The following is a 129,780-nucleotide window of genomic DNA, read 5'->3' on the forward strand; positions in this document are numbered from 1 at the left end:
TAACACCAGGGAAGCCAAATCCTCTGAGGCTGAGGATTTGATTCATAAAGACAACGGCAAGTGTTCTCTTTTCCTAACAATCTCTCTTCTCTCTCTCCAACACGTGAAACCAAAAAGGGAAAAGCCTGCAGACTTCAGAGTGACTCTTTATATTTCCAATTGGACTCAGTATTATACCCTAGACAACGAAAGAGCTTATTTCTGAGTGATTATTAATGTACCTGCGTTTTAGATTGAGTATTGACGCATGTTATCTGAATGTTTGTATTAACCTTAATTTTTGTGCCCCTTTATTAATAAAACTTTTGAAAATAGTACCATTGGACTTCAACTGACATATTTATCTTTGCTGGTAAGTGAAACCAGTTACTGGTTTCGTAACACTACCTTTTAGTCTACTGGCACCTCAACAGTAGTAAATGATGATGCAAATACCTCAGCCTCTCACCTAATCTGGGACGTGCCTCATCAGGTCCCAGAGATTTCGTGTTTTAAGATATCTGCTGCAATGTGGTTTATCTCTGAAACATCCCCATTAACTATCTCAAGTTCCAAAGTTTTCATGACTTTCTTCATAGTGAAAACAGAAGAAAAATGCTCATTTGTGGACCTTGGATTCAGGTTTATTATCACTGACATATGTCGTGAAATGTGTTGTTTTGCAGGAGCGGTACAGTACAATATATAAAAAATACTATAAATTACAATAAGAAAGTGCAAAAAGAGAGCAAACTTCCCCCATCTCCTGTGGCTCCACACATATTTTTTTGGTTTTTGAGGTGCCCTATTCTCTTTCCATTGTTACTCTTTTTCCCTTAATATAATTATAAAATCTCTTTGATCCTTAATCTCTAAGATCCTTAATCTTCTCCGATAAAGCTATGTCATCCCCTCATTTTGCTCTCCTGATTTCCTTCCTGAGTACACTCCTGAATCCCAACTGCCTGTACCTGACCCCTGCCTTGTTCTTTTTCCTGGCCAGGGCCTCAATGTCCTTCATCGTCCAGGGTTCCCTACTCCTGTTAGCCTTGCCCTTCACTCTAACGAGCATGCAGGTCCTGAACTCAATCTCACTTTTAAAATCCTCCCACTAGCCAGATATCCCTTTGCTTGAAAACAAACTACTCCTATCAACTTTTGCAAGTTCCTTTCTTGTTCCATAAGACATGGGAGCAGAATTGGACATTTGGCCCATTGAGTCTGCTCTGCCATTCCATCATGGCTGATTTATATTCCCTCTCAACCCCATTCTCTTGACTTCTCCCCATAACTTTCAGACCCTTACTAATCAAGAACTTAAAACCTCCACTTTAAATATACCCAATGATTTGGCCTGTACAGCTGTCTGTGGTAATAAATTTCATATATTCACTACCCTCTAGCTAAAGAAATATTTCCTCATCTCTGTTCTAAATGGACATCCCTCAATTCTGAGGATGTTCCCTTTAAACCTAGACTCCACTGCAATAGGAAACATCCTCTCTGTATCCACTCTATCTAGCCCTTTTAATATTCAATAAGTTTCAATGAGATCCCCACTCATTCTTCTAAATTCCAGCAAGTTACAGGCCCAGATCATCAATCACTCCTCATATGTTAACCTTTTCATTCCTGGAATCATTCTCGTGAACCTCCTCTGGATCCTCTTCAATGTCAGCACATCTTTTCTTAGATAAGGGGCCACAATACTCCAAGTGCTCTCTGACCAATGCCTTATAAAGCCTCAGCATCACATCCTTGCTTTTGTATTCTAGTCCTCTCAAAATGAATGATAGCGTTGCATTTGACTCAAACTGCAAGTTAAAATTTAGAGAATCCTGCATGAGGACTCCCAAGTCCCTTTGCACCTCTGATTTTTGAATTTTCTCCCCATTTAGAAAATAGTCTATTTTCTTTTTTTTTTTTTTTAATTTTTTTATTAGTTTTTCAAAACATTTTACAAAATTAAAAACCCCAAATCCCAGTGAGGAGCATTAATACAGAGCAAGGTTAAGCATACAATAACAATATGCTACAAAGGAAGAGAATTTAACAAAAAAGCACCTAAATTAAAGACAAGTGAGCTTAGTGTCCTCCCCAAACCCCACAACACAAGAAAAAAAACAACAATTCCAGACCAACCACCACACAATATAGAGAGTATAAGTCCGGACAGTCAAACTCCCAGACTGTGAATACACTTAGCAACAGAGGATAATAATGCCTACTACCAGAACAAAAAAGGGAGCTGAAAGCAAGGGACCGAAAAGAAAAAAAACCCTAGTCAAGAGGAAGGTTATGAAAGTACTCGATAAAAGGTCCCCAGACCTTATGGAACTTTAGATCTGAATTAAGAACTGAATAATGTATTTTTTCGAGGTCCAAGCAGGCCATAATGTCGTTAAGCCATTGCGCATGAGTGGGCGGGGCAACATCTCTCCATCTAAGGAGGATCAAGCGTCTCGCCAGGAGAGAGGCAAAGGATAGTATTCGGCATTTGGTCGGACCCAGACATAAATCTGTCTCGCCCCAAAAACCGAACAGAGCAATTAAGGGGTTAGGTTCTAGGTGCTGATTCAGAATACCCGATAGTGTAGTGAAGACATCTTTCCAGAATTTCTCCAAGCTAGGACAGAACCAGTACATATGGATGAGAGAGGCCACGCCCCTCTTGCATTTATCACAGAGCGGACTAATGCCAGGGTAGAATCAAGATAGTTTAGATTTAGACATATGGGCTCTATGAACAATCTTAAACTGTAAGAGAGCACAAAGAGAGGTTGAGTTAACCGACTTGAGAACTGAGTCCCAGCTCTCCTCGGATAAGGTGATATTTAAATCCTGCTCCCAGGCCATTTTAATTTTATCCACAGGGGCCCGTCGTAAGGCTGCTAGTTTATCTTGGATAATTGAAATTAAACCTTTACCTAGTGGATTAATGGAGAGAAATAGGTCCATAGCATTTTTCGCAGGCATTTCAGGGAAGTTAGGAATTAAAGGAGCAGTGAAGTGTTGGATTTGAAGATATCTGAAAAAGTGAGCATTAGGCAGGTTGAACTTAACAGAGAGCTGTTGAAAAGAAGCAAAGCGGTTATCAATGAAGAGATCTTCAAAATGTCTAATGCCCTTCCTGTACCAAACATGGAATGCTGAATCAAACGTGGTAGGTAAAAAAAGGTGATTGTGTGCGACAGGGATAGAAATGGAAAACCCTTGGAAACCATAGCATTTCCTGAACTGAGCCCATATACGCAAAGTGTGTCTAACCAGAGGATTAGCTATTGATCTGGGCAGACTGCTAGGGAGTGCAGAGCCAAGAAGTGCAGATATAGATAATTCTTTAGTGGAGCTCAACTCCACTGCCACCCAGTTAGGGCACTCAGGTTGACCGTGGAAGAAAGACCAGAAGGCAGCACAACGTATATTAGCTGCCCAGTAATATAAGCGAAAGTTAGGTAAAGCCATGCCACCCTCTTTTTTAGATTTTTGGAGGTGGATTTTATTAATTCTAGAGCGCTTATTCTGCCACAGATATGACAAAATAATAGAGTCTAAGGAATCAAAAAAGGATTTAGGAATAAAAATTGGGATAGATTGAAATAAGTATAAAAATTTGGGGAGAACATACATTTTGACAACATTGATACGACCTACCAAGGACATAGATAGAGGTGACCATTGTACCAGATTCTGTTTTGTAGCATATGAAAGATTGACAAAGTTTTCACGAAAGAGATCTTTAAACTTCCTTGTGACTGTAATTCCAAGATAAGTAAATTGATTATGGACTACTTTAAAAGGGAGATCACGAAATATTAGTTCTTGTGCTTCTTTATTAATTGGGAAAAGTTCACTCTTATGTAAGTTGAGTTTATAGCCAGAGATCTGGCTAAACTGGTCAAGAAGTGAAAACATTAGAGGTAAGGATGTAGACGGATATGAGAGAAAGAGTAGTAAGTCATCAGCATAGAGAGAGACTTTATGCTCAACATCCCCTCTCCAAATCCCGGTCAATTCAGGACATTTTCGAAATGCTATCGTCAGAGGTTCTATAGCCAAATCAAAGAGAAAGGGACTTAAGGGGCATCCCTGACGGGTGCCACGTTTGAGATTGAATACTTGGGATTTCTGAAAGTTAGTTAGAACAGAAGCAGTAGGACACAGGTACAGCAATTGGATCCAAGAGATGAAACTTTGGCCGAGGTCAAATTTTTCTAAGACTGCAAAAAGGTAGTTCCACTCTATACGATCAAATGCTTTCTCCGCATCAAGGGAGATAACACATTCAGGAGTCCCAGTTGGAACTGAGTATAAAATATTAAATAGACGCCGAATGTTAAAAAAAGGGAGACGGTTTTTAATAAAGCCAGTTTGGTCATCAGAGATAATGGAGGGAATAACGGTTTCTAATCTATGAGCCAACACTTTAGCTAAGATCTTTACATCAACATTGAGCAGAGAGATCGGCCTGTACGAGGAACACTCTGTTGGGTCTTTGCCCTTTTTTAAAAGAAGAATAATAGATGCCTCATTGAAAGAGGGTGGCAATTTGCCGTAGTTAAACGAGTCAGTTAATACTGAAAGTAACTGAGGAGAAAGAAGTGAGGAGAATGATTTATAAAATTCCACAGGGAACCCATCAGGTCCAGGAGATTTCCCTGAGGACAGTGCAGAAATTGCAGAAGATATTTCTTCTAGTGATATAGGCGCATTAAGTTTGGCTTTGAAATCAGATGAAAGTGAGGGGATATTCAGATTCTGTAAAAATTGATCCACAGAGATATTGTCATTCAGGGATTCAGAGGAATAAAGCCGAGAATAAAAATTTTTAAATGCGTCATTAATTTCTAAATGATCCGATGTAAAGTCTCCGTTCTCCTTCCGGATCTTTGTAATATGTTGTTTGGCTTTAGAACGCCTCAGCTAATTGGCTAGGAATTTACCAGACTTATCCCCATGAATGTAAAAGCGGCTCTTGCTTTCGAGAAGTTGGCGTTCGACAGGTTGAGTGGACAGAAGATTAAATTTAGTTTGAAGTTCAACGCGCTTCTTGTATAATTCAGGGTTCTTAGTTTGGGCATATAATTGATCCACATCTTTGATCTGGTTAATGAGGTCTGCTCGATCTGCACGGGATCTTCTATTGAGATTTGCTGTGTAAGAGATTATTTGACCCCTCAAATATGCTTTCATGGCATCCCAGACAGTCTGGGATGGCACTTCAGGTGATGTATTAGTGTTAAAATAGAAGGTTATCTGGTCTTTAATAAATTTTACGAAATCATCATCCGATAATAAAGTTGAATCGAACCGCCAGTGTTTGTTCCTCTGAGGGAGACCAGGAAAGTTCAGAGAGAGGGTAATTGGGGCATGGTCAGAAATCAGTATACTCTGATAGTCACAAGTGTGGGCAAATAGGATAAGTTGGTTATCGAGTAGGAAATAGTCAATTCTAGTGAAGGTATGGTGAACATGTGAGAAAAAGGAATAATCTCTCTCCGTAGGATGGAGGAAACGCCATATATCAGAGATACCAAAATTAGAGAGAAACGACTGAATAGCTAAGGCAGATTTGGTAGGTGATCTGGTAACAGAGGACGATCGGTCCAGTTTAGGATCCAACCAACAGTTAAAGTCACCACCCAATATAAGAGAGTATGAGTTTAGGTCTGGTAGTGAGGAAAAAAACCGTTCAAAGAAGTTAACATCATCAAAGTTGGGGGCATACAGGTTTGCTAGTGCAACTTTAGTGTTGTATAGTTTACCAGAAACAATAATAAAATGGCCATTTGTGTCCGATATTTTATTATGGAGTTCAAAAGGAATATTTGAGTTAATAAGAATGGAGACTCCCCTAGCTTTAGCAGCAAAGGATGAATGAAAATGCTGACCCGCCCACTTGGACAGAAGCCGGGAGTTATCAAAACAACGAATATGAGTTTCTTGGAGGAAAGCAATGTCAGCTTTGAGTTGTTTAATATGTGAAAATACCTTCCTCCTTTTAACAGGGTGATTCAATCCCTTTACATTCCAGCTCACGAATTTAAGTGCACTAGCCATTATCAATTACTAATGCATAAAAGGCAGCAGGCATATAAAAAATCAAGCGGTACAATAGCAGTCTGGGAGCAGAGATGTAAACATAGATTCGTAAGGTCAAAATATAAACATGTCCTAAACAATAAAGAAATGTTGGAATTGGAAAACTCACCCCACCCACACAACCCAGAACTAGACGGCTACCAAAACAAGTAGCTAGCTCTACCAAAAAAATTAACCCAAATACAACTTCCAGATCTGTGTCATTGACAGCAGTTCCGTATAAATGCTATAACAAACAGTAACTAGTTTATGCACTAGAAAACATAACTACAGATTAGAACACCTTCTGCCGAGATATACAACTTAATACAGAGAAAATCGGAAGAAAACCAAAACTAACCTACCCGCGAAATATTATAGAAGAATAAAGTAAGAGAAGGGGAAAAAAAAGGTAAGAAGGAAAAAGAAAAAAGAGGAAGCGGAAAATTATAAATTCAAGACGAGTATTTATCAACCATTTACCGAGAAGGGAGAAAAGAAAAAAAAATTCAGAGAATGGAAAAAAAAGGGGGTGAAGAAAAGAAAGAGATAAAGTAAATAAATATTTAAAACAGAGGAAAAATAAATCAGCAGTTGAACTGTGAACCAACAAACAGGGAGGCCTTCACTAAAGACTTCAAACCTCCAAAACAAGTTAGAATTAGTTGTAGAACTCTGTAGGTAAAGTTATACAGAGGTAAAAATAGATTACACACACACCAAATCCCGGGAGAGATTGTCAACAGCCTTTAGAGTTTCAGTGAATAATGTCTGAGTGATTCAAGTGAATTCTGAGTCCAGAGAAAGTAATTTTACTACGAGGAGTACTTATCCACCATTTTAGGAGGCCCGATCAGATTCCGAAGATGACTGGATAGCCGGAAGACTTGCCACAAACGCTTCAGCTTCCTTCGCTGATTTGAACCACTTGAATTCCCCGGTATTAAACTTGATTCTTAGGTCAGCAAGATTATGAAAGGAAGGTTTGAAACCACGATCAAAAAGCACTTTCATTGTGCCTTTATACTCAGCGCGCATCTTTAAGGTCTGGGGTGCAAAATCTTCCACAAAGCGAATGGTTGTATCCTGGAAAGAAAAAGAGCCTCTGCGACATGCCTCCACAATCAGACTGTGTTTTACCTGGTATTGATGGAAACACAGGATTACTGGTCGTGGATGGGATCCCAGAATTCCGGGAGGGACGTTAACTCTGTGTGCCCGTTCGAGCTCGGGCGGGTTTGGAAGCAGATCCTTCCCGAATATCTCACAGAGAAACTCGGCGAAAAACTTCACGGTTGACCCCTTCTCAGTTGCCTCTGGTAATCCCAGAATTCTGATGTTGCAGCGTCTGCTGCGATTTTCGAGATCCACCATTTTGGAAAGAAGTTTATTAGATTTTTCCTCTAAGCTGGAACAGAGAGTCTCCAAGTATCGAACCCGACTTTCTAAAGCTTCAGAAGTCGAATCGATGCAAGATAAGTGTTCAGCATGTTTGTCCACTTTATCGTTGATCCGATCCAGTTTCTCTTCTAACTGTTTGAAAGCGGTTTTAATTTCCTTTAAGATTTCGTCTCGGAGCTTTTCAAACGCCTCCATCGTCACGTCCGACGAAGTCGTAGTTTCTTTTCTCCCGGATTTAGAACTCTTGCTAGACATTGTAAGTTAGATATATTCACAGGCAAGTAAGAGATACTGAAATAATTCCTAACTAAGCTTTATAAAATGGAGACATTTAGTGCAAAGGTAGCGACAGTAACGGAACAAAAGTTCGGAGCAGCTAAGCAATTGCCATCTTACCGGAAGTCCTAATAGTCTATTTTCTTTGTTCAACATTACTACCTCCCCAGTGTCATTTTACAGCAGTCCGATATCCACTCTCATCTCTCTTTTTCTCTATGTTTATTCTCTATATTTACCCTTTAATCCACTGTAATACTGATACATCCAATTTTAGCTTCTTCTGAAACTGCAGAGTGAATTTTATGATACGATAGAATTCACCTTTACCTTAATCTCTCTAATTAAATATGGGTCATAACATAACACCCAATTGCCATTCCTCCAGCGAGTTCAACCACAAGCCTCTCTAAAAAGCCATCTCATAGGCGTTCTACAAATTCCCTCTCTTGGGATTCAGCACCACTCTGATTTTTCCAACCCTGAAATCCCTCATGATTATCACAACGTTTTCCTTTTGTGTGAGGAAGCTTTCCTGAACACACTTAACAAATCTGAACCCATCTAATTCCTTAGAAATATGGCAGTCCCAGTCTATGTTGGGACAGCTAAATTCCCCTATTCTAACAATCTATTATTCTTAAAACTCTGCACAATCTCCCCCCATATTTGTTGTTCTAATTCCCCTTGACTAATTGTACCATCAAAATTAATCTTACCCAAGTTCAGAACATTAAGTTGTGGACCACATCTGTCCTCCCATAGCTAATTTAATTGAAGTCTGGTCACAGAACCCGAAGTTCTCCTCCACTGACACCTCATTTATTTGCCCAGCCCCATTTCCCAAGAGTAGATGAAGTTTTGCCCTCTCCCTGGTGGGGCCTTCAATATACTGTACTGTCCTGAACACACTTAACAAATCTGAACCCATCAAAGCCCTTAGAATTTAGGAGTTAAAATCCCCTATTCTGACAACCTATTTACAACTCCACAAAATCTCCCTGCATACTTGTTCTTCTAAATCCTTTGACTAATAGGAGATCTATAGTACAATCCCAACAAGGTGACCAACTCCTTCTGATTTGTCAGTTTCACTCATAAAGTTTCACGGGACAATCCCTCATTAATTTCATCTGGGACTACTGTTTTGATCTCCTTAATCAGAAATGCAAATCCCTCTCCTTTACCTCCACCAGAGATAGTGTGTATTCACCCTACCTATGGCTGTCATGGTTCTGTAAGCTCTCTCCTCAGTCCCCTATGCTTCAAGGAATAAAGTCCTACCCTGCCAGAGCCCCTCCTATAACTCAGTGAGTGCCACCTGGTGCTTTCACCTGTCCCTGCATTAAATGTCATGTACTTTAGTTTTACCTAGCCTTACATCTAATCTGATACCCTATCGAAGGCATTGCTTTCGATTTTGTACCTCATTTCCCAATCCAGACAGTTACAGAGGGAGATGTGGGATATAGGTCTCCATTCCCAGACAGTTATATCACTGACAGATGCCAGTCCATCAGTACTCCCTGGTGCACTCACTCTTTCACCCAGTTCCAAATCCAGTTGAACTGTATCCTCACAACTTGATACTTTCAACGGGAACTTTTACTAAAGCATTCTGGAAGTCCAGTACTACAACATAATGCTCCAAGCACTTCCTTGAAATTCCCATTATTTGAATGGAATTTTTAGACCTGGTGAAGCTGATTCTGATTTATATATCAACTGTAGAGTACTTTGGAACATCCAGTAAAATGCATCATTTATGTTAACAACAGACACACTCAAGGATGTGCTGGGGGGGCCCACAGGTGTCGTCACATATTCCAGCACCAATATAGCATGCTCACCACAGTCAGCAGAACACAACAAACAACTCAGTTAATCAGTGTTCCTCCTTCCCTCCCACCTACGCAAATACACAGTTCTCTCACCCCAGGACAGGCCATCCTCTTCAGGCTCCAGTCTCCAGCGGACAATTGGGCTTTTGACTTCCCCAGCTGACTCGCAGAAGTTTGCAGATTTGGGGTTCAAGCCATCAGGTCTTAGCTTCCTGACTTTCTTCTAGCTCCCAGAAGCTGTTCTTATGAATTCATACAGCATATAATTAGGCCCTTTGGCCCAACTCCCACATGCTGACCAAGATTCCCATCTGAGCTAGTCCCATTTGTACATGTTCCTATAAACCTCACCTATTCACATTCTTTACCTGTCCAAATGTCATAACCTGCTTCAACCACTTCCTCTGGCAGCTCATTCTATATTGTTACTGTCTTCTGTGTGAAAAAAATTGTCCATCAAGTTTCTTCTTAATTTTTTTCCCTCTCACCTTAAACTTATACTTTTAGTTTTTGATTCCCCAACCTTGGGTACAGACGGTGTGCTTTCACTCTGTCTATACCCCTCACCTCTGACTCTGCCAAGACACCCAACCACCTCCCTTGGGTACAGACGGTGTGCTTTCACTCTGTCTATACCCCTCACCTCTCACTCTGCCAAGACACCCAACCACCTCCCCTGGGTACAGACGGTGTGCTTTCACTCTGTCTATACCCCTCACCTCTCACTCTGCCAAGACACCCAACCACCTCCCTTGGGTACAGATGGTGTGCTTTCACTCTGTCTATACCCCTCACCTCTCACTCTGCCAAGACACCCAACCACCTCCCTTGGGTACAGACGGTGTGCTTTCACTCTGTCTATACCCCTCACCTCTCACTCTGCCAAGACGCCCAACCACCTCCCTTGGGTACAGACGGTGTGCTTTCACTCTGTCTATACCCCTCACCTCTCACTCTGCCAGGATGCCCAACCACCTCCCTTGGGTACAGACGGTGTGCTTTCACTCTGTCTATACCCCTCACCTCTCACTCTGCCAGGATGCTCAACCACCTCCCTTGGGTACAGACGGTGTGCTTTCACTCTGTCTATACCCCTCATCACCTCTCACTCTGCCAAGACAACCAACCACCTCCCTTGGGTACAGATGGTGTGCTTTCACTCTGTCTATACCCCTCATCACCTCTGACTCTGCCAAGACACCCAACCACCTCCCTTGGGTACAGACGGTGTGCTTTCACTCTGTCTATACCCCTCATCACCTCTGACTCTGCCAAGACACCCAACCACCTCCCTTGGGTACAGACGGTGTGCTTTCACTCTGTCTATACCCCTCACCTCTCACTCTGCCAAGACAACCAACCACTTCCCTTGGGTACAGATGGTGTGCTTTCACTCTGTCTATACCCCTCATCACCTCTCACTCTGCCAAGACACCCAACCACCTCCCTTGGGTACAGACGGTGTGCTTTCACTCTGTCTATACCCCTCACCTCTCACTCTGCCAAGACATCCAACCACCTCCCTTGGGTACAGACGGTGTGCTTTCACTCTGTCTATACCCCTCACCTCTCACTCTGCCAGGATGCCCAACCACCTCCCTTGGGTACAGACAGTGTGCTTTCACTCTGTCTATACCCCTCATCACCTCTCACTCTGCCAAGACACCCAACCACCTCCCTTGGGTACAGATGGTGTGCTTTCACTCTGTCTATACCCCTCATCACCTCTCACTCTGCCAAGACACCCAACCACCTCCCTTGGGTACAGACGGTGTGCTTTCACTCTGTCTATACCCCTCACCTCTCACTCTGCCAAGACACCCAACCACCTCCCCTGGATACAGACGGTGTGCTTTCACTCTGTCTATACCCCTCATCACCTCTCACTCTGCCAAGACACCCAACCACCTCCCCTGGGTACAGACGGTGTGCTTTCACTCTGTCTATACCCCTCACCTCTCACTCTGCCAAGACACCCAACCACCTCCCTTGGGTACAGACGGTGTGCTTTCACTCTGTCTATACCCCTCACCTCTCACTCTGCCAAGACAACCAACAACCTCCCTTGGGTACAGACGGTGTGCTTTCACTCTGTCTATACCCCTCATCACCTCTCACTCTGCCAAGACACCCAACCACCTCCCTTGGGTACAGACGGTGTGCTTTCACTCTGTCTATACCCCTCACCTCTCACTCTGCCAGGATGCCCAACCACCTCCCTTGGGTACAGACGGTGTGCTTTCACTCTGTCTATACCCCTCATCACCTCTCACTCTGCCAAGACACCCAACCACCTCCCCTGGGTACAGACGGTGTGCTTTCACTCTGTCTATACCCCTCATCACCTCTGACTCTGCCAAGACACCCAACCACCTCCCTTGGGTACAGACGGTGTGCTTTCACTCTGTCTATACCCCTCACCTCTCACTCTGCCAGGATGCCCAACCACCTCCCTTGGGTACAGATGGTGTGCTTTCACTCTGTCTTTACCCCTCACCTCTCACTCTGCCAAGACACCCAACCACCTCCCTTGGGTACAGACGGTGTGCTTTCACTCTGTCTATACCCCTCATCACCTCTCACTCTGCCAAGACGCCCAACCACCTCCCTTGGGTACAGACGGTGTGCTTTCACTCTGTCTATACCCCTCACCTCTCACTCTGCCAAGACACCCAACCACCTCCCTTGGGTACAGATGGTGTGCTTTCACTCTGTCTATTCCCCTCACCTCTCACTCTGCCAAGACACCCAACCACCTCCCTTGGGTACAGACGGTGTGCTTTCACTCTGTCTATACCCCTCATCACCTCTCACTCTGCCAAGACACCCAACCACCTCCCCTGAGTCAGTTAATGTTGTATTATTTTGGATTCCCACATTTTGACATTTTTCTTTCATTTAAAAGATCTGGCCTGCTTATTTCTATACATGTGCTGGAAATGCAGAGCCACACACACAGAATGCTGGATGAACTCTGCAGATCAGGCAGCATCTATGGAAAGGAATAAACAGTCGAATGTGATAGGTGAAGCCAGGTAGATGAGGGAGAGGTGGTGAAGTAAGAAGCCATGAAGTTTTAAGTGGAAAAGGTAATGGGCTGGAGAAGAAAGAATCTGATAGGAGGTGATAGTGAATTCTATGGGAGAAAGGGAAGGAGCAGGGGCACCAGGGGATGTGATAGGTCACAATGGGGAAAGAAGAAGAGGGAATAAAATTACTGGAAGCTGGGATCTTCCATCCAGGTTGAAGGCTACCTGGACAGAATATGAGCTGTTGCTCCTCCAACCTGAGAGGGGCCTCATTGTGGCAGAAGAGGAAGCCATGGACTGACATGGCAGAACAGGAGTGGGGATAAGAGTTGAAAAGCTGGCTAGTGGGAAGTCCACTTTTTGCAGATGGAGCTGAGGTGCTCAATAAAGCATTCCCCCAAACTACGCCAAGTCTCACCAAAGTAGAGGAAGCCGCATTGGGAGCACCGAATACAGAAGATGGCCCTAACAGTTTTCTGCAGTGTTGCCTCACCTGGAGGGACTGTTTGGTGCTCTCAATGGAGGTGAGGGAGGAGGTGAATGGGCAGGTGTGGCATTTCTGCCACTTTCAGGGATAAGTGCCAGGATGGAGATTAGTGTGGAGAGATGACTGGATGAGGGAATAACAGAGGGAGCGATTCCAGTGGAAAGTGGAAAGGGGGGGGGGGCGCGGGTAAAGATATATTTGGTGGTAGAGTCACATTGAAGATGGCGGAAGTTGCAGAGAATAATGTGCTGGATGTGGAGGCTTATGGGGTGGTAGGTGATGATAAGAGGAACTCTATCCCTGTTAAGGCCATGCGAAGATGGGGCAGGTGTGGATGTCAGGGAAACGGAGGAGATGCAGGTGAGGGCAGCATCAATGGTAGAAGAAAGGAAACCATTCCTTGAGGAAAGAGGACATAACAAAAAACTCTGATGCCCTGAAAAGAAAAGCTTCATCCTGGGAACAGATGTGGCAGAGAAAAAGGGACTGAGAAAAGGGAAGGGTATTTTCTCAGGACACAGGATGGGAAAGGGTATAGTCAATGTAGTCATGGGAATCAGTGGGTTATAAAAGATATCGGTAGATAGTTTGTCTCCAGTGATGGAGATAGAGAAATCGAGAAAGGGAAGGGAGGTGACAGAAATGGACCAAGTGAATTTAAGGACAGGGCGGAAGTTGGAGACAAAGTTGATGAAATTGACAAGCTCAGTATGGGTGCAGGAAGCAGCACTGATGCAGTCATCATTGTAACACAGAAGAGTTGTGGAGCATTGCCAGGGAAAGCTTGGAACATGGACTGTTCCACGTAGCCAGCAAAAAGGTAGGGAGAGTTGGGGCCCATATCCTTGTAGCCCATGTCTATGCCTTGAGCTTGGAGAAAGTGGGAGGAGCCAATAGAGAAATTGTTTAGGGTAAGGATCAATTCCACCAGATGGAGGAGGGTGGTGATGGACAGAACTGGTCGGATCTGTTGTCAAGAAAGAAGTGAAGAGCTCTATGGCCTTCTTGATGGGGGATAGATGTGCACAGGGACGGGACATTCTTGGTGAAAATGTGGCAATCAGAGTCAGGGAATTGAAAATTAATCACAGAGTTATAGAACACTACAGCACAGAAAGAGGCAATTTGGACCATCTAGTCCCTGCCAAAACATTAATCTGCCAACCATAGCACCCAGACCATAGTCCTCCATTCCTCTCCCATCCATGTACATCAGCAATTCTCTCAAATGTTGAAATCAACCACACATCCACCATTTGTGCTGGCAGCTTGTTCCACACTCTCACAACCCTCTGTGTGAAGAAGTTCTCCTTAAAACATTTTACCTTTCACCCTCAACACATGACCTCTAGTCTCGTTCAACCTCAGTAGAAAAAAGCCTGCTTACTTTTACCCCTCATAATACCTCTTTCAAATCTCCCCTCAATCCTCTACATTCTAGGGAATAAACCTATTCGACCTTTCTTTACAATTCGGATCCTCAAGTGCTGGTATGCTTGTAAATTTTCTCAATACTTTTTCAATCTTATAGATATCTTTCCTGTAGGTAGGTGACCAAACTGGACACAACACTCCAAATTGAGCTTCACCAGCATCTAATTCAATTTCTGCATTACATCCCATCTCTCGTACTCAATACTGTGATTTATGAAAGCCATATGCCAAAAGTTTTCTTTACAAACCTATCTAGCTGTTACAGCACTTTTAATGAATTATAGACTTATATTCCCAGGTCTCTTTGTTTTACCGCACTCATCAGTACCTTACTGTTTACTGTAAGAGCTTTTCTGGTTGGTCATCCCAAAGTGCAACACTTCACACATGTCTACATTAAATTCCATCTGCCATTTTTCAGCCTATTTTTCTAGCTGGTCTAGATTCCTGCAGCAAGCTTTGATAGATTTTTTTACTGTCCACAACTCCCCCCCACCACCCCCACCCCCCACACAGTCTTGGTGTCATTCGTAAATTTGCTGATCAAGTTTAACACATTATCAACCAGATCAGTGATACAGATGACAAACAATAATGGACCCATCTTCAATCCCTGTAGCACACCACCAGTCACAGACTTCCAGTCTGAGAGGCAACCATCCACAACCAATCTCTCGTTTCTTCCATGAAGCTTAATGTCTAATCTAATTTACTACCTTATCTTCAATGCGAAGTGACTGAACTCTCTTGGCCAACTTCTCATGTGCGACCTTGTCAAGTGCCTTGCCAAAGTCCATGTAAATAACATCCAGTGTCTTTCTTTCATTAACTTTCCTGGTAAATTCCTCGAAAAGCTCTATAAGACTGGTTAGACATGCCTTACCACGCACAAAGCCATGCTGATTATCTCTAATCAGTCTTTGTTTAACCAAATATTTATATGTCCGATCCCTTAGAATACTTTCCAATAACTTTCCCACTACTGATGTCACATTCACTGGCCTATAATTTCCTGACTTATTCTTGGAGCCTTCCTTAAACAACAGAACAACATTAGCTCTCCTCCAATCCTCCAGCACCTCACCCGTGGCGAAGGATGTTTTAAATATCTCTGCTAGAGCCTCTGCAACTTCAGCACTATCCTCCCACAGGGTCCAAGAGAACATCTTGTCGGGCCCTGGTGATTTATCCACCCTAATTTGTTTCAAGACACCCAACACCTCCTCCTCTGTCATCTGTATGGTGTCCGCCACCTCGCTGCTGCATTGCCTCACATCTACAGACTCTCTGTCCGTCTCAATAGACAATAGACAATAGGTGCAGGAATAGGCTAATCGGCCCTTTGAGCCAGTACCGCCATTCACTGTGATCATGGCTGATCATCCACAATCAGTATCCCATTCCTGCCTTCTCCCCATATGCCTTGACTCCACTATATTTAAGAGCTCTATCTAACTCTTTCTTGAAAGCGTCCAGAGAATTGGCCTCCACTGCCTTCTGAGACAGAGCATTCCATAGATCCACAACTCTCAGGGTGAAAAAATTTTTCCTCAACTCCGTTCCAAATGGCCTACCCCTCATTTTTAAACTGTGGCCTCTTGTTCTGGACTCCCCCCAACATCAGAAACATGTTTCCTGCCTCTAGCGTGACCAATCCCTTAATAATCTTATATGTTTCAATCAGATCCCCTCTCATCCTTCTAAATTCCAGTGTATACAAGCCCAGTCGCTCCAATCTTTCAACATATGACAGTCTCGCCATCCCGGGAATTAACCTCATGAACCTACGCTGCACTCCCTCAATAGCAAGAATGTTCTTCCTCAAATTTGACCAAAATGAACACAATACTCCAGGTGTTGTCTCACCAGGGTCCTGTACAACTGCAGAAGGACCTCTTTGCTCCTATACTCAACTCCCATTGTTATGAAGGCTAACATGCCATTAGCTTTCTTCACTGTCTGCTGTACCTGCAAGCTTTCTTTCAGTGACTGATGAACAAGGACACCTAGATCTCGTTGTACTTCCCCTTTTCCTAATTTGACCCCATTCAGATAGTAATCTATCTTCCTGTTCTTGCCACCAAAGAGGATATCCTCACATTTATCCACATTAAACTGCATCTGCCATGCATCTGCCCACTCACCCAACCTGTCCAAGTCACCCTGTATTCTCCTAACATCCTTCTCATATTTCACACTGCCATCCAGCTTTGTGTCATCGGCAAATTTGCTAATGTTACTTTTAATCCCTTCATCTAAATCATTAATGTATATTGTAAATAGCTGCGGTCCCAGCACCAAGCCTTGCAGTACCCCACTAGTCACTGCCTGCCATTCTGAAAAGGACGCATTAATCCCTACTCTTTGTTTCCTGTCTGCCAACCAATTTTCTATTCATGTTAGTACCCTACCCCCAATACCATGTGCTCTAATTTTGCCCACTAATCTCCTGTGTGGGACCTTATCAAAGGTTTTCTGAAAGTCCAGCTACACTACATCCACTTTCCCTTGTCCATTTTCATAATTACTTCCCCCAAAAATTCCAGAAGATTAGTCAAGCATGATTTCCCCTTCGTAAATCCATGCTGACTTGGACTGATCCTGTTACTGCTATCCAAATGTGCCGCTATTTCATTTTTTATAATTGACTCCAGCATCTACCCCACCACTGATGTCAGGCTAAATGGTATATAATTCCCTGTTTTCTCTCTCCCTCCTTTCTTAAAAAGTGGAATAACATTGGCTACCCTCCAATCCTCAGGAACTGATCCTGAATCTATAGAACATTGGAAAATGATTACCAATGCATCCACAAATTCTAGAGCCACCTCCTTAAGTACCCTGGGATGCAGACCATCAGGCCCTGGGGATTTATCAGCCTTCAGTCCCATCAGTCTACCCAACACCATTTTCTGCCTAATGTGAATTTACTTCAGTTCCTCCGTTACCATAGGTCCTCTGGCCACTATTACATCTGGGAGATTGTCTGTGTCTTCCCTAGTGAAGACAGATCCAAAGTACCTGTTCAACTCATCTGCCATTTCCTCATTCCTATAATAAATTCACCCATTTCTGCCTTCAAAGGCCCAACTTTGTGGTCTTAACTAATTTTTTCCTCTTCACATACCCAAAGAAGCTTTTACTATCCTCCTTTATATTCTTGGCTAGCTTACCTTCATACCTTATCTTTTCTCCCCGTATTGCCTTTTTAATTATCTTCTGTTGCTCTTTAAAAGTTTCCCAATCCTCTGGCTTCTCACTCATCTTTGCGATGTTATACTTATTCTCTTTTATTTTCATACTGTCCTTGACTTCCCTTGTCAGCCACGGTCACCCCCTTACCCCCTTAGAATCTTTCTTCCTCTTTGGAATGAACTGATCCTGCACCTTCTGTATTATTCCCAGAAATACCTGCCATTGTTGTTCCACTGTCATCCCTGCTAGGGTATCCTTCCAGTCAACTTTGGCTAGTTCCTCCCTCATGGCTCCATAGTCCCCTTTGTTCAACTGTAATACTGACACTTCTGATTTTCCCTTCTCCCTCTCAAATCGTAGATTAAAATTTATCATAGTCTCCCAAGTAAATACAAATGCAAAAAAACAAAAAAATCGATTTAGGATCTCTCCCATCCCTTACGGCTCCACACATAGATTACCAGTCTGATCTCTCAGAGGATCAATTTTGTCCCTTGCTATCCTTTTACTCTTAACATATCAGTAGAATCACTTAGGATTCTCCTTTACCTTATCTTCTAGAACAACCTCTTGTCTTCTTTTAGCTCTCCTGATTGCCTTCTTAAGTGTTATCTTGCATTTCTTATACTCCTCGTCTCTCTTTTGTTCCTACCTGCCTGTACCTGCTGTGCACCTGCTTTTTTTTCTTAACCAGGCCCTCAATGTCTCTCCAAAACCAAGCTTCCCTAAGCCTGTTACCCTTTCCTCTCCTCTCCTATGAACCAAAGCCTCAACTCCCCACTCCAACATTGGCCCATTCACACAATGCTGCTCCACTTAAACCTAACTTAAGTGCCTAATTATGTGCAATCCGATGCCTCCTTGGAAACTCTGACACACAAAATGTGCTGACAGCTCCCGCACACTTCTTTTAAACTCTCTCTCTACACAATCTGGTGTTTCCTCTGGACTGTGACAAGCAAAATGGGCCAACTGCTGCTGCTTGCTTCTTTTAAACTCTCTGTCTCTCCCTTATGCAATCTGGTGCCTCCTTGGGACTATGGCGCACAAAATAAGCTGACTGTTTTCTCTCACTTCTTTCACTCTCTCTCCCTCTACGCAATCTGGTGTTTCCTTGCAAATGTGGCATGCAAAATGCCATAGGTGTTGAGGAGATCGCGAGCATGTGAAGCGGTATGGATGTAGGTGGGAAGGGACTAAACCAAGGGTGGTACGCGGACACAAGTTCAGTGGGGCAGCAGCTGACAGAAACAATGGGCCTACCCTGGCATTCAGGTTGGTCAGGTGAAAATGAGCAGTGCAGGCTAAGGGAACTTTGAGGTCGGTAGCAGTGGATGGGAGATCATCAGAGATGATAAGGTCCCAGACAATATCCTGATGGTCCTGCATGGGTTCCTTTTCAAGATGTAAGTAAGAGGAGGTGTCTGAGATTTGCTGCTGGCCTCAGTAAGGTAGAGGTCAGTCCACCACACTACAACACCCTCTTTGTCTGCTGGTTTGATGGTGAGGCTGGGTCTGGAGCCAGATCTGGTAATATTAATGTATGTGCTAATCATAAGTAAAATGTTACATTTTCCATGCTATAGGAGGAAATTTATTGTGCAATCATCATGGACCCCTTCATCTGTGACTGGAATATATTAAATTGTCAGTTTTCCAAATTCATTGATTTGAACCATTGGGAGAGTGGTAATACTGTTAGAGGAACAATCAGACTGGGCTTTGGACCCTGTGAGCAAGGGGAGGTGTTAAATGACATGAGGAGTGTCCATGTGCAGCACAGCATTGCCATGTGTTGACAGTAACGCATTATAAGACATTATAAGACATTATAAGACATTATAAGTTGAGAAGAATTAGGCCATCTGGCCCATCGAGTCTGCTCCGCCATTTAGTCATGGCTGAACCTTTTTTTAAATCTCCTTCTCAACTCCAGTTCCCAACCTTCTCCCCATAACCTTTGATGCCATGTCCAATCAATCCCTGCCTTAAATACACCCAATGACCTGGCCTCCACAGCTGCATGTGGCAACAAATTCCACAAATTCACCACCCTTTGGCTAAAGAAATTTCTCCACATCTCTGTTTTGAAAGAGCATCCCTCTGAGGCTCTGCCCTCTTGTCCTTGACTGTCCCACCATGGGAAACATCCTTTCCATATCTACTCTGTCTAGGCCTTTCAACATTTGAAAGTTTTCAATAATCCCCCCTCATCCTTCTGAATTCCAGCAAGTACAGACCCAGAGCCAAACGTTCCTCATATGATAACCCTTTCATTCCTGGAATCATCTTGTGAACCTCTTCTAGACCCTCTCCAAGGGCAGCACATCTTTTCTAAGATGAGGGCCCCAAAACTGTTCACAATACTCAAGGTGAGGCCTCACCAGTCCCTTATCAATTGACTCTAACATCTTCCCAACCACTGAGGTCAGGCTAACTGGTCTATAATTTTCTTTCTGCTGCCTTCCTCCTTTCTTGAAGAGTGAAGTGACATTTGAAATTTTCCACTCCTCTGGCACCATGTCAGATTCCAGTAATTTTTGAAAGATCATTTCTAATGCTACCACCATCTCTAATACTATCTCTTTCAGAACCCTGGAATGCAGTTTCTCTGGTCCTGGTGATTTATGTACAGTATCTTTAAGTCTTTTAGCTTTTTGAGCACCTCTCTCTTGTAACAGTGACTACACCCACTTCTCTTCCTTCACACACTACAACATCAAGCATCCTGCTAGTGTGTTCCACAGTGAAGACTGACACAAAGTACTCACTAAACTCATTAGCCTTGTCCCTCGTTATTATTTCTCCTGCCTCATTTTCTAGTGGTCCTATATCCACTTTCATTTCTCTTTTATTTTTAACATACTTGAAAAAACATTTACTATCCAGTTTGATATTATTTGCCAGCTTGCTTTCATATTTCATCTTTTCCTTTCTAATGAGATTTTAGTTGCTCTCTGTAGTTTTTAAAAAAACTCCCCACTCCTCTGTCTTCCCACTAAGTTTTGCTTTGTTGTATACTCTTTCTTTTCTTTTTGCTTTACAATGGCTTTGACTTCCCTTGCACTATTTTACTATTTGAGTAATTCTTCATTTTTGGAATACACATGTCCTGTACCTTCCTCATTTTCCCCAGAAATTCACACCATTGCTGTTCTGCTGACATCCCTGCCAGCAGCTCCTTCCAGTTTACTTTGGCCAACTCCTCTCTCATACCACTGTAACTTACCTTACTCCACTGAAATATTGCTACATCAGACTTTACTTTCTCCCTATCAAATTTCAAGTTGAACACAATCATATTGCGATCACTGGATCCAAAGAGTTATTGTACCTTAAGCTCCCTAATTGCCTGTAGTTCATTATATAACACCCAATCCAGTATAGCTGATCCCCTAATAGGCTCAACGACAAATTGCTCTAAGAAGCTATCTCTTAGGCATTCAACAAACTCACTCTTTTAAGATCCACTACCGATCTGATTTTCCCAATTGACCTGCATGTTAAAATCTCCCATGACTACTGTAACTTTGCTCTTTTGACTCACCTTTTCTATTTCCTGTTGTAACCTGTGGTCCACCTCCCAGCCACTGTTGGGAGGCCTGTATATCTGCCATCAATATCCATTTATCCTTGCAGTTTCTTAACTCAACCCACAAGGATTCAACATCTTCTGATCCTATGTCACATCTTTCTACTGATTTGATGCTATTCTTTACCAGCAGAGCCACACCACCCCCTCTGCCTACCTTCCTATCCATCTGATATAACATGTAATCTTGGACATTCAGCTCCCACCTACAACCATCCTTCAGCCACGATTTAATGGTGGCCACAACATCATAACCCATATTTGGTCACCAAGTACAAGGACTTCCCAAGAATGACTCTGGAGTGATGTGGATAAAGAAGGGTAGTGAGAAGTAGGGAGATATTGGGGTGTACAAACAACCTTCTGTGTAGTTGTCCCCACAACAAGGGTTGAGTGGAGTAGGCTAGAGGGATATTAGAGAAGTTGTGGTATTGAGATGTGGAAGGATGGGAGAAAAGGAGGACTGGAGAGAGGTGGAGGGGTGGGGAATGGACGGCTTGACTGTTTCTGGGCTGAATTGCGTATGGGTTGGAGAGTGGAAGAGCTGAGAATGGGGGGGGGGGTAAATTGTATGATTGGATTCTTTTTTTGTCCTTCCTTAAAATCTGGTGTGGCTGCCATGTGGGGGAGATCCATGTGGAGGAGGTTTCCTTGGCATCACCTGCTGCACCTTCAAGCAAGTCACATATACAGTGGGGGTCAGGCTGTTGTGGGGAACACCACACAGGATGTCCAGATTCCTCACTGCTAGAGAAGGAACTTCTCATTGCCCATCTCATTGACTTTTTCCTGCCTCCTCCTCCACTACAAGGGATGATAACTGGTTGATTGGATTATCATTCACTGTTGAACTCGCATCTCTGTTTACACAGTGAAATGTTTGGCCCATCTCTCATTCCCTGCAGAAAGACGTGGTGCAGTCATGGTTGCTCATTTCAAGGTCTGGGGTAGATCCGGCCATTTATGGGATTGTGACAATCCTGTGGCTGGCTCAGCTACTGCACCCAAAGGGTCTTTATTTTTGAGCAAAGTCCTTTGCGATTAGTAGTAGCTGCCCATCTGAAGAGACCTATGTGACCAGCTGTCTTCATGCTCTTCCTAAGCAACATATACAAAAAGCTGGAGGAACTCAGCAGATCAGGCAACATCCATGGAAGTGAACAAACAGACAATATTTTGGGACAGACCCTTCTTCAGTTCTGGAAAGGAAGGGGGAAGATGCCAGAATGGGGCGAGGGGAAGAAAGATAGCTAGAAGGTGATAGATGAAGCCAGGTGGGTGGAAAAGGTAAAGGGCTAGAGAGGAAGGAATCTGATAGAGAGGAAGGTGGGCCATAGGAGAAGGGGGAAGAAGGTGAGAAAAGTGAAGAGGTCAGAGTGGGGAAAAGAAGAAGAGGGGACGTGGGTGGAGTTTTTTTAATCAGAAGGAGAAATTGATATTCATGCCATCAGGTTGGAGGCTAACCAAGTGGAATATAAGGTGTTGCTCCTCTACCCTGAGGGTGGCCACATTGTGGCACAGGAGAGGGCCATGGACTGACATGTTGGAACAGAAATGGGAATTGGAATTAAAATGTTTGGTCACCAGGAAGTTCCACCTTTGGTGGATGGAGAGCAGGGACTATTTCATTGAGCACCTGTGAAATGGGATGGTGGGTTTATACTGGGAGGCCTGAAAACAGAGATGGAAGCCAAGATAGCAGTAAAGACAAGTTCCCAGGGAGGAAACGTAGCTGTGGTTGCACATGGTCAAAGGGTTGGAGAGAATCTGACATTGCAGAAGGGGAGCAGTGAGAGAGGGTCTCACTGATCTCCTGTTGAAGAGAAGATTTAACCTTCTTCAGGGTAGGCATCCTTCAAAGAGACTTTACAGTGGAGCAGCAAATCATAAACACAAAAAGTTCTGCAGATGCTGGAAATCCAAAGTAACATGCACAACATCCTGGACGAACTCAATAGCTCAAGCAGCATCCTAAACAAACAGTAAACATTTCAGGGTGAGAACCTTCCTCATGTCCTCATACCCTTCCCCTCCTCTCCTTCCCCTTTCCACTCTTCCCTCCTTTCCCATCATTACCCCCTTCCTCTTCCTTCCTCTACTGTTCCTTCCCCACTTCTTCCACACTGTAGGATGCTTCTCAGCCCTGAGAACATCCCAGGTGACAGACTGCTCTGCTGACCACGCTAGAGTATAACTGCAGGGAGTTAGGTCTGGATTCCCATCTACCACATCTAGCTGAGATGTACAAGTCTCACTAACTGATCGGGAGAAGGAAGTGATAACATGAGAGGGAGGAGGGATTAATGCTTAAACTATGCATATAAATGGATAGGCTATATATCACCTGTTAATGTGCTGTACAATTCAACATAATTCTCAAAGAAGATCACAGTTCCAGAAGTGGATTGAAAATATTCCTGTGCAAATACAGCAAAGTTTTGGAGTCAAGCAGAACTTCAGTTTCACTCTTCACATCAGTGCACACACAGTCCGGTCAGGGAGAGGTAACCAGCAATCACTGAATTGTGTGTCGATACAGCATCTGTGTGTAGGTGTGCAGGATGTCTGCAGACAGGTACCAGAGAGGCTGGAGATGGATGGAATATATAAGAATATCGGAACAGGAGTTGGTCACCAGGCCACTCAAGAGAGCTTTGCCATCAATATGACTCAGACTGGTCCATGTTGGTCTTAACTCATTTTTTGTGCCAGTTCCCCATAATTCCCGGATCACTGAAATGTTTATCTATCACCACCTTAAGTATATCTAATGATCTGACCTCCACTGTCTCAGGAGCAGAGAATTCCCGAGAATCACCACATTCTAAAAGAAGAAGTTTCTATACACTTGGTATTAAATGATTTGATTTTCAAGCATGTCCTTTGTTTGTGACTCTCCCACTGATGGAACCATCTCAGCATCCTGAGAATCTTATATGTTTGAATAAAGTCATCCCTCATTCTTCTAAACTCCAAGGAATTACAGACCCTAACTGTCCAGCCACTCCTGAAAGGACAACCTTCTAATCCCATGAATTTGCCTGGTAATTCTCCACAGGACTGCATCCAATACTACTATATCTTATTTTTTTAGGTAAGGGGACTAAATCTATGGCCAGTATTCCAGGTGTGGCCTCTCCAACATCCAGTACAACTGTAAGAAAACTTACCTGTTCTTCAACTCCTACATCTTTGCTTAAAAGCCAATATGGTGTTAACTTAATTAACTACTTGTTGGACCTGCTTGCTAACTTTCTGTGATTCATGTTCCAAATAATAATCTGTCTTTTGCTTTCTCTTGCCAAAGTGCATGAAGACAGATTATTATTTGGAACATGAATCACAGAATTCCCTTATTCCAAATAAGGCCTTCTGCCAGTCAGCCAATCATCTATCCATGCTGGCATCTTTCCTGTAATACCATGTGCTCTTATCTTGTTAAGCAACCTCCTGTGTGGTACCTTGTCAAAGGCCTTCTGAAAGTCCAAGTAAACAACCTCCAATGACTCTCCATTGTCTATTCTTCCTGATATTTCCTCAAAGAATTTCAACAGATTTGTCAGGCAAAATTTCCCCTTAAGGAAACCATGCTGATTTTGGTCTACTTTATCATCATTCTTAATAATGGACTCCAACATCTTCCCAGCCACTGAATTCAGGCTAACTGGCCTGTAATTTCCTTTCTTCTGCCTTCCTCTCTTCTTAAAGAGTGGAGTGACATATGCAATTTTTCAGTCCTCCAGAACCATCCCAGAATCCAGTGATCCTTGAAAGATTATTTCTAATGCCTCTGCAATCTCTTCAGCAACCTCTTTCAGAACCCTGGTTGTAGTCCATCTGGTCTAGGTGACTTTTCTAACTTCAGATCTTTCAGCTTCCCAAGTACCTTCTTAGTAATAGGAACTGCACCCACTTCTACCCCTGATACTCTCAAATTTCTGGCATACTGCTAGTGTCCTTCACAGTAAAAACTGACACAAAATACTCATTCAGTTCATCCGCCATTTCTTTGTCCCCGATTACTACGTCTCCAGTGGTCCAATATCTAGTCTTGCCTCTCTATTACTGTTTATATTAAGGTGTAGCTTACCTTCATATTTCATCTTTTCTCTGCTTATTGTTTCCTTAGTAGCTGTCTGTTGCTTTTTAAAAGCTTCCCAATCCTCTAACTTCACACTAATTTTTGCTGTATTGTATGTCCTCGCTTATATTTTATGCTGTCTTTGACTTCCCTTGTTGCCAAAATTGCTTCATCCTCCCTTTAGAGTACTTCTTCATCTATTCTTCTTCATGTATCTATCCTGTACCTTCCAAATTGCCCCCAGAAACCCTAGCTACTGCGATTCTGCTAGCATCCCGATAGCGTCCCTTTCCAATCAACTTTGACCAGCTTCTCTCTTATAGCTCTGTAATTCCCTTTACTCCACTGGAATATTGATACATCTGACTTTATCTTTCCCTTGTCAAACTATAAGGTGAATTCTATCATATTATGATCACTGCTTCCTAAGGGTTCCTTTACCTTAAGCTTCCTAATCAAATCTGCTTCATCATACAGCACCCATCCAGAATAGCTGATCCCTAGTGGGGTCAACCACAAGCTGCTCTAAAAATCCATCTTGTAGGTATTCTACAAATTCCTTCTCTTGGGATGCAGCACCAACCTGATTTGCCCAATCTACTTGCATATTGAAATCCCCCATGACTATTGTAACTTTGCCATTTTTACATGCCTTTTCTATCCCCTGTTGTAAGTTTTATCCCGTATCTGGGCTACAGGGTGTGGTATATAAATTCCCTCACTTGTGATCCAGCACCAACCTGATGAGTTCAATAAGCATCCCCATTTGCTGTTGTGTCCTCGGGCAGCTCACAGTGGAGTGACACACAAATGGATGGTTAAGCTAACTCGGACAAGGTGTTGATTACATGACCATTCTTCACTCTGCTTCTTTGTTACACGGTTCCCAAATTCTCATCCTAGACGGCAGAATGTCCTCCCGAAGCCTGAAGGAGTACTCTCTGGCTACACAGTCTCAACATATTCTCTGTCCTTCCTGCTTCTTACACGTTCACTCTCCCAGCCACTGTCATCCTGTCGTTGGTTCACTGTCCACCACATTGGAGGACATTCACAAATCTGAAGTTGACTCTGCATCCCTCAACCAAAAGGAGCTGTAGTCCCAAGGCTGACACTTTCAACTCCCCCAAGAGGAAAATCAACCACTTACCAGTATCCTTCTTCTTTACATCCTTCATCTAAAGTTTTTTACCCATTTTGCCACCAATGATTTTATTCCATGAGCCTCAATTTTATTGACTAGCTTTTAGTGTGGGACTCTGTACCTAAGAGTACGGGAAAATAAGAGCAGGAGTATGCCTGATATGGAAGCTGCAATGCACAGGATCACAAGGGGCTGCATAGGGTTGCAGGCTCAGCCAGACCATCACAGGCACAACCATCTTCAAGAGGCAGCTTACATCCTTAAATACCCTCATCATCCAGAACATGCCCTCTGTTCATCACTGCCCTCAGGGAGCAGGTACAAGAGCTTGTAAATCCATGCTCAATGCTTTAGGAACATCTTCCCCTGTGCTATCTGAATGGAGTATGAACCATGAACACAACCTCACTGTTACTCTTTTACATTGTTTATTTTTGTAAATGAGTGATTTTTAATGTCTTGTATGGTTCTGCTGTTGCAAAACAACAAAATTCATGACACATGAAACCAACAGAAGGCAATTTTAAAAAACCATAAGGAGAGAAAAGATGAACTATGAAGGTAAGCTAGCTAAAAATATCAACGATGATACCAAAATATTTTTCAAATATATAAAGAGTAAAAGAGAGTGAATATTGGACTGCTGGAAATTGAAACTTGAGGGGTAGTAATAGGGAATAAAGAAATGGTAGACAAATATAAAGTATTTTACATCAGTCTTCACTGTAGTAGGCACTAGCAGTATGCCAGAAATTTGAATGTCAGGGAGCAGAAGTGAGTTTAGTTGCTGTTACTAAGGAGAAAGTGCTTGGGAAACTGAAAGGTAGATAAATCATCTGGACCAGTTGGACTAAACCCCAGGGTTCTGAAGAGATTGTAGATGCATTAGTAATGATCTTTCAAGATTCTGGAATGGTTCTGGAGGACTGAAAAATTGCAAATATCACTCTACTCTTTAAGAAGGGAGGGAGACAGAAGAAAGGAAATTATAGGCCAGTTAGCCTAACTTCAGTGGTAGGAAAGATACCGCAATCCATTATTAAGGATTATTAGGTAGGCCAGAGTGTGGTGAATCTGTGGAATTCATTACCACGGATGGCTGTGGAGACAAGTCATTGAGAATATTTAAAGTAGAAGTTGATAGGTTCTTGATTAGTCAGGACCTCAAAGTTTACGTGTAGAAGGTAGGAAAATGGAGTTGAGAGGAATAATAAATCAGCCATGATGGAATGGCAGGGTAGACTCATGGGCCAAATGGCCTAATTATGCTCCAACGTCTTATGGTCTCTAAAGGACAAATAGTTAAATCATAAAAGCTTAAACATTCTAGTGACTAAAAACACAAAGAACTTCAAGTAGTTGTGGGGTGGCGCTATCAGGAATTTGAAAAAATTAAAGGATCACACTAATGTGGATAAGGATTGAATTATATCTGTGCAGATGGCTGCACTTCGCTCTGCAACCACAGAAGATATGATTTCCCGGTAGCCACTTATTTTAATTCTACTTCCCATTCCTATACTGGTCAGTCCGTGGCTTCCTCTACTGCCACAATGGGATGACTCTTATAGCTCATATACTATCTGTGTAGCCTCCAAACTAAAGACATGAATATCGATTTTACTGAATTCCAGGAATTTCTCACCCTTCCCATCTTTCTCCATTCCCCAGTCTGTCTCCCCTCATACCTCTTCTCTTCTCCTCACTTGCCCATCACATCCTTCAGGCCTTGCTCCTCCTTCCTTTTTTCCTATGGTCTACTCTCCTCTCCTAACAGATTCCTTCTTCTTCAGCCCTTTACTTCTTCCACCTCTCACCTCCCAGGTTCTCTCTTCATTCCCCCTTCCCCACCACCCTCCTTCCACCTCACTTGGTCTCAGCTATCACCTGCTAGTATGTACTCCTTCCTCTGCTCCCCCCTCCCCACCACCACCTTTATATCATGGCTTCTGCCTGCTTTCTTTCCAGTCTTGGCCTGAAATGTTGACTGTTTATTTCCTTCAAGAATGCTGCCTGACCTGCTGAGTTCCTCAAGTGTTTTGTGCATGGCAGCAATATTTTAAAGTGTGCAGAGAAATATATAAAAAGGTAAGTTTTGGGATGATCAGCAGTGACTCTGGAGACTAACCATTCAAGATGTCTTTGTGTCAGAGACTCAGAGAAGTCATCAGGATCAAACCCTGCTCCATCTCATCAAAAACAAGTCATATCTAAATACAGTTGGTGGGTTTTGGAAGTTGTGAAAGTAAACTAAAGAACCATGTAACTAAAGTCAAAGTGAGTATATTGTCTAATGCACAAGTACATCTATGCACAGGTGCATTGAAAAACTTACAGCAGCATCATAGGCACAGAGCATCATACAAGATGAACATAAATTATATACAATTTTTACAAGAAAGAGCACAATTAGAACAAAAACTGTGATCAAAGTGGCCACAGTGTTGCTATGATTATACTGATCAGAGTTGTGCAGGTTCTTTTAAGAACCGAATTATTGAAAAGAATAAGTTATTCTTGATAAAAACACAAAATGCTGGCAGAACTCAGCAGGCCAGACAGCATCTATGGGAGGAGGTAGTGACGACGTTTCGGGCCGAAACCCTTCATCAGGAGTGAAGTAACATGGGATGGTCGAGGGGGGATAAGAAGTGGGGGGAGGGATGAAGTAGAGAGCTGGGAAGTGATAGGCTGGAGGGAAATGGGCTAGGGGGAAGGAGGAGAATTATGGGAAATAAAAGAGAAAGAAAGGTAGGGCTGGGGGGAGATTATAGTGATGGGGGAAAAGGAGAGAGAAAGAGAACCGGACTAAAATTATAGATAGGGATGGGGTAAGGGGGGGAGGGCAGGGGTATCAATGGAGGTCTGTGAGTTGAATGTTCATGCCGGCAGAGAGGCTTGGAAACGAATCCTGAAGCCCGTTGGAGTTATCCTTGAAGCTGGTGGTGTGGGACTTCACACTTCTGTACCTTTCATGATGGTAGCTGTGAGAAGACTGCATAGCCCAGATGGTGGGGAGCTTTGATGATGGATGTTTTGCTTTCACGAGGCAGTTCCTCCTGTAGATCTACCAGTGAGAGGTTGGGATGGGCCTATGATGTATTGGGCTGAGTCCACAACTCTCTTCTGTTTCTGTGCATTGGAAGTACTACACCAGACCATGATGCAGCCAGTCAGAATACTTTCAATAGTACATTTGTAGAAGTTTGTTAGAGTGTTTTGCTGACAGGCTGACCCTCCGCCAGTGTCTACCACACTGCACTTTCTGTGTAACCAGAATACTTTATTCTGCATTCTGTTATTGCTTTTCACTTGTAATACCTAGAAATACTGATATGATGAGGTGCTTTGCATGGATGGAATGTAAGTCAAAGTTTTTCACTATCCCTCAGGTCATGTGATAATAGTAATTAGCCAAAAAAATAGAGTTAATGAGTCTTGTTTCAAACTACCCAGAGAAGTTTTGAGTTCTTTGAACACCTTCTGATGAACAGAGTTGTTAGGCAAAGTCATTGTCTGGTGTGTTTTACTTTGTATTGCATTTAATTGACAAGAGGGTTACGCTGAACTTGTACAACATACAGGTTAGACCATGGTTGGGGTAATGAAGCTATCCAGTACCACAATTCAAGAAGGATGTCTTGAGCCCTGGAGATGGTGCAGGAAAGGTTTACTGGGAAGGTTCTGAGAATGAGGGACTTTAGCAACAGGCTTTGACAGGAGAAGCTAGTAATGTTCTTAAGCAACAAGCAGATATGATAAAGATGGACAAAATTACAACGGGTTTAGGAAGCAGGTAGAAGGAAACTATCCCCAATGGGAGATGGTTCAAGGATTGGAAGGTAAGGATTAATCATGTTGGTTAAAAGTCCCTAGAATCAGGTTTCTGGGTGTCAGTATCTCAGAGGATCCACCCTGGGCCCATCATGTTAATGCAATCACAATGAGCCATGCCACAGGCTTCATTTCATTAGAAATTTGAGATGATTTAGTACATCATGAAAGGTTCTTGAGAAGTTCTATAGAGCCCTGGTGGAATGGTGGAAAGTATTCTGACAGGTTGCATCACTGCTTAGTATGGAGGCTCCAGTGCATAGAATTGCAGGAAGCTGCAGAGGGTTGTGGGCTCAGCCAGTTCCATCAGAGGCATGACCCTCCCCACACTGGCAGTGCCTCAGGAAGTTAGCATCCATCATAAGGTCTATCACCATCTGCGACATTCCCTCTTCCCACTACCACCATCGAGGAGGAGTCGCACACTCAACAATTCAGTCATAGCCTCTTCCCTGCCACGATAAGATTTCTGAATGGTTCATGAATACTATTTCACTATTCCTTTTTTGTTTCTTTATTTTGTAAATTAAATGTCTATGCCATGAAACAACAAATTTATAAGATTGCCTGTATTTGTCACGTGTACATCGGAACAGTGAAATGTATTGTTTATGTCAACGAACAACACAATCAGTGGATATGCTGGGGGCAGCTCGCAAGTGTTGCTATGCTTCTGGCACCAGCATAGCATGCCCACAACTTATTAATCCTTACTTCTTTGGAATGTGGGAGGAAACCAGACCACCCAGAGGAAACCCACAGACAAACTCCTTACGGATGTGTGGCAGGAATCAGAGCATGATTCTACTGAACCATGAGGCGGCATGGTGGTGTTGTGGTTAGCACAATGCTTTACAGTATCAGTGCCCTGGGTTCAATTCCCGCTGCTGTCTGTAAGGAGTTTGTTCATTCTCCCCGGTGTCTGTGTGGGTTTCCTCTGGGTGCTCTGGTTTCCTCCCACAGTCCAAAGAGACATGGGTTGGTAGGTTAACTGGTCATTGTAAATTTTCTCATGATGACGCAATGTTCTGCCGCTGGTGCTTAGAGCCGCAGTGAAGGTCTGTCCTTGGCCATCTTCTCTATTGTGCCCTGGTGTGGTCAGGGTCCTCATTTCTGGTACCAAGTTGTCTTTGGTCTCCAACATTTCCTCCGCCCTTCAGCAGTCTAATGGAGTACTATCTTGATGATGGAGTTGGCCTCTTTTATCGTCACATGCTGACCCACTTCCAATGTTTCCTCATGATGATTGTGGCCATGTCCTCTAGATTACACTGAAGGAGTAGGGCGTGGTTGGAGATCTTTCTTGGCCAGAAAATATGGTGGAACCTCCAGAGGTTCATGGTGTAGAAGGATGATGGCTTGGCAAAGTCGTTTTCTGTCAGCATTCTGACTGGTACAAGAGTGTGGACAGAACACAGCTCTGGTACAGATTCACTGGGGTTGCTGGGAGGGGCAGATTGAAGGGCTGGAAGGGCCTATTCTGCTCTGTATCTCAATAAAAATTACATAAATTAATAATAACCCAGAGTAAAGCTTATGCTAGCAACTATGGGACCATGCCATGGCATGTGAAACATATGATATACCAGACAGTGAGAATAAGCCTGATTCTAATTCTAAAATAAATTTCTTATTTTATTATATTTTCTTCATTAAGAGTTGGGCATTGATGCATCTGTGAATGAAATTAAGTAACATTTGGAAGTACAGCCAACACCTCCGCGACTAACGGGCGTAACTTCCACGTTGGGATACATGGAATGAGAACTTTCCCAGTGACACAGTCCCCAGGCGGAGTTCCTTGATGAGCACTGTTCTCACTGGAATGACACTATGAAGCAAATCCCAGCACATTGCCATTCCACAGAGGCCCGGCCTCCACCCTCAAACTGTTTCTACACCGTAGGCAGTTCCGACTAACCCCCACTCTGTTATAAACCGGTTTCTTGGGCAGTGGAATAGACGTGACCCGGTAATCCATTCCTATTTGTTGAGGCGGTGGCAATAAGGAGCTGATTTAGTGCGCGTCCAGTTACAAGCTGAAGCTCACTGCCTGAGGCGAGGCATTGTACCAATCCAAGCCTTTCGAGGGGATTTGGAATTGGCCAGCGGGTGGAGAGCCGGGTTGTTCCCTCAAATCGCCTCAATAGCCCCTTTCTACACCAAAACCAGTTTATTTTTCCAAAGTGTCCCTGGAGAGGAGGACGCTCACTGCCCGCGTCATCAGCGCCTTAACACATTGTATCAGCGAGAGTGCGGGCAACGGCAACAGGACAGCCGGAGCAGAGCCGAATCAGAGGGTGGGTAGGACGCTGTCCGGGGCTCTGCAAAGGGTGGGAGTGGTGGAATAAACGGTAGGGGGTGTGGGACGAGAGAATACCCCTATGGACAAGGGTCAAGGACAGTGGGAATCGAGCGGGTCTTTGCAGGCGGGAACTTACGGCTCCGACCCTGGAGTGAAGGGCGGGACAGGGAGGAGAGGAGAACGGAGGGGAGGGACGGTGTAGGACAGTTGGATTGGGGGACTTTGTGGGTGGGAACAGCAGCTACGGAGTGGGATGGGGGGGGACGTGTGGTGGGGTGCGTGGGCGGGTCAGCCGCCGTGGGCTGGAAGGGAGGGACAGGGTAGGGGCAAGGGGTGGTGGAGGGGTGGGGAGATCTGTGGGCGGGCACAGCTAACGGGGCCTTGGCCAGGGTCACAGTGGCAGAGGGCGAAGGCGGTGCGGCCATGTCCCGTTACACGGTGCATGTGCGCGACGAGTGGCTGACGGTACCTTGCCGAGACGGGGCAGCCAGTGTGGGTTGGCTCGGCCGGGAGGCACTCCGTCGCTATACTAAGAATAAGCCAGGCAGCGTCTCCCTGAGTGGAGCAGGCTTCGTGGTGCGACGGTGCCGGGAGCTTGCACTGCTCGATCTCGACGATGCGCTGGCAGACGTACTGGAGAACAACGAGTTCGTGGAAGTGGGTGAGGAGCTCGTCATACTCCTATACCCCAAACACTCCGTGCCGGACCCCGGTTCCTCCCGATCCAAGTTCTGACCGCGGAAGCTCGAAATTTCAGCCATCCCGACTTCCCACCATGAGGTCTCCAGTCCCAACACCTCCCCATCTTCTGGAGACTTAACCATGAATCCCGAACTAGACCCTCGCTAACCACCGCCTGTTTCTCTCCACCCCAGTGCTGGAGGACGATGCTGTGTCTCCTGAGTTCAGCCAGTGGCAGCCCGCCGCCGTGCATCCGTATCCTTGGTCAAGAGGTGTCCTATACCCTCTGTCGGTTCTGAGCACTGTGTCGGGGGTGGGGTGTGTATTGGTCCGGATCGGTGGGAGGGGGGTGTAGTGAAGATTGCGTTTCGGACCAGCATGAGATTAGGTGACTTTCTGTTTGAAGTAATGTTACCGAATATCCAGTCAATGTTCCCTCTAATTTGTAAGAACCAGTGTGCGCAAAAATCTTGTGCTGCGCATTTTTTTTTGCCCCGTGACAACATGTGCGCAATGAATAATTTCTTCTTTAAAAACAGCATAAATAAGCCACTTCTAAAAGCTGCAGACAGGTCATCGCAAACTCCACGTTATCAACATCGTCCGCATTAGAAACAGTAAAAGGAAAAGTGATTGTGTACGATCGCGAAATATGCCAACGAGGTAGCGGGTGCGCTCGTAGCAAAAGGTGTGTGGCACACGCGTGTGTGTGTGGGGGGGGGGGCACACGTTAGAAGGAACATTGCTTGCTGTGAATTGATGGAGTCCCCAGGTCTCCCCAGCAAAAGCCAGCGAGTTTTTGGAGGTGGAACTGCTGGTGACTGTGGTCCCTGTATTCATTCAATGTGATTTTTGCCTCAAGATAACGGTGTTCACCAGAGCCACCTACCTTTGAACACTAATCTAAACTGTAGTAGCTCCGGTTTGGTCCATTCTACGCTGAAGTAAATATTTGCAGATCTTTGGACTGTAAACAAAAATCTTAAACAGAACGAAATGCCTTAACCAACTGCTCCCAGCTCCGCTAACTATCGGGAGCCCGATGAGGTAAACTTGCGGTTACTCTTGTAGCTTTGATTTACCCGTGCTCTTCTCAAAACAGCCTGCATTTGGGAGAGGATTCAATTAGTGGTGTTGAAGCTTGAATGTGTGTGAGACAATAGCAGGTAAAACAGATATTTCGGCAGTGACACAACGCACAGATCCTGTCTCCCAGTGAAGCTTTGACATGGAAATTTGCTAGAAGACTGTTGGGGGTGGGGGGTGGGGGTTGATCAGATTCAAGGAACAAAGAATTCTGACAAAAATAACTGCTGTTGTGGGAAAGCTTAGAATTGTAGAAATTTATAATAGACAATAGGTGCAGAAGTAGACCATTCGGCCCTTCGAGCCTGCACTGCCATTCTGAGATCATGGCTGATCATCTACTATCAATACCCTGTTCCTGCCTTGTCCCCATATCCCTTGATTCCCCTATCCATAAGATCCCTATCTAGCTCCTTCTTGAAAGCATCCAGAGAATTGGCCTCCACTGCCTTCCAAGGCAGTGCATTCCAGACCCCCACAACTCTCTGGGAGAAGAAGTTTTTCCTTAACTCTGTCCTAAATGACCTACCCCTTATTCTCAAACCATGCCCTCTGGTACTGGACTCTCCCAGCATCTGGAACATATTTCCTGCCTCTATCTTGTCCAATCCCTTAATAATCTTACATGTTGCAATTTGATCCCCTCTCAATCTCCTTAATTCCAGCGTGTCCAAGCCCAGTCTCTCTAACCTCTCTGCGTAAGACAGTCCAGACATCCCAGGAATTAACCTCGTGAATCTACGCTGCACTTCCTCTACAGCCAGGATGTCCTTCCTTAACCCTGGAGACCAAAACTGTACACAATACTCCAGGTGTGGTCTCACCAGGGCCCTGTACAAATGCAAAAGGATTTCCTTGCTCTTGGACTCAATTCCCTTTGTAATAAAGGCCAACATTCCATTAGCCTTCCTCACTGCCTGCTGCACTTGCTCATTCACCTTCAGTGACTGATGAACAAGGACTCCTAGATCTCTTTGTATTTCTCCCTTACCTAACTTTACACGTTCAGATAATAATCGGCCTTCCTGTTCTTACTCCCAAAGTGGATAACCTCACACTTATTCACATTAAACGTCATCTGCCAAGTATCTGCCCACTCACTCAGCCTATCCAAGTCACCCTGAATTCTCCTAAAATCCTCATCACATGTCACACTGCCACCCAGCTTAGTATCATCAGCAAACTTGCTGATGTTATTCTCAATGCCTTCATCTAAATCGTTGATGTAAATTGTAAACAGCTGTGGTCCCAATACCGAGCCCTGTGGCACCCCACTAGTCACCACCTGCCATTCCGAGAAACACCCATTCACCGCTACCCTTTGCTTTCTATCTGCCAACCAGTTTTCTATCCATGTCAATATCTTCCCCCCAATGCCATGAGCTCTGATTTTACCCACCAATCTCCTATGTGGGACCTTATCAAATGCCTTCTGAAAATCGAGGTAGACTACATCCACTGGATCTCCCTTGTCTAACTTCCTGGTTACATCCTCGAAAAACTCCAATAGATTAGTCAAGCATGATTTGCCCTTGGTAAATCCATGCTGGCTCGGCCCAATCCTATCACTGCTATCTAGATATGCCACTATTTCATCTTTAATAATGGACTCTAGCATCTTCCCCACTACTGATGTTAGGCTGACAGGATGATAGTTCTCTGTTTTCTCCCTCCCTCCTTTCTTAAAAAGCGGGATAACATTAGCCATTCTTCAATCCTCAGGAACTGATCCTGAATCTAAGGAACATTGGAAAATGATTACCAATGCATCCGCAATTTCCAGAGCCACCTCCTTTAGTACCCTAGGATGTAGACCATTTGGACCTGGGGATTTGTTAGCCTTCAGTCCCATCAGTCTACTCATCACCGTTTCCTTCCTAATGTCAATCTGTTTCATTTCCTCTGTTACCCTATGTCCTTGGCCCATCCATACATCTGGGAGATTGCTTGTGTCTTCCCTAGTGAAGACAGATCTAAAGTACTTATTAAATTCTTCTGCCATTTCTCTGTTTCCCATAACAATTTCACCCAATTCATTCTTCAAGGGCCCAACATTGTTCTTAACTATCTTCTTTCTCTTCACATACCTTAAACAGCTTTTGCTATCCTCCTTTATATTCCTGGCTAGCTTGCGTTCGTACCTCATTTTTTCTCCCCGTATTGTCTTTTTAGTTAAGTTCTGTTGTTCCTTAAAAATTTCCCAATCATCTGTCTTCCCACTCACCTTAGCTCTGTCATACTTTTTTTTTTAATGCTATGCAATCTCTGACTTCCTTTGTCAACCACTGTGGCCCCTTTCGCCCCTTTGAATCCTTCCTTCTCCGGGGGATGAACTGATTTTGCACCTTGTGCATTATTCCCAAGAATACCTGCCATTGCTGTTCCACTGTCTTTTCTGCTAGGCTATCCCTCCAGTCAACTTTGGCCAGCTCCTCCCTCATGGCTCCATAGTCTCCTTTGTTCAACTGCAACACTGACACCTCTGATCTGCCCTTATCCTTCTCAAATTGCAGATAAAAACATCATATTATGGTCACTACCTCTTAATGGCTCCTTTACTTCAAGATCACTTATCAAATCCTGTTCATTACACAACACTACATCCAGAATAGCCTTGTCCCTGGTCGGCTCTCGTACAAGCTGTTCCAAGAATGCATCCCGTAGGCACTCTACAAACTCCCTATCCTGGGGTCCAGCACCAACCTGATTCTCCCAGTTCACCTGCATGTTGAAATCCCCCATAACTACTGCAACATTACCTTTGCCACATGCCAATGTTAACTCCCTATTCAACTTGCACCCAATATCCATGCTACTGTTTGGTGGCCTGTAGAGAACACCCATTTGGGTCCTTTTGCCCTTACTGTTCCTCAGTTCTATCCACACAGACTCTACTTCTCCTGATCCTATGTCCCCCCTTGCAAAGGACTGAATCTCATTCCTCACCAACAGGGCCACCCCACCCCCTTTGCCCACATTTCTGTCCCTACAATAGCACGTATATCCTTGTACATTCATTTCCCAGGTCTGATCTCCCTGCAGCCATGTCTCCGTTATCCCAACAACATCATAGTTACCCATTCGCACCTGAGCTTCAAGCTCATCCGCCTTATTTCTGACACTTCGTGCATTCAGATATAGAATTTTTAGCCCATTTCTCCTCTCTCTGTTTAAATTGCTGCCTATTGTGCTTAACCCAGCTCCCCGAACTCCCATTGGGCTATACGCCCCTTGAATTTTGTTGTCCTTCCTAAATTTACTTACTCTTTCTGCACATTTAACTCCATGTTCCGTCAGACCATCCCTCTGTACATGTGTCCTCCTTATCACTTGTTCCGCCTGACCTTTTTCTACTACACACTTAATATTCCGGAACCGTTTACGGCACACGTTCCACATGTTCCAAGGTTCCTCTGTACATGATGCTTCTATGTCTGCATAGAATGTGCAGTTAGTTATTAATGAATATGATATAGTTGGGATCACAGAGACGTGGCTCCAGGGTGACCAAGGATGGGAGCTCAACATCCAGGGATATTCAATATTCAGGAGGGATAGACAGGAAAGAAAAGGAGGTGGGGTAGCATTGCTGGTTAGAGAGGAGATTAACGCAATAGAAAGGAAGGACATTAGCCTGGAGGATGTGGAATCGATATGGGTAGAGCTGCATAACACTAAGGGGCAGAAAACACTGGTGGGAGTTGTGTACAGGCCACCTAACAGTAGTAGTGAGGTTGGGGATGGCATTAAACAGGAAATTAGAAATGCGTGCAATAAAGGAACAGTAGTTATAATGGGTGACTTTAATCTACATATAGATTGGGTGAAGCAAATTGGTAAGGGTGCTGAGGAAGAGGTTTTCTTGGAATGTATGCGGGATGGTTTTCTGAACCAACATGTCGAGGAACCAACTAGAGAGCAAGCCATTCTAGATTGGGTATTGAGCAATGAGGAAGGGTTAGTTAGCAATCTTGTCGTGCGATGCCCCTTGGGTAAGAGTGACCATAATATGGTGGAATTCTTCATTAAGATGGAGAGTGACATAGTTAATTCAGAAACAAAGGTTCTGAACTTAAAGAAGGATAACTGAAGGTATGAGACGTGAATTAGCTAAAATAGACAGGCAAATGATACTTAAAGGGTTGACGGTGGATATGCAATGCAAGCATTTAAAGATCGCATGGATGAACTACAACAATTGTTCATCCCAGTTTGGCAAAAGAATAAACCAGGGAAGGTAGTGCACCCGTGGCTGACAAGGGAAATTAGGGATAGTATCAGGTCCAAAGAAGAAACATATAAATTAGCAAAAAAAAGCGGCACACCTGAGGACTGGGAGAAAATCAGAGACCAGCAGAGGAGGACAAAGGGCTTAATTAGGAAAGGGAAAAAAGATTATGAGAGAAAGCTGACAGGAAACATAAAAACTGACTGTAAAAGCTTTTATAGATACGTGAAAAGAAAAAGATTGGTCAAGACAAATGTAGGTCCCTTACAGTCAGAAACAGGTGAATTGATCATAGGGAACAAGGACATGGCAGACCAATTGAATAACTACTTTGGTTCTGTCTTCACTAAGGAGGACATAAATAATCTTCCGGAAATAGTAAGGGACCGAGGGTCTAGTGAGATGGAGGAACTGAGGGAAATACATGTTAGTAGGGAAGTGGTGTTAGGTAAATTGAAGGGATTAAAGGCAGATAAATCCCCAGGGCCAGATGGTCTGCATCCCAGAGTGCTTAAGGAAGTAGCCCAAGAAATAGTGGATGCATTAGTGATAATTTTTCAAAACTCCTTAGATTCTGGATTAGTTCCTGAGGATTGGAGGGTGACTAATGTAACCCCATTTTTTAAAAAAGGAGGGAGAGAAAAACCGGGGAATTATAGACCGGTTAGTCTGACCTCGGTGGTGGGGAAATGCTAGAGTCGGTTATCAAAGATGTGATAACAGCACATTTGGAAAGAGGTAAAATCATCGGACAAAGTCAACATGGATTTGTGAAAGGAAAATCATGTCTGACGAATCTTATAGAATTTTTTGAAGATGTAACTAGTAGAGTGGATAGGGGAGAGCCAGTGGATGTGGTATATTTAGATTTTCAAAAGGCTTTTGACAAGGTCCCACACAGGAGATTAGTGTGCAAACTTAAAGCACATGGTATTGGGGGTATGGTATTGATGTGGATAGAGAATTGGTTGGCAGACAGGAAACAAAGAGTGGGAGTAAACAGGACCTTTTCAGAATGGCAGGCAGTGACTAGTGGGGTACCGCAAGGCTCAGTGCTGGGACCCCAGTTGTTTACAATATATATTAATGATTTAGACGAGGGAATTAAATGCAGCATCTCCAAGTTTGCGGATGACACGAAGCTGGGCGGCGGTGTTAGCTGTGAGGAGGATGCTAAGAGGATGCAGGGTGACTTGGATAGGTTAGGTGAGTGGGCAAATTCATGGCAGATGCAATTTAATGTGGATAAATGTGAGGTTATCCACTTTGGTTGCAAGAACAGGAAAACAGATTATTATCTGAACGGTGGCCGATTAGGAAAAGGGGAGGTGCAACGAGACCTGGGTGTCATTGTACACCAGTCATTGAAGGTGGGCATGCAGGTACAGCAGGCAGTGAAAAAGGCAAATGGTATGTTGGCATTCATAGCAAAAGGATTTGAGTACAGGAGCAGGGAGGTTCTACTGCAGTTGTACAAGGCCTTGGTGAGACCGCACCTAGAGTATTGTGTGCAGTTTTTTGGTCCCCTAATCTGAGGAAAGACATTCTTGCCATAGAGGGAGTACAAAGAAGGTTCACCAGATTGATTGCTGGGATGACAAGACTTTCATATGAAGAAAGACTGGATCGACTAGGCTTATACTCACTGGAATTTAGAAGATTGAGGAGGGATCTTATTGAAACGTATAAACTTCTAAAGGGATTGGACAGGCTAGATGCAGGAAGATTGTTTCCGATGTTGGGGAAGTCCAGAACAAGGGGTCACAGTTTAAGGATAAAGGGGAAGCCTTTTAGGACCGAGATGAGGAAAAACTTCTTCACACAGAGAGTGGTGAATCTGTGGAATTCTCTGCCACAGGAAACAGTTGAGGCCGGTTCATTGGCTATATTTAAGAGGAAGTTAGATATGGCCCTTGTGGCTAAAGGGATCAGGGGGTATGGAGAGAAAGCAGGTACAGGGTTCTGAGTTGGATGATCAGCCATGATCATACTGAATGGCAGTGCAGGCTCGAAGGGCCGAATGGCCTACTCCTGCACCTATTTTCTATGTTTCTATGCATCACCTCACACTTGCCTGGATTAAACTACATCTACCACTGCTCCACCCAACTTCCCAGCTGTATTATTAGACAGGCTTCTTTGCAATCTATTACCTCACAAATATCCTGTTCTTTGTAGACTTAGTGATCACACTATCTGCATTCTTCTTTATACAGTATAAAGGTCTCAGCACCAATACATGTGGTAAACCCCTTGTTATAGGCTTTCAGTCAGAAAACACTCATCCATCACCACCGTCTAGTCATCAGCCAATTTTGGATCCATTTCACCAGCACAACTCAGATACCTCATGCCTATCCTGTGGATCAACCAACCAAGTTGGTTTACTGAAGTCCACCTCTATGCTCTGCCTTAACCAATTTTCTTAGTTAACTCCTAACTCAGTGCATTTGTGATCTGATCTGCTCTGCACAAAACCATTCTGACTCCTAATCAATGCTAGTCTTTCTATGTGAACATAAGCCCTATCCCTCTGACTTCTGAACCATTTCCCTCCACTGATGTAGGACTCACTGATCAGTACTTATTCCTGCTGCCCTTCTTGAACAACACTATCCTGCAAGAGCATACAATGCACATTATTTTCTATAAACAGGTTCTAAAATTCTTCTCATATATTGATGAAAATTTGAAATGGCAGATGTTGAGCCGATTTTTGTGATTCGGTGTATGAAAGTTCACTGGAGGTTGTACCATTAACCTGTCATGAAAGTGAGCTGCTGGTATGTTTGTAGTTTGCTAATCAAATAAACTAAAGGAAAATGCAATCTTTCAGTGTATTTATGTAGATGGAAATCATTTAACAATTGAAGAACTAGTTCGTTTGGGAAGAGGACTTTACAAGATCAAGGTAATTGTGTTTGTGATACCTGATTGCAGGATTCATGTTTAACCACACAATGAATGACAGACTCCACTGTTTCTCCCTCATCCCAGCTCACTGCAGAAGCTGAAGAGAAAATCAAACAGTCAAGATTACTTCTGGAAAATATTGTGAAAGAAAATAAAGGTAAGTCAAAAAGAAAAGAAAGACAAGCTGCATGAGATGAGATCTAGTAAAATATGGGTCATTTGGAAAACCCTGGATGTCCACTCATTGGCCACTTTATTAGGTAGGTGGAACCTGGTGTGGTCTTCTGCTGCTGTAGCCCAGCCACTTCAAGGTTTGATGTATTGTGTGTTCAGAGATGCTCTTCTGCCCACCACTGTCGTAAGGTGTGGTTGTTTGAGTTACTGTTGCTTTCCTGTCAGCTTGGGCCAGTCGGACCTGTTTCCTCTGACCTGTCTCATCAATAAGGCATTTTTGCCCACAGACCTGCCATTCACTGGCTGAATTTTTTCACACCGTTCTGTGTAAAATCCGGAGACTGTTGTGTGTGAAAATCCCAGGAATCAGCAGTTTCTGAGATACTCAAACCACTCCATCATTCCACACTCGAAGTCACATTTTTTCCCCATTCTGATGTTTGGTCTGACAACAACAGAACCTGCTGATCATGTCTGCATGCTTTTATGTATTGAGTTGCTGCCACATGATTCCCCAATTAGATATTTACACTAACAAGCAGCTGTACCTAATAAAATGGCCACAGTGTGTATATCCTGTAAATTATATTCATGACCAACTTCTGTGACAAGTTCTCTTCTCAACCCTTGCATGTTCCCTAAAAGTGATGTTACAGGTTATAGCAGCTGAGGCATGAAGGGAAAATATCTGTACACTTCTTTGTCTTTCAGTTGTGTACGGAATAACAACTGGCTTTGGGAAATTTGCTCGGACTGTTATCCCACACAGTAAGCTCAAGTAAGTTCTTCCTTATAATTTGAACAATATCCTTGTTGATTCCCAGTAGTTTATATGGATTCGCGTCTTCATGTTTTAGCATTCTGCAGCAGTTTTAGTTTGGTGTGTCTGCTGACGGACTGGTAGCTTGGGAGCAATATGCATTTTACTCCCCTCCCCCCCCCCCCACCAATTCCCTTCCCCAGTCTCTGTTCGAGTTGCTGGAATTTGGCAGTAAAGTGATAGGGTTCACTCCTGAGCTCAGACCGCTGTCCACAAGATCTGATTTCTTCCCAGCTGATGGCTCAGCCTTGTCCCCCCATGTCCTTAGGAATTCCAAGCCTAAAATGACATTGGAACTTTTCTTCCTCCACCTTTTTGTCTATTTCTTTGGCCAAAAGTCCTTATTCCTTTCTCACATCTCCAGAATTTCCAGTCTACCTAGGCCCTTCCTCAGGGATTGTACCTTCATTGATTGCTAATGTGTCCCACCATTACATCATTGCCAACAAGACATTAATCATCTGGATTGTCCCAGTCCCCTTTTCCAATGTTGGTTGCCAGCAGGCAACAGCTGAAAGATGTCATTGACTGCCAGAGGTCGGGCTCACTGAGCGGCCAGTCAGTGGAAGGGAGGCGCAAGATACTGGAATCTGGAGCAACAGATAATCTTCAGAAAGGACTCAGCCGATTGAGTTGGTGAGAGGAAAGAAATTGTTGAAGTTTCAGGTTGAAACCCAGCATCAAGACCTGATCAGAGCCCTTTCCTCCTGCAGATATTGCTCGACCTGCTTAGTTCCTCCAGCAGTTTGTTGTATCTCGTGGAGGCATTCCAAACTAGGAAGAGAAAAACTATTGTCTGCTAATTTTAACATCTACAAACCATGAGGCAAAGATTGCATTCAACACAGGAGAAGACCTTTCGGCCAATCAAACTTGCTGTACTATTCAACAACATCAACTCTTCTTCTAAGACAGTTCCCTACAGCATGCAGTTCCTCAATCTTTCAAATATTTAGCTTTCTCCACCTTAAATACATTAAAAGATTCATCCTTCAGCATCTGAGGTAGCAAATTTACTCTCCGTCTTCTAATTACCCCACTTTTAAATGACCTGCCCTTTGTTATTTTTCCTCCTCTTCCTAGACTCCCCGCTTTGGTCTTCTGCCTGCTCTGGATCTTGTCATTATTAACTGCTGACGAGGCATCAACCATCTTGACTTTATCACTCCTCGCTCCCAAATCTAACCTCACTCCTTCTGAATGCACTTCTTTGCACTCTCTCCATACTAATCCCAACCTCACCTTCTAAACCGCAAATGGGAGTGGGGTGCTGTAGTAGTTTGGCGAACTGACCTCTACCTTGCTGAGGCCAGTCGACAACTCTCAGACACTCCTCTTATTTACCCCTCGAACAGAACCCCACTAAGGAGCACCAGACCATTGCCACCTGCACCTCCACCAACCTTATTGACTCTAGAGATCTCCCACCCACTGCCACCAACCTCATAGTTCCCTTGCTGCACCTCCAGTTTCTTCCTCTTACCCAGGATCCACAAACCCACTTGTCCAGGTAGACCCATTGTTTCTGCATGTTCCTGCCCCACCAAACTCATATCTGTATATCTTGACTCTGTTTTGTCCCCCGGTTCAGTCCCTTCCTGTCTACATCCATGACAATTCACATGCTCTGGATCTTTTCAATGATTTCAGGTTCTCTGGCCCCAGTCATTGCATTTTCATCATGGACGTCCAGTCCCTATACACCTCCATACTCATTCAACAAGACCTTAAAGCTTTGCTCTTCTTTTTTGGACACCAGACCCAACCAGTTCCCCTCCACCACCACTCTCCTCCGTCGGGTGGAACTTGTCCTCACTCTCAATAATTTCTCCTTCGGCTCCTTCCACTTCCTTCAAACAAGAGGTGTAGCCATGGGCACTCACATGGGTCCCAGCTATGCCTACCTTTTTGTTGGCTGCATGGTACTGTCTATGTTTCAAGCCTACATAAGTATCGCTCCCAGCTCTTACTATGCTACATTGATGACTGCATTGGTGCTGCTTCCTGCACCCATGCTGAGCTTGTGAACTTCATCAACTTTGCCAGCAATTTCCACCCTGCCGTTAAGTTCACTTGGTTCATTTCTGTCACCTCCCTCCCCTTTCTCAATTTCCCTGTCTCCATCTCTGGAGACAGTCTATCTACTGATATCTTTTATAAACCCACTGACTCTCACAGCTATCTAGACTATACCTCTTCCCACCCTGTCACTTGTAAAAATGCCATCCCCTTCTCTCAGTTCCTCCACCTCTGCCGCATCTGCTTTCAGGATGAGGCTTTTCATTCCAGAACTAATGAGATATCTTTCTCCTTCAAAGAAAGGGACTTTCCTTCCTCCACCACCAATGCTGCCCTCACCCACGTCTCTTCCATTTCATGCATGTCTGCCCTCACCCCACCAGGGATAGGTTTTCTCTTGTCCTCACCTACCACTCCACTAGCTTCCACATCCAGCACATAATTCTCCATAACCTCCAGCATCTCCAACAGGATCCCACCACCAAGTACATCTTCCCCTTCCTCTCCACTTTCCACTTTCCGCAGGGATCAATCCCTACGCAATTTCCTTGTCCATTTGTCCCTCCCTACTGATTTCCCTCCTGGTACTTGTCCTTGCAAGTGGAACAAGTGCTACACCTGCCCCTATACCTCCTCCTAGGGTCCCAAACTGTCCTTCCAGGTGAGGCGACACTTCACCTATGAGTCTCATGGGGTCATTTACTGTGTCCGGTGCTCCCGGTGTGGTTGTGGATTCCTTTATATTGGTGAGACCTGACATAGATTGGGAGACTTTGTCTCGCACTTATGCTGTGTCCGCCAGAAAAAGTGGATCTACTGGTGGCCATCCACTTTCTATTCCCATTCCAAGATGTCAGTCCACGGTCTTCTTTATTGCTGCAATGAGGCCACACTCAGGCTGGAAGAGCAACATCCATTATTCCGTCTGGGTAGCCTTCAACCTGATGGCATGAGCATCGGTTTCTTGAATTTCCAGTAATCCTTCACCATTCCCTCATTCTTGTCTCCTTCCTTGCCCATCACCTTCTTTTTCTTCCATGGTCTTCTACCCTCTCCTTTCAGATTCCCCCTTCTCCAGACCTTACCTCTTTCATCAATCAAGTTTTCAACTCTTTACTTCATCCCTCTCTCTCCTGGTTTCACCTATCACCTACCACTGTGTACTTCTCTCTCCCATCCCCCACCTTGTTCTAACTTCTCCCGTTTTACTTTTTTCCCAGTGCTGAAACGTCGACTGTTTCCGTAGATGCTTTTCCATAGATGCTGCCTGACCTGAGTTCCTCCAGCATTTAGTGTGTTGCTTAGATTACCAGTATCTGCAGATTTTCTTGTGTTTGTTTGTTTTTTACCCCTGTCAAGACCACTTGTATGTTTGATTAAGGTCACTCTTCATTTATCTAAACTCCAATGAATACTGACCTAAACTGTGGCTCTCCTGATTGGTCAATGTGTTCAATATGGAAATTTAAATATTACAGCTAAATTTTCAAAACGTTTTGCCATCACCTTATTCATTTTTGTGGCACTGATGGTCTCTTTTGCTTCAAATCAGTTCAATTGGCCTTGGTGATTTGCTGCTTGACATGTCCATCCTCCGAGGACTATTACACATCTGTTCTACTTGGGTTACTGTGGACACTGCGAAGGAGAACCTCTCCTCGCTGACCCTGAACAGATGAGGACAGCTGATAGCCAATAACAAAATAAGGTCCGTGTTATAAAATCCGCAATAAAGCTGAGACCCAATATATTGACTGTCTGTTCCCCAACAAGTGTTATCTGATCCACCAAGTTCCTCCAGCTGCTCTCCTCCAGATTCCAGCATCTGCAGTCTCCTGTGTCTCTCCCTGTTCCCATCCTGGCCCCTTCCAGGAACCCTCTGATCAATTGCACTACTTCCCTATCGCTGAAGTTCCCAGGGTGGACACAGGAAAGGAACCCAAACCTTTCTGCATTTTTAGATAACGTTAGATAATGTCTTCTTCCCCCTCCCCTTTTGTCAAAGTGTTTTAATAATTTTCATCAAGCTAAATTCTCTAACGTAATCTTTTCTCTCTTCATTCAGGGAACTCCAAGAGAATCTTGTTCGCTCCCACTCAGCCGGTATGGCCCTTTTATCTCAGTGTTGTGCAGCTGTTTTCAGTGTTCACCGCACTGTCGCTTCTCTTCACTTACCCACTGCTCTCTGTCTACCAGGTGTGGGCAAGCCCTTGTCACCGGAGAGGTGCCGCATGCTTCTGGCTCTCAGGATCAATGTCCTTGCCAAGGGTTACAGTGGAATCTCCTTGGAGACTCTTGATCAGGTGATCCAGGCCTTCAATGGTAAGATGTTTTTAGTCTATTAGGTAGAATTAGATAAACGTTAATGACTATATCCTCTGTGGCCATTTTATTTTTTATATCACTAATTTTTATTGCAACTCCAACAAATTACATTCAATACAATCAGTTGCTGATTACACTTTGACTGTTTAACCCAGCCACACCCCAACCCTCATCACCACTCCCTCTCCCCTCCACCAACCAGCTGAATAGTAGTGCATACACAGACAGGGCATTCCTATTTTAGCAGAAGATCTTTTAAGTTAGATATCAAATTTGTCCACATTAAGATTGTGTTTGGTTGTGCATCATTTACTCTTGCTGAGCATAATTCCAGGTAAGAACTGTCCAAAAAGCTCTGAAGCCAGTGAGTACTTGAAATATCATGAGGAGGTTTCCAATCTTCTTAGCTGCAGTCAGGCCTGCCAGCCAGATTTTGTGTGTTTTTTCTGTAAGGGAAGGTGGCAGTCATCATTTAGAAGATGTACAGCGGGGTCCATTGGTAATTGTACCCCCATTAGTTCTGTACTAACCATAGTACAGTACTGATAATCTTCCCCCACAAACCAAAAACCCCTGGACATTCCCATACAACATGTATAAAAGAGTCGACGGTTTCGTGGGGGGCAAAGTGAGCAATATGGGTCAGGAACCAGTCCTGTTTGATAGATAGATAGATAGATAGATAGATAGATACTTTATTCATCCCCATGGGGAAATTCAACTTTTTTTCCAATGTCCCATACACTTGTTGTAGCAAAGCTAATTACATACAATACTTAACTCAGTAAAAAAATATGATATGCATCTAAATCACTATCTCAAAAAGCATTAATAATAGCTTTTAAAAAGTTCTTAAGTCCTGGCGGTTGAATTGTAAAGCCTAATGGCATTGGGGAGTATTGACCTCTTCATCCTGTCTGAGGAGCATTGCATCGATAGTAACCTGTCGCTGAAACTGCTTCTCTGTCTCTGGATGGTGCTATGTAGAGGATGTTCAGAGTTTTCCATAATTGACCGTAGCCTACTCAGCGCCCTTCGCTCAGCTACCGATGTTAAACTCTCCAGTACTTTGCCCACGACAGAGCCCGCCTTCCTTACCAGCTTATTAAGGCGTGAGGCGTCCCTCTTCTTCTCATTCTAATTCCTCATTCCTGTCTAATTCTCAGTGTTAGATATGCTCTATGACAAAATTTCAAGTGTAAATACTGATGATTTGGGTTTTTCGAAGCACCGGCAGCATTATCCCAGATCACATCCCAGTCTAAGTCTTGTCCCAATTCAGATATGTCCCTATCCCAGGCTTTCATTCCTGATGTGCCCCATCCAACTTTTTGAATTGTAGAGCTGACCACTTTATATTGGGTCATTTACAGTTCCAAACAGAGCATCGTAGTAAGGAGTCCAGTTTTTGCCAATATCCTGCTGGAGGCACAAGGGGGCTAATGAGATGATAAAATTAATGTGGAGCAAGATGTTCATTTTAATGACCGATATACGGGCTGGGACTAATGCTGGCAGGTGTCTCCATCTGTTGATATCTTCTTCTAATTTTTTCAAAATTAAAGAGTAATTTGTTTTAGCCACAGATGATAGGGAAGTATTAACTTTAATACCCAAGTAGAGGACCTCATTTGTGACATTAATCTGGGGAGGGAGAGACACCTTAATCAGCATCAGTGCTGGTTAACTTTGTATCCTGAAAGAAATCCAAATTGCTGCAGTGTTTTTAAAACCTAGGGGAGAGTTTGTCATCCGTGTAAAGTGATATCAAATGTGATGTTGTACCTATTGTAATAGGGGAGGTCAGAGGAGAGTTTCTAATTAAATGTGCAAACGGTTCAATAGATATAGTAAAAATTAAAGGAGACAGAGGGTCCCTGTCCTATGTCAAATAGCTCTGAGAAATCTCCTCCCACACATACCCGGGCTGAAGGATTAGCATACAGTATTTGAATCATATTGATAAATTTATCGCTGAACGTAAATTCTTTTAGAACTCTCTAAAGATATGGCCATTCTAGGCCATCGAACACTTTTTCAGCATCTAGAAATAGCAGGCCACAGGCAGGCGAGATTTTATGTGTAAGAGCTGGCGAATATTATCAGATGCGAGACGTCCCCTGATAAAGCCCGTTTGATTTGGGCTAAATATTTTTCCAACTACTGTCTCAAGTCTACTGGCTAAGACTTTGGAAAATATCTTGAGGTCGGCATTTATCAAGGAAATTGGACGGTGATTGGCACACTCCAAGGGGTCCTTACCGGGCTTAGGTATAACTGTGATCAGGGCTGTGTTAGGATCTCTATGGAAAGCACCATTTCCAATAGCATAATTTAATGTTTCTAACCATATTGGTCCAAGAATATCCCAAAGTGCTAGGTAAAGTTCCACAGGTATGCCGTCTTTACCTGGCGTATGGCCCTTATTTGTAGCTTTGACTGCTTTGAGTAGCTCATCCAGTGTAATAAAAGAGTCTAGAGTTTTGGTGTCCTCTAATGACAACGTCTAATCCACTAAATAAATCGGTGAAGTCATTCTCAGAAGGAACTGAGCCACTTGTATACAGTTCTTTAAAGTAATTCTTGAATGTCTCATTTATTTCCTCTGTTGAAGATGCAACTCCACATTTAGCACATCTGATCACTGGTATAGACCTTTTAGCTTCCTGTTGTTTGAGCGTTAGTGCGAAAAGATGGCCCGGTCAGCTGCCTTCTGCATAATACTTAACGTTTGGTTATACGGATCATATATTCTGCCCTGTTTCTTAACAAATCATTTAATTCTGCTTGTTTTGTTTTGAGCTCATTTTCTTTTGTTATGGTGTATCTCCTTTTGAGATCATTCTCCAAAACCTTACGTTGTCTAGGATGGAAATCTTTTGAAGCCAGCTTTTATGTAGGTGGGAGCTGAACTATATGGCGTTATTTCGTAAGAAACACTTGATGGAGGCCCAAACTACTGTCACATCCGAGGCACTATTTTTATTTAAATTTATAAATCCTGTCAGTTTTGTTCTCAGTTGTGTTAGAAATTCATCATTTTTTATAAGGGTGGAGTTAAACCTCCACTTAGTAGCCTTATTTTTGTTTTTGTCATAATTGAAAGTAGAATATCTGGATTGTGATCAGATAGATGTCTGGGCAAAAATTCTATTGAGTGTACCAAAGGCAGCAAACTGGAGGATATAAGAATGTAATCTATCCGAGAGAAAGTTTTATGTCTTGTGGAGAAGAAGGTATCGTCTTTTGCAGATGGATTATGCACCCTCCACACATCAGTTAAATTTAAAACCATTAGAAAGAGGTTAAGTGCTTTGGAAGCAGATGCTTGAGAGCTTGATATAGTTGAGGAAGATTTACTGAGGTTATTGTTTACCAAAGCATTCATGTCTGAATCAACATATAGTTGGTAGTCACTTAACTTAAGTAATTGCAAGGTAATTGAGGGAAAAAATTCAGCCTTGAATATAGTTGGGGCATACAGGCAAATGAAAGCAACTTTTTTACCCTGAATGGATGTATAGCAAAAAGCTAGACGTCCTTCATTGTCGGCACCAAACCTTTCAATTGATACATTAATACTACGTCTCATTAATATCATAACTCCTTTCATATGAGTACCATCAGCTGATGCAACAACAGGTTTATAAAAGCAGTTTTGAGCCCTGGGAATGTCATTATGTTTAAGATTTGTTTCCTGTAACAGCGCGATATCTATTTTCTTTCTGCGTAAGAAATCCAAAACCTTTGAATGCTTGTAGGGAGAGTTTAATCCTCTAACATTAAATGCTAAGATTTTCTAATTTATCTGCGTTGCTCATCTTCCCCGGATCTGTTGTTGTAAGTTGGTGGTGGAGCCCCGAGTTACCCCCCTTCCCATCACCCCTCCTTCAACCCTTTACTTTCAAACACTGAACATTAACTGCCCCCCTCTAGCACCAACAAATTAGAAAGGCAAAGCGGTTCTCATTGACAATCGTATCAGAGAGACAAGAAAAAAAACCTGGTCAAACCCATTAACCAATGTAATTAAAACCATTCCCGTCTCGAATATAGTATAATCAAGACCCCAACAGCTCTCTTGCGGAAGACTGTTGCTTTAATAGACAGTCGCTTAGCGATGAGGCCAGTGGTGTCTTATCTCGCGCCCAGGAATGTAAACAAGTCTACTGGAGACATAACCTGAAATGAACATGTACAACTAAAGTATTCAGACAAAACTGCTGTTTTTCAGCTTCATTCTTGATGAAATATGACATTTGGGTGTGTTGAAAGTAAAAGATAAAAAGTATATTCTAGGCGGACTTGCATCACCTTACCATGTTATCCTTGTACTAACAAGTTAACTGAGTCATTGTCTTAAAACTCTGACCTGCAATACTCTGAAACAAACCGGCCCCTTAATTAACTAAATATAAAAGTGCGTGGAATGACTTTCCAATAAAAGAATAACCAGGAAACTTCACACCTAAGACGTTAACTTGCCCGTGCCTGTTAGATTGCGCATACAGGCTGGTCCAAGCTCTTAATGCAGTTCCATATCCTCCTGAGGGGCGTGTGGACTTTGCCCAGGGTCTTCTTCCATATCTCCCAGCACCGATGATTTCAGGGCTTCTTTTGCTTCCTCTGCCTAGTTAAATGACATCTTCATGCCCTTGATATTCACTCTGAAATTCACTGGGTATATGAGGAATGAGTCGAAACTTAGCACGGATCTCCTTGTATCCTTGCCATTCCTGTGTTGTACTGGGGCTGTAGTCGGCGAAGAACTGTAGCTGGGTGCCATCAGGGAGAGTAGGTTTGGCATTCCTCGCACCCTCCAGGATAGCCTGCCGGCTGGTGTACCGTAGAAGCCTAAAGACCATGGTCTGCGGTCTTGAGGTGTTGTTGGAGAAGATCCTGTGTGCTCTATCGATCTCCAGTGGAGTGCTGTGGGAGTTTTTGAGAGCTGGAATCCAATTAGGCAGCATCTCCTGGAGGTAGCTTCTCGATCGTCACCCTCAGCGCCTGTCGGTAAGTTGATCAGTCGCGAATTGTTTTTCCTGGATATGTTCTCCAAGTCGTTTAACTTTTTCCATATCTTAGTCACCTCTGCGAGACAGGAGCTAGTATCTTTCTCATTCTTGCGTAAGCTAACCTAAATGTTGTCTATTTTATTGAAGACTGCTAATTCTTTTAGCATGAATGTCCGCTTGATCCTTTAACGACCGGAGAATGTTGCCATTCTCTGCCATATGCTTCTGTATGGGCTCGAGAGCCTTTTCCAGCGACTCCTTTAGCATGTGGGCTACCGTTTTTTTTGCAGCGATTCCATCTCAGTTGCCATTGTTTGCTTAATTACCATAGCTATTTCCTCGGATGAATTGCTAGCTTGGTGTTGTCTGCTGGTATCTTGTTTCTTGGTTGAACTTAGATCTTTTTTTGAGGTCATGTCTTTAGTTACATCTTTCTCCAACTCAAACTTGAATTAAGACCGTCTATGAGCCCTGAAGAACATGAAAAAGGAGGGTTATATGTCAGCGTTCAGTGCCGTGCTGCCATCTTGCTTTGTGCCTCACCAGAATTGTGGCCATTTTATTAGGTATAGGAGGGGAGCCCCTTGTCATCTTCCACTGCTGTAACCCATCCACTTCAAGCTTTGCTGTGCTTTGCACTCAGAGATGCATTTCTACACACCACTGTTGTTATTTGAGTTACTGTCACCTCCTTGTTAGCTTGAGCCAGTCTGGCCATTTTCCTCTGACCTCTCTCATTAACAGGGCATCTTCCCCCACAGAACTACTGCTGATTGGATGCTTTTTGTTTCACACACCATTCTCTGTAAACCCCAGAGCTTGTTGTGCATGAAAACTCCAAAAATCAGCATTTGCTGAGATACTCAAACCACCCCATCTGGCACCAGCAATCGAAGCCACATTTCTTCCCCATTCTGATGTGTGTTCTGAGCAACAGCTGAACCTCTTGACTGTGTCCTCATGCTTTTACACATTGAGGTACTACCTCACGATTGGGTGATGAGAATTAACAAGCAGGTGTATAGGTGTACCTAATAAAGTGGCCACTGAGTACTGTATACCCTTTTATTACTTTGGGTTGATGCTGTTTTTAAGGATTACCAACCTGCTTTGTTGATGAATGAAATGTGTTGGAACGTCAACTGCCAATAGTGTTGGGATATGCCAGGGTGTTGCTGTTAAGGGTCGATCTCTTGTTGGAGTTGTACAGCATGAAAATAGACTGAGCCTGTGCTGACCGTTGAACCCCCATTCATACTAATCCCATTTTATTCTCCACATATTCCAACCAATTCCCCAGATCCCGCCACTCACAACACAAATCACTAGTCACACACACAACAATGCTGGCGGGTGGCGTAGTGGCATCAGCGCTGGACTTTGGGGCAAGAGGTCAAGAATTTGAATCCGGCCGGCTCCCTTGCACGCTCTCCATCCGTGCCTGGGTCGAGTGTCGAGCTAGCAACTCGACCTCGTAAAGAAAAACCTGGAGAGGGACGGGCTCTCAGATGCCAGGATTCAGGTTTGACACGCTGTACAACGAGCAATCACCAAAAAAAGATCGGTGCAAAAAACTTGTCATGACGGCGCCCCGACGACTCCACCAGGAGTTAAGGGTGCACACTCACACACTCAGTACAGTGTAGGGACGGGCCATGATACCAAATTAAACTGAATAAATCTCTTCTGCCTGCGTATCCCTGTGGAGGTGGGAGGGAATCGGGCAATGGTCACAGTGAGAACTTGTAGGCTCCAGGGCAGAACTGTCCCTGGGTCTCTGGAGCTGAGGCAGTACTCCGCCTGCTGTGCCACTCGTTGGGTGATGCCTGGTGATGGAGTATGTTGTTGAGAGTTCGGGCAGAGTGTTGGAGCACTTTGTGAAGCATCAGTCCCTATTCAAATGCGCCAGCACCGTGTGGATTATTAACCTCAGTCACTGTACAATGATACCTTGCTTCAGAGCACCTCAGTCTTCGGTGGGTTGATGCAGTTGCTGGTGCTTTAACTCATAATTACTAAGAGTTAGTATGAGCCTTGGGCACTGATGGGTGTTAATGTTGGGGGAGTAGGAATTCCATCTCCGAACATTAACAACTATCAGTGCCCTAGACTCTCGGAGTGGCCCTGTGGTAGTGGGACGGCAGTGTAGTGGTTACAGCACAGTGGGAATTGAACCCAGGATCAATTTCCACTGCTGTCTGTAAGGAGTTTGTAGTCTCCCTGTGACTACAAGGGTTTCCTCCTGGGTGTTCCAGTTTCCTCCCACATTCCAAGGATGTATGGTTAGCAGGCTAGCTGGGTGTAATGGCTCAGTGAGCTTGTTGGGCTGGAAGGGCCTGTCACCCTGCTGTATTGCTAAATAAAATAAGAACATAAGAAATAGGAGCAGGAGTCGGCCATCTGGTCGGTTGAACCTGCTCCGCCATTCAATAAGATCATGGCTGATCTGGTCATGGACTCACCTCCACCTATCTGCCTTTTCCCCATAACCCTTAATTCCCCTACTTTGCAAAAACCTATCCAACCTTGTCTTAAATTTATTAACTGAAGTTGCCTCCACTGCTTCCCTGGGCAGAGAATTCCACAGATTCACTACTCTTTGGAAAAAGCAGTTCCTCCTCATCTCCGTCCTAAATTTTCTCCACTGAACCTTTAGGCTATGTCCCCTAGTTCTAGTGTTACCTACCAGTGGAAACAACTTTCCTACCTCTCTTATCTATGCCTTTCATAATTTTATATGTTTCTATAAGATCTCCTCTCATTCTTCTAAATCCCAGTGAGTACAGTCCCAGGCAACTCAATCTCTCCTCATAGTCTAACCCCCTCATCTTTGGAATCAACCTGGTGAACCTCCTCTGCACTGCCTTCAAAGCCACCCCAGTCCAAACCACAAGGAGTATCTTAGAATTTCCACTGGCTGCAAACTTCACAACACGCAAGACCTGCTTACCTGCTGTGCTTTTATTTTAGAAAGAACCACTTAAAATGTAATCAAATTAATTTTTTTTAAGAAATAGAAATACTTAGCAAGCATCTGCCTGAATGGCAGCAATGTCATACTCTTCTGCTGAAGGCCAGTGATGAGGAAATACCACGGACCCACCCACCAAAAACCCAAACATGCCTGAATGGCAGCAATGTCATACTCTCCTGCTGAAGGCCAGTGATGAGGAAATACCACGGACCCACCCACCAAAAACCCAAACATGCCTTGAATGGCAGACCCTTTATTTCTGGATTTAGAAGACCTGGTTTTAAACTCCCCAGCTAGGGGAGACGTTCTCCTTGTGTCCACGCTGCCAAGCACTTTAAGGCTTTTGTGTGTTTTGATGGGGCCACCCTGTATTCTTTGATGTTCTAATGTGGAAGCCAAACCTTGGAGCCAGGAGCCAGGAGCCAGTCAAGTGAATCATCACCACACTCCCTCTGCAGCATTTATATCCTTTTATGTGAAAAGCTTTTTAAAATGATCTGTGTTTGTTGGGATGAGAAGATTAGTTAGTTTCAATATAATCACTGCTCATTCATTCTGAAGATTAAGAGGATGCGATCATTGAAAGCATTGTATGACAGCAGTCCATTACCTGCACTAGGTGTCTGCACTAATCTTGTTCATTTAGAGCCAACCAAAAGAACACCATAGTGTACACTGGATGAATTCTTCCATTGATAACTATTAGGAATTAATATACTGTTTATAGTACTGTAGTAGTATTGGTACTGCTCTATTTTGTTCTGTATTTCATTTAAATACATAATTTGTTACTCAGATAAATGGTATTTTCTTTTATTCATATCTTTTTAATTATTTCCATGAAACTTTGACTAATTGGGGCAGCTAATTAATTGGGCTTGAAAGTGGCCAGGTGAACTGGATTCCACTGTTTCTGGTCTCCTCCAAATCACTGATCCAGATTTTGACCTGATATTTGCAATACTCCTAGTTACAGCTTATGGATTAATGTGGTGGGTTAGGACAAAGCACTTCATTTCTAATTGAGCCACACAATTTCCCATCACTGAAAGTAAGATTGCCTTTTGAGTGTTTGAGCATTACTGGCAGAGGCTGATGTGTTAGGGACATTAAAGAGACAGGAGCATGGATGTAAGACAAACAGTGTCGTGGGCTGTGAGTGAGGGACGGGTTAGGTTGGTTGCGGAATAAGTTTATATAGGTTAGCATACCGTGGGCTGAAGGGCCTGTACTACGCTGTACTATTCTACTAGGCATTTCCTGTAGGCATGCTTTACTGCTGTGTTAAAGGCCTTTAGTTTAGAGATCATGCAGGATAATTTGATCGACTGTTATGTCAAGTTAACATTGAACATTGAACTACCGACACTGAATTAATTGAAGCTTTAACCAGTTTTATTGTGGATTGTTATATTTTTGGGTGCTAATTCTGAGTGAGAGTTAAGAGCATCAGCTTCCATAACAGCATAAGGTATCCTCACTAACATTTCTGTTAGTTACTTATGCATGTTCTGCTAATTTCACTGAGTTGTTGCAGCATACCAGAGGATTCCCCAAGCATTGAGTCTGCATCTGAAAATTACCTTGAAGGGTTATACAGATAATAGCATCCCCTTCACCCTGGAGACCACACACCACCCAATTGCATAGAGCATTCCAGCATAGTACAGTCCCTTCGTCTCATGATGTTGTGCTGACATTTTAACCTACTCTAAATTCAATCTAACCTTTCCTTCCTACATAAACCCCCACTTTTCAATCAATGGAGAGAGTAAATTCCCGTTTTAGGTGGAAAACTCACATCTGTTCCACTGCAGCTGAAAGATGAGAGCAGGTGAAGGACCTTCGGCCTGAACCATTGACTGCTTATTCCCCTGTAGGTGCTGCCTGACCTGCTGAGTGTTTCCAGCATCTTTGGTTTTCATTTCAGATTTCCAGCATCTGCTGTATTTTGATTTAGACAGACATTAGCCAGTAACAGATTAAATCCACAACACTCTCCAGTCCTGAGAATTGCAGCAGGTTAGAAATGCATTTCAAAAGAACAACAGATACTTTTCTACCATCAGTGGATAATAAACAAGTGATTTTTCTGTTGTCATGTGCCTATCTAAGAGTTTGTTAACTGTCCCTAGTGCATCTCCCTCAACCACCACCCCTGGTAGAATGGTCTACACACCCACCACTCTGCGTAAAATCCTACCTCTGACATACTTCCTGTACTTTCCACCAATCACCTTCAAATTATACCCCTTTGTGTTAGCCATTTCTACCCTGGGGAAAAGTCTCTGGCTATCCACTTGATTTATACCTCAAATCCTACATTCATCTCATTTTATCCCATGTTCCAGTCAACTCTCTCCAGCTCCTACTGCTGCCTCCACTCTAGTGGTCAGTCAAGCAAGAGTATGGAAATCTGGAACTGAAACCGGAGCTCACATGGCCACAAGGTGAACGTGTTAATCCCACACAGCAGCCGAGGTCAGGATCGAACCTGTGTGTCTGGCTCTGTTTAGTCATGCCGCCGTGCTGCTGTTTCACTTTAGAACAGGGGCTCCCAATTATTTTTATGCCATGGACCCCTACATTAACCGAGGGGTCTGTGGACCCCAGGTTGCAAACCACTGCTTTAGAATTATTTACTTTGGCATGTTTTCTAAAAAAAAAATGTGTTGAAATATTTAAACCTTTAAAAGTAATGTGTGTCCAGTGCTATTGGTAATCAGAGATGTTCTGCCTTCTGCAGCTTCCTGCCTCTCCTACGTCCCAGAGAAGGGAACCGTTGGGGCCAGTGGGGACCTTGCTCCCCTTGCCCACCTTGCCCTTGGACTGATGGGTGAAGGGAAAATGTGGTCGCCAAAAAGTGGCTGGGCTGACGCTAAATACGTGAGTCCTTCAGTTTTATTTGTATTTCTAAGTTGCAAAGTCATTTTGAGAAAGTCATGAATACAGTGCTGAGTCAGGAAGCCAGGCTACAATGTATTTTAAATTGGCTGACTCAGAGTGGTCTTTACTGTCTGGCTTTTCTGCCTCTGCATCTGGTCTGGTCCCAATGACATCTCCAGTCTGACCAGGATGCCCGATTGCTGATTCTGTGGTGAAAGCTTTGTCTCCTACCACCTGCTCTTCTAAGATGTCCTCGATCCCACTGCACATCCCATTTTGGTCTATTTCCTGGGCCCTGACCAATCAAGAATCTATCAACCTCTGCCTTAAATATACATAAAGACTTGGCGTCCACAGCTGCCTGTGACAAAGAATTCCACAGATTCACCACTCTCTGGCTAAAGAAATTCCTCCTTATCTCCGTTCTAAAAGGACGTTCCTCTATTCTGAGGCTGTGTCCTCTGGTCTTAGGCTCTCCCACCATAGGAAACATCCTCTCCACATCCACTCTATCAAGGCCTTTCATCATTTGATGGGTTTCAATGAGATCACCCCTCACTCTTCTGAATTCTAGTGAATACAGGCCGACCCATCAAATGCTCTTCATATGATAAGCCATTTAATCCTGGAACCATTTTTGTGAACCTCCTTTGAACTTTCTCCAGTTTCAGCACATCCTTTCTAATACAAAGGGCCCAAAACTACTCACAATACTCCAAGTGAGGCCTCAACATTACATCCTTGCTTTTATATTCTGGTCCTCTCAAAATGAATGCTTACATTGCATTTGCCTTCCTCACCACAGACTCGAGCTGCAAATTAACCTTTAGGTTAACCTCCTCTTCTCAGTTATAGAGGGATTTCCCTTTATTCGGAGGCTGTGAACTCAGATCCTAGATTCTCCTACTCATGAAAACATCCTCTCAGTGTCCACTCTGCCTCGGCCAAAGTAGGTTTTGTTGAGATTCCCTTTACCTTTCTGGACTCCAGCGAGTACAGGCCCAGGGACATCAAACACTCCTCATAAGTTAAGCTTTTCATTCCCAGGGTCACTCTTGTGGATCTTCACTGGGTGCTCTCCAGATCTTTCAGTTGTTCTATTGAAATGCAGAGGGATACATTTCCATCCTGCTGCAATTCTCAGGGCTGGTGAGTGTTGTGGATTTAATCTGTTACTGGATGATGTCTGTCTAAATCAAAATACAGATGCTGGAAATCTGAAATAAAAACCAAAGATGCTGGAAGCACTCAGCAGGTCAGGCAGCACCTGTGGAGGAATAAACAATCAAAATGTTCAGGCCGAAGGTCCTTCATCTGCAGTGGAACAGATGTGAGGTTTTGACCTAAAACGGGAACTGTTTCGCTCTCCACTGATAGCAGAATGGAGGACTATGTAGGAGGGAAAGGTTGGATTGATTTTCGAGTAGGTTAACAGTTCAGAACAGCATTCCGAGCTGAGTATACTGTATTGCTGACTGACCTGAGTGGTTCCAGTGTTCTGTTTTCAGTTAAGAGCAGATATCTTGCAGTAACTTTGCAGTCATAAATGTTGGTTTTGTTTGGAGATAAATACAATAAGGAATGATCTTTTGTCTAGGTCTTGCAGGCACATGGACTGAAACCTGTTTCGCTGAAACCAAAGGAGGTAATTGCAGATTTTGTGCTTTCTTTTTGCTCACGAACTACAATTTGCATCATTTACATTAACACCCTCTTTCAATGTTTATATATCTTCATGTGTACCATCAGCTCGATTGTTTAGCTGTTGCTTGGTCAGTCAAAAGTTTAGCATTTTGTGTAGAACTAATCTGAGCAAAGTGCTTTTGTGGGCAGTGATGTACTGGAAAGGTGGAGTGAGGAGAGACTGAGGTGCAAAACACAGCATCCAGTTTATGTCTAGCAGACTCCAAGAGTTGATCAGGACTGCAGAAAGAGCAGTGTTAATCTTCAACTGGTAACGTGAGGATCAGTGTAAGATCATATCTAGTTGATGGCAGCTCAGGAGGGTTCTCTCTCCTGTAACGCCATCCTGCATTTGGTGCTCAGAACTGCTGTGTGCTTTTAAACATTTAACCTTCTAATCCAGTCACAAATGTGTTGGCCTGAGCCAGACATAACCGGCTTTGGTTCTCACTGGTTTACAACCAGTAACTGTGGTTGTGGAGCCCAATACTCTGGGGCTGACCTGAGCTGTAAGGAAATTTGTAGTGTGCTGACACTGTGAGGTGCATGTATCATTGCTTGGCACTCTTCACATCAGTCTGACACAGTCCATTTGAAGGAATACCCACACCTGATGGGTTATGCCTGGAGTATATCTTGATGAGTCAATCACACGATACACATGCTGCAAACTTTACGAAGTTTCTTAGCATTTATTAACAGAGAGAACTTTACACTGAATATTATGAACAGGGGTTAAATTTACCCAATTCACATAGAGAAGTTTAAGTCAGCAAGTACCAAAAGTGGGCCATGTCTGTTAGTGAGGGTAGTGCTGCAGAACCTCATTGTCTTTGCATGGTTACAAACTCACTCAGGGAGGATCAAGCATGCTGCAACGCCTGCCCCTCATCGCTTCCCTTCTCATCGTCCACGGGCACGAGGAATCCCTTCGGGTGAAGTGTGTTTCCTTTGCTGTTCTCCAGTCTATGTGTTGCATTTAGTGATCACGGTGCAGTCTTCTGTGCATTCCAGGATACTGCCATTCATTCTGCAGGGATAACTGAGCTTCTCCACCCATTCCCATTGTTGGTCTCCAATATAATTAATGATGTAAACCTGAGTATCAACACCAGGCATGTTGGTGTAACCCTTGGATTTGGTATTTTGTGGTCATACCGTATGGAAACAGGCCCTTCAGCCCAACTTATCCATTCTAACCACACCAAGCTAGTCCAATTTGCCCGTATTTGGCCCATAACCCTCTAAATGGTTCGTATCTCTGTACTTATTTAAAAGTCTTTAATACATTGTTATTGTTTAGCTTCATTCACTTCCTATGGCAGTTCGTTCCATGTACACTGCACCCTCTGTGTGACAAAGTTGTCCCTCAGATCCCCTTTAAATCTTTAACCTCTTACCTTTGACCTATGTCCTCTAGTTTTTAGTTCCCCTTTTCCAAGGAAAAGAGTATCTATGTTCACCCCTATCTGTGTCCCTCATGACTTTATATACCTTTATTACTCACCCCTTCACCTCCTATGCTCCAAGGAATAAAGTTCCAACCTGTCCAACTTCTGCTGACACCTCAGTTCCGAAGGTCATAGTAACATCCTCATAAATCTTCTTTCCAGGATAATGATATCGTTACTTGAACAGGGCAACCAAAACAGTGTGTTGTACTCCAAGTGTGTACAACTGCAACAAAACATCCCAACTGCTATACTTAATTCACTGACCTATGAAGTCAGCGGTATAAAACGCTTTCTCAATGCTGTCTACTTGTGACACAGTTTTCAACACATGATGTACCTGCAATCCTAAGTCCCTCTGTTCCACAACATTCCCCAGGCTCTGACCATGACCTGTATAAGTCCTATCTTGGTTTGACTTCCCAAGTACAACACCTTCTACTCTTCTGCATTGAAAGCCATTTACCATTCCTTGGCCCATGTACCAAACCAATGAAGACTCCCCTGTAATTTTTGCTAATCTCCACTGTCTATGATACCACCTGTTTTAGTGTGATCAGCAATCTTACTAACCATACCCAATACTTGTACGTCCAAATCATTTATGTAAAGGTCCCAGCACTATAACGCATCACTAAACACAGCCTCTAGTCTGAGAAACAATTTAGTTTAACAATTTCAGGTCAACCTCGCAGCCCACCCTTTGTGGCTGCAATTTTGCTTCAGTTTAATAGGACTTAAACCACTTGGTTCGTGAAATCTGCTCCACCATTCGATTATGAATGATTTATTTTCTTTCTCAGCCCCATTCTCCTGCCTTCCCCATAACCTTTAGCCTTACTATCAAGGACCTATCAAATTTACCCATTGGCTTGGCCTCCAGTCCTACCTGTGGCAATGAATTCTACAAATGCACCACCCTTGCCAAAGAAATTCCTCCTCATCTCTGTTCTAACTGCTGTGCCCTCTGCTCCAAAACTGTGTTTGGATTGTATCTTATTTTCTTTCATATGTTAGTTTGAAAATTAATCGTTATGTTAACCACCTTATCACACACCGTTCCCTCCCCCTCCCTGCCGCTTTCAGTCACCTTTCCATTGACCTGAAATGGCGACTCTGCTGCTCCCTGGAAGCTGCCTGACTTTCTGAGTGTATCTACTACTCTGGGGTGAGGTGTGAAGATGCCACTCATCAGGTCCTGGTCTTTGGTCAGTCTGTTTGACAGATTCCCCCAGCCACCTGGATCATGGGTAGTAGTCAGTGACCTCTCTCTCAGGTACCAGCCTCATGATCTCTCAGGGTTAAGTCCTTCTGTTCAATCTTCTCAAGGTGACTACTTTGTGAGGATAGGCTCAGCATCCATGGCCAGCATGAGAACTGTTCCAACCTTCTGAGGAATAGAGTAGAGCTGAATCTCCCAATCACAAATGGTTGCTGACTACCAGGGTATGCACTAGGGTGCAGCACGAAAGAAAGAGTGCACATAACAGACCAGCTTTATAATATCAACATTGTCAGACTGCAGTAAAAGCCAGAGGGAGACACAAGACAGTAACCTGCAGGCTGAACTCAATGGGTCAGGCACATCTAGGGAGGGAAATGGACAGTCGATGTTTTGAGTTGAGGCCCTTCATCTGGACTGAAAGATAGAGGAAGATGGCCAGTACAAGAAGTCTGGGCAGTCTCCAACTAGGTAGTTTGAACATCGAATTCTCAAATATTTGATAACCACTCCCCCTTTGCCCCCACATGGTCTGCATTGCATTTCTTCCCCCTTCCCCTCCCTCTTCACATGCCCCTCACCCACACACTCCACCCACTGGTTTCCCCCCGCCCCACCACCCTCTCTTAAATCCATGCTCCAACTTCTGATATCTTTCTGCCACCACCATCTGCCTGTCACCTGCCACCTCTTGCCCCACCCTCCCCTTCCCTCCACCTTTTTAAGACTGGTTACCTCACTGTTTTCAGTCCTAATGAAGGCTTGCAACCAGAAGCTTCAATTCCATTTGCCTCCACGGATGCAGCCTGACCTGCTGAGTTCTTCCAGCACTTTGTGTGTTGTTACAGTGAAGGCAGCTCATCACTCTCACCTTCTGGAAGTGCTGGGCAGTAAAAGGAGGCCTGTGATGATGCAATGCTTCTTGGCAGATGATGTCAGTAAAAGAGGCCATTCAGCCCGCAATGTCCATCTGACCATCTATGCTAATCTTGGTCTTGCCTTATATGCCATTTGAGATACTGCACTTTGTAACTGTTGAGAGAGTGCTTGCCTCCACCACCCCCTCAACTCTTGTATTCCAGGGTCTAGCATCCCTCTGACTGAAAGGGTCCTTCCTCAGCTCCTCTCTCAACCTTTTACTTTAGTTTTTTAGGTGCTTCTGATATGGGGAAAAAATTCCTACCATCTACCCTGTCTCTGCTCATAATTTATAGACAATAGACAGTAGGTGCAGGAGTAGGCCATTCGGTCCTTCTAGCCAGCACCGCCATTCACTGTGATCATGGCTGATCATACACAATCAGTGCCCTGTTCCTGCCCTCTCCCCATATCCCTTGACCCCGCTATCTATAAGAGCTCTATCTAACTCTCTCTTGAAAGCATCCAGAGACTTGGCCTCCACTGCCTTCTGGGGCAGAGCATTCCACATATCCACCACTCTCTGGGTGAAAAAGTTTTTCCGCATCTCTGTTCTAAATGGCCTACCCCTTATTCTTAAACTGTGGCCTCTAGTTCTGGACTCACCCATCAGTGGGAACATGTTTCCTGCCTCCAGCGTGTCCAATCCCTTAATAATCTTATATGTTTCAATCAGATCCCCTCTCATCCTTCTAAATTCCAGTGTATACAAGCCCAGTCGCTCCAATCTTTCAACATATGACAGTCCCGCCATTCCAGGAATCAACCTTGTGAACCTACGCTGCACTCCCTTAATAGCAAGCATGTCCTTCCTCAAATTTGGAGACCAAAACTGCACACAATACTCCAGGTGGGGTCTCACCAGGGCCCTGTACAGCTTTATAACAATTCCTCTTGTTATAAAGGCCGGCATGCCATTAGCTTTCTTCACTGCCTGCTGTACCTGCATGCTTGCTTTCATTGACTGATGTACAAGAACACCTAGATCTCGTTGTACTTTCCCTTTTCCTAACTTGACTCCATTTAGATAGTAATCTGCCTTCCTGTTCTTGCCACCAAAGTGGATAACCTCACATTTATCCACATTAAACTGCATCTGCCATACATTTGCCCACTCACCCAACCTGTCCAAGTCATCCTGCATTTTCATAACATCCTCCTGACATTTCACACTGCCACCCAGCTTTGTGTCATTGACAAATTTGCTAATGTTACTTTTAATCCCTTCATCTAAATCATTAATGTATATTGTAAACAGCTGCGGTCCCTTGCGGTACCCCACTGGTCACATCCTGCCATTCCGAAAGGGACCCGTTAATTGCTACTCTTTGTTTCCTGTCAGCCAGCCAATTTTCAATCCATGTCAGTACTCTGTCCCCAATACCATGTGCTCTAATTTTGCCCACTAATCTCCTATGTGGGACTCTATCAAAAGCTTTCTGGAAGTCCAGGTACACTACATCCACTGGCTCTCCCTTGTCCATTTTCATAGTTACATCCTCAAAAAACTCCAGAAGATTAGTCAAGCATGATTTTCCCTTCATAAATCCATACTGACTCGGACTGATCCTTCTACTGCTATACAAATGTGTCGTAGTTTCCTCTTTTATAATTGACTCCAGCATCTTTCCCTCCACTGATGTCAGGCTAACCGGTCTATAATTCCCTGTTTTCTCTCTCCCTCCTTTCTTGAAAAGTGGGACAACATTAGCCACCCTCCAATCAGCAGGAACTGTTCCTGAATCTATAGAACATTGGAAAATGATTACCAATGCATCCACGATTTCTAGAGCCACCTCTTTAAGTAGCCTGGGATGCAGACCATCAGGTCCCGGGGACTTATCAGCCTTCAGACTCAACAGTCTATCCAACACCGTTTCTCGCCTAATATAAATTTCCTTCAGTTCATCCTTTACCCTAGTTCCTTTGGCCACTATTACATCTGGGAAATTGTTTGTGTCTTCCCTAGTGAAGACAGGTCCAAAGTACCTGTTCAACTCATCTGCCATTTCCTTGTTCCCCATAATAAATTCACCCGTTTCTGACTTCAGTGGCCCAATTTTGGTCTTAACTATTTTTTTGCTATTCACATACCTAAAGAAGCTTTTACTATCCTCCTTTATATTCTTGGCTAGTTTATCTTCGTACCTCATTTTTTCTTGGCGTATTGCCTTTTTTGTTATCTTCTATTGCTCTTTAAAAGCTTCCCAGTCCTCCGGTTTCCTGCTCATCTTTGCTATGTTATACTTCTCTTTTATTTTTATACTGCCCTTTACTTCCCTTGTCAGCCACAGCCACCCCTTACTCCCCTTAGGATCTTTCTTCCTCTTTGGAATGACCCGATCCTGCACCTTCTGCATTATTCCCAGAAATACCTGCCATTGTTGTTCCACTGTCTTCCCTGCTAGGGTATTGTTCCATTGAACTTTGGCCAGCTCCTCCCTCATAGCTCCATAGTTCCCTTTGTTCAACTGTAATACTGACACATCCGATTTTCCCTTCTCCTTCTCAAATTGTAGGATAAAACATATCATATTATGGTCATTATCTCCTAATGGTTCCTTTACCTCGAGGTCCCTGATCAAATCCGGTTCATTGCACAACACTAAATCTAGAATTGCCTTCTCCCTGGTAGGCTCCAGTACAAGCTGTTCTAAGAATCCATCTCGGAGGCACTCCACAAACTCCCTTTCTTGGGGTCCAGTACCATTCTGATTCTCCCAGTCTACCTGCATGTTGAAATCCCCCATGACAACTGTATCATTACCTTTGCGACATGCCAATTTTAACTCTTCATTCAACTTACACCCTACATCCAGACTGCTGTTTGGGGGCCTGTAGATAACTCCCATTAGGGTCTTTCTACCCTTAGAATTTCTCAGTTCTATCCATACTGACTCTACATCCCCTGTTTCTATGTCCCCCCTCGCAAGGGACTGAATATCATTCCTCACCAACAGAGCCACCCCACCCCCTCTGCCAGTCAGTCTGTCCTTTCGATAAGATGTATATCCTTGAATATTCATTTCCCAGGTCCTGTCCGCTTGAAGCCATGTCTCTGTTATTCCCACAACATCGTACTTGCCAATTTCCAACTGAGCCTCAAGCTCATCTACTTTATTCCTTATACTTTGTGCATTCATATATAATACTTTTAATTCATTACTCCCCTCTCCTTTCATATCAATTCCTATTTCACTTGGCCATACTGTATGATCTCTTCTTGAGCTTTCTACTCCATTGATTCTGTTGTCCTTTTTAACTTTTCTTATTTTCACTTTCCCTTTAACTCCATCTTTATATTTCCAGTTCATCCCCTCCCCCCCCCCCCCCCCCCCCCCACTACTTAGTTTAAACACATCCGTGTTGCAGTGGCAAACCTGTCTGCCAGAATGCTGGTCCCCCACCTATTAAGGTGCAACCCGTCTGTGAAATTTTGCACACCTCTGTGAAATCCCCCGTTGGCCTCAGTGCAAACAAACCCATTCAACCTCAGCTGACATCCTGGTGGATCTCCTTTACACCCTCTCTTGTAGAACAGTGGCAAGAGCAGTGACAGTACTGCCAGTGTGACCAAACTGAGGTTTCATAACGTTATGGTATAGCCTCCTTGCCTGTGTCGGTGCCTCGGCTAGGAAAGGTTGAGAAGGCCATGGGCCAAATGCTGGAAAATGGGCTGGGCATCTTGGTAAATGTGGATCATTTGGGCCAAAGGGACCTCTTTTTGTGCTCTGTCACTTTAAAGAAGGCAGGTATTCCATTTGCCTACTTCAGAACCAGGTTTATTATCACTGATGTATGTCAGAAAATGTTTCTTTTTTACCAGAAATACATAAAAGTTACAAAAATAAATAAATAGTGCAGAAGAGGGAGGAACCATTCAGAAATCTAATGATGGAGGGAAGAAACTGTTGATGAAACACAAACTGTGAACCTTCCAACTTGTGTATCTCCTCCCTGTTTGGTAGTGAAGAGAAGAGGGCATAACCTCTTAATGATGGATGCTGCCTTCTTGAGGCATCACCTTTTGAAAATGTCCTCAATGCTGGGGAGGCTGAGCCTACCCTCTGAGTCTCTGTAGCCTCTCTTATTCCTTAAAATCCTCTGCTCCTTGGTGCTTTCTATGCCCGACCATATATGATGCTTGTACTAGCTCTATCACTCTTCCCAGAGTGTATCACCTTGCACAAACAGGTGCTATTGGTCCATCTCCTATTGCTTTGACCATATTCCCAGCTGATCAGTATTATGCTGGAGCCCGCAACTATCCTCCTGACTGTCAGCAACACAATCATATCATTTCCCACATCCATGTACAAATCATTACAGTATGTAGCAAACAGGATGAACCCCAGCACCGATCCATACGGTTTTGAAAACCGCTCACTGGCTTTGAAAATCTCAGAAATACCCACCACCACCACCCCATGTCTTTTACCAAGCCTGTTTTGAATCCAGTTTGCCAATTTGTCTTGATTCCATAGATCAGGGGTTCCCAACCTTCTTTATGCCTTGGACCCCAGTTTGGGAACCCCTGCTGTAGACTCTCACCTTCTGGACTAGGGACCTTGTCAAGGGCCCTACTGAGATTATGTTGACAATGTTGGTTGTGCTGCTCTCTTCGGTACATGTTATTACCTCTTCAGTGTTCATTGAAGTTAGTCAGGCAAAATCTGCTACAAAAAGGCTATGCATCTGCTTTTCCAATTGCAGGTCAATGCCATCCATAGAACTTCGACCAATAATTTCTTCAACCACTGATGTTCGACTCCCTGGCCTGTAATCACCTGGCTTATCTCTGTTGCTCTGAACAAAAAATGCTGTCCTCCATTCATCTAGCACCTCACCTGTGGTCAGCAATCTCCTTCCTTGCCTTCCACAGTAGCCTGGCCTGAACTCTTCAGGTCTTGGAGGTTTATCTGCCTTTATGAACCCTGCCCCCCGAACATGCCATTCAACATTGTTTAAAGTCATTTCCTGTGCACAAGTGTAAAGGAGAACAAAATATTTGTTTCACTGGATCCAATCGAGCACAAAAAACACAAACAGTAAAGAACACAATAATAAGGATAAAAACACAATAAATATAAATGTATGAGATTCTTTTTATATATAGAGTTTGATTGGGGCCATAAAGTGAATCTAGGCACAGGAGTGTCTGCGTATAAGGTGACTGACGGTACTGTACCTCCTCCCTCTTTCATGAAAACGTGGTGTAGAATATCCAGCCGCCTCTCCACTTCCCAAAGTCTCTAACTGCAGTGGCTTTCTCCTTAGCATTACTTTATATTATGTGTGTTATCTGACCTACATGCCCGTGATGCTGCTGCATGCAAGTTTTCCATTGTTCTGGTACCTCACTGTACTTATAAACTCATCTTAGCTTGAATGCCATGTACCAGGCATGCTGTTATGATGCCCACTGGGCTTCCTTGGCCTGCCCACCCAAGTGCCTGCATGAGATTCCATATGTGGCCTTTCCCCCTCAGAGCTGATCTTAGTTTCCTCCTTCCTTACTGATCTGGCCACCAGCCACTAGAACTTCAGCATCCGAGCTTCCTTCCTGATTTCAACAGAACAAGGAAACTAGGGGAGGGCAGTAATGGTATAGGAGTGAAAGGGGTCTTTTAAAACCACTAAGTAGTGAGAAATATGAGTAAAAATCCTTCTGTGTGGTGATGCAATGATAAAACGGGGCCAGTGGTAACTGTAGCTATGGAGACATCAGGTTAGATGTTAAAGTATGTAGGATGCAATACATTTAGAAAAGTTAAGGAAGGTGAAAGGGGTGGATGGGTCATGCTTGCTGGGAAGAGTAAAATGGCTACAGTGAACAGCACAACTATGTGGACTGAAAAGAAAGGTGTTACATGAATGAGTTTAGTTTATCTAAGAGTTGATTAAAGGTGGAGGAAAGAATCAGGGAAGTGAAGGATCTGGAGAAGCAGGATGCTTATGTGAGAATGCTGTTCTCGAACTAAGTTCAGCATTCAACACCATAATTCCATCCTGGCTCGACAGGAAGCTCAGAGACCTCAGCCTTGACCCTGTCTTGTGCAGCTGGATCCTGGACTTCCTGTCAGATTGCTGGAAGGTGGTAAGAGGGGGCTCCCTCACCTCCAACCCTCTGACTCTCAACACAGGAGCCCCTCAGGGCTGTGTACTGAGTCCCCTCCTTTACTTCCTGTATACCCATGACTGTGTCATCACCCACAGCTCCAACCTGCTAATTAAATTTGCTGATGACACTACATTGATTGGCCTTAACTCAAACAATAATGAGGGCTACAGGGAAGCAGTCATCTCTCTGACACAGTGGTGTCAAGAAAACAACCTCTCTCTCAATGTCGCAAAAACAAAGGAGCTGGTTGTGGATTACAGGAGGAATAGAGATGGGCTAGCCCCTATTGACATCAATGGATTTGGGGTTGAGAGGGTAAACAGCTTCAAGTTCCTCGGCATCCACATCACCGAGGACCTGACATAGTCTGTACACACCAGTTGTGTGGTGAGAAAAGCACAACAGCGCCTCTTTCACCTCAGACGGTTGAGGAAGTTTGGTATGGGCCCCCAAATCCTAAGAACTTTCTACAGGGGCATAATTGAGAGCATTCTGACTGGCTGCATCATTGCCTGGTATGGGAACTGTACCTCCCTTAATTGTAGGACTCTGCAGAGAGTGGTATGGACAGCCCAGCACATCTGTAATTGTGAACTTTCCACTATTCAGGACATTTACAAGGACAGGTATGTAAAATGGGCCCGTAGGATCATTGGGGACCCGAGCCATTCCAGCTGCTACCATTTGGGAAGTGGTACTGTAGCATAAAAGCCGGACCAACAGGCTCCGGGACAGCTTCTTCCACCAGGCCATCAGACTGCTTAACTCACACTAACTTGAGTGTACTCTGTATTACATTGACTGTTCTACTTATAAATTATTATAAATTACTATGATTTCACATTGCACATTTAGATGGAGACCTAATGTAAAAGTTTTTATCCCTCATATATGTGATGTAAGAAATAAAGTCAATTCAATTCAATTTTAATAACCCCAATGTTAATTGATGGCAAAGGTTAGTAAAGGTGATCAGGGAACAGGATTCCTACAAACTAAGGTTTATTATCAAAGTATGTATATGTCACCATATACAGATCTGAGGTTCGTTTACTTGTGGGCAGACTTCAGCAAATCTATAGTCCAGTTATCAACCAGAGTGCTCAAGACAACAAACTGTGCAAATTCAAATATAAATAATGAGAAATTGAGATAATGAGATAGAGTCCTTAAAGTGAGATCATTAGTTGTGGATGATGGACCAAGTGAAGTTATCCCCTTTTGTTCAAGAGCCTGGTAGTTGAGGGTAGTAATTGTTCTTGAACCCGGTGGTGTGAGTCCTGAGGCACCTGTACCTTCTACCTGATGGCAGCAGCAAGAAAAGAGCATGGTCTGGGTGGTGAGGATCTCTGATGATAGATACTGCTTTCCTACAACAATGTTTCATGTAGAAGTGCGCGGTCGTTGGGAGGGCTTTACCCGTGATGTACTGGGCCAAATCCACTACCTTTTGTAGGATTTTCCATTCAAAGGCATATATATATATATATCCAAAGAGGGAGGATGCAGCAGTGGATCAAATAATGGGGAATGAGCATAGCTTATAACTTCTCTAGAGGAGGTTATTGCACAGAACAGACCCTTCAGCCCATGATGTTATACCAAACTTTTGACCTACTGGAGGATTAATCTAACCCTGTTCTCCTACTTAGTCCTCTATTTTTCTAACATCCATGTGCCTAGGAGTTTCTTAAATGTCTGTAATGAATCTGCCTCTACTACCACCCTTGGCAGGGTGTTCCACATACCCACCACTCTCTGTGTAAAAATAAATTACCTCTATCCTTTCCTTCTGTCATCTTAAAATTGTACCCCTTGGTATTAGCCATTTTCCACCCTGGGAAAATGTCTCTGGCTGTCCACTTGATCTATGCCTCATGTCATCTTGTACAGGTTTATCAAGTCACCTCTCATCCTCCTTCACTCCAGAGGGAAAAGCCCTTGTTTTCTCAATGTTTCTTCATAAGATATGCTCTCTAGTCCAGTCAGCATACTGCTAAATCTCCTCTGTAACATAGTAACCAGAGTTGGTTTAGTTGGTATCTAGAAGGGAAATGGAGCAGGTGGACTGGAAGGGAAGTGGAGTAAGTAGTCTGGATTTTGGACAGGGAGGAGAAATGAAGCAAGTTTATTTAAAGTGGAAAAAGTGGCTGTATTAGATAAACCAGACTCAAAGAGGCTAAGTTTCTGGTTGCTTTAGGGAGGAGATAACAGAGCCACTAATACATAGACAGTATTTAATAATTCATTAGGAAACGGTGTGGGGCCACAGGATGGGCTTTGGCTACTGTGATGCCAAAGTGCTAAAGAATGGGGATGAGGACAGGTTGTTGGAAAGGCAATGGAATGCCTAAAATAGTGGATCAGAAGATCATCCAGAGATTAGAAGTATAAAATAAATTGGATGGATTGCGAAGGGGAAAGTCTAATCAATGTTAACTATTTTGTTTGTGGAAGTTGTAGAATGTGATAATGCACTCAATGTAATTGATCCAGATTTTCACAAGGTCTTCTGTTAAGAATCCCTATAATAGACTAATGAATAAGGCCAGAGAATATAGAGTCAGGAAAGAAGAAGATAGAATGGTTGGTTGGCTTCACACTGAGAGTGGGCAGGAGGAGTTACTGGAAGCTGGTCTTTCCACAGGCACTGGGACCTCTGCTCATCATTACTTACATTCATAGACATTCTAAGTTAGTGTGGGAGAGTCAAACAGATAGCACTAATGGACTTGCAGAAAGGTCAAATGAAGGTAGTGTATGTTGGTAGGATGGATGTGAAGTGGGTGAAGACATGGGAGGTGGGGCCTAGGTGTGATAGGCAGTGGGAAGGGTCTCCTGACACATACCAAAAATTGCCTTCCTGGTTAGCAAGAGCATAAAAATGACAAACTGAACTCCAGAGGGATGAAAATTAAGGAAGTTACTCTGAACTTGCATTCAAGCCTGGACTGGTCCCACTCTGGTTACTATGTTCTGATGAAGATGCAGAGACATGGGAGAAGGAGCAGATATTTGGAGAGGGAATGAGAGATGACCAGGCAGAGGAAGGACTAGGCAGGCAGGTAGTCAAGAAACCCATATAACCATATAACAATTACAGCACGGAAACCATCTCGGCCCTTCTAGTCAGTGCTGAACGTTTACTCTCACCTAGTCCCACTGGCCCGCACTCAGCCCATAACCCTCCATTCCTTTCCTGTCCATGTACCTATCCAATTTTACTTTAATTGACAATATCGAACCTGCCTCTACCATTTCTACTAGAAGCTTGTTCCACACAGCTACCACTCTCTGAGTAAAGAGGTTCACCCTCGTGTTACCCCTAAACTTTTGCCCCCTAGCTCTCAATTCATGTCCTCTTGTATGAATCTCCCCTACTCTCAATGGATAAAGCCTATCCATGTCAACTCTATCTATCCCCCTCATAATTTTAAATACCTCTATCAAGTCCCCCCTCAACCTCTACGCTCCAAAGAATAAAGACCTAACTTGTTCAACCTTTCTCTGTAACTTATGTGCTGAAACCCAGGTAACATTCTAGTAAATCTTCTCTGTACTCTCTCTATTTTGTTGACATCTTTCCTATAATTCGGTGACCAGAACCGTACACAATACTCCAAATTTGGCCTTACTAATGCCTTGTACAATTTTAACATTACATCCCAACTCCTATACTCAATGCTCTGATTTATAAAGGCCAGCATACCAAAACCTTTTTTCACCACCCTAAACACATGAGATTCCACCTTCAGGGAACTATGCACCATTATTGCTAGATCACTCTGTTCTACTGCATTCTTCAATGCCCTACCATTTACCGTGTATGTCCTATTTTGATTATTCCTACCAAAATGTAGCACCTCACACTTATCAGCATTAAATTCCATCTGCCATCTTCCAGCCCACTCTTCTAACTGGCCTAAATCTCTCTGCAAGCTTTGAAAACCTACTTCATTATCCACAACGCCACCCACCTTAGTATCATCTGCATACTTACTAATCCAATTTACCACCCCATCATCCAGATCATTAATGTATATGACAAACAACATTGGACCCAGTACAGATCCCTGAGGCACGCCACTAGTCACCGGCCTCCAACCTGACAAACAGTTATCCACCACTACTCTCTGGCATCTTCCATCCAGCCACTGTTGAATCCATTTTACTACTTTTATTACATATCCATTTTATTACATATACCTAATGTAATATTATAATAATATAATATTATAATATTATACCAATAATAATTAATATTAATTAGTTTTCTAAAACTAGTCACTCCAGAACTACTTCTCCACTCCAGGAGACAGTGGGGATGAATGCTGCTCTGGGTCTGATTTTGGGTTTGTGACTCAGCTACACAGGAGAAGCAAGAATCCCAGGCTAGTAATGGGAGGGCATTCAACACTTAGGCCAAGGGATGGGCGCTCCTGTGGTTGTAGATGTGAACCCAGAATGGGGTGTTGCCTCTTTGGTGCTGGGGTCAAGGATGCCACCAAATGGTCAAAGGGGGAGATTAAGCAGTCAGATGTCATGGTTTATATTGGTAACAGGAGAGATGAAGACTTGTAGTGATGGATTAAGATGTGCTGACAATGTAGGAATAGGAATAGAAGGTGGAAGGCTTCAGATTTCGAGGTCACAGGGACCATTTCCAGGGTGATTTGCTGGCTGTATTTGAACCAGATAGGTTCAATGTCCTAGCATGAGATGGACTTTATGAGAGATACAGCGCCGAAACAAGCCCTTCAGGCCAACTGGTCTCGACTGACCAGAATGTCCATCTGTGTTGGCAGTCCCATTTGCCTGTGTTTCACTGGTATCCCTCTAAACCAGGGGTTCCCAGCCTGGGCTTCATGCACCCCTCGGCTAATTGTAGGACTGAAAACAGGTTGGAAGCCTCTGCTCTAAACTTTTTCTATCCATGTACTTGCTCAAATGTCTTTTAAATGTTGTTACTGTGCTCACGTCTGGCAGCTCATTTCATAAACAGACCCTCCTCTGCATGAATAAATTGCCGATCAAGTCGCTTTTAAGTCTTTCCCCTCTCATTTTAAACTTGTACCATCTAGTTTTGCATTTTCTTTCCCTGACTAAGTGTGTTCACCCTATCTATGCCCCCCATCACTTTATATATCTCTGTATGGTCACCCTTCAGACCAAGCCTGTCCAAGTTCTCGCTGTAATTCAGGCCCTGAAGTCCCCATAACAGTATTCTCAGTCTTTGCATTCTTTTCAGCTTAATGACATCTTTCTATAACAGGGTGACCAAAACGATGCACAATGCTTAATGTACGGCCTCACCAATGGCTAGTACAACTGCAACGTTACATCCCGACCTCTATACTCAGTCCCCTGACCAGTGAAGGCGAGCATGCCAAACACCTTTGCCATCCTGTCTACCTGGAATGCCACTTTCAAGGAGCTATACACATCTCCTTCTGGGTCCCGCTATATACATATCTTTTGGGTCCTGCTGTATATATATCCCGCTATATACATATCCTTCTGGGTCCTGCTATATACATATCCTTTGGGTCCTGCTGTATATATATCCCGCTATATACATATCCTTCTGGGTCCCGCTATATACATATCCTTTGGGTCCTGCTGTATATATATCCCGCTATATACATATCCTTCTGGGTCCCGCTATATACATATCCTTTGGGTCCTGCTGTATATATATCCCGCTATATACATATCCTTCTGGGTCCCGCTATATACATATCCTTTGGGTCCTGCTGTATATATATCCCGCTATATACATCTCCTTCTGGGTCCCGCTGCTCAGTGACACTCTGTCGTGGAACGTTTAAAGGAATTTTGCAGCGGCAGGGGTGGTTATGGGAGAATGGTAGGGGGTGGGAAACTGCCAATATACTATAATTTCAATGAGATATATATAGTGTGAAAAGAGAGCAAAAATAGTGATGCAGTGTTCATGGGTTCATTGACTGTTCTGTAATCTGATGAAGTAATAGATACTGTTCAAAAACCATTGAGTGTGTGTCTTCAGGTTCCTGTACTCCTCCCTAATGGTGGTAATGAGAAGAGGATATGTCCAGGGTGGTGGGGAGTCCTTAATGATGGATGCTTCCTTTTTGGGGCATTGCCTTTTGACTGTATCCTGGAAGTTGAGGAGGCTAGCGCCTGTGATAGAGCTGGCTGAGTTTACAATCCTTTGAGGCTTTTTCCGATCCTGCACTGGCCCATCAATACCAGACAGTGATGCAATCAGTCAGAATTCTCTCCACGCTACATATTTGCTAGAATCTTTGGAAAGCAGATGGATTGATTCTCAGACAGGAATATAATGTTGTCGCTATCACAGAGGCATGGTGGAAAGAAAGGTGGGACTGGCAGCTCATTGTCCCAGGTGTACGATCCCCAGGCATGACGGAAAGGGATGTAAAATTAGAGGTGGCATTGCAGTATTCAGGAAGGAGTCCATTACCGCAGGAAAGATGGAGGAGGTAAGAGAAGATTCTTCAAACGTGACCGCATGGGTGGAGCTTAGATAAGAAGGATGGTTGTTGTGTTTGTATATGCACTACAGATCTCAAATTGTCCATAGTGCACCCTCCTACTCTGCGTCCCATCCCCCAAGCTTCAGTTGAACAGTCCACTACAGGGTGTAGCAGAGCAGAGGGACTTGGAAGGAAGTATATGGTTTCCTCAAAGTGGCACCACAGGCACTCAGGGCTGTGAAGGAGGCATTCATCAGTCAAGGCACTGAGTATAGAAGCTGGGATGTTATCCTGCAATTGTACAAGATGTTGGAGAGGATGCACCCAGAGTATTGTATACAATTTGGGTTTCTCAGTTACAGAAAAGATGTCATTAATGTCATTAAAGTGCAAGAATGTTGCTTGTAAACAGAGGAACAGCTATATAGGCATTCACAGAGAGATACAAAAAATAATAGTGTTATACAATATAGAAACAAAGATCGATTTCACGTGAAAGGCTTAGACAGTGTTGGATACAACCCAGTCCATCACAGGAAAAGCCTTCCCATCACTGAGTACATTCACAGGGAGCACGGCCACAAGAAAGCAGAATCCATCATCAAGGACATCCATCCTGTAGGCCATGTCCTCTTCTTGCTACTACAGGAGGTACAGGAGCCTTAGGTCCCACACAGCCAGATTCAGGGACAGTTATTACCCTGCAACCATTGGGCGTGTGAGCTGGAGTGGATAACTTCACTCACCTCATCAATGAGTTGACTCCACAACCTACAGACTCACATTCAACACCTCGACAACTCATGTTCTCAATATTATTTTTATGTTTACAGTTTATCTTTTTTTGCACATTAGTTGTTTGTCAGTCTATGAGTAGTTTTTCATAAATTTTTATTGCATTTCTGTATTTTCCTGTAAATTCTCACAAGAAAATGAATCTCAAGGTAGCATGCAGTATAGGTACTTTGATGATAAGTTTGTTTTGGCTTTCCTTAGAGGGGGGAGGATATTTAAAATGCTGTGAAGAGGTTTTTGAGCTAGTAGTTCAACCACGTTGTAGTTCTGGTCCTGATCTTAGGGAACAGGAGAGTCAATGGGAGAGCTTTTCAGGAATGGTGACCAAGGCGAAAGTCCTGAATTGGGAGCAAGGTAGGATCTTGCAGAAGGGAGCAGTGGGCCTGGCAGAGGTGAATTGCAGGTAAGTGTACAGCTGACCAATGGGAATGGTCCAAATCTGAACTACAATTCAGGGCCAGTGGGTTCCTATACCTGTGAGAGGCTGAGTCGGCAGTTTGAAGGATCCCTGAATGTCAAGGAATATTGAAAGTTGAATATGGCAGAAACTGAAAACTAAAAACAGGAGTGGCCCCACAGGAGTATAAGAAGCACAGTGGTGGTGGGGTAACCAAAGACTTAACTGGAAGGGACAATAGCACTGGGGCAAGATTAAGAAAAACCACAGCGTATGTTGTCAGTGTATTGAGAGCGAGAGGGTAACAAGGGAAAGAGTAGAGCTCCATTGGAGACAGACAAGTGTGTGGAGCCGGAGGACAAAGGTCAGGTCTGAGGTGAATACTTCTCATCTGTCTTCACTATGAGACCAGAAGAAGGGTGTTGTTGCATGGTTGTGTCAGGCAGCTTACCCACTGAGGCAGTGTCTGCAGACAACTTGAGCTGGCTGCTCACAAAGGCTTGGGGGAGCAGACAGCAGGGATCTCTTGTGCTGTCCAGATCCCTGTTGGGCTGCTTGTGGAGGCCATTTGTTTTGGCTTTGGGCGAGCTTACAGATTGTGTTCTGCTTCTGTGGCCAATTATTCCTTAAGTAATGGCAGATGGAATTTAATGCAGACAAGTGTGAGGTGTTGCACTTTGGTAGGGCCAACCAGAGTAGGTCTTACACAGTGGACAGTAGGGCACTGAGGAGTGTGGTAGAGCAAAGGGATCTGGGAATACAGGTCCATAATTCACTGAAAGTGGCATCACAGGTAGATAGGGTCATAAAGAAAGCTTTTGGTACATTGGCCTTCATAAATCAAAGTACTGAGTACAGGAGATGGGATGTTATGCTGACATTGTATAAGACATTGGTGAGGCCTAATTTGGATTATTGTGTGCAGTTTTGGTCACCTATCCACAGGAAAGATGTAAACAAGGTTGAAAAAGTACAGGGAAAATTTACAAGGATGTTGCTGAGTTTGGAAGACCTGAGTTATAAGGAAAGACTGAATAGGCTGGAACTTTATTCCCTGGAGTGTAGAAGACTGAGAGGAGATTTAAAATTATGAGGGGTGCAGATAGGGTAAATGCAAGCAGGCTTTTTCCACTGATGTCAGGTGGGATGGCAACCAGAGGTCACGGGTTAAGGGTGAAAGGTGAAAAGTTTAAGGGGAACATGAGGGGAAACTTCTTCACTCAAAGGGTCATGAGAGTGTGGAATAAGCTGTCAGCATAAGTGGTGCATGTGAGCTTGATTTCATTGTTTAAAGGAAGTTTGAATAGGTCCATGGATTGTACATGTGTATGGAGAGCTATATGAGTAGGCAGTTTAAATGGTTTGGCATGGAATAGATGGGCTGAAGGATCTGTGTTGACTCTCAGACTCTAATGCCCAGGGAGCACAATCAGGCCGGGACTCAAGATGGTGCTGGTTGCTAGAGCCTGGTGGATGGAGCTGTTTCTGAGCAGGCACAGGCACCCTCTGCCCCATGGACACACCATCCTGGTCAGACTCTGCACAGAGCCAGAAGCTGTGGCTGCCCTATCTATGGGTCAGCCTTGTTGACCTGTGCCACTGTGCAAACATTGCCTGCATTTGAAGGCTGTTGCTGTAAACCATTGGCCAAAGGTCATCCTCTGCAGATAGTTACCCCTCAGATCTTCACCAGCAGCTGGTGATGTTAGTGCATCAGTGTATTGGATGGTTGTAACAGCATCACCTTCTCCCCCCCCCCCTGACCTTTTGGGACAAGTGAAGGCCCTTTCTCTCCTCCTGTTTCTCGCAGAGAGGCGAGGCAAGGGTTTGCACTGCCTTTTGTGAGAGAGATTTGGACAACCTGGTTAGGTGAGGTCTCTGACATTGTGTGTCAATCCATAGCAAAAGGATTTGAGTACAGGAGCAGGGAGGTTCTACTGCAGTTGTACAAGGCCTTGGTGAGACCGCACCTAGAATATTGTGTGCAGTTTTGGTCCCCTAATCTGAGGAAAGACATTCTTGCCGTAGAGGGAGTACAAAGAAGGTTCACCAGATTGATTGCTGGGATGGCAGGACTTTCATATGAAGAAAGACTGGATCGACTAGGCTTATACTCACTGGAATTTAGAAGATTGAGGAGGGATCTTATTGAAACGTATAAAATTCTAAAGGGATTGGACAGGCTAGATGCAGGAAGATTGTTTCCGATGTTGGGGAAGTCCAGAACGAGGGGTCACAGTTTAAGGATAAAGGGGAAACCTTTTAGGACCGAGATGAGGAAAAACTTCTTCACACAGAGAGTGGTGAATCTATGGAATTCTCTGCCACAGGAAACAGTTGAGGCCGGTTCATTGGCTATAGTTAAGAGGAAGTTAGATATGGCCCTTGTGGCTAAAGGGATCAGGGGGTATGGAGAGAAAGCAGGTACAGGGTTCTGAGTTGGGTGATCAGCCATGATCATACTGAATGGTGGTGCAGGCTCGAAGGGCCGAATGGCCTACTCCTGCACCTATTTTCTATGTTTCCATGTTTCTATGTGTCGTTGTGTCATGCTGGCTAACAGCCTGCCATCTACACCCTGACTTTTGGATGGGATGGTTGTGGGCTCACCTTCCTCCAGCTGAGGGAGGTAACTGTCCTCCAGTGCAATGTTGACCTGGTGCTGGTTACCTGTCAGATCTCAGAGATCTGTTGGCTTTATTTTACAGTAAGGTCTGAATGTTTCTTCTGACACATTGGCTTCAATATGTTGTCAGATAACCTCACCATGGCTTCCCACTCCATCTGCACAATCATCTTTCATTATTGGCCCCTGCCTCCCATGTAAACTGGCCACTTTCCTGTCCACTGTCGGTGGAGTCTCGACCAGGGATGGGTGGTCAGTACCCTTCCTATGGCTGCTGGTGTCTTCATTCTCTGGTGAGGGACATGCCCAGTCAGTGGACTGACTCATCAAATCCTGGGCCGGGTCAGTAACATGAGGGAAGTGCCAGCGATGCTGGAGCAGTGCCAGTGGGATGGGCTGGCGACACTGGGTGCAGTGCCAGTGGGATGGGCTGGCGACACTGGGTGCAGCGCCAGTGGGGCGGGGCGGCAGCACTGGGGCAGTGCCAGTGGGGCAGGGCGGCAGCACTGGGGCAGTGCCAGTGGGGCAGGGTGGCGACACTGGGGGACAGTGCCAGTGGGATGGGCTGGCGACACTGGGGGGCAGTGCCAGTGGGATGGGCTGGCGACACTGGGTGCAGTGCCTGTGGGTTGGGTCAGTGACTGGGGCAGTGTTGGGTTATCATCACCAGCTAGACCATTCCTTCTGCATTATCCTGATTCATACACTTTACAGCCTATCACTGTCCTTTCATCGACTGAACCATTCCACAGGAAGACAGCATTATCTCCCCTTCCTGTCCTGATGCCTCTAACTTGCCTCCTCATGGTTTTGAATGACGAGTAACTTCCAGTCACAGGGCATGCTGTGTTATCGGTGTATGGTGCTTTGTGTTCACCCCTAGGGACTGTCGCTGATCAACGGGACACAGATGATCACCTCGCTGGGTGCAGAGGCGGTGGAGAGAGCGACGGCAATAGCCCGGCAGGCTGACATTATTGCAGCTCTTACACTGGAGGTTCTCAAAGGCACCACTAGAGCCTTCGACAGTGGTGAGTGCTTCCTGGGTCCTATGACATGTTTAATGGTGCTTTTCCAAACCCTCACGTTACACAGGGCACGTGGTAGTGATGGGTGGTATATAAGCATGGGCGCGGCTAGGAATGCACATCCAAAACTGAACTATAATGTGGGTGCTGGGTTGACTCGATTCTACATATAATATTCTCGCGGCTCAGTTAAGAGGCCCTTAATCACTCAAGTATGTCTCTTACCACATATCTAGCCACCTCTGCCTTTGTGAATCTATTGACAACTCGATCTATGTAGCAAGTAACGTTGGTGTCAGTCCTGATTTGAAGGAGATAGATTTGTGACCCTTCTACTCCACAGGTGATTGTGTTGCTGAAGTTGGCAAGGGAGAGGAAGAGATTCCCCCAAGTGAATAAAGTCAGTAATTGTGCAAGAGCATTGGGTCTGTGAAAAGCACATTCACAACTCTTCAAACTTACTTAAACAGGCACATGGATATAGAGACTCTGTGTGGGTCAAACACGGACAAGTGGTTGAGCTTTGCTAGGAATCTTGGACAGCACGGCTTGTTTCCATGCTGTATCACTTTAGAACAGCAATGGAGAGGTGGGCTGTGAAGATAGCTTTGAATGACAAGACATTACAGCTTTTCCGAAAATCTAAGGTTGACTTTGCCTATTGATCACTGCTGGTCTAACCTTCTCCCCTTTCCCGCGTGTTTAGACATCCATGAGCTGCGGCCTCACCCTGGTCAGGTGGAGGTAGCCTTTCGGTTCAGGTCACTGTTGGGTTCTGATCATCATCCCTCTGAGATAGCAGGTAAAGCTTCCCTCACACGGTGGGGTCAGAGAATAAGTTGGATCTGTTTCCTCTCTGCCTTCTTATAACCTTGTTCTTCCTTCACAGAAAGCCACCGATTCTGTAATCGCGTACAGGATGCCTACACCCTGAGGTGCTGCCCACAGGTAAGGCAGTACCCACTGATGGTGCAGGTCTTGTCAGACAAGGCCAACCCTCCACCCACTACACAAGTGATGAACTGTTCCTATCCTGATTCTAGTTCTTGAATTGTCTGCCACCAATTTTCAATATCCCAATCCACTTCATAGTCCCAGTTGTAAGAAACAGCTGCCAAGTTTTGAAAAGAAAGATCTGATGAAGAGTGTTGATAACTTCAGAGCTTTGAACACAGAGCAGTACAGCCCACAATCAGGCCCTTCAGCCCATCATGTCTGTGCTTGGCATGATGCCAAAGTAAGTCAAACCAAGCCTACCCTATAGTTAAACCCTTGAATCCAGACAGCCTCTCCTGAGTCCCCTCCAAAGCCTCCGTATCCTAGCATATAAAACGTTGAAACACTCAGCAGGTCAGGTAGCATCTGTGAAGAGAGAAACAGAATTTATTCATTCACCTTCATTCTGAACCATCTCTTCTGCCAACTGAAGCAGTTTCTCTCCACCTACTCCTGTCCAGATGCAGGGTCAAGTCCCACCACCCCTTCCTCCATGGCTTCCTTCCCTCACACTTATCCAGTTCCTTGTTGAATGCTGTAATTGCACCTGCATCTACAACTACCCCATCAGTGTCTTTCAGACTCAACCACTGTCTTTGATAAGTCTTTCAGATTTATTTATCATGTGTACATCAGAATATACAGTAATATACCTTGTTTATGTTAACAACCAACACAACTTAGGGATGTGTTGTGGGCAGCCCGCAAGTGTTGCCACACATTCTGACACCAGCAACGTCCACAACACAGAACGCAACAGGCAACAAAACCCCTGCAGCACCTTTCCCACCCACACACCCAGTGTGTAAAAGCACTTTCTCTTAGGCCACTTGGGTTCCTTTGTCAATCTCCATCATTCTCTGTCCCCTGGCTAACGTCTCTACCAAATGACTTACTCCATCTGTTCTGGTCAAACTCTTTATTGTTTTAAATTCAAGTTGCAGCTTTATAAAAATTCTGATTGGGCTGCATCTGGAGTACTGCATTCAGTTCTGGTCAGCAGGACTGCAGAAGGACGTGGAGTCTTTGGAGAGGTGCAGAAGATGTTTGTCAGGACGCTGCCTGGATTAGAGGGCATGTACTCTAAGGAGAGGTTGGAGAAACTTGGGTTGCTTTCTCCGACGTCCCCCTTATACTTCCCTCTGATTGCCTTAACATGATGCTCCCTTGTTACCGCCCTGGGAAAATATCTGGCTGTCCACTCGATCTGTGTCTCTTAGCATCGTGTACATCAAGTCACCTCTCATCCTCCTTTGCTCCAGAGAGAAAAGCCCAAGCTTGCTTGTCGTATCCTCTTAGGACATGCTCTCCAGTCCTGGCCGAGTCCTGGTAAATTTCCTCTGTACCCTCTGCAAAGCTTCCACCTTCTTCCTATAGTGAGGTGACCAGAACTGAACACAATATTCCAAGTGTGGTCTAATTACCTCCTGACTCTTTAGTACAATTGCCTGACTTAAGAAGGCTAACACATCTTCTTAATGACCCTCTGTCCCCCACGCTGCTAAGAATCCTGCCATTAACCTTGCGTTCTGCCTTCAAATTCGCCCTTCCAAAGTGAATCATAAAACAGAAATCTACAGCGCAGTACAGACCCTTCAGCCCCCAATGTTGTGCCAACCATGAAACTAGAAACTGCCTAGAATTACCCTACCGCATAACCCTCTATTTTTCTAATCTCCACGTACCTATCTAAGAGGCTCTTAAAAGACCCTATTGTATCTGCCTTTACCACCATTGCTAGCAGTGCATTCCATGCACCCATCACTCTGTGTGGAAAAACTTGCCCCTGACATCCCCTCGGTAACCTATTTCCAACCACCTTAAAACTAGGCCCCCTTGTGCTAGCCATTTCAGCCCTGGGGAAAAAGCCTCTGGCTGCCCACACAATCAATGCTTCACTTCATCTTATACACCTCTATCAGGTCACCTCTCATCTTCCGTCTCTCCAAGGAGAAAAGGCCAAGTTCACACAACCTATTCTCATAAGGCATGCTCCCCAATCCATGCATCCACGTCCTTGTAAATCTCCTCTGCACTCTCTCTATGCATCCACATCCTTCCTGGTGACCAGATCTGAACACAGTAGTCCAAGTGGGGTCTGACCAAGGTCTTGTATAGCTGTAACATTACCTCACAGCTCTTGAACTCCGTCCCACGGTTGATGAATGCCAACATACCATACACCCTCTTAACATCTGAACTCCACCTGCCACTTCTCATCCCAGCTCTGCATTTGGTCAATGTTCAATTGCAGCCTACAGCAACCTTCCAGACTATTCACAACTCCACCAACCTTCGTGTCATCTGCAAACTTACCCTCCACTTCTTCATACATCATTTAAAAATATCACAGAGTGCCTCAGTGTTGTAAATCTCTTCTGCATCCTCTCCAAAGCTTTCATATGTTACCTAAAGAATGGACACTTGTGACTGAAACCGTGCTTTATAAAGGTTCACCTGAACTTCCGTGCTCTTCGTACTCTTGAACATGGGAGCCCTGATATTTTTCACTCAGCCTGCACTATCACCTTCGTACTCCCTCCTGATCTGAAGCCCTGTGGTCTATAGCTGCTTCTCGTTCTTCTTAGCAGAATATTTTTCAGCATTAGGTTTCACCTGTCTTGGTACCATTTATCACAGCGTGGTAGGAACTATCTGTAGGGTCGGTGCTACATGTTTTCAGGCTTTTGTGTCTTCTGTGTGATGAAGGAGAATGCCTGGGGTGGGTGGGGTCTTTGATTACGCTGGCTGCTTTCTGAGGCAGCAACAAAAGTAGGCGGATTCCATACAGGTCATACATGAAGCTCTGGTCTGAATTTTCTGCCTCTTTTCTGCTTTGGGAATGTACCTAGGCTGTGGCTGAAATACCTCAGCCTTTGTGGCCTCCAGTTGTAGACTGAACTTTGTAGAGGGATTGAGTTTAAAAGACATGAGGTTATGCTGTAATTGTACGGGGTACTGGTGAGGCTGCCCCTGGAGTACTGCGGGTAGTTCTGGTCTCCTTACTTGAGAAAGGAAATGCTGACTTTAGAGAGGATGATACCAGAGTGGAAGGGTTGAGCCTATGACGATCGAATCATCTGGGACTATGTTTGCTGAGAGGATCTGATAGAAACATAACATTTTGAAAGGAGTGGACTAGAACTACGCAACATAGATTTGGGGGAGATGAGAAACTGCTTTTCACAGAGAGCAGAGAATCTGTGGGATTTTCTGCCCAGGGAAGCAGTAGAAGCTACCTTATTAATATATTTAATCATTTCATCACAGTTAGATAGACTTTTGCATTGCAGGGAATTAAAGGCAGGTAGGTGGAGCCAAATCCATGGTCAGATCAGCCTGATCTTATTGAAAGATAGAGCAGACTCGATGGGCCAGGTGGTCTACTTCTCCTGAACCTTGTGGTTTGGGACCCATTGCTCCTGTATCTCCTGCCCAATGGTTGTTGTGAGAAGAGAGCATGGCTTGTACGGTGGAAGTGCCTGAATGATGGGTGTCCTCGTTCTCCACGGGAATAGTACCGGAGGATTGGAGGGAGGCAAATGTTATCCTCTTGTTCAAAAAAGGTAGTAGGGATAGTCTGGGTAATTATAGACCAGTGAGCCTTACGTCTGTGATGAGAAAGCTGTTGGAAAAGATTCTTAGAGATAGAATCTATGGGCAATTAGAGATTCATGGTCTGATCAGGGACAGTCAGTATGGCTTTGTGAAGGGCAGATCGTTTCTAACAAACCTGATAGAGTTCTTTGAGGAGGTGACGAGGCATATAGATGAAGGTAGTGCAGTGGATGTGATCTACATGGATTTTAGTAAGGCATTTGACAAGGTTCCACATGGTAGGCTTATTCAGAAAGTCAGAAGGCATGGGATCCAGGGAAGTTTGGCCAGGTGGATTCAGAATTGGCTTGCCTGCAGAAAGCAGAGGGTTGTGGTGGAGGGAGTACATTCGGATTGGAGGGTTGTGACTAGTGGTGTCCCACAAGGATCAGTTCTGGGACCTTTTCGTGATTTTTATTAACGACCTGGATGTGGGGGTAGAAGGGTGGGTTGGCAAGTTTGCAGACGACACACAGGTTATTGGTGTTGTGGATAGTGTTGAGGAGTGTCGAAGATTGCAGAGAGACATTGATAGGATGCAGAAGTGGGCTAAGAAGTGGCAGATGGGGTTCAACCCAGAGAAGTGTGAGGTGGTACACATTGGAAGGACAAACTCCAAGGCAGAGTACAAAGTAAATGGCAAGATACTTGGTAGTGTGGAGGAGCAGAGGGATCTGGGGGTACATGTCCATAGATCCCTGAAAGTTGCCTCACAGGTAGATAAAGTAGTTAAGAAAGGTTATGGAGTGTTAGCTTTGATAAGTCGAGGGATAGAGTTTTAGAGTTGCGAGGTAATGATGCAGCTCTATAAAACTCTGGTTAGGCCACACTTGGAGTACTGTGTCCAGTTCTGGCTGCCTCACTATAGGAAGGATGTGGAAGCATTGGAAAGGGTACAGAGGAGATTTACCAGGATGCTGCCTGGTTTAGAGAATATGGATTATGATCAGAGATTAAGCGAGCTAGGACTTTACTCTCTGGAGAGAAGGAGGATGAGAGGAGACATGATAGAGGTTTACAAGATATTAAGAGGAATTGATAGCGTGGATAGCCAGCGCCTCTTCCCCAGGGCACCACTGCTCAATACAAGAGGACATGGCTTTATGGTAAGGGGAGGGAAGTTCAAGGGGGATATTAGAGGAAGATTTTTTACTCAGAGAGTGGTTGGTGCGTGGAATGCACTGCCTGAGTCAGTGGTGGAGGCAGATACACTAGTGAAATTTAAGAGACTACTAGACAGGTATATGGAGGAATTTAAAGTGGAGGGTTATATGGGAGACAGGGTTTAAGGGTCGGCACAACTTTGTGGGCTGAAGGGCCTGTACTCTGCTGTATTGTTCTATATTCTATTTCCTGTGGTGGCTCTCCCTGTGAATGTGTCAGTGATATGAAGGGCTTTGCCTGTGATGGACTGGGCTGTATCCAGCACTTACTGTCTGCTTTTTCGATGTTTACATTAATTGTTTGCATTTATTATTTTAAAAGGAAAAGTAAACATTCAGTTTGTGTACTTGTGTTATTTCCCTCAGGTACATGGAGTTGTGAATGACACGATTGTCTTTGTCAAAAATATAATTGAGACTGAAATCAACAGTGCTACAGATAATCCAGTATCCTTTATCAACTCCTGACACCGTGTCTGTTTCCCCTGTAACCTGGACGAGTGACACAAACAAGTGGGCCACCATTGTGAAGGATGTGCATAGGATGGAAATCAGTAAAATGGCATTGGATTCCATCCAGTGCAAAGTGGCCAAATGGAGAGTCACACAAAATGCCGGAAGAGCTCAGCAGGTCAGGCAGCATCTGTGGAGGGGAATAAGCAGTCAACATTTCTAACTGAGACTTTTCTTCAGGTTGAGAAAGGAAGAGGGAAGAATAAGGTAGGTAGAGGGGAAGGATTATAAATTAGCAGATGATAGATCTGATCAAAAGGGGAAATGGTGGGTGGGTGGGGGAGGGAAGGATGAATAAGAAGCTGGGAGTTGATAGGTGGAAGACATAAAGGGCGAAAGGAAGCCAACAAGAGCTGACAGTGAACCTAGGGAGAAAGGGAAGGAGGAAGGAAACTAGAGGGAGGTGATGGGCAGGTGAGGAGAAGAAAAGGGAGTAAGAGAGGAGCTGAAACAGGAATGGAAAAAGAGAAGGGGGACAGGGAAGAAATTACTGGAAGTTAGAGAAATTGATGTTAGTGTAATCAGATTAGAGGATATCCAGATGAAATGTGAGGTGCTTTACACAGGCAGGTGTCTGAAACCTGCTGCCAGGTGTAGTGGTGGAAGCAAACATGAGCGACATTGAACAGGCATTTGTACGGGCATGTGAACATGCAGAGAATAGAGGGACATGGATCATGTGCAGTAGATAGATGTAGTTTAATTTGGCATGGTCAGCACAAACACAGTGATCTGTCCGGTACTGTACTTTCAGGTATCTGGAGATGGCCGTGTTACCATCAAATCATGCCATGGTCTGCACAGGTGTTGAAGAAGCTTTGGAGGTCGTGAAGATGATACACACTGCAGCCACAGTGTTGATGGGGGTTGGCTAGTAACTGAGACTTTTGAAACAGTTTTTATTCAGGCCATCACAAAATATAATCTTAAATCCTCTCACATAGTTCAACTCTGTTGAAAAGCAGGGATTAACCTGGGTTCCAGGGTTTAACCTCTGGTAAGCTCACAGCTTATGTTTATGAGCCTTAACTTTGCTTAAGATGGTGTTTGCAGAACGAGGAGAGACAATTTCTGGTGGAAACTTTCATGGCGAATATCCTGCAAAAGTAAGTGTTTCTCAAAATATTTACAGATGAGAAATTAATGGAAGAGCCACTGGGAATTAAAATGTTTGATGAAATAATGGGAAAGGAAAAACTGGGAAAACAAGTGGCAGGTTGGTCAGTATTGCAAGGAGCTGGTCATAAAAACGTGGAGGTCGGGTTGAGTTGATCCTGTGCATCGTGTGCTGGTCTGGTTCCCATGTCCCAGAAACCATCTGCTGGTCTGGTTCCCATGTCCCAGAAACCATCTGCTGGTCTGGTTCCCAGATCCCAGAAACCATCTGCTGGTCTGGTTCCCACGTCCCAGAAACCATCTGCTGGTCTGGTTCCCACGTCCCAGAAACCATCTGCTGGTCTGGTTCCCACGTCCCAGAAACCATCTGCTGGTGTGGTTCCCACATCCCAGAAACCATCTACTGGTGTGGTTCCCATATCCCAGAAACCGTCTGCTGGTCTGGTTCCCATGTCCCAGAAACCATCTGCTGGTCTGGTTCCCATATCCCAGAAACCATCTGCTGGTCTGGTTCCCATAAACCAGAAACCATCTTCTGGTCTGGTTCCTACGTCCCAGAAACCATCTGCTGGTCTGGTTCCCATATCCCAGAAACCATCTGCTGGTGTGGTTCCCATGTCCCAGAAACCATCTGCTGGTGTGGTTCCCATGTCCCAGAAACCATCTGCTTGTCTGGTTCCCACGTCCCAGAAACCATCTGCTGGTGTGGTTCCCATATCCCAGAAACCATCTGCTGGTCTGGTTCCCATGTCCCAGAAACCATCTGCTGGTCTGGTTCCCATAAACCAGAAACCATCTGCTGGTCTGGTTCCCACGTCCCAGAAACCATCTGCTGGTCTGGTTCCCATATCCCAGAAACCATCTGCTGGTGTGGTTCCCATGTCCCAGAAACCATCTGCTGGTGTGGTTCCCATGTCCCAGAAACCATCTGCTGGTGTGGTTCCCATATCCCAGAAACCATCTGCTGGTGTGGTTCCCATAAACCAGAAACCATCTGCTGGTGTGGTTCCCATATCCCAGAAACCATCTGCTGGTGTGGTTCCCATAAACCAGAAACCATCTGCTGGTCTGGTTCCCACATCCCAGAAACCATCTGCTGGTCTGGTTCCCATGTCCCAGAAACCATCTGCTGGTGTGGTTCCCATGTCCCAGAAACCATCTGCTGGTCTGGTTCCCACGTCCCAGAAACCATCTGCTGGTGTGGTTCCCATGTCCCAGAAACCATCTGCTGGTCTGGTTCCCACGTCCCAGAAACCATCTGCTGGTGTGGTTCCCACGTCCCAGAAACCATCTGCTGGTCTGGTTCCCATGTCCCAGAAACCATCTGCCGGTGTGGTTCCCATGTCCCAGAAACCATCTGCTGGTCTGGTTCCCACATCCCAGAAAGCAGCTGCTGGTGTGGTTCCCACGTCCCAGAAACCATCTGCTGGTCTGGTTCCCACGTCCCAGAAACCATCTGCTGGTCTGGTTCCCATGTCCCAGAAACCATCTGCCGGTGTGGTTCCCATGTCCCAGAAACCATCTGCTGGTCTGGTTCCCACGTCCCAGAAACCATCTGCTGGTGTGGTTCCCATGTCCCAGAAACCATCTGCTGGTCTGGTTCCCACATCCCAGAAAGCAGCTGCTGGTGTGGTTCCCACGTCCCAGAAAGCAGCTGCTGGTGTGGTTCCCACGTCCCAGAAACCATCTGCTGGTCTGGTTCCCATGTCCCAGAAACCATCTGCCGGTGTGGTTCCCATGTCCCAGAAACCATCTGCTGGTCTGGTTCCCACATCCCAGAAAGCAGCTGCTGGTGTGGTTCCCACGTCCCAGAAAGCAGCTGCTGGTGTGGTTCCCACGTCCCAGAAACCATCTGCTGGTCTGGTTCCCACGTCCCAGAAACCATCTGCCGGTGTGGTTCCCATATCCCAGAAAGCAGCTGCTGGTGTGGTGTCCATATCCCAGAAAGCAGCTGCTGGTGTGGTGTCCATATCCCAGAAAGCATGTGTTTTCTGTGTGATCCAGCCTCTAGCTGTTCTACCAACGTGAGTTGGTTGAAAGCTCAAAGTAAATTTTGTATCAAAGTTCATATATGTCACCATATACAGCCCTGGGATTTATTTTCCTGTGGGAAAACCTAATAAATCTTTATAATTATAAACATAATCAATGAATTATAAACAGAATCAATGAAAGACTGCTCAACTAGGGCTTTCAACCAGACTGCAGAATTCAGTTCAATTCAATACAAGTTTAATTGTCACTTAACCATACAGGAATACTCCTGAATACAGCCAAATGAGACAGCATTACTACAGGGTCAAGGTACAAAGGCACATTACTAACAGTCACACACAGTAAGCACACACAGGATCACAATCATGTAATGAGAGTTCTGAGGCCTCGGCTTGATGCACACAAGTCGTCAAACCCATATAGAATTCTGTAAAAATACAATGAAGCAGAACGTGTGTGTGGGGGGTTTTGAGGTGCAGTCCTCGCCTGTATGCTCAATTCCCGCTCGGCGAACCTGTGGCTTTACGGCCCAGTCCTCGCATATCCAAGCACAAATAGATTAGTAAAATCACAACCAGACAAATATATATATAGCGTGGACGCTTCTACACCAGCAGCTGAAAAGCAAGCCACCCTGCAGTTTGAGGCCCGAGTGAAACTCTGGGAAAGCAGCTATGACTCTGTTCTGGAGCCTGCAGTTTGAGGCCCGAGTGAAACTCTGGGAAAGCAGCTATGACTCTGTTCTGGAGCCTGCAGTTTGAGGCCCGAGTGAAACTCTGGGAAAGCAGCTATGACTCTGTTCTGGAGCCTGCAGTTTGAGGCCCGAGTGAAACTCTGGGAAAGCAGCTATGACTCTGTTCTGGAGCCTGCAGTTTGAGGCCCGAGTGAAACTCTGGGAAAGCAGCTATGACTCTGTTCTGGAGCCTGCAGTTTGAGGCCCGAGTGAAACTCTGGGAAAGCAGCTATGACTCTGTTCTGGAGCCTGCAGTTTGAGGCCCGAGTGAAACTCTGGGAAAGCAGCTATGACTCTGCTCTGGAGCCTGCAGTTTGAGGCCCAACTCCATTCTGGACACCTCCCCTGGTGAAGTGCAGTGGCTTCATCCCCTCACTCAGAGCTGCTGCAAACAGACGACACCAAGGCTTCAGGCCTAATCCTCACTACGACTGAGGACTAAGCCCCCTCCATTCGCTCCTCCTTGCATCCAATAAATCAGTGAATTGAGCTTGCAGCATACCAGATTAACACGGTCCAAAGGGAGTTTGTGATCACAAGAGAAGCGACCGTGACGGCCAGATTAACACGGTCCAAAGGGAGTTTGTGATCACAAGAGAAGCGACCGTGACGGCCGGACTAACACGGTCCAAAGGGAGTTTGTGATCACAAGAGAAGCGACGGTGACAGCCGGATTAACACGGTCCAAAGGGAGTTTGTGATCACAAGAGAAGCGACCGTGATGGCCACTCACTATTTCTCTGTAAACCTGCACCCACTCCGGCAGCAGCACGTTGTGCAACTCCTTCATTGTCCCCGCCAGCGAGCAACTCGCGGATGGGGAGACCCCACAGTACTATAAGTTCTTAATGTATAGCAGGGTCTTGCGATCATTGGATGTATGTGTAAGTGGAACGGAAGCAGCTTTTGTTGACACTGTAGAAGCTGCTGTGACCAGTCGCGCCGCCATCTTGCTGGTAGCAAACTATGCAAATACAAAAGAAAAAAAAAATAATAAAAATAAATAAGTAATAAATTTTGAGAACATGAGATGATGAGTCCTTGAAAGTGAGCCCACAGGTTGTGAGAACATTTCAGTGATGGGGTAAGTGAAGTTGAGTGAAATTATTCCCTCTGGTTGAAGAGTCTGATGGTTGAGGGGTAATAACTGTTCCTGAGCCTGGTGGTGTGAGGCTTCTGTATCTTTTTCCTGATGACAGCAGTGAGAAGCAAGCAATTCCTTGGAGGTGGAGATCCCTGATGATGGATATTGCTTTCCTGTGACAATGCTCCATGTAGGTGTGCTCAGTTTACCTGTGACAGACTCTGCTCCATCCACTACTTTGTGTAAGATTTTCCATTCGAGGTCACTGGTGTTTCCATACCAGGCTGTGATGCTGCCAGTCAATATCTCCCACCACACAACTATAGAAGTTTCTCAATGTTTGAGATGTTATGCTGAATCTCTGCAAACTCCTAAGGAAGAAGAAATGCTGCTGTGCTTTCTTCATAACTGCACTTGCGTGCTGAGCCCAGGACAGGCCCTACAAATTAATAACACCTCGGAATTTAAAGATGCTAACCCTCTCCACCTCTGATCCTCCAATGAGGATGTCATGGACTTACCATTTTCCTTCTTCTGACATCTATAATCAGCTGCTGACACTGAGTGAGAGGTTGTGGTTATGGCACCACTCGGCCAGATTTTCAATCTCCCTTCCTCATGTTGATTCATCACCACCATTGATTTGGTCTATGCCAGTGGTGTCATTAGTAAACTTGAATATGGCATGGAGCTGTGCTTAGTCACACAGTCACAGTGGGAGGGGAGAGGGCTTCTGCAACAAATGATATTCACAATTCTATTGAAAATTTATCCTGTTAATTTAAATGAAAATAATTAAATGTATTTGAGTTGCCTCAGTTAAAAATATTAAACAGCTTTCTCCTTTCCACCTCTCAGTTGGAAGAATGGTACAGGAAAGGCCCTTTGGCCCACAATGGCTGTACTGTACATAATACCAACATTAACTAAATCTCTTCTGCCTGCACGTGATCCACGTGCCTCCATTCCCTGCAGATTGATGTCTTTGTCTAAATATCTTTCAAATGCCTCTTCTGAACATCCATTCACATCCACCCTGGAAGCCCATTCCAGGTATGCCATACTCAACTTAGAAACACTTGCCCCTCACCTTTCCTTTAAGCTATTCCCCTCACCTTAAGGGCATGCCCTAGAACCTGTGTCACACCTGTCACAGAGCTTTCAACCTGCCAGCTCAGGAACTGCAGGACTTGACGAGTGAGGGTAGGACCTGTCAGGGGTAACAGAGGAAACGTGTTTGGAGTCAGAAGCAGGTTTGATCATCATGTGCTGTGCCAGAAGTGGTAGGGGTGGTCCTTAATGAATACTTTGCTTCAGTATTCACCAGCAAGAGGGACCTTGATGTTTGTAAGGACAGTGTAAAACACTGGAGCCTCTCAATGTTAAGAAAGACGGTATGCTGGAACTTTTCACAAACATTAGGATAGATAAGTCCCCAGGGCCAGATGAAATATACCCCAGGTTACAACGGGAAGTGAGGGAAGAGATTGCTGTTCCTTTGGCGAGGATCTTTCTGTCCTCACTGCCCACGGGAGTAGTGACAGATGATTGGACGGTGGGAAATGTTATTTCTTTCTTCAAGAGAGTGAGTAGGTTACCGCTGGGAATTATAGACCAGTGAATTTGACTTCAGTGGTGGGAAAATTAATGGAGAAGATTCAGAATTTACGAGTATCTGGAGAATCGTAGAATGATTAAGCATAATCAGCAAGGCTTTGTGAGGGACAGGTCATGCCTCATGAGCCAGATTAAATTCTTTGAGGATATGACAAAGCATATTGATGAAGATAAAGTGGTGTATATGGAATTTATACCTATGGTTTAAGATGTTTGATAATGTTCCTCATGATAAGATCTTTCAGAAAATGATGAGGCAGGGGATCCAGGGGAACCTGGTTGTGTGGAAACAGAGTTGGTTTGCCCATAGAAGGCAGAGGGGCAGTAGCTGATGAAGAGAATTCGGTCTGGGGGTCAGTGACCAGTGGTGTTCCACAGGGATCTGTTCTGATGCCCTACTCTTTATGGTTTTTATAAATGACTTGGATAAGCAAGTAGAAGGGTGGGTTAGTGGTTTCCAGATAACACAAAATTTGGTGGAATTATGGATAATGTAGAAGGTTGTCATAGGTTACTGTGAGACATTAACAAGATGCAGAGCTGGGCTAAGAAGTGGCAGATGGAATTCACTCCAGAGAAGGGTGAACTGATTCACTGTGGAAGGTTGAATTTGAAGGCAGAACACTGGGTTAATGGCAGTGTGGAGGAACAGAGGGATCTTGGGTTGCATGTTCATTGATCCCACACAAGTTGATAGGGTGGTTAAGAAGGCGTGTGGTGTGTTGGCCTTCATCAGTCAGGGGGTTGAGTTCAAGAGCTGCAAGGTAATGCAGCAGCTCTATAAAACCCTGGTTAGCCCACACCTGGAGTATTGTGTTCTCTTCTGGTCATCTCATTATAGGAAGGAAGTGGAAGCTTTAGAGAGGGTGCAGAAGAGATTTACTCGGATACTGCCTGAATTAGAGAGCACGTCTTATGAAGATAGGGCTAGGGTTTTTCTCTTCGGAGTGAAGGAGGATGAGAGACAATGTGATTGAGGTGTAGAAGATTATAAGAGCATGGACAGAGTGGATAGCTAGGAAGTTTTGTCAAGGACAGAACTGGCTAATATGAGGGGGGGGCATAACTTTAAGGTGATTGGATGAACATACAGGGGGATGTCAGAGGTAAGTATTTCACACAAATGGGGAGTGTGTGGAATGCCCCAGCAGAGGCAGATACATCAGCGACATTTAAGAAACTTTTAGATAGGCACATGGATGATAGAAAATTGGAGGGCTATGTAGGGAAAAGTTAGATTGAATTTAGAGTTAGTTAAAGGATCAGCACAATATTATAGGCCGAAGGGCATGCACTGTGCTGTTCTGTGTTCTATGTTTCATTAGGGATAGAGATTCTGGATTGTGCACTTCTGGGAGGGCAAAGTGGCAGCAAATCCACAGAGGATTTCATTGGTCAGGAGGTCAGATAATTTAATGTCAACAAAACTCACAATAAAGGTCAGTACAGACCAAGCCAGTTTGAAAATTTAAGATCTTGAAACGGATAATTAAGAAAAAACCTGGTTATGACAGAACGCGGGACTGAAGCAATCTCAGAGACCCCATGGAGAGATCGGACAGTCGCCAGTGGCCAAACAATCTCCTTATGTGCTGTGAGGTTAAATTTTGCGTAGGTACCCGAGACCTCATCTACAGGTGCAGGACCTGTTGCTGGTTTATTTATAGACTACTTCTCCTTTACTGATACAGGTATTTAAAAAATGTCAAGTGAAATATTGAAGTGGATGAAACAGATTTTTGAACTTTGTCAGACATTAGATCCAACATCTCAACAGCAGGAGCCACAATGTGTTTCAAAGGCAGTGCCTGGAAAGGAATTCCCTTTCACGTGGACTGTTATTGGGTCATCAAGCGTGCAGTGATAACCTGGGAGACTGATTGCTTTGTGTTTCCACAGGCCCTTGACTATCTGGCGATCGCCGTACATGAGCTGGCTGCGATCAGTGAGCGGCGCATCGAGAGGTTGTGTAACCCGTCCCTGAGTGAATTGCCCCCCTTCCTGGTTAATGAAGGGGGTCTGAACTCTGGTTTCATGATTGCTCACTGTACAGCAGCCTCCTTAGGTGAGTCACGATCTGATCAGGCACTACTCACTACCGTGTCGCTGCATTGTAGTGAGGACCTCGGTTAGTTGGCTGTCACCAGGAGAAAGGAGCAAAGGGCTGGGCTGGATGTGACAACGTGATGCATTTGGGAAGACAGAGGGACCTTGGGATACAAGTCTCTCGGTCCCGGAAAGTGGCAGCAAAGTAAGCCATCCACCATGTTTACCAATCGTTGAGTCAGTTCCAGGATCTAAATCACCTTCCTCTTGCCTTGAACCTAGGCTGTCGTGTCGTGTCATCAGGGAACAACAGTTCTATCCACACAATCCGTTCTATCTATCCTATCTATCAGTTTTACTTACCCTATCCATCTACTGGGGTCTACAGGAGGTTCACGAGGATGATTTGGGGAATGCAAAGGTTGAAGTATGAGGAGTGTTCAATGGCTCTGGGCTGTACTCACTGGAGTTTAGAAGAATGGTGGGGGTTATTCTCATTGAATCCTACTGAATTGAAAGACCTAGATAGAGTGGGCGTAGAGAGGATGTTTCCATTTGTTGGGAGTCTAGGATAAGAAAGCACAGCCTCAGAATAGAAGGGCATCCCTTTAGAACAGCGATGAAGAGAAATTCCTTTAGCCAGAGGGTGGTGAATCTGTGGAATTCATGGGCTGTGGAGGACAAGTCATTGGGTATATTTAAAGTGAAGATTGATAGGTTCTTGATTAGAAAAGGGCATCATGAGGAGAACAGGGATAATCTGTCATGATTGAATATCAGGGTAGACTTGATGGGCTGATAAACTCCATTCTATTCCTCTGTCTTATGGTCTTTACTCCCTTGCCTTAGGATCACCTGTGCTCTTTATCCATCTCGTAATATGGATCCATCCATACATGCTCACGCGCATGATGGATGTATGTTATCTGGATATCAAGTGTAGTTTATTGTCGTGTGCGCGTGTGGTACAGCAAATCTTTTTGCAGTAGCATCACAGGCATGTAGGTGCAGACAATTATACAAGCTTATACCATACAGTGAAAGAAGATGCAGAAACAAGACCTGAGTGTAAAGAAAAGACACAGACAGAGATAGGTCCATGGGAGTGAGAGGTGGTCTGAAGTGTTCTGTTGCTGAGGATTGTGCAGGTTAGTTCAAGAACTGAATGGTTGAAGGGAATTTGTTATTCCTGAACCCGGTGGTGTGGGACTGCAGGATTCTGTATCTCCTACTGATGGTAGCTGTGAGAAGATCAGATTTTTCAACATTAGCCTAATTTGTCACATATAGAGTACATTGAAACATAAGAGTCAAATGCGTCGATTGCACCAATCAAATCAGCAAAAATGCTGCTGATATGTCACCTCTCTTCCAGCACGGACATAGCATGCCTACAACTTACTAACTCTAGCCTGTAAGTCTGTGGAATGTGGGATGAAATTAGAGTATCCAAGGGAAGCTCACGTGGTGATGGGGAGATGGTACAGACTCCTTACAGGAAGCAGCAGGAATCGAACCCTAATCGGTGAATGCTGGTGCTGTAAAGTGATTGTGCTAACCTCTACGCTACTGTGCTGCCCGGATGGTGGGACCTTGATGTTAGATGTCACCATCCTGAGACATCTAACATGTTAACATGGGGGATGACTTGCCTCCTCTGCAGTTATCACCACGGGGTCTTTTCCTTCCACCTTGAAGAGGCTTGGATTAAATCTCATCCAGGATTCTGCTCTGTAAGCCCCGTGATCTCTCAATGGGGTACTCTGTTTCCATCTGCATAACCCTGGTGTGAGATAGCCCATTCCTTAGCAAAGGGTACTGCCATCAATCCCGATTCCATTTCACCAGCTACCCCAATAAACCTGATTCTGATTCTCATTGCCTGCTGCCCATGTTGACATTGGAGTTAATTCCCTGAGCTTTGCACATGACAAACTAAGTCAGAGTGTAGATTAAAGTTAAACACTACTGTCCAGTAAATCCTGCCCCCTGTAAGGCAACCTGTCACCTCCCCTGATAGAACTGATTCAAACCCGTGAATCAGCTGAGGAGAGTGAAACCTTCTGCAGGTCGATGTCATCATACAGCTATCTAAGACGTTGGTTAGGCCACATCTGGAATATTGCCTGGAGTTCTGGCCACCACACTGGGAAGGGTATGATTATCCTGGATAGGGTGAAAAAGAAAATCACCAGGATGTTGTTTCGGATGGAACATTTCCATAACAGGAGGCTGACTAGGTTAGGCTGAATTTTCCTGGAGTGGAAGAGACTGAGGGGTGAGATTATGAAGGTATGTCAAGTCAAGTCACTTTTTATTGTCATTTCGACCATAACTGCTGGTACAGTACACAGTAAAAAACAAGACAATGTTTTTCAGGACCATGGTGCTACATGAAACAATACAAAAACTAGACTGAACTACGTGAAACACAAAAACTACACTAGACTACAGACCTACCCAGGACTGCATAAAGTGCACAAAACAGAGCAGGCATTACAATAAATAATAAACAAGACAATAGGCACAGTAGAGGGCAGTAAGTTGGTGTCAGTCCAGGCTCTGGGTATTGAGGAGTCTGATGGCTTGGGGGAAGAAACTGTTACATAGTCTGCTCGTGAGAGCCCGAATGCTTCGGAGCCTTTTCCCAGATGGCAGGAGGGAGAAGATTTTGTATGAGGGGTGCATGGGGTCCTTCATAATGCTGTTTCCTTTATGGATGCAGCGTGTAGTGTAAATGTCCATGATGGGGGGAAGAGAGACCCCGACGATCTTCTCAGCTGACCTCACTATCCGCTGCAGGGTCTTGCGATCTGAGACGGTGCAATTTCCAAACCAGGCAGTGATGCAGCTGCTCAGGATGCTCTCAATACAACCCCTGTGGAATATGATGAGGATTGGGGGGGGGGGGGGGGTGGGAGATGGACTTTCCTCAGCCTTCGCAGAAAGTAGAGACGCTGCTGGGCTTTCTTTGCTATGGAGCTGGTGTTGATGGACCAGGTGAGATTCTCCGCCAGGTGAACATCAAGAAATTTGGTGCTCTTAACAATCTCTACTGAGCAGCCGTTGATGTTCAGTGGGGAGTGGTCGCTCCGTGCCCTCCTGAAGTCAACAACCATCTCTTTTGTTTTGTTCACATTCAGAAACAGGTTGTTGGCTCTGCACCAGTCCATTAGCCGATGCACCTCCTCTCTGTAAGCTGACTCGTCGTTCTCGCTGATGAGACCCACCACGGTCGTGTCATCGGTGAACTTGATGATGTGTTTCGAGCTGTGTGTTGCAGCACAGTCATGGGTCAGCAGAGTGAACAGCAGTGGACTGAGCGCACAGCCCTGAGGGGCCCCCGTGCTCAGTGTGATGGTGTTGGAGATGCTGCTCCCGATCTGGACTGACTGAGGTCTCCCAGTCAGTAAGTCTAGGATCCAGTTGCAGAGGGAGGTGTTCAGGCCCAGTAGGCTCAGCTTTCCAATCATAATGTAACATTATGATGAGGACAGATAGGGTAGATAGAGCTGTTGTTCCCCAGTGAGGGTGTCTCAGACAAGATGGCATACATCTAAAGGGGGATGGTTTAGTGTGAACTTCTCTGGAGATATTTTCATGCTGGGTGCTGGAGTTTGGAACATGAAGAGGTGGTGAAGACAGATGCTCTCACAACACTTAAGAAACAAGAGACAATGGAATACTAATTCCTTTAACTCACATCAGATCTGCTGCCTTCTGTGCCTCGACTGGTTGTCAGTGGACCTCATAAGAGAAACTGAGATTGGTATAGTCGGCTGCAATGCCCAGTTCGGATGGTGTGGGTTGAAGGGTCTGTTTGAGTGCTGTGTATCTCTGACTGAAGGTGGAGGAATGTGAACAAGAAAGCAGGGTAGACGCACCTGTGCAGAAGGAAAGGGAACTAATTAATGGGTTAGGTAGGGGTGGTGAACCTTTTGAGAATGTTTGTTCAAATTGATGATAATCTTCAAAAAAATTCTCTCATATGCCATGGTAATTTGAGCAGAGATTATCATTAATTAATGAATTAGTCACAATAATTATGGCTTTTTAAGGAAAAAAGATTAGTTCTGTGGCTTATTTATGAATGTTCATTGTTTTGCTATGAAATGTACAGAAGACACAGATAAGTGAAATAAATGAAACATTTTAGAAAGCCTGTTCAAAAATCATTTAAATCATTTAAAAAGACAATTAAAAACAACATTATTATAAATACTATTTTATTGAGCCTCACATACCGTATAGCTTAAGATATACAAGCGTGAGTATTTCCAAACGTATCACCCAATGTCACGTATTTTCACAACCATCTAGCTGGCACCAGACCAGTGTGAGACGTTTCCTGTGAAAATATCTTTACTGTTCTTGGGTTGTTAAAAGTCATTCACTGCTTCATTTGCCAGTAAAGGTAACTGTTAAATATTTTTTATTATGCGTGGGGTTTAAAGAATTGAAGGTTGGCATTGCATGATGTGTAGCAACAAAATTTTTGTGTGTGCCATAGGTTTGCCACTCCATCCACGGTTTGCTTATTTCTGGTTCTGCTGAGGGTCAGAAATGATTGTTGCCATTTTCCTTCCATTACCGGTTTGATTTGGAAATAATATTTTTTAATCTCCAGTCTCTGAGAACAAGGTCCTGTGCCACCCATCATCTGTTGACTCGCTGTCCACCAGCGCTGCCACTGAAGACCACGTCTCTATGGGGGGATGGGCCGCCAGGAAGGCACTGAAAGTCATCGAGCACGTGGAGCAAGGTGAGACAAGCTCCCGGTGGCTGGGATACTCTGCCAGCCATTGGGAAGAGCTGGGAAATGCTGCTCATTTATTTCCTTGTGTTATGTTCATTATGTTCTCCTCAAGAGCAGTTCAGCATGGAGAGAGGATGAGACATTCCTTAATTTGTAGCCAGTTCACTAGTATTGAGTAACAAGTAACATTAGGCTGTTCAATCTTGGTCTGTGTCACCATTGAGTAAAATTATGGCAGAACTGAGGAATTGATCCTTCTTTCCTGCCCTGTCAGTGATTCCCTCAACAAGGCAAAATCCTTCCGTGTTCAGTCTTGAGTATTCTTGCAAGTTTGGTATCTTAGATAGAGAGTTCCTTTAACCCAAGAAATTCCCCTCATCCCTGTTGAGAAGTCCTGACTTCTAAGAAGAGAATTTAAGCCCCAGCCGGGGAACCAGGATCATAGCACTGAATTGGAATTAGAATTGAATTATTATTGTCACATTACCGAAATATAGTGGAAAGCTTGTCTTGCTTCGATTCATACAGATCAAATCATTACACTGTGCATCGAGGTAGTACAAAGTAAAACTATTCAATGCAGAATAAAGTGTCACAGCAACGGAGAAGCTGCAGCACATGAAGCTGCAAGATCATGATGAGGTAGATTGTGAAGTCAAGAGCCCATCTTATTCTACTAAGGAACCATTTCCCAGACTTATAACAGCAGGGTAGGAGCTGCCCTTGAGCCTGGTGGTGGGTCCTTTGAGGCTTTTGTATCTTCTGCCCGATGAAAGAAGAAAATGTCCAGAGTTGGTGAGGTCTTTGATAATGCTGGTTGATTTACTGAGTCATGAGAAGTATAGGCAGCATCCATGGATGAGACACTGGTTTCTGAGTTGTGTCCATAACTCTCTGCAGTTTCTTGCAGTCACATTCAGAACAGTTGCTGTACTATGCATCAACATAAGATCCTTCCTGTGACCTTGTTCAGCCCTCTAGGGATTTTTTAATAAACTCACCTTTAATCCATGTAAACCCAAGAGTGCTCTTCCTCAGGGCTGGCCCAGAATGATACACTGTCCTCCCAAGTCTGGTTTGCACAGTGCACATGACTTCCACGTGCTCTGACCAGATTCTACATTAGCTTGCTTGTGTGTTACTGTTCAGTGATCCAGAAATCCCTCAGTACCTTTGCTCTGTTTGCTGAATGTTCACTGGCTGGCTCGTGGGGTGAGAGGATAATAGAAAATGGCACCTCTTCTCAGGCCTTCAGAGACTGAGAAGTGATTGCACTTATTAGGGATTCTGATTTTACCTCCTGTTGTGCAAAGGGAATAGTTTCACACTGCGGTTCACCTGCTGTATTCTCATCAGGTCCTTCAGCTTAATCTGCGACTATTTGCACACCCTTCCACGCTCCCCTTCACATCATCAGCAAACCCAGCTGCCTTGCTGTCAGTATTTTCTGACTCAGTGATAGACCAGATCACATGGCATCCGGGGGAACTGGCTAGTTGGATAGAGGTTGGCTTTATTTGTCACACATACATCGAACTGTGCAGTGAAATGCGTCATTATGCACTAATGATTAACGTAGTGTAAATGTGCTGGGGGACACATGCCTGCAACAGTCACCATGCCAACAGAGCATGCCCACAATTTACTGACCGTCACATCTTTGGAATGTGAGAGGAAACCGGAGAACCAATGGGAAACTGTTGGATTGAAGGTTACAGGCCAACACTGACAGATGGGGTTAGCTTGGATGGAACATCTTGTTTAGAATGGACTAGTTGGACTGAAGGGCCTTTTTCTATACTGCATGACTTTGACTTTACACATGTTGCAAATACTGGTGTTCCCAGCTCCTGTCCTAGCACACCGCCAGTAGCCCAATGCCCTCCATTTCACCAACAGTCTGTAATCATGGATACACATGTCTCCCTGCCCCAATCTCCCAAGTCTTCACCTAGTGTAACATAAGACCATTCAGCCCATCAAGTCTGCTCTGCCATTCAATCGTGGCTGATTTTTTTTCCAAACAGCATTCACTTTACCTCTCCCCAACCCTTAACCCCCTTACCAATCAAGAACCTATCAGTCTCTACCGTAAATACACCCAATGACTTTGCTCTGCATCAGATTAGAAGAGTGTCTGTTTACAACAGAGATGAGGAGGGTTTTTTTTTTAGCTAGGTGATGGTGAACCTGTGGAATTCATTGCCACAGACTGCTGTGGAGGCCAAGATATTGGGTATATCTAAAATGGAGGCTTGAACATATTAGAGTACAGCACAGGAACAGGCACTTCGGCCCTCATTGTTGTGCTGAACAAGTAAATCAGTAATCAAAAACATCAACACTGTTAATAGGTTGATAGGGGACTTTCGGTCAATTTGGCACTTAAAACTATCGCTCCATTTTATTTCTTATCTCCGCACTTCTCTCCTTTTTTTTTCACTCCAGATTATTAATTTTTTTTATTCTCCTTCCTGCCTGCGTGTACGCCTATCTTATAATGGCTTCAAAGCTCGCCAAATCAGGAAAAAAGAAGTTTCAGCGACCGGTTCCTCAGCCGAGATTGTCTCCATTTTGTAATAGCACCGACATGATATAATACCTGAATTTAAGTCTTTCAGTTCGTTGGAGTCTAAATTGGATCAAATTCATTCCAAAGTGGAGGCTCATGCCGAACGTCTTCCTCATCTTGAGTTTGCTACCGATAATTTAGAATGTCATTTTCATGATTTGGAAGCTGTCTGTTCCAGCTTGAAAGAACATAACAGCAAATTAACATCTAAAGTCACTGACCTGGAAGGTCAGAGCAGACGTCATAATCTACGAATCCTTGGCTTGCCAGAGGCTACCGAATGTGGATCTCCCGTTGAATTTTTTTCTTCTGTACTCTGTGAGATTTTTGGGAAGGACATTCTTCCGACCCCACCTGAGTTAGACAGAGCTCACTGTACCTTCGCGCTTACGCCGGAGTTGGGCCACAGGCCACGCCCAGTAATTCTGTATTTTCATCGTTATAAGATAAAAGACCTTTTAATTATGGAAGCACGTCGGAGAGGAAAGTTGGATTACAAGGGTCATTCTATTCGTATTCTTGAAGATTATGCTGCTCAAGTTTTGAGTCTTCGCGCCAAATATAAAGGAGTTATGAAAGAGTTTTATAATCGCGGATTCAGACCCTCTCTGCGTTTTCTAGCTCGTCTTCAAATAACTCTTAGTACTGGAGACAAAAAGTGGTTTAATTTGGTTACGGAAGCTCAGAAATTTATCGAAGGTCTCCCTGTCACTTCGACTTCCTCAGACTCTGATTAATTAAAATGGCGCTTAAGTACTGTAATTACTTTTTTGCAAGAAACACATATTCGTAGTCTGATAATTCTCGTCTCATGTCAAGGTGGGTTGGGCAGCACTTCCATTTTACCTTTCTGGCTAAAGCCAGGGGGTCTCAATCCTTATTAGTCAAAATGTTCCCTTTGAGCTTCACAACAAAGTATCTAATACAAATGGTCGTTTTATTATTATCTCTGGGAAATTGTATAATACTAGGATAGTCTTGGCTAACCTATACGCTCCCAATTCAGATGATGTGCAGTTTTTGATTGTCTTTTCTCTTTATTGCCTGATCTGAGTTTATATTCTCTTATATTGGGTGGTGATTTTAATTGTTGGTTAGATCCAGTTTTGGATTGATCATCCTCTGTTCCTAGACTACCAAGTAAATCTGCTTTATCGATTCAGTCCTTCCTTTCTAACTACGGTATCTCCAACGTGTGGCGTTTTTTCCATCCAAGTGAGAGAGATTATTCTTTTTTTTTGCGTGTCCATCATACTTTTAGTGGAATTCATTATTTTTTAATTGATAACCTGCTGATTCCATCTGTTCGCTTGTGATTATCAGAGTATACTGATTTCAGATCATGCCCCAGTTACCCTGTCTATAATTTTTCCTGGTTTCCCTCAAATGAATAAACATTGGCGTTTTAATCCAATCTTGTTGTCAGATAATGATTTAGTAAAATTTATGAAGGACCAGATAACTTCTTTTCAAAATACTAGTATGTCATCTGAAGTCTCATCTCTGGTTGTCTGGGATGCAATGAAAGCATATCTGAGGGGTCAAATAATTTCACATACTGTGAATCTGGAAAGAAAGACCTATTTAGAGCGATTAGATTTGATTAGTCAAATTAAAGCAACAAACCAACTATATGCCCAGACCGAAAATCCGGAACTGTACAAGAAGTGAGTGGAACTTCAAACTAAATTTGACCTTATTTCCACTCACCCAGTTGAACACCAATTTCTAGAAAGTAAGGGCCAGTTTTATATTCATGGTAATAAATCCAGTAAATTTTTAGTCAACCAATTAAGACACTCTAAAGTTAAACAACAAATTACAAAAATTTGAATGGGAAATGGGAACATCACTTTGAATCATTCTGAAATTAATGACACATTCAAGAATTATTATTCTTGACTCTATACAATTAATTTAGAGTGTCTGAATCTTTAAATTATGGTATTTCTGTTGAGCATTTCTTAAATAGTTTAAATATTCCTTCGCTTTCTTCTGATCTTAAAGCAAAACTCAATGAGCCGTTATCACTAGAGGAAGTATCTTCAGCCATTTCTGCACTGCAGTCGGGTAAATCCCCTGGACCTGATGGGTTTTCTGCAGAATTTTATAAATCATTTTCCTCACTGCTTTTGCCTCAATTACTCTTAGTTTTATCTGATTTGTTTAAACATGGACAGCATCATTCAATGAGGCAAGTATCATTCTTTTAGCCAAAAAAGCGAAAGATCCAACAGAGTGCTCTTCTTTCTTTGTTAAATGTTGTTGATAAAATTTTGGCTAAAGTTTTGGCTTGTAGATTGGTGAACAATATACCCTCAATTATTTCTGAGGATCAAACTGGTTTTATTAAAAAATCTCTCTTTTTTAAATATACGGCATCTATTTAATATGTTATATTCACCCTCAACTGGGATTCCTGAATGTGTCATTTCTCTTGATGCGGAGAAAGCGTTTGATCGTGAGAAGTGCAATTATCTTTTTGCAGTTTTAGAAAAATTTGATTTTGGATGAAGTTTTATTACATGGATTAAATTGCTATATTCATGTCCCATTGCTTCTGTTTTGACTAACTCTCAGCAATCCCAGCCCTTTAGTCACCTGGCAAGGGTGTCCCTTAAGTCCCTTACTTTTTGATCTGACCATAGAGTCACTGGTGATTGTGTTTCGTAGCTGTGCTGAATTGATAGGGATTTGGAGGGGGTGTGTTGAGCATAAAGTTTCTCTTTATGCCAATGATCTTTTACTTTTTATATCAAATCCGACGACTTCCTTACCCCCAATGATTTTACTTCTTAATAAATTTAGCCAGCTTTCCGGATACAAACTTAACTTACATAAGAGTGAACTCTTCCCAATTAGTAGAGAAGAAGAAATATTAGAATTTCATGACCTCCCTTTTCAAGTAGTGAATAATAAATTTACTTACCTCGGCATTACAGTAACAAGGAACTTTAAGAGCCTTTTTCGAGAAAACTTTACTGATCTTTTAAATTCTACAAAACAGAATTTGGCACAGTGGTCACCCCTGTCCGTGTCTCTGGTAGGTCGAATTAATGTTGTTAAAATGTGTATCCTTCCTAAATTTTTATACTTATTTCAATCTTTACTCATTTTTATTTCTAAATCTTTTTTTTGATTCATTAGATTTTATTATTTTGCCCTATCTATGGAAGGGCAAATGTTCCAGGCTTAATAAAGTTCACCTTCAAAAACCTAAAAGGGAAGGCGGTATGTCCTTGCCCGATTTTCGTTTATATTATTGGGCAGCCAATATTCGTTGTCTTACTTTTTGGTCTTTCTTTCATAATCAGCCTGACTGCCCAAAATGGGAGGCAGTGGAGTTGAACTCTAGTAAGGATTTTTCCATTTCTGCACTTCTTGGATCCACACTTGCTTGTCATTTGCCTGGACTAATTGTTAGTCCTCTTATTAGACATACTTTGAGAGTATGGGCTCAGTTCAGAAAATATAATGGCCTTCACAGTTTCTCTCTTTCTAGTCCTATTTTATATAACCAACTTTTTTGACTTTCTATGCAGGACTTAACATTTCATGACTGGTACAGAAAGGGCACTAGGCGTTTTGAAGATCTTTTCATTGATAATTGATTTGCAACTTTTGAACAGCTGTCTGCAAAGTTTAACCTACCTAATACTCATTTCTTTAGATAGCTTCAAATTAGACATTTTATTAATCCTTTAATATCAAACTTTTCTGAGATGCTGGAGAAAAATGTTGTGGACATTGGGCAAAGGTTTAATATCTACTATTCGCGATAAGTTAGCGACCTTGAGGTGTGCTCCCTTCGATAAAATCAGAACTGCCTGGGAGCCTGATTTAAATATTTCTCTGTCCGATGAGGTTTGGGATTCAATTCTTAAGTCAGTTAACTCAACCTCTTTATGTGCTCACCACTGCCTTTTGCAGTTCAAGGTTCTTACTGAGTTTTTTGAAGAGGTTACTAGGAAAGTTGACGAGGGTAAAGCAGTGGATATTGTCTATATGGACTTCAGTAAGGCCTTTGACAAGGCCGCAAGGAAGATTAGTTAGGAAGGTTCAATCGTTAGGTATTAATATTAAAGTAGTAAAATGGATTCAACAGTGGCTGGATTGGCGATGCCAGAGAGTAGTGGTGGATAACTGTCAGGTTGTAGGCCGGTGACTAGTGGTGTGCCTCAGGGATCTGGACTGGGTCCAGTGTTGTTTGTCATATACATTAATGATCTGGATGATGGGGTGGTAAATTGGATTAGTAAGTATGCAGATGATACTAAGATAGGTAGTGTTGTGGATAATGAAGTAGGTTTTCAAAGCTTGCAGAGAAATTTAGGCCAGTTAGAAGAGTGGGCTGAAAGATGGCAGATGGAGTTTAATGCTGATAAGTGTGAGGTGCTACATTTTGATAGGACTAATCAAAATAGGACATACATGGTAAATGGTAGGGCATTGAGGAATGCAGTAGAACAGAGTGATCTTGGAATAATGGTGCATAGTTCCCTGAAGGTGGAATCTCATGTGGATAGGGTGGTGAAGAAAGCTTTTGGTATGCTGGCCTTCATAAATCAGAGCATTGAGTATAGGTGTTGGGATGTAATGTTAAAATTGTACAAGGCATTGGTAAGGCCAAATTTGGAGTATTGTGTACAGTTCTGGTCACCGAATTATAGGAAAGATGTCAACAAAATAGAGAGAGTACAGAGATTTACTAGAATGTTACCTGGGTTTCAGCACCTAAGTTACAGAGAAAGGTTGAACAAGTTAGGTCTTTATTCTTAGGAGCATAGAAGATTGAGGGGGGACGATAGAGGTATTTAAAATTATGAGGGGGATAGATAGAGTTGATGTGGATAGGCTTTTTCAATTGAGAGGGGAGATTCAAACAGGAGGACATGAGTTGAGATTTAGGGGGCAAAAGTTTAGGGGTAACATGAGGGGGGACTTCTTTACTCAGAGAGTGGTAGCTGTGTGGAATGAGCTTCCAGTAGAAGTGGTAGAGGCAGGTTCGATATTTTCATTTAAAGTAAAATTGGATAGGTATATGGACAGGAAAGGAATGGAGGGTTATGGACTGAGTGCAGGTAGGTGGGACTAGGTGAGAGTAAGCGTTCAGCATGGACTAGAAGGGCTGAGATGGCCTGTTTCTGTGCTGTAATTGTTATATGGTTATATGGGGCTCATATGTCTAAAACTGAATTATCGTGGTTTTATCCTGTTATTAGTCCCTTTTGTAATAAGTGTAAAGGGGGCAAGGCTTCTCTTATTCATATGTATTGGGCCTGTCCTAGTTTGGAGAAATTTTGGAGAGATTTTTTTTAACTTTATCCCATATTCTTAATTGCCATTTAGAACCTAACCATTTGATTGCTCTTTTTGGCACCTTGGGTGAAGTTGACATGCATTTGAGTCCGACTAAACGTCAAACATTATCTTTTGCATCTCTTTTGGCTAGATGGTTAATTCTTCTTAGGTGGAGAGATGTTGCCACATCCACTCATGTTCAATGGTTTAGAGACATTATGTCCTGCTTAGACCTTGAAAAGATTCATTATTCACTTCTTAATCCCCACATTAAGTTTCATAAGATGTGGGGACTTTTTCTTCAATACTTTCATAATTCCTCTTTAGATTAAAGGTTTATCCTTTTCTGTATTGCAATCCATTACTTTCAGCTTTTTTTTCTGGTTATGTTTTACAGTTTTTTTCTGTTGTGAAATACATTATAGATTAGGTAGTAGGCATTATACTTTTTTATATTTACAGCTCTGTGGTGATGAAAGCTTTGACTAACTTTTTTTTACATTGTAATGGTTGGCTTGGAGTTTTGTAGTGGGAGGGTGGCCAGGATACTAACTTTATATGATTTCATTTTGGGTGCTTTTTCTGTATTGTTATGAATTGTGTATTAGACACATTCGTTTTGCACTGTATAAATCTCCTTTTGGTGTTTTTTCTGTTGTAGTGTAGAAACTTATATTAAAGAATTAATAAAAAGGTTGATAGGTTCTTGGTTAGTAGGGTTAGAGGGAGAAGGCAGGAGAATGAGGTTGAGAGGGAAAGTCAATCAGTCATGATCCAATGGCGGAAGACTCGATGGGCCAAATGACTTAATTCTGCTCCTGTGGCATGTGGTCTGCTGACCTGTTGATGCTCTTGAGGCAAGGTCACCCTACAGCACATATTTCAGAGTGCTGGAAAGAAATTGCCACTAAACCCTCTTAATCCACCAGCAGGATAAGTGTCCTCTCCCTGGCCATATCTCTCACTCACCTGCAAGCACGTGTGATTGTGAACATCAACCTCAGGAGGACAGGAAACAATTCAGAGAGGATTATCTCAGTCTCCCGGGGAGAAGGAGAATTCAGGATGGTAAAGAAATTCCACATTTCTCCAGTGACCCTCCCCGGCCTTTATAGATGCTCCATCCTATCCAGTTGCATCATGGCTTGTTATAGCAGCTGCTTTGCCCAAGAGCACTAGAAACTGCAGAGTTGTGGATGCATCCCAGTCAATCAAGCAAAGCAGGCTCCCCTCCATTAACTGTCCTCACTTCCCAGTGCCTCGGTAAAGCAGCCAGTGTTATCAAGGACCCCTTTCACCCTGGACTTTAACCCTTCCCCTCTCCCATCAGGCAGAAGATACTGAGGTCTGAGAGCATGTACCACCAGGCTCATGGGCAGCTTATCAGACTCCTGAAAGGACCTCTTATGTTGAAGGATGAGCTTCTGATCTCCCAGTCTACCTTGCACTGCACTTTGTCTCGAACTGTAACACTGTACAGTCGGCCCTCCTTATCCGCAGGGGATTGGTTCCGGGAGCCCCCGTGGATACCAAAAAAATGCAAATGCTCAAGTCTCTTATTTAACCTGGCTCAATGTGGAGGTCTTTAGGACCCAGCGGAAACCTGGACCTTACTTAACATGTATCAGTGCGGTGGACTTTAGGACCTGGCACAGCTCTGAATCCGCAGGGTTTCTGTTCACGAAAATAATCACAATCGCAATTGAAAATAAAGTGGAAGTAATAAAGCGATCGGAAAGAGGTGGAATGCCATCGGTCATTGGAAAAGTGTTAGACTACAGTCGGTCAACGATCGGAACAATTTTAATGGAGCATGTGAATGGCCCTGCCCCGATGAAAGCTACAATTATTACTAAGCAACGCAGTGGTTTAATTATTGAAATATGTATTTAAGTGTTTTATATGCATAGAAAGGTAAAATATATACTAGATAGATAGATAGATAGATAGATACTTTATTCATCCCCATGGGGAAATTATACTAAGACAAACGTTTTACTAACTGAGGCTAAATAATACCGGATGTACCTGTTCCGACTTCAAATCCGACTTAAAGACGGACTCAGGAACGGAACTCGTTCATAACCCGGGGACTGCCTGTACTTTTAAATCATCTCTAGATTACTTATAATACCTAATACAATGCAAATAATATGTAAATAGTTATACTGTATTGTTTAGGGAAAAATGACAAGAAAATAATAGTCTGTACATGCTCAAACAATGAGTGCTGGAGAGAGAACTTACGGGTTTTCCCGATCCGTGGTTGGTTGAATCCGTGCATGCGGAACCTGCGGATAAGGAGGGCCGACTGTATTTTGTATTCTGTTTACCTTTTAAAAGTAGTGATATACAACATGATCTGTTTGGATGGCACACAAACAATCTATTCACTTTATATTAGTGCATATGACAACAATAAGCCAATTCCTGATCCTCATGGCCATTTATTGCAGTGCAAGGACTACACTGCCTTAGTCCCACCATCCATCATCTCTCTGCTTCCCATGCCTTATCAGCCACTTCAGAACCCACAGACCTGGACCAGAAGCAGATCATTCCCAGTCCCAGGACACTGCCCGGGGAATGGTTGGACAGTGTAGATACTATTCAAGGGTAAACAGGAGAAGTACACGGCAGAGGGATCGGACGTTATGGTGGTAGTTGGGGCAAAGTGAGACTTGGTTGCCAAACACCAGCATTGGCATGGATTTAGGTTGAGTGACCCATTCCTCTGCGGTCACCACATTGGGAGTTTTTGATGAGATGCTGTGCGTGGGCCTACATTCTATTAAGAAAGTGCTGACCCTGTTAGAAAGTTTTTTGATACTGATAAAGGATCTTGCATTTTGCTGATATGTCGATTACTGTTTTGATGATGTTATTTGGACAGATTGTTAATTGCCATTTTGACTGTGTGTGCCTGAACTGGATAATTGAAGGTCAACTGTTTCTGCTTCACTCAGTGCTCAGCATAGAGTTGCTTGCTGCTTGCCAGGGGATCGAGTTTTTACGGCCTCTCAAGACAACCACTCCTCTGGAAAAGGTCTACGATCTGGTTCGTTCCGTAGTGAGGTATGTTTGGAGTGATGACTGACTCATTTTTTTTTGAAGATTAACTTTATTTAAAACACATGCATCAAATCAAAACATACAGTGAAATGTATCGTTTGCATCAAATCATATCAGCGAGGACGTGCGGGGAGCAGCCCGCAAATGTCACCCAGCTTCCGGCGCTGGCTAATCCTAACCCATGGGAGGAAACCGCAGCACCCGGAGGAAACCTACATGGTCATGGGAAGAGCGTACAACTGCTTACAGATAGTAGCAGGAATCAGATCCCAATCTTCCAGCTGAGCGCTGTAAGGTGTGCTGCTAACCACTAAGTTTCATGTCGGAGTGCTGACTGAGATTGCTGCAAGTCGTTTGATGCTTTGTTGCCCTTCACTTTCCAGGCCCTGGATTAAAGACCGATTCATGGCACCAGACATTGATGTCGTCCATCGGTTACTGCTGGAGCAAAAGGCAAGTTGGTACCTCCCACGTTTACAGATGATAAAAATGTCCAACCCATAAAATATATTTAAACAAAAATATCCAACCTTCTGTGTCCTCACTGGCCATAGGAGCAATACCAGATGATTGGAGGTGTCAAATATTATTCCTTTGTTCAAGAGATGGAGTAGGGATAACCCTGGGAATTATAGGCCAGTGAGTCTTTCTTCAGTGGTGAGCAGATTATCAGAGAAGATTCTTAGAGACTGATTCTTACGAACATTTGGAGAAGCATCATCTGATTGGAGATACTCAGCAGGGCTTTGTGAGGGGTAGGCCATGCTTCACAAGCCTGATTGAATTCTGTCCATGGTCGCTGCATTATTGCAGACTATTCAAGAATTCAGTCCAAAAGAAGATGCAGACAGGGATCTGAGGTGGGCTGGCTTGGTTAATGAAGGCTCTTGATACGGCAGATAAACGGAATGTTGATCGGTATGTGGGAATGTGACACTGTTGCAATCACTGAGTCATGGCTGAATACGGGGCAGCTTAATGTTTCAGGGTTTAGAAGTTTCAGACAATATTCGCTACACTAACGTCAGAGGATGTTGTAGAAAGATCTTCAAATGAGGTCATGTGGGTAGAGTTTAGAAATTAACAGGGGCGAAAGATTTGCTGAGGTTATACTGCAGGCTACCTGACAGTCAGTGGGAGCTGGAAGAGCAGATATGTATAGGTGACTCACAGAAAGGTGCTGGAATAATTAATTATATTAGCAGGAGGTTTCACCATATCAGTGGTGGATAAAACTAGAGGACATGGGTTCGGGGAAAGGAGGAACAAGTTTAGAGGGGATCAGAGGGGGATCTTTTTCACCCAGAGTGTGGTGAGTACCTGGAATGTCCTGATGGAGAGGGTGCTCGCAGCCATTTTGCTGGTAGCATTTGTGTGCCCAGATTAACACTGATATTGTTTAAGCATGTAGAGCTGTGGGCCAAGTGCTGGGCAACAGGGTTAACATGGAAAGGTGGCAAACGGCCTGGCTCCGTGCTGAACAATGTTATGATTGTCTAGTCTAGGAGTACGAGATAATGATCTAGTGTGATTAGTAGAGTGTAACTGAGAGCCAGATTCTTGCCTCATGCCAGGGCAAGTCTCTACAACTGCTCTCAAATGCGGCAGCCATTCTGTTGTGGTCCTTCCTTGGTGACTGACCTCCTCCTCCCCACAGGTTTGGGAAGTGGCTTATCCATACATCGAGAAGTACCGATTAGCCAACCTGCCTGAGGCCAGACCTGTCTCGCCAACCGCCTTTACCCTGCCGTCAGACTCTTCCATCAAACAAGCTTGTAAGGAGTAGCTCCCCCCAGCCTGGTGATCGGAACCAAATTGCGTGAAACTTATGTAATATATCTTCACAAAACTGTGCAGTGTTTATCAGTAATGTTTGCAGGGTAACTAAAAGACAAATTAATTTTATAAATGGTTATGTGTTTATATAATTATAAATTAATATAATTTTATAAATTGTTAAATTGTCAAAAAAGCATTGACATTACTTAATACTCAAGTGATTGATATGATCAATAATGTATCTCAGAATCCGAGTCAGGAGATCCAGTGTTCCCAGCCTGACCCTTTTAAGATTGGACCTTGGTGTAACTAGGCACAGTTAGCTTAATATTAGCACTTGCAATGTAATAACCATTACATAATTCAGTGTTTTTAGTAATAAATATTTGGAACATTGCTCCCATCTCTTACTTTGATTTACTTCAGTCTCCTTGGTCATTTTTCTGCATTCCTTACTTGTGTGAAAATCAAAATTTGGCAAATATTGGAAGTCTGAAATATGACAAAAATTGCAGGAACACTCAGCCAGTCAGCAGCATTTGAGGAGAGAGAAAGAGTTAAATCAAAACACAAAAATACAACTGCAGATGCTGTGGATCAAAGAATACGTACACAACGCTGGAAGGACTCAGCAGGTCAGGCAGCATCCGTGAGAAAAGAGTGGCCAACGTTTCGGGCCGAGACCCTTCATCAGGAATGGGGGGGAAGAGAGGGCCAAAGCCCAGTAATAGAGATAGGGGAGGGGGTAGGGCCTAGAGGCACCAGGTGGAAAACCAATCAGAGGCAGCTGGCAAAGGAGAAAACAATTTGAAGCTGCAGGTGGGATGGTGAGGACACAGAGGACATCTCTGTCAGGTTTGCCACTGTTAATGAATTAGACCATAAGATGTAGGAGCAGAATTAGGCTGTTCAGTCCTTTGAGTCTGTTCTGTTGATTCAAGGCTAGTTTGTTTGAACTGCATTTATCCGCCTTAGCCCTCTTACCAATCAGGAACCTGTCAATCTCTGCCGTGTTTCATCTGCCCTTTTTCCAATCTTGGTTACAGCATGGGGTGCTCACCAGCTGACTTGACCTCCATAGCCGTCTGTGGCAACAAATTCCACAGATTCACCACCTGGCTGGCTGGAGAAATTCCTCCTCATCTCAGTTCTAAAGAGACATCCCTTCAGTCTGAGGCTATGCCCTCAGATCCTAGACTCTCCTACTAATGGAAACATCCTGTCTTTAAGTCTCAAAGAGACTCCTCCTTCATCCTTCCAAACTTCACCGAGTACAGTCTCAAAGACATCAAATGCTTCTCACGTATCAAACCTTCTATTCCTGCAGTCATTCTTGTGAACTTCGTCTGTGCCAGCACATCTCTCCTTAGATACAGGGTTGCAAACTGGTTTAATAGAACATAGAGGACAATACAGGCCCTTTGGCCCACATTGTTGTACCCTCCATTTTTCTATCATCCATGTGCCTAAGATTTTCTTAAATGCCCCTAGTGTATCTGTATTTACCACCACCCTTGGCAAGGCTTTCCACACACTCACCACTCTGTGTAAAACTTAACTCTGATGTCCCCTCCGATACTTGCCCCCAATCAGAATCGGAATCAGAATCAGACTTTAATCGCCAAGTACCTATGCACATACAAGGAATTTACTTCCGGCAGATGTTGTCTCTCTGCTCATAACAATAATAATGATAAATATAAATGAAAATATAGATTATACATACAGGTAGTGCAATCCAAGTAATAGTTAGCCGACAGTTAACTGGCAGTTAACTGTTCAGCAAAGTGACCGCAGTAGGGAAAAAACTTCTCCAGTGCCTATTAGTCTTAGTCTGGAGGGATCTGAAGCGCCTACCAGACGGAAGCAGATCAAACAGTCCGTGCGCAGGATGGGAGGAGTCCTTTATGATGTTCCCCGCCCTCTTCTTCAATCTGGAAGAGTACAGGTCCACAATAGAGGGCAGGGAGTCTCCAATGATGCGCTCGGCAGTCCTCACTGTGCGCTGTAGTCTGGTTCTATCCTGCTTGATGGCGGCTCCAAACCACACAATGATGGAGGTGCAAAGGACAGACTCAATGACTGCAGTGTAGAACTGCAGCAGCAATTCCTGAGGCAGACAGTATTTCCTCAAGAGCCACAGGAAATACATCCGCTGCTGGGCCTTCTTCAGGATGGAGCTGATGTTCTGCTCCCACTTCAGATCCTGAGAGATGGTGGTTCCCAGGAACCTGAAGTTCTCCACGGTGGACACAGGGCTGCTGAGGACTGTGAGGGGAGACATAGTGGGGGGATGTCTCCTGAAATCCACTATCATCTCCTTTGTCTTGAGCGTGCTCAGCTCCAGATTGTTCCGACTGCACCAGAGCGCCAGTTGGTCCACCTGCTGTCGATATGCAGACTCATCACTATTCTGGATGAGTCCGATGATGGTAGTGTCGTCTGCAAACTTCAAAAGCTTCACATAGGGGTTGGAGGAGGTGCAGTCATTGGTGTAGAGGGAGAACAGCAGTGGAGAGAGGACACACCCCTGGGGGGCGCCGGTGTTGGTGATTCGAATATCCGAGGTGACCTGTCCCATCCTTACCTGCTGACTTCTGTTGGTCAGGAAGCTGTAAATCCAATCGCAGAGGTCAGGTGGCACAGTAAGGTGAGACAATTTGGAGCAGAGGGTATGAGGGACGATGGTGTTAAACGCCGAACTGAAATCCACAAACAGCATCCGAGCATAGGTCCCAGGACGATCCAGATGTTGCAGGATATAGTGCAGTCCCAGGTTGACTGCATCGTCTACTGACCTATTTGCCCGGTAGGCAAACTGCAGGGGATCCAGCAGGCTGCTGGTGAGGGTCTTCAGGTGGTTCAACACCAAGCGTTCAAAGGATTTCATGACTACAGATGTCAGTGCGACAGGTCTGTAGTCGTTCAGTCCTGTGATGGTGAAGCAAGTCGGAACCTCACTCAGCTCCAGAGATCTGTTAAAGAGCTGAGTGAAGATGGGAGCCAGCTGATCAGCACAGGCTCGTAGACAGGAGGGGGAGACCCCATCTGGGTCTGGAGATTTTCGGGTCTTAAGTCGCTGGAACAGTCGACATACTTCTCCTTCGCTGATTCTAAGCTGTGATCCAGGGGGGCTGGGCAGAGATGGTGGGGAGGTGATTGCAGTGATTGGGGGATGAGTGCCAGTGAGTGATGGTCGAGGGAAGGTAGGAATTAAAATTATAGCCCCTTGTATTAGCCATTTGTGCCCTGAGGAAAAGTCTCTGGCTATCCACTCGAGCTGTGCCTCTTGTACAACTCCAACAAGTCACCTCTCATTCTCCTCCTCTCCAAAGAGAAAAGCTCTAGCTCTCTCAACCTACCCTCAATAATACATGCTCCTTAATCCAGCAGCTTCCTGGTAGATCACCTCCACACCCTCTCTAAACCTTCTACATCCTTCTTATAATGAGGCAGCTGAACACATTATCTGAATTAACCAGATTGATGGATTAAAGAGGCCATGTAGAGAGAGAACACAAGCTCAGAATCTTCCCCTCTTATTCAATGGGGAATGTTGAAGGAAGCGGGGTGGAATTACCAGAAATCTGAGAAATCACTCACTGGAAAGTGGCCAGTGAGTGAGTGGGCCAGTGAAGGAGTGGAGATTTGAGGCTTTGACTCGAGAGATTCTGGCAGTTTTGGCAGTTGGACTGTGCAATCAAGTCAATCAAGATTTGAATAGCTCAGACTCAGCAGAAAGCAGCTGATTGGGCAATCAAGGTCAGGTGACCAAGCAGTTTGAAATGCTCAAACAAATAAATAGAGGGTTACCTCAAGCGGAGCGGCCTGTGGAAAGCAGCCAGTGAGTGAGTGGGCCAGTGAAGGAGTGGAGATTTGAGGCTTTGACTCGAGAGGCTTTGATGAGAAGAGGTGGAGGACGAGCTTGTTCCCAGTTAGTCGTTACAATGCCTACTGAGACGGTGATGTGCCTCTCCTGTGAGATGTGGCAGTCTTGGGGGGAACTCCCCTCTCCCGCAGAGTCACATCTGCCAGAAGTGCTTGTGGCTGGGCGATATGGAAGACCGTGTGAGGAATCTGGAGCAGCAGCTGGATGACCTTCGACTCATATGGGAGAATGAGGCAGTCATAGATGAGAGCTACAGGGAGGTAGTCACACCTAGGCTGCCGGAAGCAGGTCGTTGGGTGACAGTCAGAGGGGGGATAGCAAAGGAGAGTAGACAGGTAGTGCAGAGCACCCCTGTAGCCATTCCCCTGAATAATAAGTTTACCATCCTGGATACTGTTGGCAAGGACGACCGACCAGGTGTGAGCCACGGTGGCAGGGCCTCTGGCACTGAGTCTGACCCTGTGGTGCAGAAGGATGGGACGGAGAAGAGGAGAGCTGTCGTCATTGGAGACTCTATAGTCAGGGGAGCAGACAGGAGATTTTGTGGATGTGAGAAGGACACCCGCATGGTTTGTTGCCTCCCGGGTGCCAGGATCCGGGATGTCTCTGACCGGGTGCATGACATCCTGGTACGAGAGGGAAAGCAACCAGAAGTCCTGATACATGTTGGGACCAACGACATAGGCAGGAAGAGGGATGAGGTCCTGAAGTGTGAGTTTCGGGAACTAGGCAGAAAGCTGAAGAACAGGACCTCAAGGGTGGCGTTCTCAGGATTGCTGCCAGTGCTACGTGATAGTGATGGTAAGAATTGGAGAAAATGGCAGTTGAATGCGTGGCTGAGGAGTTGGTGCAGGGGGCAGGGTTTTAGATTTTTGGACCATTGGGATCTCTTCTGGGGAAGGTGAGACCTATACAGATTGGATGGGTTGCACCTGAACTCAAGGGGGAGCAATATCCTTGCAGGTAGGTTTGCTAGCATAGTTCGGGAGGGTTTAAACTAATTTTCAAGGGGGATGGGACCCGGAGCGATAGAGCAGTGAAAGAAGTGCATGGAGTAAAGCCAGATCTAACATATAGAGAGGCTTTGAGGAAAGAGAAGCAGAATAAAGGGTGTAAAGGTAGTAAGGTAGAAGGGCTAAAGTGTGTGTACTTCAATGCAAGAAGCATCAGGAACAAAGGTGATGAACTGAGAGCTTGGATACATACATGGAATTATGATGTAGTGGCCATTACGGAGACTTGGCTGGCACCAGGGCAGGAATGGATTCTCAATATTCCTGGATTTCAGTTCTTTAAAAGGGATAGAGAGGCGGGAAAAGGGGGAGGAGGGGTGGCATTACTAGTCAGGGATACTATTACAGCTACAGAAAGGGTGGGTAATGTAGCAGGATCCTCTTTTGAGTCAGTATGGGTGGAAGTCAGGAACAGGAAGGGAGCAGTTACTCTACTGGGGGTATTCTATAGGCCCCCTGGTAGCAGCAGAGATACCGAGGAGCAGATTGTGAGGCAGATTTTGGAAAGGTGCAAAAATAACAGGGTTGTTATCATGGGTGACTTTAACTTCCCTAATATTGATTGGCACTTGATTAGTTCCAAGGGTTTAGATGGGGAAGAGTTTGTTAAGTGTGTCCAGGACAGATTCCTGTCACAGTATGTTGACAGGCCGACTAGGGGGAATGCCATACTAGATCTAGTATTAGGTATCGAACCGGGTCAGGTCACAGATCTGTCAGTGGGTGAGCATCTGGGGGACAGTGATCACTGCTCCCTGGCCTTTAGCATTATCATGGAAAAGGATAAAATCAGAGAGGACAGGAAAATTTTTAATTGGGGAAGGGCAAATTATGAGGCTATAAGGCTAGAACTTGCGAGTGTGAACTGGGATGATGTTTTTTTTCAGGGAAATATACTATGGACATGTGGTCGATGTTTAAGGATCTCTTGCAGGATGTTAGGGATAAATTTGTCCCAGTAAGGAAGATAAAGAATGGTAGGGTGAAGGAATCATGGGTGACAAGTGAAGTGGAAAATCTAGTCAGGTGGAAGAAGGCAGCATACATGAGGTTTAGGAAGCAAGGATCAGATGGGTCTATTGAGGAATATAGGGTAGCAAGAAAGGAGCTTAAGGAGGGGCTGAGAAGAGCAAGAAGGGGGCATGAGAAGGCCTTGGCGAGTAGAGTAAAGGAAAACCCCAAGGCATTCTTCAATTATGTGAAGAACAAAAGGATGACAGGAGTGAAGGTAGGACCAATTAGAGATAAAAGTGGGAAGATGTGCCAGGAGGCTGTGGAAGTGAGCGAGGTCCTCAATGAATACTTCTCTTCAGTATTCACCACTGAGAGGGAACTTGATGACGATGAGGACAATATGAGTGAGGTTGATGTTCTGGAGCATGTTAATATTAAGGGAGAGGAGGTGTTGAAGTTGTTAAAATACATTAGGACGGATAAGTCCCCGGGGCCTGACGGAATATTCCCCAGGCTGCTCCACAAGGCAAGGGAAGAGATTGCTGAACCTCTGGCTAGGATCTTTATGTCCTCGTTGTCCACAGGAATGGTACCGGAGGATTGGAGGGAGGTAAATGTTGTCCTCTTGTTCAAAAAAGGCAGTAGGGATAGTCCAGGTATTTACAGACCAGTGAGCCTTATGTCTGTGGTGGGAAAGCTGTTGGAAAAGATACTTAGAGATAGGATCTATGGGCATTTAGAGAATCATGGTCTGATCAGGGACAGTCAGCATGGCTTTGTGAAGGGCAGATCGTGCCTAACAAGCCTGATAGAGTTCTTTGAGGAGGTGACCAGGCATATAGATGAGGGTAGTGCAGTGGATGTGATCTACATGGATTTTAGTAAAGCATTTGACAAGGTTCCACATGGTAGGCTTATTCAGAAAGTCAGAAGGCATGGGATCCAGGGAAGTTTGGTCAGGTGGATTCAGAATTGGCTTGCCTGCAGAAGGCAGAGGGTTGTGGTGGAGGGAGTACATTCAGATTGGAGGGTTGTGACTAGTGGTGTCCCACAAGGATCTGTTCTGGGACCTCTACTTTTTGTGATTTTTATTAACGACCTGGATGTGGGGGTAGAAGGGTGGGTTGGCAAGTTTGCAGACAACACAAAGATTGGTGGTGTTGTAGATAGTGTAGAGGATTGTCGAAGATTGCAGAGAGACATTGATAGGATGCAGAAGTGGGCTGAGAAGTGGCAGATGGAGTTCAACCCGGAGAAGTGTGAGGTGATACACTTTGGAAGGACAAACTCCAAGGCAGAGTGCAAAGTAAATGGCAGGATACTTGGTAGTGTGGAGGAGCAGGGGGATCTGGGGGTACATGTCCACAGATCCCTGAAATTTGCCTCACAGGTAGATAGGGTAGTTAAGAAAGCTTACTCGGTGTTAGCTTTCATAAGTCGAGGGATAGAGTTTAAGAGACGCGATGTAATGATGCAGCTCTATAAAACTCTGGTTAGGCCACACTTGGAGTACTGTGTCCAGTTCTGGTCGCCTCTCTATAGGAAGGATGTGGAAGCATTGGAAAGGGTACAGAGGAGATTTACCCTCCCCCCTCTTTCTGCTTTCCACAGGGTCATTCCCTAGGCAACTCCCTTGTCCATTCATCCCTCCCTACTGATTTCCACATCTTTCCCTCCCCCCCCCTCTTTCTGCTTTCCACAGGGTCATTCCTGGTGCTGCCTAGTTTAGAGAGTATGCATTATGATCAGAGATTAAGGGAGCTAGGGCTTTACTCTTTGAAGAGAAGGAGGATGAGAGGAGACATGACAGAGGTGTACAAGATATTAAGAGGAATAGACAGAGTGGACAGCCAGTGCCTCTTCCCCAGGGCACCACTGCTCAGTACAAGAGGACATGGCTTTAAGGTAAGGGGAGAGAAGTTCAAGGGGGATATTAGAGGAAGGTTTTTCACTCAGAGAGTGGTTGGTGTGTGGAATGCACTGCCTGAGTCAGTGGTGGAGGCAGATACACTAGTGAAATTTAAGAGACTACTAGACAGGTATATGGAGGAATTTAAGGTGGGGGGTTATATGGGAGGCAGGGTTTGAGGGTCAGCACAACATTGTGGGCCGAAGGGCCTGTAATGTGCTGTACTATTCTATAAATTGATATTCATGCCATTAGGTTGGCTACTCAAATGGAATATAAGGTGTTGCTCCTCCAACCTAACTGTGGCCTCATCGCAACAGTGGATGGACATGTTGGAATGGGAATGAGAAATAGAATTGAAATGGGTGGCCACTGGGAGATCCCGCTTTTTTTGGCAAATGGAGCAAAGGTGCTCGGCAAGGTGGACTTCCAATCTACGTTGGGTCTCGCCGATAAACAGGAGGCCACACCAGGAGCACCCGATAACCCCAACAGACTCACAGGTGAAGTGTCACCCCACCCAGAAGGACTGTTTGGAACCCTGAATGGTGTTGAGGGAGGAGGTGTGGGGGCAGGTATAGCACTTGTTCCGCTTGCAAGAGTAAGTGCCAGAAGAGAGATCAGTGGGGAGGGATGAATGGACAAAAGAGTCACGTAGGAAGTGATCTCTGTGGAAAGTTGGGGGGAGGGAGGAATAGATGAGGTTGGATCTCGCTGGAGATGGTGGAAGTTATGGAGAATTATGTGCAGGACGTGGAGGCTGGTGGGGTGAAAGGTGAGGACAAGGGGAATCTTTCCCTGGTGGGGTGGTGGGAGGATGGGGTGAGGGCAGACACGCATGAAATGGAAGAGATGCAGTTGAGGGCAGCATTGATAGTAGAGAAAGGAGGATAACATCTCATGAAAAGCCTCATCCTGAGAGCATATGAGGCATAGACGGAGGAACTGAGAAAAGAGGGCGGCATTTTTACAAGTGACAGGGTGGGAACAGGTATCCCACTGAAGAGTTTCGACCTGAAATGTCCACTGTACTCTTTTCCTCAATGCTGCCTGGCCTGCTGAGTTTCTCCAACTTTTTGTGTGTGTGGCTGTGAGAATCAGTGGGTCTATAAAATATATCAATAGATAAACTGTCTCCAGAGCTGGAGACAGAGAGATCAAGAAAAGGGAGAAATGGATCAAGTAAATTTGAAGGCAGGTTGGAAATTGGAGGCAAAGTTGATGAAATCGATGAGTTCAGCATGGGGACGAGAAAATCTGCAGATGCTGGAAATCCAAGCAAAACACACAAAATGCTGGAGAAACTCACTAGGCCAGGCAGGGTCTACGGAAAAGAGTACAGTTGACGTTTCGGGCCGAAACCCTTTGGCAAGACCGGAGAAAAAAATCTGAGGTGTACATTTAAAAGGTGGGGGGAGGGAAGAGAGAACCACCAGGTGATAGGTGAAACCTGGGGGGGGGGGGGGGGGGAGGGATGAAGAAAAGAGTTGGGAAGTTAGTGAAAGAGACAGAAGGCCATGGAAATAAGAAAAGGGGGAGGAGCACCAGAGGGAGGCGATGGGTGGGCAAGGAGATAAGATGAGAGAGGGGGTGGGGATAATACTGGAAGTTTGAGAAATCGATGTTCATGCCATAAGGTTGGAAACTACCCAGACAGACTATAAGGTGTTGTTCCTCCAACCTGAATGTGGCTTGATCACGACAGTGGAGACAGCCATGGGTGGACATGTCTGAATGGGAATGGGAAGTGGAATTAAAATGGGTGGCCACTGGGAGATCCTGCTTTTTCTGACAGTCAGAGCTTAGGTGATTGGCAAAGCAGTCTCCCAATTTATGTCGGGTCTCACCGATATACAGGAGGACACACCGGGAGCACCGGACACAGTAAATGATATCAACAGACTCACAGGTGAAGTGTCGCCTCACTTGGAAGGACTTTTAGGGCCCTGAATGGTAGCAAGGGAAGACATGCAGGGACAAGTGTAGCACTTGATCCGCTTGCAAGGATAAGTGCCAGGAGGGAAATCAGTAGGGAAGGATGAATGGACAAAGGAGTTGCCTAGGGAATGACCCCGTGGAAAGCAGAAAGGGAGGGGGAGGGAAAGATGTGGAAATCAGTAGGGAAGGATGAATGGACAAGGGAGTTGCCTAGGGAATGACCCCGTGGAAAGCAGAAAGAGGGGGGGAGGGAAAGATGTACTTGGTGGTGGGATTCCGTTGGAGGTGGCAGAAGTTACGGAGAATTATGTACTGGACAAGGAGTCTGGTGGGGTGGTAGGTGAGGACAAGAGGAACCCTATCCCTGGTAGGATAGCAGGTGGAAGGGGTGAGAGCAGACATGCATGAAATGGAAGAGATGTGGTTGAGTGCAGCAGTGATGGTGGAGGAATTGAGAGAACAGGATGGTGAGTAACAGGGTGGGAAGAGGTATAGTACAGGTAGCTGTGAGAGTCCATGGGTTTATGATAGACTGTTTCCAGAGACTGAGACAATGAAATTGAGAAAGGGGATGGAGGTGTTGGAAATGGACCAGGTAAATTTGAGGGCAGGGTGGAAGTTGAAGGCAAAGTGGATGAAGTTGAGGAGTTCAGCATGGATGCAGGAAGCAGCACCAATGCAGTCATCGATGTAGCGTAGGAAAAGTTGGGGATTGATACCAGTGTAGTCTTGGAACATAGACTGTTCCACATAGCCGTCAAAATGACAGGCATAGCTGGGACCCATGTGAATACCCATGGCTGTACCTTCGGTTTGAAGGAAGTGGGAGGAGCTGAAGGAGAAATTATTGAGAGTAAGGACAAGTTCCGTCACGTGGAGGAGAGTGGTGGTGGAGGGAAACAGGTTGGGTCTGTTGTCCTGAAAGATGCGGAGAGCTTTTAAGGCCATCCTGTTGGGGGATGGAGGTGTATAGGGACTGGATATCCATGGTGAAAATGAGAAGACCAGGGCCAGGGGACTTGAAATGATCAAGAGTGTTTCAAGTTTCATGGATGAAGGTAGGAAGGGATTGAACCAGAGGGATGGGCGGAATAAAACTTAGTTGAGGTATGCAGATATGAGTTCAGTGGAGCTGGAACAAGAAGAAACAATGGGCCTACCTGGACAGGAGGTTTATGGATCTTGAGAAGGAGGTAGAAATGGGAGGTGTGGGGTGAGGGAACTATGAGTTTGGTGGTAGTGGATAAGGTTGAGTTGATAAAATCAGTGCGGGAGACAATGGCCTGATGCTCCCTAGTGGGGTTCTGTTTGAGGGGGTTACTTGAGAGGAGATGTCTGACAGTTGTTGCCGGGCCTCAGAAAGATAGTGGTCAGTTCACCAGACTACTACAGCACCTCCCTTATCTACAGGTTTGATAGGGAGGGTAGGATTAGTGCAAAGGGAGTGGAGAACAGAGCGTTTGGAAAGAGTGAGGTTAGAATTGGCGAAAGGAGTGTTAAAGTCGAGGCAGTTGATAAGGAAAAGATCCAGAGTAGGCAGAAGACCAAAGTGAGGTGTCCAGGAAGTGGGGGAGGGTTGAAGGTAAGAAAAGGGGTGATCAGTGTGGGCTGGACAGTCCTTGCAAAGAAGCAGGCACAGAGACGGGGGCATCGGAAGAACTCTCTGGGATGTGGGTGCAAGGGGACAAAGGTGAGGCCTAGACTGAGGATAGAACGTTCTGCCCCAAAGAGGAGAAGGTCAGAGGGAATTGTGAAAACCCGGCACGGATCAGAAGGCGGAAGAGGATTGGTAGTGTCTGACGAAAGGTGAGGGTTGGGGCATTCAGGGGAGGTGGGGTGAGAGGAAGATGGACTCTCTGAGGATGAGCATCTTGTCCACCCCCCCCCCCCCATTTCTATTTTCTGCAGGGATCACTGCCTACACAACTCCCTTAACCATTTGTCCCTTCACACTGATCTCCCTCCTGGCAGTTATCCTTGCAAGTGGGACAAGTGCTGCACTTGCCCCTACACCGCCTCCCTCACCACCATATAGGGTCCCAAACAGTCTTTCCAGATGAGGCAACACTTCACCTGGGAGTCTGTTGGGGTCATCTACTGTATTCGGTGCTCCTGTATATGGTGAGACTCGACATAGATCAGGAGACAGCTTCATCGAGAGGCTTCGCTCCGTCTGCCAGACAAAGCAGGATCTCCCTGTACCCACCCATTTTAATTCCACTTCCCATTCCCACTCCGACATGTCAGTCCATGGCCTCCTATACTGTCATGATGAGACCACATGCAGGTTGGAGGAACACTTTATATTCCGTCTGGCTAGCCTCCAAACTGATGGTGTGAACATTGATTTCTCGAATTTCCGGTAGTTTCCCCCCCTTCACCATTCCCCATTCCTGTTTCCCTCTCTTACCTTATCTCCTTACCTACCCTTCGCCTCTCTCTGGTGCTCCTCCCCCTTCCCTTTCTTCCATGGTCTTCTATCATCTCCTATCAGATTCCCCCTTCTCCAGCCCTTTATCTCTTTCACCAATCAACCTCCCAGCTCTTTACTTCGCACCCTCTCCTTCTCGCGGGTTCATCTATCACTGGCCACCTTATACTTCTTCCTCCCCTCCCCACCTTCTTATTCTCGCCATCTTTTCCAGTCCTGAAGACGGGTGTCAGCATGAAATGTTGACTGTACTCTTTTCCATGGATGCTGCCTGTCCTGCTGGGTTCCTCCAGCATTTTGTGTGTGTTGCTGTGAAATGCGTTGTTTGAGCCAAATCAAATCAACGAGGATTATTTTGAGTGTAGCCTGCAAATGTCACACGCTTCTGGCAGTAACATAGCATGTCCACAACTCACCCTAACTGGACGTCTTTGGAACATGAGAAGAAAGATGTACGGTTAAGGTGCAGGTCTGAACCAATTTACTTTTAGATCTGGAACCATGTCGTCGAAATAGAAAGTAAACTAAGCACTGATGGTGTTCAACGGCTGTTGGCAATGTCTACCATTATCTTGCTAATAATTGGAGGGACAAGGTTGGAGCAGACACTCCTCAGGCTATTAGTTAGAAAATAGTCAAACCTGTAACTATTTTCAAATAAGAGAGACTGAGCTAATTTAACAATTATGGGACAGTCATAATCTGTGACAGGGAAGTATAACAATGGAAATCATTATTTTGATGGGTAAAATTAACTTCGGTAGAAAGAGCCAAAACAGAATACAAGAAAAGCAACAGGACTCAATAAGAGGCTGTAGATACTGGAATCTGGAGCATAAAAATAAACTGCTTGAGGAACTCAGCAGGTCAGGATGCAGCAGTGAAGGCAATGGGCAGCTGATATCTTGTGTCAAAACCCCTAAACTTGGACTGAAAGATAGAGGGAAAATAGCCAGTATAAAGGGCTATGGGGGGGGGGGGGGGATGTGGGGCAAAGGATGGCAAATGATAGATAAATCCAGGTGAGGAGGGGTGATAGCAACACACACAAAATGCTGGAGGAACTCAGCAGGCCAGGCTGTCACAACCACGGATTTGGCAGCGCAGTAGATAAGGCAATTGGGCTTGTGAATATGCATGTGTCAGCTAATTATTATTTCATTGTGATAGTATTTAACTCCATTCATTCCGCTGTAGTATTTGTTGGGACTTGGACATAGCACAGCAATGCTTTGCTGCCTGTCTGCATTCGGCCTTACCTGAGAAATTGGACTGTTGAGTCAACTGACTGTGAAGACTAACGGTATTCATTTAATATTTAGTTGTTCTTTTCAGCCACAGTGTAGGCTTTGTTTTCCATCTGAGAGTTTTGGTTAATGACCCTGTTTGGCCTAGTGTTTTCCCTTTAACACTGTTCGCATTAAAGTCTGTGAAATATTGACCTGCTTCAGTGTCTCTGACTCCGCAATGGGCCATGTCTGAACCCGGTGACACAGGCAGCATCTATGGAAAAGAGTACAGTCAACGTTTTGGGTTGAGCTTCTTTGGCAGGACTCCCCGAAATGTTGACTGTACTCTTTTCCATAGATGCTGCCTGGCCTGCTGAGTTCCTCCAGCATTTTGTGTGTATTGTTCAGATTTCCAGCATCTGCCGATTTTCTCTTGCTTGAGGAGGGTTGATAGGCAGATGGAGGAGAGGCAGGTGGAAATAGTGATAGAAGCTGGGAGGTGATAGATGGATTCAACAAAGAGCTGAAGATGACAGAATCTGATAGACAACAAGGTGGATTGTGGAATCAAGGGAGGTGTGGGTCATAAGGGTATGGAGTGGGTGGAGGAGGGGAAAGAAATTGTGTAATGGGGGCAGAGGTGGACGTAGAAGAAAGTGGGTAGATGGGGAGGAGAGAGGAAATGGATAAAAGGCAGCAGTTCACCTGAAAGTGGAGAGTTCAATCACAAAAGCAATTCAGCAGATGCTGAAAATCCAAAGTAATACGCACAAAATGTTAAAGCAACTCAGCAGATCAGGTAGTATCTATGGAGAGGAATAAGGAGTTGACATTTTGGGCAGAGATACTTCATCACGACTGGAAAGGACCTGACAGGTGATAGGTAAAGTAGTTTTGTGGTGGAAGAGGGGTAATGAAATGAGAAGCTGGGAGATGATTGGTGGAAAAGGTAAAGGGCTGAAGAAGATGGAATCTGATAGGAGAGAAGAGTAGACCATGAGAGAGAGGGAAGGAGTGATGGGCAGGTGAGGAGAAGGGGTAAGAGGGGAGCCAGAATTAAGGAATGGGAAAAAAAGAGATGGGAGAGAAATTGATGATCATGCTGTCAGGTTGGAGTTTACCCAGGCAGAATATGAGCTGTTTCTCCCTCCGTGTGATGTTGGCCATAAAGAACTACAGTCTGCAAATCAGTGGAAGCAGACAGTCCAATTGCTTGTGTTCTGGCCATGAGGGAGGAGATAGAGGCTGCCATTTTATGAAGACGACCATTTTGTGAGTCGTTCGCTGGGCTTGATCAGTGTCTTAAAAGAGACACAATGATGCCTCAGGTAATCTGTTGAACTAAAGATCATTTCCAAATAAGAAGTTGGATATAACATGCAGGCTTGAGAATGCTGGTCTGTGTAATTCAAGTTGATGGCTGATTGAGAACAAAGAGCCATAAATTACCGATTGTCACTTGCTGGGAATAGGGCAATAAATGGATGCTGGGCTGGAGCAGAGCCAGTAAACAGGTGTGAAAGGTCAGACACATGATCAGTAGCCAATGACACTGGAATGAATTGGTAAGAAATGAATATTAAACCAGACGCTTCAAATGTAGCTCTGTATGAGAACAACTATTGTGGATGTGAGGAGCCCCACAGACACGTGGAAATTTGAAATGGGACCACAAGGAGCATGTGGCCAGCAGCAAAAACTCCTGTTCAACTGGTAATATCTTTCCTGTTTGACTGTTCATGGAAGGTCAGGAAAACTTGGTTGGTGTGTACACAGGTATTGGTTGTGTAAGTTCATGTGTTCTCCCATTGAGACAGTAAGGTGCTTGTCGGTAAATACACATCTCACTGTGTCACACTGGTCATTATTACAAGGGTGATCATTGTAACACTGTTACTCTGGAGAATTCAGTGTTGGGCTGTACACTACCCCGGTGGAATAAGAGGTGCCCTTTCTCCAGCATCCGCATTCTCTTGTCTCTAATAAGCAAGATTGGACTGACCTTACTTGGGTTGAATGGACATGCCTATATGGTAGTGATGTAACTACACCATAACAGCTCAGTCTAGAGCACAAGTATCCTCTATCAGGACCTATAACCTTTGATGCATCCAGTCTACCGAGCCATAGCTGATATGTAGGAAACGGGAATTGATGAAAACTGGTACCTCTGGTGGTGGGGACCTCAAGAGGAGAAATGGCTCATCTACTTAGTACTTTTAGCTGAAATTAACTCTTCAGCTTTGTCTGTTTGACATTGTGCTTTGCTCATTTATCGTTGAGGACAGAGTGGTATGTGGAACTTTGTTCTCCTAATTCCATGACTCCAACTGGATGTGGCAGGAGTGCAGGGCTTTAACCTGATCCATTGGCTGTGTGATAAGCTTTGCCTTCTCAAGGTCATATTGCATTCAAAATCAGATTCAGATTCAGAAGCAGATTCAGATTAATTTTCACATGTAACATGAAACACAGAGAAATGCATCAATCGTATTAACAACCAACATTTCTAAGCATGTACTGGGACAGCCACAAGTGTCTGCTGCACATTTTGATGCCAACACGGCATGCCCACAACGTTCAGCACAACAACACAACACAGTACAGCAGAAGCAACAACAACAGCAAAATCAGATCAGAGAAAAGGAAGGCAAAACAAGAAACTTTCCCACCCTGCCATCTCATCACACACACCCAGGCCTTCCATGCCAGAACAGGTCCTGAGCCTCCAGTCCCAGCCCTGGACTCTCAAACTTGCAGACATTGGATCTCCAACCTACAGTCTCTGACATGGACTCTCACTCTACCTCCAGACTTTGCTCTTTGACCTTTCGGGCTTTCATTGAGACTTGGACTCATTGAGCTCTGGACTTCAACCTTCAGCCTTGCCTTCTGGGCTTGATGTTTAACAAGCATTGATGTTATTGTAATTAAGTATTGTAAGTTTAGAGCCTCATTTCACATCTACTAGGTTCTGCTCCCAACATTGAGCCAGGTTTGGTCTTAGAGCTGAGTGAAGAACAGAGAGTATGAAGGAATACCACATTGTACTTGAGAGGATCAAAAGAAATGTCCAACCTTGAGCCGTTAGCTTGGCTCTTAATCTGTTGAGCCTCATATTCCATTGGCGCTAATATAATGGAATGTGCTTGCACTGGAAAATACGGCCTGGTGTCCTCAACCAAAGTTCAGTGTTGACTCCCAAAGTCAGACAGGCATAGTCTGTGATGGTTAGACAGTGGGGGCAATTTCTAGCAGGTTGTACTCGTATGCTGGCTCATTTAGTAGACCCTCAAGCTCAGTTTAGCTCCATATTTTTGAAAATTTGATTAATTCAGACAGTGATTGTCAGACTAAATGACTTGATGGACATCTCATATTCTTCCCACACACACCCCCAGTTGAACCTGATTTGTTGGGTAAAGGGAGGTATACACAAGGACAGCTGGTGAACATTCCTATTAATTGATTTACCTTAACCTCCTGAATGTAAATAGGAGGGTGGGAGTTAGGATTTTAACATAAGCAGGCCTTACCAAACATATTTTCAGCAAATG

At 44.5% G+C, this 129,780-nt stretch overlaps 1 protein-coding gene across 3 annotated transcripts; it reads left to right on the plus strand.

Annotated features, from left to right (window-relative positions):
- Positions 1–32,450: 32,450 nt before the first annotated feature.
- On the plus strand, positions 32,451–113,257 carry LOC140738530 (histidine ammonia-lyase). Of its 3 annotated transcripts, none has more exons than XM_073065919.1 (20): positions 32,451–32,674; positions 33,555–33,615; positions 34,380–34,407; positions 41,511–41,585; positions 41,672–41,744; positions 42,473–42,539; positions 46,666–46,703; positions 46,797–46,922; positions 57,661–57,800; positions 59,398–59,445; positions 80,376–80,523; positions 81,227–81,322; positions 81,410–81,468; positions 86,643–86,723; positions 87,830–87,895; positions 95,234–95,399; positions 100,008–100,142; positions 110,976–111,084; positions 111,465–111,534; positions 112,739–113,257. In XM_073065919.1, the coding sequence occupies exons 8-20, from the start codon at positions 46,832–46,834 to the stop codon at positions 112,865–112,867; spliced, it is 1,338 nt and encodes a 445-aa protein (XP_072922020.1). In that variant the 5' UTR covers positions 32,451–32,674; positions 33,555–33,615; positions 34,380–34,407; positions 41,511–41,585; positions 41,672–41,744; positions 42,473–42,539; positions 46,666–46,703; positions 46,797–46,831; the 3' UTR covers positions 112,868–113,257. The 3 variants fall into 3 exon arrangements, with proteins under 3 accessions (XP_072922020.1, XP_072922017.1, XP_072922018.1); XM_073065916.1 differs by lacking the exon at positions 32,451–32,674 and adding an exon at positions 33,039–33,340; XM_073065917.1 differs by lacking the exons at positions 32,451–32,674; positions 81,227–81,322 and adding an exon at positions 33,039–33,340.
- The last annotated feature ends 16,523 nt before the right edge of the window (positions 113,258–129,780 follow it).

This window comes from Hemitrygon akajei, chromosome 14 (assembly GCF_048418815.1).
Source record: "Hemitrygon akajei chromosome 14, sHemAka1.3, whole genome shotgun sequence".
Lineage (NCBI taxonomy): Eukaryota > Metazoa > Chordata > Chondrichthyes > Myliobatiformes > Dasyatidae > Hemitrygon > Hemitrygon akajei.

Coding starts and splice junctions, on each gene's coding strand:
- LOC140738530 (XM_073065916.1), top strand. CDS start 33,103: ATGTCCCGTTACACGGTGCATGTGCGCGACGAGTGGCTGACGGTACCT. Junction 33,616..34,379: donor CAGCCCGCCGCCGTGCATCC/GTATCCTTGGTC, acceptor AACTGCTCCCAG/CTCCGCTAACTATCGGGAGC. Junction 81,323..81,409: donor TCATCCCTCTGAGATAGCAG/GTAAAGCTTCCC, acceptor CTTCCTTCACAG/AAAGCCACCGATTCTGTAAT.